General features: G+C 38.3%; 2 protein-coding genes and 2 pseudogenes across 2 annotated transcripts; all 4 read right to left on the bottom strand.

Annotated features, from left to right (window-relative positions):
• Positions 1–623: 623 nt before the first annotated feature.
• LOC131902651 (killer cell immunoglobulin-like receptor 3DL1) lies at positions 624–12,053 on the bottom strand (annotated as a pseudogene).
• Positions 12,054–28,270: 16,217 nt separating this feature from the next.
• On the bottom strand, positions 28,271–75,664 carry LOC131902658 (killer cell immunoglobulin-like receptor 3DL1). Its single transcript, XM_059253676.1, has 10 exons — positions 75,568–75,664; positions 69,751–70,035; positions 67,934–68,239; positions 66,337–66,630; positions 34,735–35,019; positions 33,281–33,586; positions 31,345–31,638; positions 30,434–30,472; positions 29,093–29,232; positions 28,271–28,417 (listed from the first exon to the last, which is right to left on the bottom strand). The coding sequence occupies exons 1-10, from the start codon at positions 75,662–75,664 to the stop codon at positions 28,271–28,273; spliced, it is 2,193 nt and encodes a 730-aa protein (XP_059109659.1).
• A 4,036-nt stretch (positions 75,665–79,700) lies between these two features.
• Positions 79,701–105,182, bottom strand: LOC131902666 (killer cell immunoglobulin-like receptor 3DL1). The gene is given in 8 exon segments (XM_059253684.1): positions 79,701–80,093; positions 91,492–91,623; positions 91,726–91,772; positions 92,355–92,453; positions 94,563–94,856; positions 95,762–96,066; positions 97,209–97,494; positions 105,149–105,182. Coding segments are annotated over 8 exon segments (1,590 nt in total).
• A 10,600-nt stretch (positions 105,183–115,782) lies between these two features.
• Positions 115,783–122,873, bottom strand: LOC131902676 (killer cell immunoglobulin-like receptor 3DL1; annotated as a pseudogene).
• Between the last annotated feature and the right edge of the window lie 21,306 nt (positions 122,874–144,179).

Here is a 144,179-nt window from a genome sequence, read left to right on the forward strand (position 1 = left end):
GCTCAGGAGGGCTCTCTGTTCCATCTTCTTTGCACTTCAGAATCTTGGTCCACAATGGCTGCATTTTAGGGGACAGAAGTTATTAAAAACACCTAAGTGCCGGGCGGTGGTGGCGCACGCCTTTAATCCCAGCACTCAGGAGGCAGAGCCAGGAAGATCTCTGTGAGTTCGAGGCCAGCCTGGGCTACCAAATGAGTTCCAGGAAAAGGCGCAAAGCTACTCAGAGAAACCCTGTCTCGAAAAACCAAAAAAAAAAAAAAAAAAACCAAAAACCAAAACACCTAAGAAAGCACTTCTGTATGTTCATATCAAATCCTAATGTATTAATGAGAGATGTGGAAACACCCAAGGCTACTTACCCTTCTTCCACACAGCAGAGTTCCAAACCCCATCCTTGCTTTATGTTATTTATAGGTTTCTCTTTCTCTCCATCTCTCTTTCCGATAAAACCTTCTCCTAGATATTAGTCTGCATTGAATGTGAATGTACAGTGAAGAATTAGTCACTGGACTAAGGGCTGAGGGGAAGAACAAAGGCTCAGCTGTTCTCTGTGTAAAGCCCTGAATCAGTGGCCCTGTCCTGGGTTAAGTAAAGGAAGACCACATACCTGTATTCCTCCAGGTTCAGTTTTTCACACTCCTCAGATGATACTCACTGGCTTCTTCCTGATATTTATTCCTTTTGGCATAGCACCAAGAATGAACTAAGAAGATGAGGAGGACAATCATCATGAAGGCCGACAGTCTTATCAGAATATACAGGAGCCCGTGATTATCTGATGGAAAATATGAATGCAATAAGACACAAATCTTAGTATCCCTGTAATAGATTGCCTTACATCTCTTGGTTGATGGATAATAATGTAATTTTTCATTAGGGCAAGAGTTTTAATGTTGAACTTACTACTGTTATTCTGCTGAATCAACATAGTACTACACAGACTCTTGATGACTTTTCGTCAACCCATACATTTGACCCATACGTTAATGCTTTTCTCAACCTCCAGCAGGGAAGCTTATATTTGCAACACAATACAGATATCCATAATTAGGAAATGTCCAGACAACAAGAGATTATGGAATGATTATCTCTAAATAGGACATTTATATCACATCCACCTCTCTACAGGCTCAGTGTTCTTTGTGAAAACCATGGACCAAAAATGGCTGAATGAGGTTGATGATAAATACAGATAGGGCCTCCTGGACACAAGAGTGTGGTTGCATATATGAACTCACGAGAACGTGTGACAGCATTCACAAGACAAGTACAAGCTGAAGCCAGACCAAATTCCAGCATGAATGGAGGAGAGGGGGACAACATGAAGTACAACCCTAGCCAAGAGTCTATAGGCAAATGAGAGCTGCTGGGAGATGGAGAGTCAGTTTCAAAAATGTTACTAGTAACTTGACTGTGATCCAGTGGGAGGTCACACACCCATGAATATATGTGCATCACAAATGGAAGTTCATCACTGAAAAAGACAACACAGAGTTTGGTGGATAGGTCCAGGAGGAGTTGGAGGAGGGGTGAATGTCATCAAAGCACATTGTATGAAATTGCCAAAGAACTAATACAAGTAAAATATTAAAGATAAGTATCCTGATAGCATATGGCATATGCTTATGTGTTCTATACTTTCTCATATAATTCTCAGAATAAATTTAACATCTGCTATACATGGTAGGAATGAAGGTAAGGAGGACCCTTCCAGAATACCCTGGGCTCTGTTACTGTCTGCAGTGTAAAACACCTTATGATTTAGCTAGATTTTTCTATGGCTTCAGAGTATAAAATGCAGGATATGTAATCCTTGAACATTCCATGAAGCACAGTGCAGGGGGAAGGTACTGATGCACTTTCTTTGCCAATCTGCAGCTTTCCTGAAACTTGGCAGACTAGATAACCATGAAAGCCCAATTTTTATCTCTTTCAGCTTCTTTTTCACGTGACTTGTGCATGAGTGTTCCATCTCATCTGTCTTATGCCTCTGACAGAAAATGCCAGGACACAATATACAGCTTATGTGTTCAGTGTCTGAATCTGAGATTCGTTTCAGTGCTCAGTTAATAAGCTTTGTAACTTTTACACCTACAACACTATTGAACCAAACATTAACTTCTTTAAAAAGGAAAAGTGAAGTCAAGGCCATTCCATCACAGATAGTGTCCTTATAATATGTTCCCTTGTACTTCTTTCCTTCCTTCCTTCCTTCCTTCCTTCCTTCCTTCCTTCCTTCCTTCCTTCCTTCCTTCCTTCCTCCCTTCCTTCCTTCCTTCCTTTCTTCCTTCCTTCCTTTCTTTCTTATTCAGATCTGATCACCTCCTCTGCAACATGAACAGAGCTAGAGTGAACAATTTGTTATTATTTGGAAGGGAGTCAAATTTCCATCCCTGTTCACTTGTAGGGTCACAGGTATAGAAATTAGAGATGGTTAGTCCATAAAGGTCCCATGCTGCCCCTAAATATCTTGTCATGTTGTAGAATTTGAGAATCAGAGGAGCGGTGACAAAGCTAAGACTACAGAGCTGTGTGACAGACAGAGGAGACAACGTATGAACCTAAGAGATTTTGGTGCCTAAGGTTCTACAACAGAAAAGAGGAATCATTTACTCACTAGTTTTGGAATCTCGTTCTGTAGAAGAAGGGCAGTTTCGGGATGAGTTTGCTAAAGAATGGGAACAGGAGAGGGAAATAGGTCAGTGATACTTTCTGTCTTTTATGGAAACTTCTTTGAGGTTGGCCAGTGACCAGCACCCACTTTACCCATGAGTTCTGAGCCTTATGTGTTATAGGATGCCTTTATGTAGTTTGCTTAGAGGATATTACTCTGTACTTGGATTTCAAGTTGTGATGACTTAATAGGAGTACCATGGAGATATGTATATGTGTGAGAGATTTTAGAAGGGCTGCTTCATCTCTGACCTGACCAAACTGGTCCAAATTCATCTCTTATGAGTCTGTCTTGACCCCTCTTTATACCTGCATGGATACACAGATTTCTCAGTGGGTCTGGCCAAACAGAATAAAGATTATTTGGGAATTTCTCTTTCTGTCATTTTGTAATCTGATATTTTTTATCAAACATGAATTCTCTTTTAAAAAGTTTTTAATTAGGTATAATTATATTCCTTTCCCTCTTGCTTTCAGGTATCGTTCCTTCAAGTTTCCCCACACCTCCACTGTCCTTAAATTGATATCTTCTTTTCCTTTGATTATTGATGTTATATGTGTGTATATATTGATACATATTGTTATATTGTATATATAAAGCTTGCTGTGTCTTTTTTGGAATATATATATATACATATACATACATATGTAAATACATGCATAACATACACATATGTATTGTTTTATATATGTGTATGTATACATATATATATATGTTTATATATATTTTTATGTTAAAAAGGTCTCCCAGAACTCCATATCTTCCTATGAAAATTTCTCTCCTTCATCAGGAGAGTGATTCTCTGACATGGTTTTGGTTTTCCTTAGTCACAAGACTTGAGATATATATGAGAATTTCTTACCTATGACAGGAAGGCACAAGAGGTCACTTGGGGATGACCATGCATGTAAAGAGTTCCTGAAAGAACCATATCATCTATAGGTCCCTGCCTGGACCACAGGACCAAGAAGGAAGTTGGACTGTAATGTCTCATTGTGGCTCCGCACTGCAGACAGCCCAGGTCCCTGAGGCACCCCTTCTTTGAACAAATGGAACATGTCAAACTGAAGGTCAGAGACACAGGACAAGGTCATGTTCTCTCCTGACATCACCACAGGGTCTATAAGAGCTGACAGAGAAGGTTTCTTGTATAAATCTGAAAGAAAGGAGGCAGAGACATTTAGAAGGGCTGCTCCTTACCAGTGTTTATTTTCTCCTCATTTCTCGCTCCTCCTTCTTGGTTTGTGATCTCTCTCTTTCTTTGTTTCTCTCTGTTTCTCTGTCTCTCTCACTCTCTCTGTCCCATCTTTATCTCTCCTTTTTTCTACTTCCCGATCTTTTCCCCTCTCCATCTTAACTTCTATGTTATTTTGCCAGTGTCTGCCTCTCTACGCATTGGTTCATACCATCTGTGTTTGTAAGTTTGTTTTCATTAACATATGTTAATTTTATATAGCTATTGAATTCCTTATGAAATTTTCTTGTCTATATAACATATTAGTGTATTTATTTTCATTAAAATCTTGAAATTAAAATATGTTCACTAATTTCATGGCTTCTTTTTAAGTGCTGTTCCTATATTTCTATATGTAATGTTGATCATATTTATGCTATTATTTTCTTTTGTCCATGAACTTCCCCTGATTCCATTTCTTTTCCAATTGTTCTATTTTGTCCTTTCAGTTTTTCCAAATGTTTTGTCAATCAATTCTTTTAATTAGAGGCACTTGTTATTTTGTTTTAAATAGAATGCAATGTAATGGACTTGACTAAGACATCCTCATACAGTTCTTCCTGGTTCCCTCACCTGTACCACCTTTGCTGGTCCTTTCCCCCCATTTCCTCTTCCATGGCATATGTATTCCACCTCTTTCCCAGGGGACAGCCTTGTAGCATTTTTTTTTCAGCCACCTAGAGTGTCTGAATAATTGGAACATGGCCAGAAAACAGATTGGAGATGTAGAAAACAGACAGCGATTGGTGACCTACTCAATTTCCTAAGGCAATGCTATTCTAGGATGAATAATCAGTCAACCACAAGAAAGGAAGAATGTTAATCAACACAGAAATTCTATGTATGTCATCTGCACCAAGGCCTCAGGACAAATGAAGAACCAGACCTACCCAACACATAAACTCAGGTCAGACACATGATATGTCTAGGTCTTCTGACAGATGTCTTATGGAGGTAGAAGGTGAACAAAATCTGAATTGTTGAGGCCTTTGAACACTAGTAGAAAGACATCATTGTCTCTGATTCATATGAAGCTCACAAAGTTGCCCCTTTCTCTTTACCTCTAGTTACGACTCCTTTGACTGCTCTGTATCTGTGATATATGATATAACAAGTGGTCTGTTCTTGTGTCTCCATTTTAATTGTTTATGTCAGTAATATACTCACTGAGGCTGCCTTTCTCTACATTTCCCATACTCATCTTCTTCATAACCCTCCAGAACTTCCAATCAATAGAATAACTGCTCTGTATCACACAGAGCTGATGAGCAGGTAATACCCTCTTACCTGTGATCTTTATGTCAACAGGGTCACTGGATTTGGACCACTCATATGGTGTGTGATTACAAGAACCATAGCATGTGTAAGTCCCAGCATGGTCAGGTGTCACAGGACCTATTGAGAAGTTGGCATGGGATCCCCCAAGATGAGATTCTGCAGAGAGCTCAAAAGAAACCTTTATTATTTTCTTTCTATGTGAAGTCAAAATAAAGGTTTCAAACATAATCTCTGAATGACACTCCAGGGTCACCTTCTCTCTTGCTTTTATCAGGGAAGTTTGTAGGGCCAACAAGAAAGGCTTCCTGTAGATTCCTAGGAACAAGGAGATTGTGAATATGAATCTGATGCCAGTCTATGTATCCAAGAAAATCTATGTTTTTCCCTCCTTCAGCTATTTTTCCTGTCAGTGCCCCAGTGTCCTTGTCTCTGTTTATGTCAACTTTGTACACAGACTCCTCCATCATTCTCTGGACATTTCCCAGTTCTGTGACTCTAGTATCAGCACACTATTTCCCCAATGGCTTGTTGTGAGAATGCATCTGCTGATACTGTCTACCACAGTTCCTGTTGTTCCTTTCTATGTTTGAGGAATTCAGAAAACCTGGCAATGTTTATGCCATGCTCTTTCATGAGACCTTTCAATACTACTTTGGACTAAGTATAATAATTGGCAAGATAAGAGAATTTGTAGTGAAGTTAGGTATCAGGGCAACTCTTCTGGCCTTCTCTATGGTTCAAAGTTCAAAAAGTATTCCAGATCTGGCATCATAAGCATTGTTTCTTACAACAGGTTGATGTACTACCAACTAGATATTCCTGTTCTCTGCACATCCCTGCCCAGTTCTTAATTTTTCCTTGATGTAGGTTCCTGTATTAGTTTCCAATCACCCCCATAACAAATCATCACAGATGGGATTCTTAAAGAGAACAAAAGTGCTGTGAAGATCAGAATTCTGAGACAAGCCCAAACATAATAAATCAGTTATCTGCAGGGATGTGTTACTGCTGATATCACTAGGGAAGTATCCACTACTATTTTCCTTCCAGCTTTTAGAGGTCTCAAGCACTCCTTAGCTTGGGGACCCTTCCTCCACTGTCAGAATTAGCAATAGGGTGTCTCCCTCATAATGCTTTGTTCTGCCTACAACTGCATTTTCCTTATTTTGGTATATGAACCATTGTGGTTCTACAGAGTCAGGATAATTCAGGATATTCTCCCATCCTGCTGTCAACTTGTTAATATCTGAATTCCATCTTCAAGCTCAATTTATGCTTGATGTAAATCTCCTTAACACTGCCTTAACACTCATGGAGCCTTAGGGACAGGAAAGTGCATATCCTTGGATCTATGTTATGCCCATCTTAGGATCCATTTCCCTCTGTTGAATATTCCTTTATAATGCTGAGACTCTGATTAATACTTGTGCTGAAAATTCGAACATGGGGAGCTTTGGGGGAATGAAATTACACTCCAATCATGATCTCTGACCTGAAATTATGATCTTCAGAGGGTCACTGTATGATGTGAGTTCATTAGGATATTGATGATTATAATTATAGCATCTGTAGGTTCCTCCATATTCTGGTGTCACAGGACCCAAGAGAAGGGTTTGATGGAATACCCTGTCATGGACCTGAGGGATAGGTGGTCCAAGTTCTTTGTACAGCTTGAATATGTAAGACCCCTTATGATAGTCACATCTAAGATCCACATACTGTCCCAGTGGAACAACATGGCTTGGCCAAGCAGACAGTGAAGGCTTGTCATGACTTCCTGCAGAAAGATGCACAGAAAAAAATTTAATGATCCCCCTTCATTCCTGAGAGCTGAACCTCAATTTTCACTTCTTCAGGATCATTTGTATGACAATTTTCTCTGAACTGAAGCATCCCTGTTTTAATGTGAGAGGTAGAAAGGCTCAGGGGACACAGGAGGTAAACAAGTATCATATGTACTGGAAAGCTGAAACTTGTAAGATTCATCAGCCTTTCCTAATTCTGTAACAACAGTAAGCTACCCGACCTGCTGAATTCTAAGTGGAGATACCTAACACCTATTTAGCTTCCTGTAAGTTGTGCAGAGAGCTCCCCAGTTTTGGCTTTCATTATGATCACCCACATTGAGGTGTGATTTTAGAAACGCTTATGAGTTAACCATTGCTTCTGCAAATAACCCCTCATTCGAACTGCCATTAGTGATCTCATTTAACTCCTAAATTCACCTATTTGGACTTTGATGCAAACAGCTTGGTCTGTCATGGACTTCATTTATGGGGTGAGCAGATTTTCATGTGTTGTATGTTCCCAAGGATAGTCTCAAATACAATAGGGTCATATTCATGTAATGAGTGTCCCCCAACTACCACATATATATGGTATATCTTTCTATGCTAAGATACATTAATTGACGATTTAGCGTAAGTGTTAAATAACAAAATAGATTTTGTCATGAAAAATTGTAATTTAAAAATAAATTACATCAGATGCTAGAGTCAAAGCTTCACTTGTAAGATAACAGATGGGAATTGTGGTCACTCAGACAGAAGAAAAGGAATGGTCTTGATTCACCCTCACGGACTCTAGAAATCTAACAATACTAAGATTAGAATTACATTGTGATTATTCCAGACCTCAGGGGTGAGGATGAGCTGTCCCATATGACCATAGAATAGAGAAAAACCACAAGAAAATAGAGGAAAACAGTCCTTTGAACTACTCTGTCCCTTCTGTACTCTTGTACAGAGTTTCATTCACAGAGGTCAAACTGGTTTATGTTTTCACACTAAGAGTGATAAGTTAGAGGCAGACATACAGTTTCTCCACCATTTAAGACCCCTTGCATGTGAAACATTGAGAGTCTAGCATTGGTCTGCCACTTGGGTCACTTGCTTGCTCATTTTCCTACACTGAAAGTGATAAGTTAGAGGCAGACATATAGTTTCTCCACCATTTCAAGGCTCCTTGCATGTGGGACATTGAGAGTATACAATTGGTCTGTCACTTGAGTCACTTGGTGATGAAAAGGATTTGGACTCTTGATTGACAGCCCATGAATCTTAGTCTATGTTCTGTATCCACATGGTGGATATTTCTGAGAAAAAAAGACAATAGCAAAACACTACAGTGAAGATAATATGGACTCCAGATAGTGAGGACATCTTGCTACACTGCCCTGGCAGAGGCGATTATGGACCCAGTGAGAAACTGTTCCTGATTGATTGTGGAGTGTGGTTAGTGATCTTACTGAACCAGAAGCCCAGGAAACAACAATATCTGATCTCAAAACAGAGGATGCAAGCTAGTCAAACAACAGAAATTGACATCAAGGTCATCCAGTTCAGAATTGAAACCAATTTGCCCCACTTCATTCTCAGGCTAGACTAAATAGTAAAGGTCTATTTATAACCAAAGAACTTCTGCATGTGCAGAGGACGTGGTTCTCTTCACTATGCAGATGTCTTTGTGTAAGAACTTTGGCATGGAAATCGGAGAAGTCAAACCTCACTCAGAACAATGGTGAGATTTGGAAGTAAACACAGAGGAAAGGAAGACCTTTGAAGCCCACAACAAATAATTCACAGTAGTATTTTTAATGAAGTGATAGAATTATAAGAAACCATAAATAAATATTTGGAGCTATGACCCACAGATGAGAGAAAATGTGACTTTTTTTTCTGGGTCGAGGTTATCTCAGTTAGTTTAATATTTTATAGTTCCATTTATTTTTCTGAAAATTTCATGGTTTCATTGTTATTCCAAAATATATCTGTGACACATTTTTATTATCCATTCATCAGCTGAAAGACATTCAGGTTGTTTCCTTGTCTTAGCTATTGAAAATAGAGCAGCAAAGAACATGACATGGAATGAATCCATGGCATAAGGTGTTAAGTTCTTTTGATATATTCCAATGGCTAGGAATGATGCAAATATAGTACTCATTTATGAAAGTCTCAAGAAATTAAATTTAAATGGCAAAATCTTTTATAAAATAAAAAGACATGATATAACTTAAAAAAGGAACTGTCTAGAATATTTTATAAAATTTGGAAGTTAATCATTCAACAAGATAAATATTTTGGCAACATCCCTCTTAAGCCAAGAACACAACTATTGAGTTGAAAAAATGTGGATAATCTTGATGTCTAAATAGGAAAAGGGTCTTGCTGCCAAGCCTGACTCTCTGCATTCCATTGCTGTGACTTTTATGGTGAAATTTAGAAGGTTGTCCTCTGATTTCCACACTTGTGGCATAGTATAACAAATAAATAAATATATAAATGCAAAAATTAAAAAAGTTAATAGAATGTTTCAATAGTATACTTGATACAATAGGAGAATGAGTGTGCTTAGACCAGGCATTATATAATCTAATGGGTAAATACAGAAACTGAATTAAAATTCATTGAAGAAGAATGGCAGGGTTTTTCATACCATCCCAATACCAAATTATGAGTAATAAAAATTCAAGAAAGGGTAAAGAAATATAGAGGTTTTTCTTGGGTGTGTAGGTGGAGTTTAGAACCAGGATGACTTTAGGTAGGGGGTGAATATAATTATATATATAATATATATAATTAATACATTGTGTGAAATTCTAAAAGAATCAGTAAAATATTAACAAAGAGACAGAAATAAGAGAATGAATAAAAATAAAGTAAAAAAATCATAGAGAAGAAAGATTAGTACATTGTTGAAACTTGGAATAAAACGGACATGGTCAAGTCCAAGAAGATCAAAGGACACATAAGAAATCCAACCCAAATAATCACAATCACAGAGCACATTATTATCACAAGAAATCCTGAAATCAGAATGATAAAAGAAGCAAAGAACACACGAGGGACTTTCAACACACCTAATGGTATACATCTGAGCAAAGATTTCTAGGCCTCAAGTGACCAGGATGATTTATTCAATGAAGTGAATAGAAAAAAGAAAAACCTGCCTATAAATGTCAGCAACTCTGTGCTTCAGAAATAGAGATAATGAATTTCTCAGAAAAAGAGTAGCAGATAGTGTTCATCACCACAAGCACAGGAAATTCTGTGGAGTTCTTCAAACTAAATGTAAAGGCTGCTAATGAGATGCATGGAAACATCTTCATGTGGAAAAAGTAAAAGACTCTCACTGAATGCAAGCCAAACTAAGAAGCTGCAATAGTGTGCCAGTGGTGCACAGATTCTATCTGTAGCATAGATGTGTGAAGATAAAAATAACAACTTCAATGGTTGTCAAGTGACTCACATATTTAAAAAGTCATAAATTATTACACCAAATTTCAAAATATGTGGAGGTGGTCATTTCAGAGCATGGCAAGGGGGAAGATTATTTTAATTAAAAATATTATCTGCCAGGTATTCTGGCCCACTGTTTTAATCATAGCAGTTGGGTGGCACAGGCAGGCAAATATCTGAGATCATGGGCAGCCTAGTGTAAAAAGTGACTTCGTGTATAGTTAGGGATATAGAGAAAACCTGTCTTGAAAAACCAAAAAAAATTTAATTGATCAAAGTTGATGCCTAACTCAGCCAGGGACAATGCCAATGAGTCACTCACAGAAGCCACGAGTCAACACCCTGTGATATGTGCTCTCCTGTTAGAATGAAACCTATGTATTGTGATGGGTAGTATCTCAAGGTTAAAAGGATGGACCCACCTGTTCCTGCCAATGTCCTCAGGATTAGGAAGAAGCCTGCAAAGAAAAAGTCATGCTGGATGATCCATCTCCTTCCAATATCGTGGCCATATGACCCTCCCCTTTCCTGTTGGTCCTCTGTACAGTAGTATCAGAGTTCACTTAGTTAAGATGAATCCATGAACCGATATCCACCATGGAAGTCAGTGTTTCTGCTGAGGATGGATCTGGTTTCCCAGGATGACATTTCCACTCTGATATTCAACACCCTTCATTCCCTGGAGGACTCACCAGCACACACAAGGTATAAGAGTACAGAGAACATGATGATGCTTCAGCTGAAAAGAGGCAGAGCCAGAATAAAACTTACAGGATGTTGTGAGAGGCTGAAAGCATCTATCTGACCACAGCACGGAAAGCTCACCAACAGAGCACATCTGCTGTCACCCCCACGTTTATTTTTTTTCCACACAGAGTTTCTCTGTAGCCCTGTTTATCCTGGAACTCACTTTGTAGTCCAGGCTGGCTTTAAATTCAAAGTGCACCTTAGAGTGCATCCCATGTGCCTGTGAAAGACCCTAACCCTTCAGGCTTACACCCCCAAGCCCCAGGAAATAAGGAACTAAAAAGAAAACTAGTTCCAAGGGCCACCTGACTCAGCCACTACTCAATCAGCCCTGTAACAATATAACAATGTAAAAAGATTTCTGTTAAGAGATGTGCTCAATTGTGACTGGGAAAGTTGCAGGTGTTCCAGGAAGGACCACTGTGACCTTTGTGTAAACTCCACTCCTGCTCTGATACCCCCCTCCCCTTGAGGTTTCAGGAAGAATGTTCATGTGGACGTGACTGTACCCACTCTGTGATCAGACCATGATCTTGTGAAACGAAATTGTATGGGAATTGTAATCTTAGGGCTTTTGTGGGTTTTTCCTTTAAAAGCCCCCATGGGGCTGCAGTAAGATGTGGGTCTTGCTCTTAGGAGCAGAGTTTGCCCTTCTGTACAGAAGCCAATAAAATCCTCGTGCTGTTGCATCAACTGGACTGGAGCCTGGGTTCTTGGGGTGCCCACTTGAGACCCTAAACTTTGGGGTCCAACACCTGGATTATAGGTGCATGTTGCCATATGAGGCTTTACAAATGCTCCCCCCTTTACCATGGCCTTGGAGGGCCATAGATTCTTGGAACTCTTCAGAGTTCAGCTCTTCAGCCACAGCATTTACCATGACTACAACTGAGTTGTATCCTGGACCCAACACTTTTTATTTATTTATTTATTATTTGATTATTATACTAAAGGTTTTCATATTGTTACTTTTTGAATCTGAGGTTCAATGTCTCCTCTGGTTTTCTGTGCAACATGTCCAATGAGTATTATTCATGTTATAACAGCAATCCTAATGTGTCAATCAAAATGACCATACTTGTAGTAATCCAGTGTCAGGTTATAATTATTCAATTTTTTACTTGATTTTGTAGATTTTTAGAATAATAAAATTCCACTTATTTTCAAAAATCAAAGAAATAAAGCAAGAATATTTTTGTTTTAACTGAAATTTTTAAAGATGTAGCATTCTTATTCTTTTTAAAAAATTCATTTTAAATTATGTATGAATATATACATATCTGTGTGAGTGTGTGCATGTGAGTGCTGGTGCCTTGGAAGGCCTAAGGTGGGCATTGATTGGATCCCCTGGAACTGGAGTCTCACAGTTGTGAGCCTCAGGTATAGGCATTGTCCACTAACAGTGGGTCATCTGCAAGTGCATAGCACACTCTTCACCTCTGAGTGATCTCTGCAGCCCTGTGTACTTACTATTCTTTACCAAAACGCCCAGATACACAATTATTGTGCTGTGTTTTTCCACTTCATGTTTTACTGATTGACACAGAAATTTCTGAGAATGTTTAATATGTACAATTCTACAAGTTGTTTCTGCATTTTTACAGATCATTAATTTACAGTGCTAGTTCTGGAGTCTACATCACTAATTCTTTAATTCAGTAGGACATATTAAATACACAATAGTGAACTGAGATAAGAAACGTCAGTATTCTAATGATGTATTTCTCCAAGAATCTGTCAGAGGATAAGAACTTGAAAGACACTGCAAGAAAATGGGATTTTGAAACAGGACTAACTGTTGGCTACACAAACTCTGGGAATGTATTATGCGTATGTAGTATTTATTATCTCCTATATTTTATTGCATTGTTATGTTTTTTATATTACTCTACATATCTAAACTTAAAGTTTTTTGTATATTTTTCAAATAAATTATAATTCTATCATTTCTCTTGCTTTTATTCCTCTCAATCTCTCCTGTATTTTGTTCTCACAAATACATGTTTTTATTGACAAATTTTCTATTCATGATACCGCAGATCCCACTCCCCTCCCTCCTCCTACCACCCAGGCTTCCCCTCTAACTGACCAAACATTCTCAGCTCCTCCAAGGCAAGGCATCCCATGGGTTTCAGCAGAGCCTGACACACACAGCTGAGGTAGGTCCATGCCCCTCCCACTGCACCAAGGGTGTGTAAGGTATCCCACCACAGGCAGTGGGTTCTAAAAGACAGCTCATGCACCAGGAATGGATCCTAATCCCACTGTCAGGGGGCTCCTTAAGCAGATCAAACTACACAACTGTCTTGCTTTTGCCGAGGGCCTAGTCCAGTCCTATGGAGGCTCCCAGCTCTTGGTCCACAGTTCATGAGTCCCCACTGGTTTGGTTTGGTTGTCTCTATAAGTTTTCCTCATCATGATCTTGATGCCCCTTGCTCATAGAATCCCTCTTCACTCTCTTTGACTGAACTCCTGGAGCTCAGCCTGGTGCTTGGCTGTGGATCTCTGCATCTGCTTCCATCTCTTAATAGATGAAGGCTCTCTGATGACAGGGTATTCACCAATCTGATTACCAGGGTAGGCTAGTTGGGGCATCTTCTCTACTATTGTTAGTAGTCCAAGGTGGAGTCATCCTTGTGGAATCCTGGGAACTTCCCTAGTTCCCGGTTTCTCCCTATCCCCACGATGTCTCCCTCTATCATGGTTTCTCTTTCATTGCTCTCCCACTCTGTCCCTGTTCTATCTAGAACTTAAAAATTCAAATACATCTTTATCTTTAATTACCTTTGTGTATCTACACAAACACACACACACACACACACACACACACACACACACACACACATGCACACACACTCCTAAATATAAAACACAATCTGACTAATCTGTATAATGCTATTGTGTGTATACAATTTTAATGTTGACCACATTCTGAGGAAATGAGATCTCACAGTAAGCCTCCTTTTCCTCTGGTTCTCACAATCCTTCCACCCTTTCTTACCTGATGTTCCTTCAGCCTTAGTTGCAGGAATTCTGTTGTAGATGCATCTGCTGGAGGTGTAATCTGTACAATAACTTGTTATCTGTATTTGTATTTATTTCCATTTTGTAATAGTGTTTTCTTTTGAGGCTAAACAAAGTTTATTTTGATGTTGGGGATAGGTTTATCTATGGGTACAAGGGAAAATAGTGATATTTGGAATGCAATTAGGAATTAACTTATTTAGTAAAGAGGCAGTTGTAGATTTCTCCAAGGTCAAAGGCCTTACTAGCTCTGGGTAGTTGGCTAGATTTCCAGAACCAGGCCATATTTCCTGTATTTGAGCAGAATTTGAGTCCAGTTAGACAGCTGTGATCCACCAGTAAGATACATGTGTCATTATTGCACACTTAAGGTTACTGTGCCATGGTGGTCATGAAGAAGCTGAACACAGTTTCCGTCATATATCTTTAGAAATGCCAAAACATTAGCAATAGCTTCTTGATAATGCTTCTTGACCATAAATGGCTCAATGTGTCCACAATGACTAGTTTTAAAAACAATTACTTCGGTATTTGGGAGATGACTCATGGATTGAAACACTGTCCATCTATCATCTCTCTCTACCTACCTATATAGCTATTGTTTATCAATTGATCATGCTTTATCTATCACCTTCAATCTATCAACAAATCTGACATTCAATCATTTATGTATTTGTTATTTATCAAACTATCTTTCAATTATCTATTTACCAATTATCTTTCTTTTATAGGTCATCTACTTTTGTCTGTCTATCTTTTCTTTCATCTGGCTCTAGCTCTCATATCGGTCTGTGTATCCATAAGTATTGATTTCCAAAATAATCACAGTCTTGAGAGAAACCCAGATGATATATCATGGGTTGAATAGAGACAACCAAGCTCCACAGCTCAATACCCAGGTAGAGCCACCTCAGGGAAACACTAAGGAGAGTACACTATCCTTAGATGCTACTACAATTAGCTAGTCTTGGTGTTAATAGAAGGTCTAGCTTTCATGGGAGCCCTGTCTTACTTGTTAACTTACTTTCATGTCAGGACTCACTAAGAAGCAGGAAGGTGGTGTCCAGTGTGGCCATGATGTTAATATAGCCTCAGTCCTCTTAGCTTCCTGTCTGTGCATTCAAAACAACAGATACTTCTGCTAGAGTAGAATGCACAGGATGTTGAGTTCTGATATCCTGACTACATGTTTCTATATCTGCTAATCCAAAGGCAAAAGAACAGTTCCTCCTTGAAATATTTAGTTCTCAATTTATCTTGGCTGGACTCTTAGGAGAGACCGAAGAGTCCTTCTGTGTATATTTCTGACATGTAGGAAGGTTTTCCTCAAAGCACATCTTTCAGTGCTCATGTTTCTGATTCTATTTTTACCTTCAATTCCATTTTAAGTTTTTCTGGAGGGATTTAGTATGCAGTTCAATTTACACCCAGTTTATTAAGTACAGACTGGTCTTAAACTCAGGTTTCTTCTCCTTCAGCTAGCTAAATGCTGGGAATACAGTGAAAATTACTGCACTTGTATTTAACAACTTTTCTTTTTAATTGAGATAAGGTTTATTTGACTCACAGTTCCATCACTGTGGGTGAGTCACAGAGATATTCCCTAGAGACAGACATTTGGTCACATTGCATCCACAGCTAAAAAACAGAGATCAATGAATGTATGCTCATGCTCAGCTTGTTTTCTTTACTGTTAGACAGTTGAGGATACCCTGCTTAGGGAATTCTGTCATTCCTTAAATAGTGGGATTCCTTAAATAGTAAAATTTCCCCAGATATGCTCATAGGCCAACTATTTCTGACTTAGAGCAATTCTCTACCAGACTCTATTTTGAAGTGATTCTAGATTATGGCCATTTGACATTCAAAATTGAAAATAACAATGTCAGAAAAAGCAAGATGATACTACCATTTAAAATTGCCTAAAATATTTAGACACAAGTCTTAGCATTTTATCTAACTATACCAACCAATCATGGGAACACATGTGAAGAAGGACTGTTAGTCATCAGCACACCATGGATACAGTTGCATATTAACGTTTATTGATCCACTACGTCATCACAGCTGCTGTGAGTTCCTTTGTGTCATAGCCATGTCATCAGAGACCAGCCTCTCCCTGAACTCTTCCCCATCCTCTGGATTTTACATTCTTTTCACTGGGTTCTCTTTTGTGTTGATCCCTGAGTCCTGGAAGGTATTGATTTAGATGTTTCAAGATTGCTGTTTGTTGGAGGAGTTAGGGAGATGAGTTAGCATTGGATATGACCAAAACACATTGTATACACACATGAAATTCCTTTCAAATTAAAAATTCTTATATTAAGAAAATATCTTCTTTCATTCCCATGACCTTTTTTCTAGTTTTCTATCTCTTACACACACACACACACACACACACACACACACCACACACACACACACTTGCTCTCTCTCTGTCACAGACATATACAAATTGACAAAGATATATACAAATGTCATAATGAAACACAATACATTGTATGTTAATTTAAAAAGTTAATAAAAATGGAAAACTACCAACTTACTTTCAAATAAAGTTTGAACATAAAATATGCAGTTTTATCTTTCTGAATCTGGCTATTTTGCTAAACATAATGATTTCTTGATGCATCCATTTTCTTATGTCTGAATTTTTTTTTGCTGCAAAAAACTTTTAAGTCATACGGTCTTTGAAAATACCTTTCTGCTGCTTTCTTGGAAGGCAACTTGGAATAAAGAGACTTCAAAAAAATTCCACCTTCAGGATTCTCAGAGTCCCTGAAACTTTAATGCTTGGGAAATTGAAGCAGGAAGAACACAAGTTGGAGGATACTTAGTGAATCCCTCTATCAAATTATCAATTAACAGACAGACAGACAGACAGACAGACAGACACACACACACACACACACACACACACACACACACACACACACACACACACACAGATGCATCTCACAGTCCCAGCATGGAAATGCAAAAGAGGGCTTATGACATAGTGTTCTAGTTAGGTTTTTCGATTTGAAACAAGCTATAGTCATTAGGGAAGTGGAACTCTCAATTGAGAAGACTCATTCACATGATTAGCCATAGGCAAGGCTGTTGGTCATTTTCTTAATTGATGGTTGATGCGGAAAGGCCTAGAGCACTGTGGCTGGTGCCACTCCTCTGCAGGTCATCCTAAATTGTCTAAGGAGGTAGGCTGAGCAAGGCATGGGGAACAATCCAGTATGTGTGAATCTTCACTGAATCTACTTCTGTTCCTGTCTCCAGATTCCTGCTTTGATTCCCTCAACGAATTGTGACCCTGGATATGTAAGATCCACAGAACTACTTTACCCCAACTAGCTTTTGGTCATGGGGTTTTATCACAGTAAATTGAATCCATATCTAACATTGGTAGTGTGTATGTAAGTTGTGTGACTCTTTTAGGGAAGATGTTAGCAAACACCTGTTGATCTTAAATAGGGCACCAATGACAGGTCAAATAAATGACCCACCCAGGTCTATTTTAAGAACTAATGAGTTTATTAGGATTACTTACAGGATCATGGTGTTATAGGTCTGGTGTTGTTCAGATATTCAGCAGTCTGACCACTAATAATATTTTTCTCAAGGTATTATGTTTTTAGAATAAAAAGATATTGCTACTTATTTTATGATCTGGTTAAAATAATAAATTTTTGACAGTTTTTGTTTGTGTTGTGTATTTTTTTATTAATAATTTTTTTCATTCATTTTACAATCAATCAAAGATCTACTCTTCCCTCCTCCTGCCCCCCTAACATGTCCATGCTAACCTACCCCACCATTCCCCCACAGAAGCAGGCAAGGACTCCCATGGGGAGGCACTTCCAGTAGAGGTAAGTCCAAGCCCTTCCCCTGCCTCAAGTATGCACTAGGTGTTCATCGTAGATACTGTGCACCAAAAAGCCTGCTCATGCACTAGAGATGGATTCTGATCCTACTGCCAGAAGCACCCAAGCAGATCGAGCTACACAATGTCTCACCATACAGAGGGCCTAGTCCAACCAATGCAGGCTCCACAGCCATTGATTCAACTTTCATGAGTTCTCACTAGTTTGGTTTGGTCTCTCTGCAGGTTTCTCCATCATGATCCTGATGTACTTGCTCATAGAATCCCTCTACTCTCTCCTCCACTGGACTCCTGGAGCTCCACCTGGTGTTTGGCAGTGGATCTCTGCATCTGCTTCCATCAGTCACTGGAGAAAAGCTCTGTGATGACAGTTAGGTTATTCACTGATCTGATCACTGGAGTAAGCCAGTTCAGTTCAGGCACCATCTCCACATTTCTAGTAGTCCAGGCTGGGGTCATACTTGGGGATTCCTGGGAACTACCTTAGCACTGGGGTTCTATTTCCATGATGTCTCCCTCTATAATGATATCTCTTTAATTGCTTTCCCATACCAACACTGTTCCAGCTTGACCAACCCAAACCCTTATGTTCTCACCCCCTATTCCCTAACCCCCATTGCCCAAACCTAATCCACTGTTTACTCATGGAAATCTCAACTATTTACCCTTTCCAGGGCAATCCATGCATCCCTCTTTGGGTCTTCCTTGTTAGCTAGCTTCTCTGGAGTTGTGGGTTGTCGTCTGTTTATTCTTTGCTTTCATTTAATATTCACTTGAATGAGTACATACCATGTTTGTGCTTCTGAGTCTGGGATACTTCACTTAGGATATTTTCTAGTTCGATCCATTTGCCTGCAAATTTAATGATGTCATTGTTTTTCACTGCTGAGTAGTACTCCATTGTGTATATGTAACACAGTTTTTAACCTATTCTTCAGTTTCGAGGCATCTAGGTTGTTTCCAGGTTCTGGCTATTACGAATAATGCTGATATGAACATAGTTGAGCATGTGTCCCTGTGGTATGATTGAGTATTCCTTGGGTATATGTCCAAGAGTGGTATTGCTGGGTCTTGAGGAAGATTTATTTCCAATTTTCTGAGAAACCACGACACTGATTTCCAAAGTGTCTGTACAAGTCTACATTCCCACCAACAGTGGAGGAGTGTTCCCTTTTCTCCAAATCCTCTCCATCATAAGCTTTCTTCAGTGCTTTGGATCTTAGCCATTCTGACAGGTGTAAGATGGTATCTCAGAGAGGTTTTTATTTGCATTTCCCTGATGACTAAGGATGCTGAACAGTTCATTAAATGTCTTTTGGTCATTTGAAATTCTTCCTTTGAGAATTCTCTGTTTTTCTTTATAGCTCATTTATTAATTGGTTTGTTCATTATTTTGATGTCTAATTTCTTGAGTTCTTTATATATTTTGGATATTAGCCCTTTGTCAGATATGGTGTTGGTGAAGATCTTTTCCCATTCTGTAGGCTGTCATTTTGTCTTATTTACTGTGTCCTTTGCCCTAAGAAGCTTCTCAGTTTCAGGAGTTCCCATTTACTAATTGTTTCTCTCAGTGTCTATGCTACTGTTGTTATATTTAGGAAGTAGTCTCTTATGCCAATGTGTTCAAGATTATTTCCCACTTTCTCTTTTATCAAGTTCAGTGTAACTGGTTTTATATTGAGGTCTTTGATCCAATTGGACTTGAGTTTTGGGCATGGCAGTAGATGTGGATCTATTTGCAATCTTCTACATGTTGACATCCAGTTATGACAGCACCATTTGTTGAAGATGCTTTCTTTTATCCATTGTATAGTTTTGACTTCTTTGTCAAAAATCAGGTGTTTACAGGTGTGTGGATTAATGTCAGGGTCTTCAATTCAATTCCATTGGTCCACATGTCAGTTTTTATGCCAATACTAAGCTGTTTTTTTTTTATTACTATAGCTCTATTGTAGGGCTTGATGTTAGGGATGCTGATGCCACCAGATGTGGCTTTGTTGTACAGGATTCTTTTAGTTATTCTGGGTTTTCTGTTTTTCCAAATGAAGTTGAGTACTGTTCTTTCCATGTGTGTGAAGAATTGTGTTGGAATTTTGATGGGGATTGCACTGAATCTGTAGATTGCTTTTGGCAAGATTGCCGTTTTCTATAGCCCATTTCTTAATTGGACTGTTGGGCATTTTGATGTCTAATTTCTTGAGTTCCTTATATATTCTGGATATCAGTCCTCTGTCAGATGTGGGGTTGGTGAAGATCTTTTCCCATTCTGTAGGCTGTCGCTTTGCCTTGTTGACCGTATCCTAAACAGAGAATTCTCAAAAGAGGAAACTCAAATGGCTGAAAGACATTTAAGGAATTGCTCAACATCCCTAATCATCAGGGAAATGCAAATCAAAACAATTCTGAGATACCACCTTATGCCTGTCAGAACGGCTAAGATCAAAAACACTGAAGACACCTTATGCTGGAGAGGATGTGGAGCTAGGGGAACTCTCCTCCACTGCTGGTGGGAATGCAAGCTTGTACAACCACTTTGGAAATCAATATGGTGCTTTCTTAGAAAATTGGGAATCCATCTCCCCCAAGATCCAGCTATACCACTCTTGGGCATATACCCAAGGAATGCTCAACCACACCACAAGAGCACTTGTTCAGCTATGTTCATATCAGCATTGTTTATAATAGCCAGAACATGGAAACAACCTAGATGTCCTTCAACTGAAGAATGGATAAACAAAATGTGGTACATATACACAATGGAATACTACTCAGCAGAGAAAAACAATGACATCATGAGGTTTGCAGACAAATGGATGGATCTAGAAAAAATCATCCTGAGTGAGGTAACCCAGACTCAGAAAGACAAACATGGTATGTACTCACTCATAACAGGATACTAGATGTGGAACAAGGATGACTGGACTGCTACTCACATCACCAGGGAGGCTACCTGGAAAGCAGGACCCCAAGAAAGACACGGGGATCGCCCAATGACAGAGAAATGGAATGAGATCTACATGAACAGCCTGGACATGAGTGGGGGTAGTGAAGGGCGAGGGTTGAGGGAAAGAGAGCTTGGGGGAGTGGGAGATCCCAGCTGGATCAACAACAGAGAGGGAGAACAAGGAATAGGAGACCATGGTAAATGAAGACCACATGAGAATAGGAAAAAGCAAAGTGCAAGAGAGGCCCACAGAAATCCACAAAGATACCCCCACAACAGACTGCTGGCAATGTTCAAGAGACAGTCCAAACTGACCTACTCTGGTGATGGGATGGCCAAACACCGTAATTGTCGTGCTAGAAACCTCATCCAACTACTGAGGGATCTGGATGCAGAGATCCATGACTAGGCCCCGGGTGGATCTCTGGGAGTCCAATTAGCGAGAATGAGGAGGGTTTATATGAGAGAGAATTGTTGAGACCAAGGTTGGATAAAGCACAGAGACAAATAGCCAAACGAACGGAAACACATGAAATATGAACCAATGGCTGAGGAGTCACCAACTGGATCAGGCCCTCTGAGTGGGTGAGACAGTTGATTGGCCTGATCTGTTTGGGAGGCATCCAGGCAGTGGCACCGGGTCCTGTGTTCATTGCATGAGTCGGCTGTTTGAAACCTGGGGCCTATGCAGGGTCGCTTGGCTCAGCCTGGGAGGAGGGGACTGGACCTACCTGGACTGAGTCTACCAGGTTGATCTCAGTCTGTGGGGAAGGCTTTGCCCAGGAGAAGATGGGAATGGGGGGCAGGCTGGGGGGAAGGTGAGGTGGGCGGGAGGGGGGAGAACAAGGGAATCCGTGGCTGATATGTAGAACTGAATTGTATTGCAAAATAAAAATTAAAAAAAAAAAAGACTGCTGTTTTCACTATTTTAATCCTACCTATCCAAGAGGATGGGAGATCTTTCCATTTTCTGCTGTCTTCTTTGATTTCTTTCTTCAGAGACTTAAAGTTCTTGTCATACAGATTTTTCACTTGGTTAGTTACAGTTACCCCAAGGTATTTTATATTATTTGTGGCTATTGTAAATGGTGATGTTTCTTTAATTTCTTTCTCAGCTCATTTGTCATTTGTATATAGGAGGGCTACTGATTTATTTGAGTTAATCATTTATCCTGCCAAAGTACTAAATGGTTTATCAGCTGTAGGTGTTCACTGGTAGAATTTTTGGTTTCACTTATGTATACTATCATATCACCTGCAAATTGTGAACATTTGACTTCTTCCTTTCCCATTTCTATCTCCTTGATCTCCTTTTGTTGTCTTATTACTCTAGCTAGAACTTCAAGTACTATATTGAATAAATATGGGGGGATCAGACAGCCTTGACTTGTTCCTGATTTTAGTGGAATTGCTTTGAGTTTCTTCCCATTTAATTTGATGTTGGCTGTTGGCTTGCTGTAAATTGCCTTTATTATGTTTATGTATTTTACTTGTATTCCTGATCTCTAAGACCTTCATTATGAAGGAGTGTTGGATTTTTTTCAAAGGCCTTTTCAGGCTCTATTGATATGATCATGTGGTTTTTTTCTTTGAGTTTGTTTATGTGGTGTATTACATTGACAGATTTTCTTATGTTGGATCATTCTTGCATCTCTGGAATGAAGCCTACTTGATCATGGTGGATAATTGTTTTGATGTGTTCTTGGAGTCTGTTTGCCAATATTTCCTTGAGTATTTTTGCTTCAGTGTTCATGAGGGAGTTTGGTCTGTAATTCTCTTTCTTTGTTGCATCTTTGTGTGGCTTGGGAATCAGAGCAACTGTAGCCTCACAAAAAGAGTTTGGTAATATTCCTTCTGTTTCTATTGTGTGGACCAATTTGAAGAGTATTAGAATTAAGTCTTCCTTGAAAATCTGGTAGAATTCTGCACTGAAGCCATTTGGCTTTGGACTTTTTTTGGTTGGGAGACTTTTAATGACTGTTTCTATTTCCTTAGGAGTTATTTGTCTATTAACCAGCAACTGGGTCCAAGTTTGGCGAGTGTTCCTGGGGGAACGACTGGGGCCCAGGACTGGGTCCTAGGGGCAGGGCTCACTGGGTATGACCAAAGTCATTCACCTCTAGTCCCGATCATAGCTGGCAAGGGTTTTATTGGTTTCTTCCAATTTCTTGTTTGTCTTTTTTCTCAATTTCTTTAAGGGAATTTTTCATTTCTTCTTTAAATCCTTTAGCATCTTTATGGAGTTCTTTTTAAGGTTGCTTTCATCTGCTTCTTCTACATTGTGATTTTCAGGTATTGTTGTTGTAGAAGGGCTAGGTTCTGGTGATGCCATGATGCTCTATATGTTGTTGTATGTATTTTTGCATTGGCATCTACCCATTTCTTTCTCCAATAGGTGCAAGAGGTGCCTGTGTCTAAGTGAGCTGCTATTTGTCCAATCTCTGCTTATTGTGTCTATGTCTCAGGGGGCTCCTCTGGGTCCAATCTTACCTCTTTGTCTAATTGAAGTTGGCAGATTCTGTATTTCAGGGATCTGCTCTTAGTCCAATTCAAGCTAGCTGATTCTGTGGCTCCACGAGTCACTCTTGGTCTTATCAGGGCTCTTGTTCCAGTCAAAGCTGGCAGATTCTGTGTCTCATAAGGCACTGATGTCACATGGCCATGAGTATTGGGTTAGGGTGTGGGTCTTGTAGATTGCTGGGTCCAAAGGGTGGTTTTGGTGGAGGAGCCTGCCCACAAGAGTTTTGCCTGGTGGCTGGCAACAGGGGCAGTGTTGGGTGGGGATTCCTGGAGAATGGCTGTGTCTCAGGATTTACGTTCTAGAGGCTTGTGTATGTTTTATACATATGAATTTTTCTTTTTTAAAATTAAGGTATTTTCTTAGCGTACAAAATAATGGCATCATGATATTTTCATAGTACATACTTTACCCTGTTCTTGTCTCCTCCCTCTAATATCTTTTCAGCTTTTCTTTTGCACCTCAGTTTTTTGCTGCCTATTCCCAAAACATCTCCTGAGTTCTTCTCATTTTACACCACTGACACATAAGGACAGATTGTCTTATTTCACCATGAGAAAACACATTTCATGTCACACATACATTCATATTTATATCAAGATTATGCCTTTAAAAGAAAATATCACATTTATCTTTACTGTCCTAACTTATTTCATTTAACTTGAGGACCCCCAGTACTATACATTTTTCTGCATATGGCATAGCTCTATTCTTCTTTATGGCTGCGTAAAAATCCATTCGAGATGCATGTACGGCATTTCTTAACACACTCATGTGCTGATAGGCATCTATCCTGGTTTCCTATCTTGGCTACTGTGAACACTGCAAGAATAAATACAGGTGTATTGGTGGAAGTATTAAGGCAACTCAATGTAGTTAAAAGGGAGGTTTATTTTGTGGGGTAACTGATAAGTAAACAGATAGGTTATAGGGTCCGGGAAAGGTATAGTGCAGTCCAGTGGTATTCTCCAGAGAACTCTGCTTGATCTACTTCCAGCATCTAGGATCCAGGAACCAAAAGCACTGGCACATCTGGATCTCAGGTCTTAAGGGCTCCTGTCTCAGCCCAGCCTCATAGGTGTGACAGTAACCAGAAGTCTCAATGGGGGTAGTACTTCCAGGTCAAAGCTGGAACAGCTACCCACTACATCTCCCCCTTTTGTCTAAATAAGAAAGTTCTAACCTAATACAAAATTATATACAATAGGAATGATTATCAAATATTGACCATGAGTAATAAGGAATAATGACCTAGACAAGATGGAACTACAACCAACACGAACAATATCAAACAAGAGACACATACTAAAATCCAGAGAAGTCTGGAGCATGGGTAGATGGCATGTAACAGAGATCATTCTAAAAGGTGCCCTAGCCTGCAGAACCTGAATCTAATACTTAATATGTTCTAGCTAAGATAGAAGATTGTAACTAACTGTTAAGTCTTCAATCCCAACTAAAAAAAGGCAGATCTCAGGGAATCCTGTTGCAGAAGGGGAGGAAGAATTGTGGGAAAAAGAGGGGTAAAGAACACCACAAGAAAGCCCACAATACGAACTAACCTGGACTCAGAGAGGCTTGCAGAGCCTGAACTCACAACCAGAGAGCTTGCATGGCACTGACCTAGGCCCTCTGCATATATGTTATAGTTTTGATTATTATATGGTGTGGAGACATTTTTTCTGGTCCTATCTCTTTGGTGTTCTATAAGCTTCTTGTTCCTCATAGTCATGTTGTTCTTATGTTGGGAAAATTTTCTTCTGTGATTTTGTTGAATATGTTTTCTGCCCATTTGAGCTGGGGTTCTCTCCTTCTTATATTCCTCTTATTAATAGGTTTGGCCTTTTCATAATGTCCCAGATTTCCTGGATGTTTTGTGTTCAGAATGTATTAGAATTAACATTTTCTTTGACTGCTTCATCTACTTCCCTCCAATATATCATCTATGCCTGTGATTCTCTCTACTATCTCATATATTCTGTAGGTGATGCTTGCATCTGTAGTTCCCATTCACTTACCCAGATTTTCTATTTCCAGAAATCCCTCCTTTTGTGTTTTCTTTATTGATTCTATTGCCATTTTCACGTCTTGAAGAGTTTCCTTTACCTGTCTGTTTTTCTATTAGCTTTTTTGGCATTATTTATGAGATTTATTTATTTCTCCCTATGTTTTCTTTGTCTTTTCTTTAATTTCCTTAAGGTATTTTTTAAAATTTCCTCTTTAGAGATCTCTATCATCTTCATAAAGTTCATTTTAAGATCATTTCCTTTGCTTCATGTGGGTTGGAATGTTCTGGTCTTGCTGTAGTAGCATAGCTGGGCTCTGGTGGTGCCATGCTGTCCTTTCTGTTGTTGATCATGGTCTTACACTGGTATTTAGGCATCTGGTTTTTGGATGATTATAGGTCAATGTGTTGATCCCTGTGTTTGCCAAAACTCTGGCTGTTTTTATCAGGAGCCAGGCTGTTTCTAATAATCAAAGGTAAGACATCACCCACTGCCCACTAATACACCTTAAATCCTGCCCAAACGCTTCAGAATGCGCCCTCTGCCCCAGTCTCTACTTTTTAACCTATAACTTTGACAGTAGACTTCTGCTTTACTGGAGGCCTGTATAGTTCTAGGGACCCAAAGTAAGACATTGCCTACTGACACTAACATCCCTTAAAGTCCATCTAAAAGCCCCCAAGAGCATCCCCTCTCCTGGGCTTCATATTCTATTGCACAACTTCAGAAGAAGCCTTCTGCTTACCTAAGGCAAGGCTGGATCTAGGGACCCTGGGTAAGACACTACTCACTCCCAGCTAAGATTCCCTAAAGCTGACCCAATGGCTCCCAACTGCACACTCTCCCCTGAGCTCCAAATTCCAGACCACAACTTTGTCAGATAATTTCTACTATACTGAAGGCCACACTGTACTAGGAATCCTAGAGACCAAGCTGTAGAGAGCCGTGCACGGCCGTGCCTCAAAGATGGCGCGGCGTCTGGTTTCTGCCTTCCCGATGGCAGATGCTCCTTATTTGGCTAAGGCTAGGATCTTCCTTGCTTCTGCACACCTGGACCTAATCTGGCTTGCTTGCGTATGTCTGACCCTAGCGGCATTGTCCACGTGGCACCATGGGGTTGATTGCCCAGTGGCTATAAAGGGCGTGGGCTGACTTTCCCGAGGAGTGACTGTGAGAGTGACTGGGAGGGTGACTGTGAGAGTGACTGTGAGAGAGAATGGGAGAGTGAGTATGAGTGAGAGAGAGAGAGAGAGTATGAGTGAGAGAGAAGAAGAAAATGACTTTCCCCGGGGTCAGAAGATTGTTCAAGGTTCCTGAATAAACTGCTTAGAGAAGAGCCTGGCGTCGCATCTTCCTTGCTGGTCGAAGCAGACGCGACACCAAGCAGCACCCAGACACCTCAGTCAGGTGATATTTAAAGGCCAAGTACCTAAAGTAAACATTTTGTCTATGTGCAAACAGAATGCCATCTGGTACAAAGAAAGCTTCTATTTGCAGAAACAGAAAAAGAATTGTTAAATTTATATAATACCAGGCAATGACAAAAATAATCACTAAGCAGAATAAATATAATCACTTTAACATTTGCAAATTCAATTTTGATATCTAGTTATATTAATCACAGAAATTTTAAACTTTTAAACATATAGTTAGCCATCAATGTAACATTAACCATTCCAGTGTATAAGGAGATACTTACAGGAACATGGGGACACAAAATTTGGTGCACCTCCGAAAGCCAATGTCAGCATGGGATAAGATAAAGGAAACCTGCATCCCTGCATATTGTGCAGCTTGGTTAACTGGAGGGTCTCCTCAGCTTTTGTTACTACTCATATGAAATTAGGGAGGACCCTTGTGAATTATGTATGTTTCAGCATCTTCCTGGCTCTTTTGAAATTTAGTTTAATTCTGGTGACAATTATTTCTCTTCCAAAAGGCAATGTTCCAATTCTGAGGAACTAACTTTTCAACAGGAAGGTAATTGAAAAATAAGAGAATCAGGTGCTTACTTCAACCACACCTTAAAAAATGTTTAAATAGTGGGGATGTATACATTGAAATATTAAAGAAATATGAGGATGGTTCTGGTGAGAGAAGACTTTGACATAGAGCATTTGGGGTTCACAGTACAGCAAATGATAAAACCCAATGTTAGGAGTAGGCTTTCAGAATGATATCACCATCAGAGTTAGAAAGACAAGTTTGGGTAATTGAGTGTGAATACGATATATATATATATATATATATATATATATATATATATATATATATATATATATATATATATATGAAATTGTTTTCAAACCCATTATATTGTATAACATGATTACATATTAGTAACATACACTAATAAAGAGTGAGCCTCTTGTTGATCTGCAATCATGAGATACTCAATGTGGTTACAGCTTCATGTCCATCAAGAACTTATAGCTAGTCAGGTTGTAGAGGTGTGCAAAAATGAAATGAAATAGAGACCCATTAACTAAGCAAAAGATTTTGATTTCTGTTGAGTGGGTAGTGAGGACCATAACCTTTGTAAGTAAAGGAAAGCCACGTTCAGAACCATATTAGAATAATGAAGCGTGGTCCCGAAGTTAGAGACCTCTGTCTTCACATTCCAGCTGTTATTTCACTGCATCTACTGGTCTTTACTGGAGAAAGGACTGGGTCTTCCTCAGATCTTTCTTTGAGAACTCATGGGATGAAGAAGATCTTTCATTTCAGGTTAACATTTCCTGACTTCCATGTACAAACTGGGATCTGTGGAAAATTCCTTGGGAATCCGGGAATTGGGAGTGGTTAATTTTTGTTTGAAGATCATCTGATCAAATTTTAAGTATGTCACCTCCTGCACTTCTTCTCTTTCAGGGTCCTAGAAAGAGGTAAACGTCAAGTGATGTTGTGTGCATACATTCTTGCAGAGAATGAAGAATATTAGACTGTATGGAAGAGGCAGACTCAGGACATTACCTGACTGTTCAGTATTGTTCTCATGTCAGAGTCTTGGTCCATGATGGCTGCATTTTAGGGGACAGAAGTAATCAAACACACATAATAAAGTACTTCTGCACTCTTATTTCAAATCTGAATTACTAGTGAGAGATATGGTGAAACCCAAGGTTGCTCACCCAATGCAAATTAGAACCAGATTTTCTGCTGCTTATTGTTCACAGCCCCATTCTACAATGCTGTACCCTAGAAATTCTTTCTTCAGTAATACTCTCTGCCCTCCTCCTTCCCTCCCTCCCTCATTCCATTCCTCCTTCTCTCCCTGCCTCCCAATCTCTCTCTCTCTCTCTCTCTCTCTCTCTCTCTCTCTCTCTCTCTCTCTCTCGTTAAACCTTCTCCTTGATATTAGTGTACGCTTTGGATGCAAAGATGCAGAAGATGCATTGAGGAATTTTTCAGTGGTCTGAAAACTGTGGGGAAGAGCAAGGGCTGTGGATTTTCTCTAGAAAGCTCTGCCTTAGTTTCCCTATCTTGGTCAAAGTATTTTTTATATAAATTAAGAATACACACCTCTATTTCTCTGGTCTTGTTTTCTCACACTACTCAGATGACATTCACTGGCTTGTTCCTGAGACTTATGCTTTTTGCCAGAGCAAAAAGAAAAAAGGAGGATGATGAGGAAGACAAGGATCATAGTCACTGACAGTCCAATCAGCATATGCAGGTTCCTGTGGGTATCTGGAGGAAGATGTGAACCAAATAACAGGTAAATCTTAGTATCCCCATTTTGACAGACTGCATAGAATTTATCAATTGATGGATAATTGATATAATATTGCTTTAGGACAAGAGTCTTGATGGAGAACCCACTAGTAATATCCTGCTCAATGGAAACAGTATTAAATGGACTTCTAATGAATTATCATTATACCTATATATGAATATATTTCTCAACTCTCACCAGAGGAATCTACATTTCTGATAGATGGTGATTAATACAGATATCAACAACTGGGAAAGTTGTGGAGATGAAGAGACTATAGAATTGTGACACTATATGAGATGTTTACATCTCAAATCCTTCTCCAAATGTTCAGCATCATTGTGAAAGATATGGAGGAAGAGATTGCAAAAAGAGGCTATGGATAGCTGTAAGAAAGCTGTCTTCTGTACACTGAGGGCAGGTGAAAAATGAACTTCACAGGAGGTTGAGATAGCATGCCCAAAAATGGTGCAAGTTCAAGCATGACCAAATCCCATCATGGAGAGTGGAGGTGAACATGAGGTCCCACCCATAGTCAAGGGGCTATAGGCTATTGGTGACTGTTGGGAGAATGAGTGTCAGTTTTAGGAGAGTTTCTACTAGTAAATTGACTATGCTCTAGCAGAAGTCCACACATCGAGGAATATATTGGTGTTATGCAAGTGGAAGAAAACTGCAGGACACTAGGTTCAAATCATATGTTCAGTAACTCATTCTGAGATTGATATCAGTGTTCATTAGATCTGCTTTGCTTCTGTATCACCTTGAACTGAACATTTAATTCTCTTGTAGGGAAAAAGTGAAGTCAAGTCTAATCTGACAGAAGTAGTATTTTTAAATAAAATCTTCCCTTCTGCTCACTTCTTTCCTTCTTCAGGCCCCATCCCTTCCTCTCCAGGAGGAACAGAGCTAGAATGAGCACTTCATTGATCCTGAGAATGGGGTAAAATTTACTCTCCTTTTCACTCACCAAGGTCTCAGGTACAGAAATTAGACATGAATAGTCCTTATATTCCCCATGCTGCTCTAAATAACATCTAATGTTGAAGAGATCAAGAATCAGAGAGGGGAGATGATGATGATAAGAATACAGAGTCAGGAAGGAGCTGAGACAAAATAAGCCAAAGAGCTTTGAGTCTCTAAGTTTCCACAATAGAAGAGGAATCAATTACTCACTGGTTGTGGAGTCTGGTTCTGTGCAAGAAGTGCAGTTTCTTGTTGAGTTAACTAAAGAAGGGGACAGGAGAGGGAGAACGTTCATCAGAGGCTGTCTGCCTTGCCCTTAAGGACAGATTTTTAAATTTGGACAGTGACCACCACCCACTCCACCTCTTATGCTGAGCCTGTAGAGTTATAGGATGACATTTAGTGGATTGCTTCTAGGTGTTGGCTCTGTCCATGTATTTCAAGTTGTGATGATTCAAGAGGAATGCTTGAGAAGATCTATGTGAGCAAGAGTTCAGGAGGTCTGCTCCATCTCTGCTCTGTCCAAACAGATATGAACCTCATTCTTAATGAGTCTGGCCAGACCCATTTATATATCTGCCTCTATACATAGATATCCCAGTGTGGATGCAAAGTCATATAAGATGTGTTCAGGAGGCTCTCTGTTTGTTACTTTGTAATCTGCTACCAAGTCCCAAATTCCGTGTTTTTTACAAAAGGTTTTCAGTTGAAATATAATTCTTTCCTTTTCCCCTCCCTTTCCTCTCTCCAGTCCCTCCCAGCAACCCTCCTCCAAGCTTTCTCATATCCCCAAACCACTCTTGGGTTGATAGCCTCCTTTTCATTGAAAATTATTGTTATGTGTATGTCTAAAGCTATGCATATTCACATGTATATGTACACATGTCATATATACACATACATGTATACATACATGTACATATATACACATCACATATGCATACACACATATATAAATGTAACACACACACATACACACACACATGACATTAGGACTCACAGCAGTCCTTCTCTGTAGCTCCCAATGCTACTTTCTCTCTATCATCAATTGGAGGATTCTGAGACATGGCTCCAGGATTTCATTAGTCACAAGATAGGAGATATATATGAAGTTCTCTTACCTGTGACAGGAAGGTACAAGGCATCACTTGGAGTGGACCACACATGGGAAGAGTTCCTAAAAGAGCCATAACATCTATAGTTCCCTGCCTGGACCACAGGACCAAGATGGAAGTTGGCCTGGAATGTTCCATTGTGGCTTTTCACTGAAGGCAGCCCGGGTCCCTTGGGTACCCCTTCCCTGGACAGATGGAACATGTCAAACTGAAGGTCAGAGACACAGGACAAGGTCACATTCTCTCCTGACATCACCACAAGGCCCATTATGGCTGACAGAGAAGGTTTCTTGTATAAACCTGGAAGAACAGAGGCAGAGAGAGTTAGTTAGTTACCAGTGTTCATTCACTCCTCAGCGTTCCCTCTACATGCGTCTATTTCTTTGATCTCTCTGCCTCTTACCATCTCCCTCTGTCTATTTCTCCATTTCTCCTCTCCTCTCTTTCTCTCCTTCTCTCTCTTTATTTCTATGTTACCATCTTTAGTCTATGACCTCACTCTATACTCAAATATTTTTGCTTAATGACAGTTTCTGCCACTATTTGCACTGGTTCATTCCATCTGTCTTTTAAAGTTTGTTTTCATGAGCATAATTAATTTTATCTAGCACTCAACTCCATTATGAAATATTCCTATGCAAACAAATATATTTTTATGCTTGTTTTATGTTTTGAAATTGAACTATATATCATTTAGTGTTTTAAAATTACTGTTATATATATAATTATAGATATATAATATTAACCATATTAAGGCTAGTATTCTTTATTGCCCTTCTACTTCCAATAATCACATTCATTTTACTAATTGGTCTTCTCTATATTTCAATTTTTCCAGTTGTTTTGCAAGCCAATGGGTTCAATTAGAGTTACTCATGATTTTTTTAATTAGCATACCAAGTAACAGTCTTCATTATGACATCCTCATACAGCTCCTTTTGTTCATTTCCCTCCCTCTTCCCTCCTTGTACCAGATTTGCTGGTCTCTTTACTCCCCTCATTTCCTCCTCCATGTCATATGTCTTTCATTTATTTCCCACCCCTCTCTATTAAACTTTTCTTCTCACGGTCACTTGCTAATTTCATGACCTATAACTTTGCTATCCTATATATAATAAAAATCTAGAATCTAATATCATTCTATTTTTCTTTGTAGGTCTTGTATCTGTTTACATATCTGTGTTAATTAATCTCTCTTTTCAAAGTACGGAATATTCCATATATATATTTCTCTTGAACAATGGCCATGGGGATCTTCCCTCTCTTTTTCCTCTTAGTGTGTGTACTGATCAAGTGTGATCTGTCATCTACTTCCCAAGCACTTAGTTCAGAATTTGGTTTTTGCTTCTACCTTTATAAGACTTCTACCAAGAGAACCAGGCATATCGTGTATCTGACAAGCTCTGTCTTAACATATTTAACATCTGCTATAATTTTTCCATCTCTACTTTCAAAGTTTCCATTCAGGCTTCTGTCTTTTTGTAGTTTTTCTCTTAGCACACATTCCATCTTTACTAATTCATAGTCCTTTCTGGGTTTCACCTGTGTGAAGGGATAAGGATTCATATTAACAAGCCCAATTATGTCTCAGGTCAGACACATGATCTTGACAGACTTCTTATTGAGGTAGAAGTTAAAAATTTCTGAACATTAGTAGAAAGACTTCATTCTCTCTGGTTCATATTCTGATCATCTAATTGCCATTTTCTATGTATCTCTACTTAGGACTCCTTTGCACCTTCCTGTATCTATGATTTATGTTATAATCAATGGTCTGTTCTTGTGTGTTTCTTTTCATTGTTTATGTCAGTAAAATACTGAACAAGGTTGCCTTCATGTAAATTTTCCACACTCATTTTCTTGTGGCCTCCCACAGCTTTTAGTGTATAGAATATTTTTCTGTACCACAAAGAGAATAAAAAGCGTGTATGCACCCTCTTACCTGTGATCTTTATATCAATGGGGTCACTAGAGTCTGACCACTCATATGGTGAGTGATTGTAAAAACCGTAGCATTTGTAAGTTCCAGCATGGTCAGGTGTCACAGGACCTGTTGAGAATTTGGCCTGGGAACCCCCAAGATGATGTTCTGCAGAAAATTCGAAAGAGTCCTTGATTGTTCCATTTTTATGTGATGTCAAAATGAAGGTTTCAAACATAATCTCTGAACGACACTCCATTGTCACCTTCTCTCCTAAATCCACCAGGGGAGTTTGTAAGGTGAAAAGGAAAGGCTTCTTGTAGATTCCTAAGAATAAAGAAATTGTATGAGCCTGATCAAAATCTCTGTGTCCTTGAAGACCTATGGTTCTCCCTCAATTGGTCTGTGCTCCCTGTTAGTGCTCCAGTGCACTTGTTCTTGTCTATTTCAACTCTAGACACAGACTCCTCCATCCTTCTGTGTCCATTTCCTACTTATCTGACTCTAGGATTAGCACAATATTTTCCCACTGATTTGTTGCAAGAATGTGTCTATTAAACCCTTTTTTTCATGGGCCCTATTGTCTTTTTCTAAGACAGGAAAGAGCAGGAAAAATGGCAATTTTCACACCAGGCTGCTCTATGTGTCCTTTTTATGCAGCTTTGGACAAAGTATAATCCTTGGCAGAATGAAGGAATTATTATTGAAGTGGTTATCATGGAAACACTTCTAGCCCTATGCATGGTTCAAATCACTATAAGACATTCCTGATCCAGAATCAAAAGCATTATTTCCTCCTAACATGTTGATGAATTAACATCCTGACTTTACTGATCTCAGATCATGCCTTCCATGCTTCTAAATTTGCCCTTGACATGATTTCCTATATTAATTTCCAATTGCTAACATAACAAAATACCACAAATTTGATTCTTAAAATGAATACAAGTATTGTGGAAATCAGAATTCTGAAAAGCTCAAATGGCATAAATCAGGTTTCTTCAGGGATAGTAACTACTGAAATCACTAGGAAAGTATCCATTTTTTGCCTTCTAGCTTCTAGAGCCTCATGCATCCCTTGGCACTTGGACCCTTCCTCCATGTTTAGAGTTTGTGACACGGTGTCTCCTCATGATGATTTGTTTTGCCCACAACTGAATTTTTCCCTATTTTGTTATATCAACCCTAGTAGTTCTCCAGACCTGGAACAATTCAGGATATTCTTGCATCCTGATATCAACTTGTTAAGATCTGAGTTCCATCTTCCAGCCCAACTTTTCCTTGACTTATTTAACACACAGGAAGCCTTAGGGACTAGAAAAATGCATGACATTGTATATCTTATTATGCCCAGAACATTATATATTTCTCTGTGTTGAATATTCCTTTATAAGTCCAGACCTCTTACTAACACTGAAAATTCCAGGGTTGGGAGATTTGGGGAAATGAAAGGCACTCAAAACATCTTCTCTAACCTGAAATTATGATCTTCACAGGGTCACTGTTGGCTGAATTTTTAAAAAGGTAATGATAATTAAAACCTTGGCATCTGTATGTCCCTGCATGTGTTGATGTCATAGGATCCAAGACAAATTTCTTCTGGAATGGTCTTCCCTGGATCTGAGGGATAGGATTGTCATGTCCTTTGTACAACTTGAATGCATAATAGTTTCTATGAGAGTCACATTGAAGTTCCACACGCTGTCCCAAAGGAACAATATGGCTTGGCCAGGCAGAGAGTGAAGGCTTGTCATGATATCCTGCAGAGGGATGCACAGAGAAAAAAAAATTATTGATGCCCCTTCATCCCTGAGAGCTGAGTCTCCAATTTTCTCTTCTTTGGGGTCCTTTGTATAACACTTTTCTCTGAATTGATACATCCCTTCTTCAATTTAAGAGTCTGAGATGTTCAGGATATTCAGAAAGTAAACAAACTTTCTACATCATGCAAAGGTGAAACATTCAAGATTCATCAGTTTCCCTTCCCAGCTCTATAGAAAGAGTAAGATACTGGACCAGCTGAGCTCTGAGTGCTAATGTCTAAGACCTTTTGGGCTGCCTGCAAGTTGTGCACTGAGCTCCAGGGTTTTGACTTCATGATAATCACTCATATTGGGGTGTGCTTTAAGTAAGGTTTGAGTCACCCTTGATTTTGTGAGTAACCCCTAATCCATACTACTATCAGTAACTTAGTAAACACATAGATTCATACAGTTATGATTTGTTGCAATCACTGTTTTGTCTGCTATGGATTTCTTTCATGAGGTAAGTAGATTTGTATGTGTTGTACACAATATGGTCATATTGAAGTGATGAGTGTGAAATACCCCCAAATATTCCACCAAGGAACTGATACAGCTTATAAACACCTTCAGCAACATAGCAGGATACAAAATCAACTCAAAAAAATCAGTAGCCTTCCTATATACAATGGACAAAGAAGTGGAGAAGGAAATCGGAGCTACATCACCCTTTACTATAGCCACAAATGACATAAAATACCTTGGGTTAACACTAACCAAGCAAGTGAAGGACCTATATGACAAGAACTTTAAGTCCCTGAAAAAAGAAATTGAAGAAGATGTCAGAAAATGGAAAGATCTCCCATGCTCATTGATAGGCAGAACTAACATAGTAAAAATGGCAATCTTACCAAAAGCAATCTACAGATTCAATGCAATCCCTATCAAAATACCAACACAATTCTTCACAGACCTGGAAAGAATAATACTCAACTTCATATGGAAAACCAAAAAACCCAGGATAGCCAAAAGAATCCTGTACAATAACACAACCTCTGGAGACATCACGATCCCTGACTTCAAGCTGTACTATAGAGCTACAGTAATAAAAACAGCTTGGTACTGGCATAAAAACTGACATGTGGACCAATGGAATCGAATTGAAGACCCTGACATTAATCCGCACACCTATGAACAAATAATTTTTGACAAAGAAGCCAAAAGTGCACAATGGAAAAAAGAAAGCATCTTCAACAAATGGTGCTGGCAAAACTGGATATCAACATGTAGAAGGCTGCAAATAGATCCATATCTATCACCGTGCACAAAACTTAAGTCGAAGTGGATCAAGGACCTCAACATAAATCCAGCTACTCTGAACCTGCTAGAAGAGAAAGTAGGAAGTAGTCTTGAACACATTGGCATAGGAGACCACTTCCTAAATAGAACACCAGTAGCACAGACACTGAGAGAAACAATCAATCAATGGGACCTCTTGAAACTGAGAAGCTTTTGTAGGGCAAAGGATATGGTCAACAAAGCAAAGCGACAGCCTACAGAATGGGAAAAGATCTTCACCAACCCCACATCTGACAGAGGACTGATATCCAGAATATATAAGGAACTCAAGAAATTAGACATCAAAATGCCCAACAGTCCAATTAAGAAATGGGCTATAGAACTAAACAGAGAATTCTCAACAGAGGAAACTCAAATGGCTGAAAGACATTTAAGGTATTGCTCAACATGCCTAATCATCAGGGAAATGCAAATCAAAACAACTCTGAGATACCACCTTACGCCTGTCAGAATGGCTAATGTCAAAAACACTGAAGACACCTTATGCTGGAGAGGATGTGGAGCTAGGGGAACTCTCCTCCACTGCTGGTGGGAATGCAAGCTTGTACAACCACTTTGGAAATCAATATGGTGCTTTCTTAGAAAATTGGGAATCCATCTCCCCCAAGATCCAGCTATACCACTCTTGGGCATATACCCAAGGAATGCTCAACCACACCACAAGAGCACTTGTTCAGCTATGTTCATATCAGCGTTGTTTGTAATAGCCAGAACATGGAAACAACCTAGATGCCCTTCAACTGAAGAATGGATAAACAAAATGTGGTACATATACACAATGGAATACTACTCAGCAGAGAAAAACAATGACATCATGAGGTTTGCAGACAAATGGATGGATCTAGAAAAAATCATCCTGAGTGAGGTAACCCAGACTCAGAAAGACAAACATGGTATGTACTCACTCATAGCAGGATACTAGATGTGGAACAAGGATGACTGGACTGCTACTCACATCATCAGGCAGGCTACCTGGAAAACAGGACCCCAAGAAAGACACAGGGATCGCCCAATGACAGAGAAATGGAATGAGATCTACATGAACAGCCTGGACATGAGTGGGGGTAGTGAAGGGCGAGGGTCAAGGGAAAGAGAGCTTGGGTGATCGGGAGATCCCAGCTGGATCAACAACAGAGAGGGAGAACAAGGAATAGGAGACCATGGTAAATGAAGACCACATGAGAATAGGAAGAAACAAAGTGCTAGAGAGGCCCACAGAAATCCACAAAGATACCCCCACAACAGACTGCTGGCAATGGTCGAAAGACAGTCCAAACTGACCTACTCTGGTGATGGGATGGCCAAACACCCTAATTGTCGTGCTAGAAACCTCATCAAACTACTGAGGAATCTGGATGCAGAGATCCATGACTAGGCCCCGGGTGGATCTCTGGGAGTCCAATTAGCGAGAATTGTTGAGACCAAGGTTGGATAAAGCACAGAGACAAATAGCCAAATGAACCAAAACACATGAACTATGAACCAATGGCTGAGGGGTCACCAACTGGATCAGGCCCTCTGAGTGGGTGAGACAGTTGATTGGCCTGATCTGTTTGGGAGGCATCCAGGCAGTGGCACTGGGTCCTGTGCTCATTGCATGAGTCAGCTGTTTGAAACCTGGGGCCTATGCAGGGTCCCTTGGCTCGGCCTGGGAGGAGGGGACTGGACCTACCTGGACTGAGTCCACCAGGTTGATCTCAGTCTGTGGGGAAGGCTTTGCCCTGGAGGAGATTGGAATGGGGGGCGGACTGGGGGGAAGGTGAGGGGGGCGGGAGGGGGAAGAACAAGGGAATCTGTGGCTGATATGTAGAACTGAATTGTATTGCAAAATAAAAATAAAAAAAAATAAAAAAGATATGGAAAATATTCAAAGCAATTAGAAAGAAAATGCAAATTAAAACATGGTGAAATGACTTCTCACTTCAGTTAGAATGGCTGTTATTAAAATAGTTAAAATAGACCTAAGGCAAAACATAAGAAACAATGATGTAAATTTGCATTCTTGACTATTTTTGATAGTACTATATATAGTAGCAAAGCTATGAAAAGAAGCAGAGAATTTCCTCAAAAATTAGGTACAAAAGGGCTACATCATTGAGCAATCCTACTACTGTGTATCAGGAGGAAATAAATTTAATATGTTGGACAAAAAAAAAAACCAAACCAAACCAAACCAAACCAAACCAAACAAAAAACCCAGAAAACAGAGAGGTTGATCAATACAATGTAATTAACGACCCAAAGGTCAATCTGCAAAGCTATGAACACCTGATTGTTGATAAAGAAGATAGAAATATACAATGGAAAAAACAAAGTATCTTCAACAAATGGTCTAACTGGATGTCTACATGCAGAAGAATGCAAATAGATGGATATCTTTCACCATTCAAAACTATTGTCTAAGTGGATCAAAGACCTCAAAATCAAACCAGATATATCAACAGATGGCAGCACATACAGAGATTCACAGCCAAACATTAGGCAGTATTTCAGGAAGCCCATGGAAGATGGGAGGAAGGGTTGTAGAAGCCAGAGGGGTCAAGGGCATCATCAGAACATGACCCAAGGATTCAATTAGGATGGGCTCTTGGCCTTCAGTTACAGAGAGTGAAGAGTTCATCAGGGAACTGTTTGAGTCTAAGATAGGTACTCTGCACATGTGTTATGGATGTGTAGCTTGGTGTTCTTCTTGGACTCCTAGAATTGGGAATTGGTGCTGTCTAGGATTCTTATACCTACACTTGGGATCCTGTTCCTCCTACAGGGTTTCCTTGTCCAGTGTTGATACAAGCAAATGTGCCTAGGCTTAGTGTTACTTTTTGTGCTTTGCTCTGTTGATATCCCAGGGAGGCTTGCTCTTTTCTGAAGGGAAATGAAGGAAGGGTGAATATGGGGAAGATAAGTAGTGTGTGTGTGTGTGTGTGTGTGTGTGTGTGTGTGTGTGTGTGTGTGCTGGAGAAGTGGAAGTAGGAGAAACTGTGGTAGGAATATAATATATGAAAGAAGAATAAAAAATCCTTGTCAATTGTTGGGAGAATAAAACACACACACAAAGCATTGGAGTTATCAGCCACAGACAAAAGAGAAAAAATGTCATTTGTTTTTCTGGGTCTGGGTTATCTTATTCAGTATGAGATTTCCTAGTTCTACCTATGTCAATGCTAATTTCATTGTTTTTACCTTTGAACAGAATTCCACAGTGTACATATGTTAAAATTTCATTATCCATTCATCAGCTGAAGGACATTCAGATTCTTTCCTTGTCCTGGCGATTGAAAATAGAGCAGCAAAGAACATGACTGAACAAGCATTTATACCATAGGATGTCAAGTTCTTTGGATACATTCTAAGGGTTAGAAATGATATACATATTATAGTTATGTATGAAATTCTCCATATATTTAATTTACAATGAAAAACATCTTTTATAAAAGAAAAAAGATGCAATCTAACTATGAAAAAAAGAAACTCTGGGTAGAAAGTGTTTTGAAATTTTGAAATGAATCACCAACAACATAAAAATTTTGTAAACCACCCCCACAGACAAAAAAAATCAGCTATTGAATTGGAAGAATACATGGGCCAGCTTGATGTCTAAGTGGTAAATGCTCTTTCTGCCATTCTTGACTCTCTGAAAGCCATTGCCAGGATGCACAGAGTGGAAAGAGAAAATTGATACCAGCAGGTTTTCCTATAACTCCACACTTGTGCCATGATGCATGTACATACAAACACGCGCGCACACACACACACACACACACACACACACACACTCACACACACTCACACACTCACACATTCACCAAATAAATATAAAAATTAAGAAGTTAAGAGAACATTCCAGCAGTTTACTTGATTATAATATAGGAGAGTGAGTGAGCTTAGAACATGCATTACATGATCTGACATGTAAATACAAAACCTGAATGAAAACACAGTGAAAATAAATTGAAACCATCCAAATACCAAATTGTAAGTCATAAAAATTCAAGAAAGGGTAAAGGAACACTGAGGTTTACTTGGGAGGATGGAGGTGGCATTTAGAATGAGTTTTGGAGCAGAATGAATATTATTAAACATATTATATGAAATTCACAAAGAAATTTTATAATATTTACAAATAGCCAGAAAAATAAAGCTTAGAAGAAAGGAGAGAAAAACTTACTTAGAGAAAATACTGTATAAAAGTCTTGAGACATGAAGAAAACTGAAAATGGTCAGGCAAAAGATAGTCAAATGACATGAAACAAATTCAAATCAAATCATCAAGGTCATCGAGCATATAATTGTCATGAGAGATCCTGACATCAGATTGACAAAAGAGAAAAAGAACATGAGTGACTTCCAGTACAGCTAACCTATCTATTGCAAAGGATAATATGTCAATATTTAAATTTTTTTTTGTTTTTCGAGACAGGGTTTTTTTGTGTAGCTTTGTGCCTTTCCTGGAACTTTCTCTGTAGCCCAGGTTGGCGCATGCCATTTATCCCAGCACTCAGGAGGCAGAGGCCGGCGGATCTCTGTGAATATCTCAATATTTAAAGATGGACTCACCTTCTTGTGCCACTGTCCACAGGACTAGGAAGAGGCCTGGAAAGAAAACCTCATGATTAACTCATCTTTCTTTTTTCAGTAGCCTGGCCATCTGACATCCCTGTCCCTATTGGGCCTCTGTACATTAGAATCAGAGCTTACTTAGTTAAGATGAACTCATGTACTAATATAAAACATGGAAGCCAGTGTTTCTGCTGTAGGCAGGCAAATTTAGCCTCCCAGGATGATATTTCCACCCTGTTATTCCACACTGTCTATTCCCAGCAGGACTCACCAGTACAGATCAGGTTTAGGAGAACAGACAGCATGGTGCTGTTTTGGCTGACAAGAGGCAGAACCAGAATAAAACTTACCGTAGGATGTGAGAGGCTGGAGGTGTCTACTTGACCACAGCACGGAAAACTTACCAACAGAAACATCCGCCCTAACCGCCACATTCAGTGTGTGTGTGTGTGTGTGTGTGTGTGTGTGTGTGTGTGTGTGTGTGTATGTGACAGGGTTACTTTGTAGCTATGGTTATACTGGAATGTACTTTGTAGACTAGGCTAGGTTGGCTTTGAATTCAAAGCCCCACTAGCTTCTGCCTCCCAAGTGCTTTGATTAAATTTGTGTATTCTCATACTATGCTAAAAAATTCTCTTATGTCATTGATTTTGTGGATGATAACTTCTTGGAAATTGTTCAGACCTTAGCTTTTCAGCAAAAGTATTTAACATGACTAAAACTGAGTTGCATCTTGAATCCACTCCCTTTAATCAAAACGGTTAAGTCTGATTATTGTACTCAAACTTTTGTTGTGTTCTTTGCTTTTTAAATTCGAGACTCAGTGTTTCCTCTGGTATTCTATGCAACATGTCCAATAATTATTTTTCATATTGTAAGAACAGTCCTAATGTGTCAGTCACAATGATTATACTGTTATTATTCCAGTTTCAGTTTATAGTTCTTCAATTTCTTAATTAATCATGTAGATATTTAGAATGCTAAAATTCCACATTTTAAAAATCAAACAAACAAATCAAGTATGTTTTTGCTGTATTTGAAATTTGTTTTAAGAAGTTGAAAAAATATCAAAAGATGGAGAATCTCTTCTGCTCATGTACCAGTAGGAATTGCATAGTAAAAATGCCCAACCTATCAAAAGTAATCTAAAGAATCCCATCTATGCAGTCACATCAAAATTCCAACACAATGCTACACAGATCTTAAAGAGACAATTTCAGCTTGAATGTAAACACACAGAGAAACTAACAGGATAGTTAAACTATCATGAACAATAAAAGAAGTGCTGGAGGTCTCACCGCTCCTAACTTCAAGTCATACTATAGACCTATATTAATAAACACACCACAGTATTTGGTGGAAAGACAGATAGGTTCATCAAAGGAATCAGTTTGAAGACCAAGACATAATTCCAGACATCTATGTATAACTGATCTTTGCTAAAGAAACTCAAAACGTTCACTGGAAAAAAGACAGTATCTTCAACATATGGTTTTGATCAGACTGGATGGCTGTGTGTAGAATAATGCAAATAGCTTCATACTTATCAATTGCAACAAACTCAAAACAAGTATAACCCCTAATTGTATTCTAAATATCTAAATATTCTCCTTATAGATACATAGATGTAGCTCTCACACCTGAAGGGAAAAAACCCCATTGATTAGCATCAAACAAACACCAATACAAACCCCAAAACAAACAATAAAGAGAACAGATGATTATGAGGTGTCCAGGCCTAGCTGATCTATTACAGCAGAACTCCTGCACCTAAGGCTCAGGCAACATCAGGCAAGAAGGGAAAGAAAGATTGTAATAACCAGAGGAAGAAGATGTTTGTTGTGAGATGGTATCTGTTAGAAATGTAAATATAAAATCATGTAAATATAAATAACATTATACTCATTAATCTGATTACATTCATAAAATTAGGAATATATATATATATATATATATATATATATATATATATATTTAATGGTAATTAAAAATAAAGATGAATTTGCAAGAAGAAAATGGCTGTATATGAGAGGTTAAGAGGAGTAAGGAAAGGAAAAATGGTTTAATTATAATTTATTTGAAAAAATATATTAATAAAAGTTTCAAGTTTAGAATTGTAGAATAATATAGAAAAAAAAGCCTAACAATATAATAAAATGTTGTATTTACTAAATATTACCTATGCATACTATACTCCTAGGATTTCTGTGGCCAATAGTCAGTCTTATTTCAAATGTTCCCAATTCTTTGCAGTGTTTTGCAGCTTCTTGACCTCTGACAGAATCTTCTAGAAATACATCATAAGAATATTGATGTTTCATATCTACGTTCATTGTCAAGAGTAGTATATGTCCTACTGAAAAAACAAACATGTGCTGTAGAGTCAGGAAAGAGTCGTGTAAAATAAAACTATCTGGAAACATGTATGGTGATATTTTATTTGTATTAAAATGTTTTTTGTATGTTAATAAATAAAGTTGCCAGGGGGTCAGAGCTATTAGCAAGCCGTAGGAAATCAGGGCAGTGATGGCATATGCTTGTAATCCCAGCACTTTTTAGGCAGAGCTAGGTAAGTCTCTGTGTGTTCAGAGATACAGGTAGTATTGGATACACACGCCTTTAATTTCAATACCAATCATAGAAAACCTAGAGGCCTATACAGACTGGCCGTGACGAGGCGGTCATGTGGTTGGGTTTACAACAAATGAGAAGGCAGAACAGGAACTCTATATAAAAAATTTAACACAGGGGTAGCTGGTTCGGAGAGGTAGGACCACCGCAGGAGGAAGGGTAAGGTTTTAGCTCTTGGCTCTGACCTCTTGGCTTTCTTCTTTGCATTGGTTCTGTGTTTCTTGTTTAATAAGAAGGTTGGTTACATCTACAAACATGCAACAAGAAGTTGTCAAATTTTACAAAGTAAACATTCTCAGATATTTCTATGTCAACCATTCAACAATGAAGTGAAACAACAAGACATAAAATATATTTCTGGTGTTTTTGGTAAAGAATGGTGAGTGTATAGGGCTAGAGAAATCACTTACACATTAAGAGTGTGTTCTGAACTTGCAGAGGACCCAACTTCAGTTCCCAGTGCCAAAATAGGAGGCTCACCACTGCCTGTGACTCCAGCTCCAGGGGATCCAATCAATGCCCTCTTCTGCCCTTACATGTACCAGAACTCACATGCACATATTCACCCATCATTTAATCAATGTGTGCTCTCATACTATGCTAAAGGAGACTCCCATTTTACCATTGCCTTTTACCGTTTACGAAGGACCATAGATTGGTTTGTATATCAGGTAATTGTGGCCTCAGAAAATACCCTTTGTTTATATTTGTGGAATAACTTGAGTAATATTGGCATCAACTCTTTGAAATTCTGGTAGAATTCTGCACTAAATCTATTTCTTTTTGCTGGGGAGATATTTTATTGACTGCTTTGATTTCACTTAAATGGCTTATCTAGCTGGGCGGTGGTGGTGCACGCCTTTAATCCCAGCACTCGGGAGGCAGAGCCAGGCGGATCTCTGTGAGTTCGAAGCCAGCCTGGACTACCAAGTTAGTCCCAGGAAAGGCGCAAAGCTACACAGAGAAACCCTGTCTCAAAAAAAAAAAAAAAAAAGAAAGAAAAAAGTTGCTTATCTAATCTTCATTTAATCTTTATCCTTTATAAGTGATATGCATAGAGAAAATTATCCATTTCTTCTAGATTTTCTAATTTGGTGCAGAACAGGTTTTTAAAGTATGTCCTTATGATTCCTTTGATTTACTTTTGTCTATTTTTTATGTCTCATGTTCGTGTCTTATTTCTTAATTTAGATATTCTTCCTATGGTTCAGTTAAGTTGGATAAGGGTTTGTTAATCTTATTGATTTTCCTGATGACTAAAATTGTTTTATTGTTTCCTTGTATTTATTTTGTTTGTACTGCATTAAATTCAACCATGAGTTTGATTATTTCTTGCCCTCTACTCCTGCTGGATGTGATTTTTCCTTTTTGTTCTAGAGCTTTCTGGTGTGCTGTTAATTTCCTTGTATTATACCTCTACAATATTTTATTTATCTACTTAATGATATGACAATAAGTTTGTGTATATCAATTATGTATGTCATTGTGACCTGTAATTTGTTTGTATCTATCTTTCTAGCACCTATTACCTATCTCTCATCTATGAATCTATTATTTATCTATCGTGTATCTAGCCATCTTTGTATTTTCCTATGTATCTACATGTATGTATGTATCCATCATCTACTTATTTATTATCTGTCTACATACATATATATATGTATTTGCTATCAATCATCTTTTTTCTATCCTCTTCATTCTATCAAGAAAATGATCTGTCAATCATTTATGTATTTGTGATTTATTGATCTATTTTTGAATAATCTATTTTTATACATCTTTATTCTACTCATTATCTATTTACCTCTGCTTGCCATTCTGTTCTCTATCATTTCTTTTTTTTTCTATTTTTTTGGTTTTTCAAGACAGGGTTTCTCTGTATAGTTTTGGTGCCTGTCCTGGATCTTGCTCTGTAGACCAGACTGGCCTCAAACTCACAGAGACCCACCTGGCTCTGCCTCCAGTGTGCTGGGATTAAAGGCATGTGCCACCACTGCCCAGCCTGTCTATCATTTCTTATAAATATTTCTAACTATCATATGTTTTTTTTATATTCACAACACATTTACCTTTTCAAAATAAGCACAGTCTTGAGTGTTTCCATGTAGTTTTCAGTCCCTCAGTCTCCTCTCAATATTTTCATTCACCCTGAAACCCAAACAGTATGTCATGAGTTGAAGAGAGGCAGCCAAGCCCCACAGCTCCAGACACAGTTACAGTCACATTAGCAGAATGCTAAGGAGAGTAGACTATCCTTGCTGGACACTAAAATAAGTTAGTCTTCCTGTTAAGAGACAGTCTAACTTTTGTGGGAGCCCTGACTTCCTTGATAACCCGCTTGCATTTAGGACTCAATGGGGACTCAGGAAGGTGATTTTGTATGAGTTTAAATGCCGATATAGCTGCAGTCCAGTTAGCTTCCTGTTTGTGTGCATTCAAAACCATAGGTACTTGTGAGGTAGTAGGACCCACAGGAGGTGTGAGGTCTAAGTTACTGACCACACATTTCTAAATTCGTTACTTCACATGCAAAATAAGCAGTTCCTTTTTGAAATACTTAGTTGGTCTTGTGGGGAATTGCAGAAGAAACAAAGAATCTTTCTGTTTATATTTCCAACATGAAAGGAGGATTTCCCTAAAAATGTCTAATGTTGCTCAAATTCCTGTCTCTCTTTTCTTCTTAAATATCTTTTTATATTTTTCCTAGCAGCCTATATTATGCAGCCCAGGTTATACCAGAATTCAGTCATGAAGCCAAGACTGGCCTCAAACTTGAGTTAATTCTCTTCCATCCTGCCCAATACAGGGAATATACGTTTTCACTACCACACTTGCTTGTAACCATTTTTATCTTTATTTTTATTTTTGAAAAAGAAAAGGTTTGTTTCACTTGCAGTTTCATCATGGTGGATGAATCAAAGGTACTGTCACTCAAGAGACAGTTGTTCAAATTGTATCTACAAATAAAAATCAGATCAAGGAATGTATGCTTATATTCAACTTGTTTACTGCATTCTTACAGATTTAAAGACTTCCTACTTAGGAAACAATGCCACTCACTAAATATTGGGCAGGTCTCTTCACACCAATTATACTGAACCAGAAATTTTCCCTCCCGACATGCCCATATGCAAACTCTCTGTGATTTATACAACTCTTAGATTCTAGACATGATTCTGGATTCTGGCAAGTTGACATTTTACATTAAAATTGACACTAGCAGATATATCAAGATAATACTGACATTTAAAATTGCCTAAAACATTTAGAAACAAGAGCTACACCTACCTCTCTTGAGAATATACTTGAAGGACTGTTAATCATCAGCACACCATGGATTCAGTTGCACATTTATGTCTGTTGATCCACTAGGTAGTTTTACAGCTGTGGTGCTTTCATTTGTATAACAGGCTTGTCATGTTCAGAGACCAGCCTCTCACTGTAATCCTTCCAATCTTCTAGCTCTTATGCTCTTTTCAAAGCCTTCTTTTGTGATGATCCCTGAAGCTTGAAAGGGGTTGCTGTAGATGTTCCAAGATGGCTGTTTGTCTCTATATAGTGTTTTAGGGCTCTTGGGCTAATGTGTCTGAGAAATGCCTGAATTTGTTCTTGGAAGACTTTAGATTACACCCTGCTGCTCCTGCTGGTTTTCTTTCTACTTCTAGTTGGTTCTCTCTTTTGCTTTCCTGTTACATGAACTTCTCACCCACCATCCTTAATTCATCACCCTTTTTATTCTCCTCTTCTTCTCTGTCACATCTGCCTCTACAAATCTCATGGATCATCATAAGAGATGGCATTGTTTCTCTCTCTCTCTCAGAGACACAAACACACAATATAACATATATATATGTGTGTGTGTGTGTCTCTGTGTGTGTGTGTGTGTAATAAAGAAATGCTATATTTTGTTAGCTAATGTAAAAATTAATAAAAATTAAAAATATACAAACAATTTTTAATTTTATTCGACATAATGGAATATGTGGTCTTTTATCTTTCTTAAACTTGCTCATTATGATAAACTATGATTTCCAGTTGATTTCATTTTCCCAAAATCTTTCTATTTAATTTTTCATGATGAATACATGTTAGGAAAACAAAATATTTGTGCCCAATGACCACTAGGGAAGCCAGGAAGGTCAACCATCCATGGTTGTCTTTTCAAAAAACAGATGTATAGCCTGATTTTTTTCCTTGAGAGCTGGGAATTAAAAGTGATCAATAGCCTGATGATCTCTGTTTTCTGAAGGGGCAGATCCTATGAATTGCCTATAAGCAGGTCTAGAAGTAGCTAAAAGTCTATATAACCACTGTTTTCTCTGAAAGGCCAGGCTATATCAAGCTCCCAAAATGAGGACTAGTGATGCTTAACAGTCTTCATATCCTTTACATTATCTGCACAGCCAGGTACTCCCTCAGGCTCCAAAAACCTGGAACAGAGTTGGTTAATAGCCCAATGACCACTAAGCTATTTGTGTGATAGAGAACACATAAGAGCCTTCCCTAGGCCCTTAAACTAATACAGGTAGCCTATCTCTACAGTCTATCTTTGGAACAAATTACATGTACATTGTTTTGACTTTTGATGTCATTGTACTTCCTTTTGCACTAGGGATTGTATTAAATCTGGATGCTTTTTTTCCCTTCAAATTGTACTGTTTTAATATGCTTAAAACAAACTGTTTGTTGTCAGACTCCAGGAGTTTGTACTAGTCAGGACAACTATGTCATGCTGAAATGTGCTTCCTTCTTGCCTTTCAATTTTTATTTCTCTGCCACCCATAGCATTTGTAAGGATCCCAACAGCTGACAACCAGTGTGAAGGGCTAAATCCTCAGTGAAAAATAGAACATTTTTGTATTGTAGCTTGAATCCTAATTGGTATTAAAATAAAGACTCGGAGCCAGATATCAGTGTAAATGCTGAAAGATCAGAGAGACAAAGGAATTAACCACATCACCTGTTATCTCATCAAATTCCCAGCTTGGAAAGGGAGTCAAACTCCTGTCTCCACCTCATCTTATCACTTCCTCTCTCTGCCCAGTCACATCACTTCCTGTTTCTTTCTCCCAAGTGCTAGGATTAAAGGTACGTGACACCACTGCCTGGCCTCTATGCTTAACTAATGCCTGGCTTTGCCCTCTGATTTGTAGGCAAGCTTTATTTGTTAGAGCACAAACAAAATATTATTGCATTTCTCCTTTGTGTCTAAATTTAAAAAAAGGAGTGTAAAACTAATATAAGAAAAACTATATACAATAAGTACATAACTATATACAATATACAGGCAATAAATACATCAACAATGTCTTATCCATAAACAGTTGACAAATTCAGAGAAAATACTCCATAATCTATCCTATCTTGGTGAGTCCAAAAGTTGTACCTAATTCATTTTCTGTCCTAATTTGCATTATCAAAATTAACTTTTAATGTCTCTCAATCCTATACTCTTTACATGACTTCGTGAGTTGATTTTCTGAATCTGTAACAAGGAAAACTATAACTATAGCTATAAAGTCTTCAACTCCCTCAGAGATCAGAGAAGGAAATAATATTACCTCAATATGCAGGGAGTGTAAGCAAGTGACTTCCAAAAATAGTGGGAAATGACAGAAACGGTAAGCTGCCTAGATAGTCATCCAAAGTTTATCTGTAATGTTGGGTCATCCACCTTTGGGCTCCAGGCCTAGACTATCTGACTGACTTTTCTGTGAAGCAGGATGTTCTGAAGCACTCTTCTTCTTAGACTTGGCAAAATTTTGGTAGCTGCTTTCTTTTGTGTCCTGTTTGTCCAATTTGGACAGCAAACTGTCAGCAGTTGAGGCAAGAGCACTCTTGTGCCCAGTGGCTGTCTTTTGCCACAAAGAAAGTAAACTCATGTGGGTTTTCTTCAGTGCCCATCATCTTCTCTGACATAGATTGGTGCTGCCAGGAGCAGACATGTCTCATTGTCATAAAAGAAACTACATTATGAAAACATCTTAAATGTCATATTCTGTAAATCTCTGAAGTGTTTGAAGAAAACCTCTCTATCTTATATATATCTCTGTTTGACCTTGCAAACATACCTTATATGACTACAAGTTTGATTGTTATGAATAACTACTAGCTTGCATTTCTTTATATCCTACTTAGTTGCTCATAATAATTTTCAAGATTTAGAAATTTGCATTACATTGTTAAATGAGTTATAAGTGTACAATGCTTGAACAATAGTGGACATGTTCTAACAAAAATAACCTTAAATTCTTATCAATATACAAAGATCCATATTAATGTAAATATTTAATGCTAGTAGTTGTTTTTTAAAATGAGATTAAATAACCTGCATTTTTATCTTATCACTTTTATATCACCCTTTTTTCTTTTCAGAGTTGACTACCCTGTTTAAACTATTTTTAAGTGACCTTGAAACACCTAACATTTTGATTTTTCTTTAAACCCCTGGAAATTACCTTTCCTATCTATGTATCATCATGGTTATGAGATTCAATAATCTACCATTTTATCCTGTCATAACAGTATCCTCCATTTTCTTTTCAAAACAAGGACCCTGAATCCGATCTCCTTTGTTTAGCTTTTGTCCTGAACATTACCAATAACAATTTGTAAACAACTACCCTAAACAATGACAAATATCCATAACCTATTGACAGACCAAAAACCACATACCCTAATTCTTGGGAATGTGGGGGTTGTGTTCTTAAGATTACTTCCTGCTGTCTGGATATGCCAGCATCATTAGTGGGTCCTGTAAAGTAATTGAGTTAATTTTCTGTAGCTAGAGTTTTCCTGCCTGGCCCACGGTCAGGGCAAATCTCTCTCACCCGCCAGTCCCACAGCCACTCAGACCCGACCAAGTAAACACAGAGACTTATATTGCTTACAAACTGTATGGCCGTGGCAGGCTTCTTGCTAACTGTTCTTACAGCTTAAATTAATCCATTTCTATTCATCTATACCTTGCCACGTGGCTTGTGGCTTACCGGTACTTTACATCTTCCTTGTCCTGATGGCGGCTGGCAGTGTCTCCTTCACCCAGCTTCCTGTTTCCCAGAATTCTTTTCCTTGTCCCGCCTATACTTCCTGCCTAGCCAATGGCCAATCAGTGATTTATTTACTGACCAATCAGCAACACACTTGACATACAGACCATCCCACAGCACTTCCCCTTTTCTTTTCTTAAAAAGGAAGGTTTTAACCTTTACATATCTCCAAAGTCAGCTTGGTATACTTGGGAATTTGGGCGTAGTTTCTCTTACTACTTCCTGCTGGAGGGGGGCGCTGTATCTTATGGGGATACAAAGAAAATTTTAGAATTATGGAATAGTCCATGAGGGTGTATTGTCTGAGCCAGTTGCCTTCAAACCATTCTGGATGTTGGATCATCTCAGCCATGGGGTCATCGGAGACCTTTCAGGGGGTCTTGGCTGGTCAAACTGGATGTATCTTAATCTGGAACAAATCCATAGCCTCTGGCTTTCTGTGGAAACAAAATCAGAGCCTCCTTTCCAAAGCAACATATCCTTACATCCAAATTTTGAAGTCAAGGTACCTTTAAAATATACATTTTGGCATAACTCAACAGCTTTTGTAATCAAATGTTTTTCTTTAGTTACAAATATCAAAGAGAACATAATCCAGATTCTCTGTGTGGTAGCCATCTTTACAACTGTAGCCTTCTAAGCCTGAAATGGCGCTGGCGCTATGGCTGCTGGCTCCGCCCACTTCAGCTTCCCAACATGGCGGTAGTACGTTTTCCGCCAGCTCTGGGAGCCATCAACTCTCAGAAATAGTGGGTCTATGCTTCTATCAAAGTAGCGTGTAGCCCATAAACCTCTTTTTTTTTTTGTACTAGCAAAGGCTAAATCCACCACACAGCTTAATGTGCCACTTGCAGAGGCCTCATTCCCGCCATACTGCAGGTCGAGCTTGCACGCCAGGAACCCGCCATAGTAGCTCAAACACGCAGGCTGCCGCTAGCTTGAAAGAGACAACTAGGAGCTGTTTTTAGCTCCGTTTTAGAATCTTTTTACTCAAGTTTTAGGTGGAAACTCTTGCCACTACGTTGGACGCCATTTGTAGCTAGAGTTTTCCTGCCTGGCCCACGGTCAGGGCAAATCTCTCTCACCCGCCAGTCCCACAGCCACTCAGACCCGACCAAGTAAACACAGAGACTTATATTGCTTACAAACTGTATGGCCGTGGCAGGCTTCTTGCTAACTGTTCTTACAGCTTAAATTAATCCATTTCTATTCATCTATACCTTGCCACATGGCTTGTGGCTTACCGGTACTTTACATCTTCCTTGTCCTGATGGCGGCTGGCAGTGTCTCCTTCACCCAGCTTCTTGTTTCCCAGAATTCTTTTCCTTGTCCCGCCTATACTTCCTGCCTAGCCAATGGCCAATCAGTGATTTATTTACTGACCAATCAGCAACACACTTGACATACAGACCATCCCACAGCAATTGTCAAGTCCTGGAAGAGCTAGCTGTATCATTTGATGTCCAGTCTTTTCATAATGGGAAAAAGCAGACTTATTAGTCCGTGAAGCTGGATTGTGTCAGCTCATTACCCTGAAATTGTCTTGAGTAGTTTGCAGTCCAAAGTCAACCTTTAGTTGATGTTTGTCAGCTTAGTGGCATTGTCATAGTCCTGCTGGAATCATTGCTGTGGGGCCACATCTTCCTTTTGGAGACTTCAGACTTAAATATTAGGTCATATTTAAACTTTTCCAGGTAGTTCTCTCTTCTTCTTTGGAAGCTTATTTGTCCAAAGGTCTTTAAATTCCTCAAGATGGTTCTTTTATTTTCCTGGAAAGACAAAAACAAAACTCTGCCTAAACACTAACATGGGGAGTTCCCTTTTGGCAAGTTATAGCTGATCAAATGAAAAGCATTTGTTAGTCCTATAAATTAGTTTAGATTGAATGGTCATGCTGTTTGATGAACTATCATCTCTGCTAATTAAGAGGATTCTCTTGGTCAAGTCTAATCTTTATCAGTTATTATTTATGTTTTTTCTTGAAATATTCATTTTATTTTTGAAAGCTATTCTATCATCAAGAGCAATGTGGTTTTTTACAATAGGCATTAGGTTCTTTAATTGCTGTGAGAAGGAGTTTCCTCCATGATGACAGGAAATGACTGAACACTGTTTGACATGGGGGCCTGTGAGAGGCACCACAAAGGATTTCTGAATGGTGAAGGGTTACCTTGGCTGTCCCTTGTTGATTTACATTCATTGGTCCAGTGTCTGCCTTTGCCACACCTTCTGCATAGTCCAGAAGGAAGGAGTCATCTGTTGAGATTGTTCTTAGAAAAAAACTTTATTGGTAGGAAAGCCCTGTTTGTAAACTATTTTTAATTGACCTTTCAACACCTAACATTTTGATTTTTCTTTAAACCTCTGGAAATGATCTTTTCTATCTAAGAATCATCATAGTTAAGAGTGGTTATGAGATTCAATATTTACTGTATCTCAGATTCATTCCTCCAAGGGTTTTGATCTTGCTTTTAATGGCGTATTTACCCTTTTGCATTATAAATTAACATTTTCAAAAGCCAAAGATTCAATTATTATTTTGGGCCCTGTATAACTTTAGTAAGTGACTCTCTTTCCTTTACTACTTCTTCAATTCTGTACCAAGCATTCAAAGCTGGTACATGGCATAAAGGCATGTTGTGGTCATCATATAGAGATTGCCTTTGTACATCAGCATAATATTCCTCTCTATGAAGTTGGTCTTGGGAGATTTCCATACCTCTAGTGCTACTTTGTTGTTCAATGGTCCTAACCTTATTCTTCCACCAGGTCCTCCATTGTAGTTGAGGACCAGGCTCCAAGAGTGGTGTAACCAAATCTTTCCAGTCTTGATGGATATAGTTTTATTAGAAGTTGACCATGATTTAACATCTGTTTCACATATGGTGAATGCATGTCATATGACAATATTACTTCTTTGAGTCTCCTCAAATATAACATTTACACAGAAACCCATTCATCTCTTATACAACCTTGGGGATAATTATCATTTGGCAGTTCCTGTGAAGTTACTGGATAAATTCAGGTTGGCTGTTTGTAAACTTTAGGCTGTTCCTCTCTAACCTTATAATGCAATGCTGAGATTGGTTCTCTCTTAAATTCCTCTGCCTGAGTCTGAATATCTCTATGATCTGTTTTAATAAGTTTTTCTAAAACTCATATCTTGGCACTCATATTAACCAACTTTTTTAGTGATAACACAGAAGTGATCAAACAAATAGTATTGCTAATTGACAATATGTAAATCTTCTCTAAACTAATTATCCTCTCACTTAATTGCTCCACTTTCAAACTGGCCAGCATATTATCATATATATAGTCCTAACTCCTTCTATTGTAATAGTGTTTCCACTTTTTAATGTGCTAAAATCTCTCTTTTTCAACTAATTCCCTTTTGAGAATTCCATATTTTCTTACAAAATCTGCCAGTGATGATGGTAAGACGTGAGGTTGACTTCTGCTATATAGAACAGGAGAAGCCTGAGCAGTTTTCAAGCTGCTGTGGGATGGTCTGTATGTCAAGTGTGTTGCTGATTGGTCAATAAATCAATCACTGATTGGCCAGTGGCCAGGCAGGAAGTATAGGCAGGACAAGGAGGAGAATAAAGCTGGGAAGTGGAAGGCTGAAAGAGAGACATTGCCAGCCGCCACGATGAGAAATAGCATGTGAAGATGCCGGTAAGCCACGAGCCACGTGGCAAGGTATAGATTTATAGAAATGGATTAATTTAAGCTGTAAGAAAAGTTAGCAAGAAGCCTGCCACGGCCATACAGTTTGTAAGCAATATAAGTCTCTGTGTTTACTTGGTCGGGTCTGAGAGGCTGTGGGACTGGCGGGTGAGAGAGATTTGTCCTGACTGTGGACCAGGCAGGAAAACTCTAGCTACAGCTACCTAGTGTGTCAGCAGCCTGAGGAGGGTGGCCAGGAAAAGACCACAACCCAAGGGAGAGAAGAAGCCAAAGAGTCAGCCATGTGCATGGAAGAATGTGCAAAAGTATCTAACTCCTGCGGGTTTTGGAGTTTGCTGCAGATAGGCTGCAACAGAAAAATCCCACCTCACTCAGGGGCTTGAGGAAAAGCAAAAAAAAAACCTTAGCCTCCATGGTAGTGACTCTGGCTGTATATAGCTCTGGTCTTTCTTGGCAGCTGCCAAGTCACAGGCAATCAGCTTTTTTGTGAATTGGTGTCCCACAAGTTGGAGCCAGATGTAGTCCAAATCCTAATGGGTCTTTACAATCAGACCTGAAGCCAGATATCTGGGTAAATGCTGAAAGATCAGAGACAAAGGAGCAAGCCACAGCCACCTCTTACCTCACCAAGTTCTCAGCCAAAAAAAAGGGGGGACACCTGTCTCTGCCCTGCCTTATCACTTCCTGTTTCCTCCAAACAAGTGCTGTGATTAAAGGTGTGTGCCCATTGTCTGGACTCTGTGGTTAACTAGTAACTAGCTTTACACTCTGATCTTCAGACAAGCTTTATTTGAACTGAAACTGAACAGCTCTTGTAAGGCAAATGACATTGGCAGCTTGCAGAATGGGAAAAGATCTTCACCAAACCCACATCTGACAGAGGGCTGATCTCCAAATTATTTAAAGAACTCAAGCAATGAGACATCAAAATACTAAGAATTTCTGATTAAAATGTGGGACACAAATCTAAACAGAGAATTCTCAACAGAAGAATCAGAAATTGCCAAAAGACATTTAAGGAGTTGCTCAACATCCTTAGTCATCAGGTAAATGCAGATCAAAATGACTCTGAGAGAATGGCTAAGATAAAAAATACTGGTGATAGGTCATGTTGGAAAGAATGTGGAGTAAGGGGAACACTTCTCCTTTGTTGGTGGGAGTGTAAACTTGTACAGCCCCTTTGGAAATCAATACAGAAGTTTCTCAGAATATTGGAAATCAATCTTTCTCAAGACCTAGTAATACCACTCCTGGGTATATGCCCAAATGATGCTCAATGATACCACAAGGACACTTGCTCAACTACATTCATAGGGTAGCATTGTTCATAATAGCCAAAACCTGGAAGCATCCTAGATTCCCCTCCATCAAAGAATAGATAAAGAAAATGTGGTACATTTAAAAACAATGAGATCATGAGATTTGCAAATGGATGGACCTCGAAAAAATCATTCTGAGTGAGGTATCCCAGATCCAGGAAGATAAACATGGCATATATTCACTGATAAGTGAATATTTGGAGTAAGTATAGGTTAAGGAACCTACAATCCACAGCCCCAGAGAGGCTAGATAACAAGGAGGGCCCAAAGAGGGATGCTTGGACATCCCTGGGAAGGCAAAATAAAAGAGATCTCCTGGGTAAACTGGGGGTGGGCAGGTGAGGACTGGAGAGATGGTAATTTGAAGGAGTGAGTTTGGTGGGCTGGGTGCTGGAGGCAGGAAGGAGGCAGGAGATAGGGGGAGTGTAATGAAAGAGATTTCATAATGGGGGGCCTTTTGGGGTTACAGAGAAACCTGGCCCCAGAGAAACCCCCAGGAATTCACAAAGATAACCACTGCTAAGACACTTTGTAGTAGAAGAGAGGATGAATGACCTGGTCATCTACTCTTAACTGTCATCAGAGATATTCTATCCAGTATCTGATGGAGGCAGATTTGTGATCCACAGTCAAGCAGTGGGGTGAACTCCAGGAAACTTGCTGAAGAAAAGGAGGAGGAATTGTTGGAGACAGAGGGGTCATGACTGGGAACCCACAGAGACAGCTGACGTGAGCTAGTGTGAGCTAATGGACTTTGGTCCACCAATTAAAGAACTTCCCTGGGACAGACCTAGGCTAACTGCATATGTGTGATAGTTGTGTAGCTCCAGATCTTTGTAAGGATCCTAGAAGTGAGTCAGGACCTGTCCCTGGTGCTTAGCAGGATATTGCGAATCCATTGCCCATGCTGGATTACCTTGCTGAGCCTTGATGAAAGGGGAGGAGCTTGGTCCTGCCTCAACTTGATGTGCCATGTTTTGTTCAAACCAGTTGGAGGCTAGCCCCTTTCTGAATGGATATGGAGGAGGAGTGGAAGTCAGGGCTAGATGGGAAGACACGGGAGACTGGGAGGAGAGTAGAAGGGGAAACTGCAGTTGGTAGGAAAATAAATTTAAAAAGTTATAACGATAAAATAAAATAAAATAAGATAAAATGATGGGGCTTCTTATCCCTTTGGTCATCATAGGAGTGTATGGAGCAGATCCCACTTCTTTCTATCTGCCTTGAACAAACTAACATCTGAGTCATAAACACATTTGTCTTCTGTTAAATATCTTAAATTTAAAACAGTTTTAGAAAAGATCACCTACTGTGACATGTCCTTATTACTAGTAAATAAATGGATGGATTGACCACTGATTTCTTATTTGATTTGGGTTATTGAAAACTACTAGTTATGGAAAACAAGTCCAGATATGAGTCACTAGTTGTTAGTATAGATTCACTCTTAATTTTAAGACCTGAATAAGTTTCAATATTTTGCCCAAAGTCCTTTGATAAAGAACTTCACTATAACAAAATCAAGTACTGTGAATATTTTCCCCACATCAATAATCATAGTTAGATTTTACGGTTCCAAAATGATAAATGTAAAACACGAGTCTCAGAAAATTACCCCGGAGCATACACCTAGAATCATCACACCTGGGAATCTAGCTTATATTCTCAAAACTTAGATAAGACTGGGTTGTACTGTTTTGGCTCCATCATGCTTTTGGCTCCATCACGCTCATGCTCTGCAATGTCCAGGAACAAGTCTGTCCCACTAGCCAACTCCCTAATAATCAAATGGAGACTTAACTAATTGTGAAACCTCAGCAGATAGCTTAATTTTGTTTCTAACTAGTTCTTATAGCTTAAATTTACCCATATTTTTAAATCTGCATTCTTTTAAGTGGCTTGGTTTTCCTTATTCTCTACTCCCTATCCTGCTTTCTCTCTGTCTAGATGGTGACTGTGCCCTTCTTCCCAGTTTTCCCTCAGTCTGGTTCTCCTGCCTAACCTATTCCTGCCTAGCTATTAGACACTTTGCTCTTTATTAAACCAGTGAGAGTACAAAAGATTATTTCACAGCAGTGATATGTAAGTTGGGATCATTTATCAACATCTCTTTATGCAATGGCACATTGGAAATTAAGTACTTACTAAGGCTTAGATGTGTGGTTCTAAGAGATGCATTAGTTGACTGACCCTCAAATCAGCATAATATAGGACAAGAAGATAATCTGTTGAATAGCTCAGCTTTTCTTTTTTATTTAACAAATACATTTTATCATATATCAAAACCAAGAAAATGCAAAAGAGAACATATGGGTAGTGTCCCAGTTGTTTATTTATTTATTTTTGTCAGTTTGAAACAAGATGTAGTCATTTGGGAAGGGGGCCTATCAATTGAGAAGATGCATCCACACAAATTGCCCAGAAGCAATCTGTTGGGAATTTTCTTGTTTCAAGGTTGATGTGGGAAGGCCTAGACCTCTGTGGGTAGTTTCACTTCTTGCCAGGTCATCACAAATTGCAGAGTAATGCAGGCTGACCAAGTCATGAAGATCATTCAAGTATGTGGTGAATCTTCATTGCATCTGCTTCAGTTCTTCCATCCATGTTCCTGCCTTGGCTTCCCTCAATGGATTGTGACCTGGGATATTTAAGATATGTTAGCCAAATAAACCCTTTACCTCGATTAGCTTTTGATCATGGGGTTTTATCACAGCAACAAAAAACATATTTAAGAGTGTTAGTGTATACAAAGGTTGTGTGAATCTTTCTGGTAAAACATGAACATACATCTCTTGATTCTAGCAGATAGGGCACCAATGACAGATCCAACAAATGATCCAGACAGGTCTATTTTATTGAACTAAGAAGGTTATTGTGATTACTTACAGAATCATGGTGTTATAGGTGTAGGCTCATTCAGAGATTCACCTCTCTGATCATTAATAAATTTTAAGAAAGCAAAGGCTTTTATTCACATACTGACACCATATATATACCTGGGACTTGGGGTTCCCAAAGGCAGCCTTAAGACACCTCAATCAGGGGATTTTAAAGGCAGAGTACCTAACATTACACTCTATCTTCAGGCAAACAGAAGGTCATCTGGTACCCAGCAAGCTTTAACTTACAGAAACATGCCAAGAAGTTTTGTTAAAGTTGTGCAAGATTAGGCAATTACAAAAATAAACCCTTATCAGGCTTTAACATTTCAAGTCTAATTTCACATTATAGTTTGATTTCTGTCCAATGAAAAAGTGAGAACCATAGCATTTTAAGTATAGGAAATCCACATTCAGATCCATATCAGAATAATGACAGATGACCCCAAAGTTAGAGACTTCTATCCTATGATTTCAGCAATTGTTTCACTGCATCCATTCATTTTTGCTTCCAAAAGAGCTGTGGTCTTTACAGAAGAATTCCTAATATCTTCCTTTGAGAACTCATAGGGTACCAACAATCTTTGATCTCAGCTTGTCATTTCATAACTCCCATGTACACACTGATATGCGTGGAGGCTTCCTTGGGCTGTGAGGAACTGGTCCTGATAAATTGCTGTTTGAAGTTTCACTGATCAAATAGTGTGTATGTCACATTCTGTATTTATTTTCCTTCATGGTCTTAGCAAGAGGCAAATATTGAGTGCTTTTGTATGCACATGTTCTTATGGAGTATGAGGGGATGTAAGACCCACCATGTATGAAAAAGTGTGAGTTCATGAGGACCTATCTTTTCCATGTTCTTTTCACTTCAGACCCTTGGTCATTGATGCTGCAATTTTAGAGGGGAGATGTAATTAATAACACCTAAGAAAGCACTTCTGAATGCTCATTTCAAATATCAATGTATTGAGAGATATGATCAAACCCAAGGTTTCTCTTCTTCCACACAGCAGAATCAGATGTTCTGCATCTTTATGTTCCAGCCCCATCTCATTCTTGCTCTATGTTACTAGATCTCTCTTTAGTGCTCTCTCTTTCATAAAATCTTCTTCTAGATATTAGTCTGCTTTGAATGTGAATATACAGTGATGAATTAGTCACTTGTCTAAGAGCTGAGGGAAAGAACAAGGGCTTAGCTGTTCTCTCTGTAAAGCCCCCCATCAGTGTCCATATCCTAGGCCAAGTAAATGAAGACCACACACCTGTACTCTTCCAGGCTCAATTTCTCATGCTACTCAGATGATACTCACTGCCTTCTTCTTGATATACATTCCTTTTTGCATGGTACCAAGAATGGATGAGGAAAATGAGGAAGAAAACCATCATGTAGAATGACAGTCTAGTCAGAATATGCAGGAGCCCATGATTATCTGATGGAACATATGAATGCAATAAATAAGATAACAATCATAGGATTTCTGTAATAGATTGCCTAACATTTATTGATAGATAGTTAACTAATACATTATTAATCTTTAGGACAAGATTCTTGATGAAGCAGCTACTATTCTCATTCTGCTAAATGCACACAGTATTAAACTGGCTCCTATGACTTTGCTTTGGATCCCTATATTAATGCATCTCTCAAACCTCAGCAGGAAAGTTATATTTGTAATATATTGTGATCAATACAGGTACCCACAATAGCCAAAGTGCAGAGCATAAAAGACTGGAATACTTGGCTCTAAATATGATATTTACATGACATCTAATTCTACAAAGTCTCAGGTTTAATTGTGAAAATTATGGGTCATAAATAACTGAATGAGGTTTATGATAACGAAGAAGAAATAGTATCTCCTGGGGAGAGGAAGGCAGTTGCATAGATGAATTCAAAAGCAGAGTGACAGCATGCACAAGATCAGTATATATGTGCAAGCTAGACCAAATCCTAGCATGCACTGAGGCTGTGGACATGAACTCCCACCATTAGTCAAGAGCTATAAGGAAATGATAGCTGTTGGGAGAGTCAGTTTCAAGAGAGTTGTGACAAGTAAGTTGACCATGCTCTACTGAGAGGTCACACATTCACGAATATATGGGCATCACAAATTGAACTTCATGGACAAAAAGATAACAGCTGGATTGGGTAGGTCCAGGAGGATTTGAGTAAGGGAGTGTGTTGTGGGATGTTCTGTATGGCAAATGTGTTGCTCTGATTGGTCAATAAATAAATCACTGATTGGTCAGTGGCTAGGCAGGAAGTATAGGCGGGACAAGGAGGAGAATAAAGCTGGGTAGTGGAAGGCTGCCTCAGAGAGACACTGCCACCCGCCATGATGAGAAACAGCATGTGGAGATGCCGGTAAGCCACGAGCTACATGGCAAGGTATAGATTAATAGAAATGGGTTAATTTAAGCTATAAGAACAGTTAGCAAGAAGCCTGCCAAGGCCATACAGTTTGTAAGCAATATAAGTCTCTGTGTTTACTTGGTTGGATCTGAGCGGCTGTGGGACTGGCGGGTGACAAAGATTTGTCCTGACTGTGGGCAGGCAGGAAAACTCTAGCTACAAATGGCATCCAACGTGGTGGCGAGTTTCCACCTAAAACCTGAGAAAAGATTCTAAAACGGAGCTAAAAACAGCTTCCTAATTGTCTCTCTCAAATGAGCAGCAGCTGCCAGTTTGAGCTACTGGCAGGTTCCTAGTGTGCACGCTTGACCTGCAGTATTGCGGGAATGAGGCCTCTGCAAGTGGCACATTAAGCTGTGTGGTGGATTTAGCCTTTGCTAGTAAAAAACAAAAAAAGAGTTTTCTGGGCTGCACGCTGCTTGGATAAAAGCATAGAGACCCATGATAGCTCCCAGAGCTGGTGGTAAACATATCACCACCATATTGGGAAGCTGAGGTGGGCAGAGCCAGCAGCCACAGCTGCTGCAGTTTAAAGCAATAGATTCACAATAAGACAGATTCAGATGTAATAGTTTACAATGTGTGTAAAATATACATAGGCTTGAAAGAAAAAAAAGGTGATATATACAGTTATATAAACAAATTCATAGTTTTAAAAAATAAAGTCTTTAAAGAGACAGTAAAATTAATACAAAAAATAAGCCATGTGAAGATGAATATTTCACAGAGAATATGGATTGTGTTGTCTTTGGGATTTTTAACTGCAGAAAAACATTTGATTGTAAAAGCTGTTGAGTTAAGCCAAAATGTATATTTTAAAGGTACCTTGACTTCAAAATTTGGATATAAGGATATGCTGCCTTGGAAAAGAGTCTCTGCTTTTGTTCCCACAGAAAGCCAGAGGCTATGGATTTGTTCCAGATTAAGATACATCAGGTTTGACCAGCCAAGACACCCTGAAAGGTCTCCGATGACACCATGGCCCAGATAATCCAACATCCAGAATGGTTTGAAGGCAACTGGCTCAGATGACACACCCTCATGGACTATTCCATAATCCTAAATTTTTCTTTGTGTCCCCATAAGATACAGCACCCCCATCCAGCAGGAAGTAGTAAGAGAAGCTACCCCCAAATTCCCAAATTATATGTAATTTTACTTTGTTAATGTTAGAACCTTCCTTTTTGAAAAAAAAAGGGGGAAGTGCTATGGGATGATCTGTATGGCAAATGTGTTGCTCTGATTGGTCAATAAATAAATCACTGATTGGTCAGTGGCTAGGTAGGAAGTATAGGCGGGACAAGGAGGAGAATAAAGCTGGGAAGTGGAAGGCTGAGTCAGAGAGATACTGCCACCTGCCATGTTGAGAAACAGCATGTGAAGATGCTGGTAAGCCACGAGCCACATGACAAGGTATAGATTAATAGAAATGGGTTAATTTAAGCTATAAGAACAGTTAGCAAGAAGCCTGCAATGGCCATACAGTTTGTAAGCAATATAAGCCTCTGTGTTTACTTGGTTGGATCTGAGCGGCTGTGGGACTGGCGGGTGACAAAGATTTGTCCTGACTGTGGGCAGGCAAGAAAACTCTAGCTACAGGGGTGTATAGGATTAAAGCCCTTTGGTTGAAATTCTCAAAAAACTAATGCAAATGAAGTAATAAGAAATATGAATCTAGATGGTATATGTCATATAACTATATGTTCTACATTTTCTCAAATGAAATTCTAAGAGTAAATATAACATGTGCTCTATATGGTGTGAATGGAGGTAAGGATGAACATTCCAGAATAACCTGGGCTCTGTTACTTCCTACACTACAAATACCATATAGTTTAGCTGTATGTTCCTATGGCTTCAGAGTACAAAATCCTGGATGGGCAGTCTTTCATCTTCCATGCAGAACTATGCAGAAGAAAGGTATTTATACAGTGCCACTGCCATTCTGCATCATTCCTTAACCTTTGCAAACTCGAATACCTTGAAACCTCAACTTTTATATCTTATAGTTTGCTTGTAAGTAATTCTATTTCATGTGACTTGTACATAAGTTTTTGCATATTGTCAGCCTTATGCCACTGACAGAAAAAATGGCAGGATATAATGTAAAGGTCATGTGTTCAGTGTTTTAACCTGAGATTCATACCAGTGTTCAGTTAATCTCCTATAAAATTAATATATCTACAACCTCTCTGAACCAAACATTAACTTCATCCAAAGGGAAAAAGTGAAGTCAATGCCATTCCATCACAGATAGTATTTCTATAATTAGTAATGTTCCACTTGTCTCCTACCTTTTTCAGGCCTGATCATCCCCTCTTCTGAACTAATAGAGTAGAAATATCTCCTAACTGTTATTTGGAAGAGAGTCAAATTTCCCCTTCTATTCACTTACAGAGGTCTCAGGTGAATACATTAGTTATTGAGAGCCTCCATGGATCCCATGCTGTCCCTGAATAACTTCTGATATTGAAGAGTTTGAGAATCAGACAAGAGAGATGACTAGGCAAACATTACAGAGCTGTGAGTCAGCTGACACAGCACATGACCCAAGGTACTTGTTTACCTATAGTTGTAAATAAAGAAGAGGAATAATTTACTCACAGAGAGAGAGAGAGAGAGAGAGGTCAATGATGCTGTCTGTCTTCCTCTTATGGAAAGTCCTTTCACATTGGTCAGTGACCAGCACCTACTTTACCCTTTAGTACTGAGTGTCAGTGTTATAGGATGCCTTTATATGGTTTGCTTAGAGGATGGCATTCTGTCCTTGGATTTCAAGTTGTGATGAGACAATAGGAATACTGTGGAGAGATCTATGTGATAGAGTTGTCAGGGGGCTGCTCCATCTCTGCTCTACCTAACTAATCCCAACCTCATCCATTATGAGTCTTTCTTGGCTACTTTCTATATCTGTGTGTACATAAGATGTCCTGGTGTGTCTGGCCAAGCAAGGTCAGGACTATTTGGGATGCTCCCTGTCTATTATTATGTAATCTGATACCCTTACTCAAACTTCATCTGTTTTTATTTTAAAAGTTTTTAATCCATATATAATTATATCCCTTCGCTCTCCCTTTCATGTCTCCAGCACTTTCCAGGTATCCTTCTTCCAAACTTCCCATACCACCCCCACTCTTAAGGTGATATTCTCTTTTTCTTTGATTATTATTTTGTTAGTGTTGTATGTGTTTATATATTGATATATATTGTAATGTTTTTTATATATATAGCTTGATGAGTATAGTGTTTTAATACATACCACATATGTATATATATATGGAATACACACATATGTACATCTATACATATACATGAATAACTACAGGAAAGTGTCTCTGGACACAGTAGGGCAGACACATATATGAACTTCACAAGAGGTTGTGACTGCATTCCCAAGACCTGTGCATGCTCAAGCTAGAAAAAAATCCTAGCATGGAGACTGGAGGTGAACATGAAGTCCCACCCCTAGCCAAGGTACTATAGACAATTGATAACTATTCAGAGGAGAGTCAGTTTTAGGAGTGTTGTTACTAGTAAATTGACTAAGGCCCAGCAGAACGCACAGATCCAAGAATATATTTACATAATGCCATTGGCAGAAAACTGCAGGACCCTATGTGTAAATCACGTGTTCAGTTTCTCTGTCTGAGATTGACACCAGTGCTCAGTTAAGCTGCTTTGCAACTTCTACTTCTACAACACCTTGAACTAGACATTTAATTCTCTTGTCAGGAAAAAGTGAATTCATGACTATTCTGTCAGAAGTAGTATTTTTATATAAAATCCTCCCTTCTGCTTACTTGCTTCCTTCTTCAGTCTCCATCACCTTCTCCCCAGGAGGAACAGACTTAGAATGAACACTTCATTGATCCTGAGAAGGGAGTAAAATTACTCTCTTTCGCACTCACAGAATGTCTCAGGTACAGAAATTAGAGATGAATAGGCCTTATATTTCCCTAGCTGCACCTAAACAACTTCTAATGTTGCAGGGTTCAAGAATCAAAGAGCAGAGATGATGATGATAAGGTTACTGAGCCAAGGTGGAACTGAGACAAAACAATGAGCCAAGGAGATTTTGGTCCCTAAGTTTCCACAGTAGAGAAGAGCGATCAATTACTTACTAGTTTTGGAATCTGGTTCTGTACAGGAAGTGCAATTTCTTGAGGAGATTACCAGAGAAAGGGACAGGAGAGGGAGAAAGGTCATCAAGAGCCTGTCTGCCTTCATCTATGGAGTGTTTTTTGAGTTTGGACAGTGACCAGTACCTACTAAACCCCTTAATGTTGAACCTTTAGAGTCATAGGGTACCATTATGTGGTTTGCCTACAGGTGTAGACTCTCTCTTTGGATTTTAAGTTGTTATGATTCAAGAAGAATGTGTAGTGGCATTCTTGCTGAGCTCCTGGCTTGGCTCCAGAGAGCAGCACCTAGCCCCAATCCTTCCTTTGTTTAGCCACACCTTTTGTTTCTCTTACCTTTTGTTTCCCTTATCACCCTATGTGAATCTTGTTTGAGAGTCAAGGATCAGAGAGTCCCCCAAGGACCAAAGGCCTATGCAAAACTTGTTCCAGGAAACCTGGAAAACCGAGGTACCTGATAATTCAAGTATTTTGCACCTGGCATTTGGTCTCTGGGAGCTCCTTTTGTGTTGCTTTGAAGGTATGGAAATTAACTATCTAAACTGGAAAAAGGAGTAAATAAATTTGCCCTAGGTGAAGGGAAGAGTGCTTCAGTCCTTTGAGGCTAGACCCCCCTTCAGCCATGATAGGCTAGATTAATTCATGAGATGCCTCTGTGTCTTCATTACATGGACCCACATGAACCCACACACTCATGTAGGGACCACACAGCTACAAGAATGCTATGGGGACATCTGTGTGATTGAGAGTTCAGGTGGGCTTCACCATTTCTGCTCTTCCCAAACTGATTTGAACCTCAACTCTAATGAGTCCGTCCTGACCTGTTTCATTATCTGCCTGGACACACAGATTTCTCAGTTTGGGTGCAGTCATATAAGGAGTGTTTGGGAGGCTACCTGTCTATCATTTTGTAATCTGATACCATGTCTCAAGTTCCATGTCTCTTATAAAAGGTTTTCAACTGAAATATAAGTGTATTCCTTTCTTCCTCTCTTTCCTGTTTCTAGCCCCTTCCATTTACCCATTTACCAAGCTTTTGCATATCCCCACAGCACTTTTACGCTGATATCCTCTTTTTTTCTGATAATTATTGGTATATATATATCTACAGATATGCATATTTACATATATATGTATGTATATGTGTCATGTAAGTCATATATGCATACACAGATATACATATTTATATACATATATACACACATATATACATATAAGTATATAAATATCTTACACACACATGGTTTTAGTATTTCATTAGTCACAAGATATGAGATCTATATGAGGCTTTCTTACCTGTGACAGGAAAGTACCATGGGTCACTTGGGGATGACCACACATGGGAAGAGTTACTGAAAGAGCCATAGCATCTATAGTTCCCTGTCTGAATTACAGGACCAAGAAGGAAGTTGGCCTGGAATGTCCCATTGTGGCTCTTCACTGTAGGCAGCCCATGTCCCTGAGACATCCCTTCTCTGGACAGATGGAACATGTCAAACTGATGGTCAGAGATGCAGGACAAGGTCACATTCTCTCCTGACATCACCACAGGGCTCATCAGGGCTGACAGAGAAGGTTTCTTGTATAAACCTGGAAGAAAAGAGCCAGAGACAGTTAGAGGGAGAGTTTCTTACTAGTGTTCATTCACTGCTCAGTGTTTCCTCTCTGACTCCATTTCTGTGATCTTCCTGCCTCTCACCATCTCCCTCTCTCAATTTCTCCACTTCTCCTTTCTTTCTCTCCTTCTCTCTCTTCCTTTCTATGTTATCATATTTACTCTATGACTTCTCTCCTTACTCAAACATTTTATGAGAGTTTTTGCTTTTTACATTTTCTGCCTCTGTTTTCATTGGTTCATTCAATCGGTGTTTTAACATATGTTTTTATAACATAATAAATTTTATCTAGTAATTGACAAAATTATGAAATATTCATGTGCATACATAATATATATTTTATACTTGGTTTAAAATATTTCTTAATTTTTGAAATTGAAATAGAGTTACATCATTTTGTGTATTTAAATTGTTTTAAAAATTGTTACATATATATTTATATATGTATAATATAAATCATATTAATGCTATTATTCTCAATTGTCCCTCAACTTCCACTAATTAATCTCACTTCAAAGTACAGAATAATCCATAAATATCTATATTTCTCTTGAACAGTGACCATGGTGATCTTCCCTCTCTTGTTCCTCTCAGTGTGTGCACTGCTCAAGTGTGATCTATTGTCTGCCTCCCAAGCATTTGGTTTAGAATTTGTTTTTGAGTTCTACCTCTATAAGAATTCTACCAAGAAAGCCAGATATATCATGTGTCTGACAAGCTCTGTCTTGACATATTTAACATCTGCTATAATTTTTCCATCTCTATTTTCAAAGTTTCCATTCAGGCTTCTGTCTTTTTGTAGTTTCTCTCTTAGCACACATTCCATGTTTACTAATTCCCAGCAAATCCTGGGTTCCATCTGTGTGAAGGTATAAGGATTCATTAAGAACCAGCCCAACTAAGTATTTGGACTCAGGTCATACATATTATATGTCTTGTTCTCTTGGTAGACTTCTTGTAGAGGTAGAAGTCAAAAAATTTCTGAATGTTAATAAAAGTCTTCATTCTCTGGTTCATATCATGCTCACCCAATCGCCATTTTCTGTTTATCTCTACTTATGACTCCTTTGCACCTCTTTGTATCTGTGCTTTATGTTACAACCAATGGTCTGTTCTTGTGTATTTCTTTTCATTGTCTATGTCAGTAAAATACCCAACAAGGTTGGCTTCATGTAAATTTCCCACACTCATTTTCCTTGTGACCTCCCACAGTTTTTAGTGTATAGAATATATTTCTGTATCACAAAGAGAATGATGAGCAGGCAACACTCTCTTACCTGTGATCTTTATGTCAATGGGGTCACTGGACTCAGACCACTCATATGGGGAGTGATTGTAAGAACCATAGCATGTGTACGTCCCAGCATCATCAGGTGTCACAGGACCTATTTTGAAGTTGGCCTGGGACCTCCCAAGATGATTTTCAGCAGAAAGCTGCAAAGAGTCCTTGATTATTCCTTTTGTGTGAGAAGTCAAAGTGAAAGATTCAAACATAATCTCTGAATGACATTCCAGTGTCACCTTCTCTCCTAAATTCACCAGGGGATATTGTAAGGCCAAGAAGAAAGGCTTCCTGTAGATTCCTATAAATAAAGAAATTGTATGAACCTGATCAAAATCTCTGTGTCCTTGAAGACCTGTGGTTCTCCCACAATTGATCTGTTCTTCCTGTTAGTGATCCTGTTTTTTGTCTATTTCAACTCTGGACAGAGAATCCTCCATTGTTGTGTCCATTTTCCACGTGTTTGACTCTAGAATTAGCACAATATTATCCCATTTGCTTGTTGTGAGAATGTGTCTTTTGAATCCTATTTCCATAGACCCTATTGTTGTAGTGGGAAAGTTTTCCTGGTCTTGCCTGGCTCCTGTGGCACCAAAGTCCCGCAGCCACTCAGACCCAAGTAAACACACAGAGGCTTATATTAATTAAAACTGCTGGCCATTAACTGAGGCTAACTACTTACTAGTTTTCACACTTAAACTCAGCCCATTTCTGTTAATCTATATGTTGCCATATGTTCTGTGGCTTTACCTGTGTGCCATTCCATGCTGCTTCCTGGATGGAGGGATGGCGTCTTCTGACTCAGGCTTCCTCTTCCCAGAATTCTCTTTGTTTTTCCTTCCTATACGTTCTGTCTGGCTACTGGCCAATCAGCATTTTATTAAACTAGTGTACAAAAGCACTATCCCACAGCATATTGTCCTTTTCTAAAATTGGGGAATGCAGGAAACATGTCAAGCTTCAAATCAGGCTGCTATATGTGTCCTTTTTATGCAACTTTGGATAAAGTATAATCCTTGGCAGGATAAAGTAATTGGTATTGAACATCGTGATCAGGGAAACATTTCAGCCCTCTCTGTGGTTCAAACCTCTGTAAGGCATTCCTGATCCAGAATCATGAACATTGTTTCCTTTCAACATGTTGATGAGTTAGCATCTTGACTTACTGCTCTCAGAGCATCCCTTCCATGCTACTTAATTGACATGAGTTCCTATATTATTTTCCAAATGCTAACATAACAAATACCACAAATTTGATTCTCACAAAGAGTACAAGTATTGTGGTGATAAGAATTCTGAAAAGCTTAAATGGCATAAATCAATTATCTTTAGGGATAGTAACTACTGATCCCTAGGAAAGTATCCACTTTTTTTTTTGCCTTCCAGCCACTAGAGCCTCATGCGTTCCTTGGCACTTGGACCCTTCCCTCATGTTCAGAGTTTGTGACAGGGTGTCTCCCTCATGATGATTTGTTTTGCCTACAACTGAGTTTTTCCTGATTTTGTTATATCAACCCTTGTAGTTCTACAGATCCAGGACAATTCAGGATATTCTAGCATCCTGATGTCAACTTGTTAAGATTTGAGTTCCATCTTCCAGCCCAAATTTTCCTTGACTTACTTAACACACCGGAAGCTTTAGGGACTAGAAAAATGCATATCCTTATGTATCATATTGTGCCCAGAACATTATATATTTCTCTATGTTGAATATTCCTTATAAATCCAAGCCTCTGACTAATACTCTTTCAGACAATTACAAGGTTTGGAGATTTTGGAGAATGAAAAAATACAATAAATGTCATCTCTGACCTGAAATTATGATCTTCAGAGGGTCACTGTGTGCTGAAGTTTCATCAGGGGATTGATAATTAAAACCATAGCATCTGTATGTTCCTGCATATGCTGGTGTCACAGGACCCAAGACAAGTTTCCTCTGAAATATTCTTCCATGGATCTGAGGAATAGGATTACCATGTTCTTTGTACAACTTGAATATGTAATAGTCATTATGATAGTAACATTCAAATTCCACACTATGTCCCTGAGGAACAACATGGCTTGGCCAGGCAGAGAGTGAAGGCTTGTCATGACCACCTGCAGAAAGATGCACAGAATAAAAAATGTAATGATGCTCTGTAGTGGGTAGCCATTCCAGCTTTGATCTGGAAGTTCCAACCCCATTGAGACTTCAGCAACTGTCACGCCTACAAGGCGGGGCCAAAAGAGGTGCCTGGAGACCTGAGATCTGGATGGGCCAGTGCACTCTCTGTTCCAGGACGCTGGACAGTGGAGGTGGGCCAAGCAGAGCTCCAGAGAACACCGCTGGACTGAGATACACCTTCCCCAGACCCCGCGACCTACCTATCCCTTAATTTGTAAGTTATGCCATTAAATAAATCTCCTTTTAACTACGTGGAATGGCCTTAATAATTTCACCAATAATGCTCCTTCATTGCTGTGGTGATATTGTCTTCCCCAAAATATTGTACAGAGAACAGAACAGCCACTAGAGATAAAGGCCAGAAAATGGTGGCACACATGCCTTTATTCCTATCACTTGGGAGGTGAAGATCCATCTGTATCTCTGTGAGTTCAAAGCCACACTGGAAACAGCCAGGCATGGTAACTCATGCCTTTAATCCCAGGAAGTGAGGGCAGAAAGCAGAAAGGTATATAAGGCGTGAGCACCAGGAACTAGGCTGCTTAAGCTTTTAGGCTTTGAGCAACACTTTAGCTGAGATTCATTCTGGATAAGAACTGAAAAGCTTCCAGTCTGAGGAAACAGGGTCAGCTGAGGAATTAGCAAGGTGAGGTGGCTGTGGCTTGTTGCTTCTCTGATCTTCCAGCATTCACCCCAATACCTGGCTCCCCAGGTTTGTTTTTATTAGCAAGACCCTTTAAGATTCCTGCTACACATCCCTGAGAGCTGAGCTTCCAATTTTCATTTCCTTTTGGGTCTTCTGTATAACATTTTTCTCTGAATTGAAATATCCCTGTTTCAATGTGAGAGGTTGAGGGGCTCAGGATAATCAGAAAATAAACAAACATCATATGCACTGGGAAGCTGAGGCATCCAGGATTCATGAGTAGCCCTTCCATCTCTATAGAAAGAGTAAGCTACTTGGCCAGCTGAGCTCTAGGAGGAGATTTCTAAGACCTGTTGAGTAGCCTCCAAGTTATGCACAGAGTTCCAGAGCTTTGGCTGTCATGATAAGCACTCATATAGAGATGTGCTTTCAGTACTGTTTTGAGTTATCACTTGCTTCTGTAAGTAACCCCTAAACTACACTCACAGAGGAGGCACAAAAAAAAAGGAAAAAAAAATTCTGCAGGGAACCATGACCACGCCTATCAGCAGCTTTGAAATCTTCAAAATGATGATTCCACATGGACTATGATAATGCCATTAAGCTGATTAACACCACTGAACAATCTGCTTTGGACTAAAAACTACTCAGGACAATTTTGAGATGTCTAGGTGAGATGATCCAGATTCACAGACTAGTCGAGCAAGGACTTAAGCCTGCATTTTCCTATTATGCAAAGACTGGACAAATGATACAGGACTTGATAATTAACCCCAAAATTTTCTTTTCAGGATCCCCTAAAGATATTTTTGCAGCAAGAAAGCAGGAAGTAATTTTAAGAAAATGACACCCACATTCCCAAGAGGTGGGGTGGGTAGTTTTTGGTTATTTAGGTTATGGATAGTGTCATTGTTTATGATGGTTGGTTACAAGTTGTTAATTGTTAATGTTCAGGAAAAAAGCTAAACAAGGAGATTAGATTCATAGGTTTTTATTTAAAAAAAGGAAAAGAGAAAAGAGGATATAGATATGAGGTAGATCATTGAATCTACTGTTAAAAATATAGAAATAATAGAATAAAAGTTTGGTTATTGAATATACTCTAAAAGGAAAGAGAAGATAGAGAAATTATAACATAAAAGGTAGATTTTTAAATCTACTCAGAAAAGAAAAAAGAAAGAATATGGATATGATAAAAAGGTAGATTATTGCATCTACTTTTAAAAAGGAAATACTTGTTTTCAATATTTTACATTGAATTGGATTTTTGTATATTATATACAAATTTTGTATTGGACTCACCAAAATAGGGTACATTTTCATTATCTCATCAGCTGAAGAACATTCAGGTTGTTCCCTTGTCCTAGCTATTGAGAACAGAGCAGCAAAGAACATGACTGAACAAGCATCCATGGGATAGGATGTCAGGTTCTTTGGATATATGCTGAAGGGTGGACATGATGAACATATAGTACTCATGTATGAAAGTCTTAAAAATATTAAATTTACAGAGAAAATCATCTTTTATTAAAGATAAAAGATGTGATCTAACTATGAAAACAACTCTAGGTTGAAATTATTATGAATTTTTTAAATGATTCATTAAACAACATAAAAACTTCGAAAACCACCCCCACAAAGAATACACCTACTGAATTGGAAAATTTTATGGACCAGCTTGATGTATATGTAGGTAACGGCTATTGCTACCAAGCCTGATTCTGAAGATCATTGCTGGGACCCAAATGGGGAGAGGAAAAAACTGATCCCAGTAGATATTTCTCTGACCTCCACACTTTTAAAATAGTATACACACACACACAGACACACACACACACACAGACAAACACACACACACACACACACACACATACATCAAATGAATGTAAACTTTAAAAAGTTAAGAGAGCATTTGAATAGTTTACTTGATGATAAAATAGGAGAATGAGTAAGCATAGACTGGACACTTTATAATTAGAGATAAATATAGAAATTGAATAAAATACAATTAAAAGAATGACCAGATAATTTTGAAACTATCCTAATACCAAATTATAAGTCACAAAGATTATAAGTCATAAAAATTCAAGAAAGTGTAAAGGAACATTGAGGTTTATATGGGAGGATGGTGGTAGCACCTAAAATTAGTTTAGGGAGTGGGTTGAATATTATTAAAAGTATGGTATGATCCATCCATTTGCCTGCAAACCTCATGATGTCATTGTTTTTCTCTGCTGAGTAGTATTCCATTGTGTATATGTGCCACATTTTATTTATCCATTCTTCAGTTGAAGGGCATCTAGGTTGTTTCCATGTTCTGGCTATTACAAACAATGCTGATATAAACATAGCTGAACAAGTGCCCTTGTGGTATGATTGAGCATTCCTTGGGTATATGCCCAAGAGTGGTATAGCTGGATCTTGGGGGAGATTGATTCCCAATTTTCTAAGAAAGCACCATATTGATTTCCAAAGTGGATGTACAAGCTTGCATTCCCACCAACAGTGGAGGAGAGATCCCTTGCTCCACATCCTCTCCAGTATAAGCTGTCTTCAGTGTTTTTGATCTTAGCCATTCTGACATGCATAAGGTGGTATCTCAGAGTCATTTTGATTTGCATTTCCCTGATGATTAGGGATGTTGAGCAATTCCTTAAATAGATGGATCTAGAAAAAATCATCCTGAGTGAGGTAACCCAGACTCAGAAGGACAAACATGGTATGTACTCACTCATAGGAGGATACTAGATGTAAAACAAAGATGACTAGACTGCTACTCACAACTCCAGGGAGGCTACCTAGAAAACAGGACCCCAAGAAAGACACAAGGATCACCCAATGACAGAGAAATGGATGAGATCTACATGAACAACATGGACGTGAGTGGGGGTAATGAAGGGCAAGGGTCGAGGGAAAAAGAGCTTAGGGGTGCGGGAGATCCCAGATGGATCAAGAACAGAGATGGAGAACAAGGAATAAGAGACCATGATAAATGGAGACCACATGAGAATAGGAAGAAGCAAAGTGATAGAGAGGTCCCCAGAAATCCACAATGATACCTCCAAAATAGACTACTGGCAATGACCGAGAGACAGCTTGAACTGACCTACTTTGGTGATAAAATGGCCAAAACACCCTAATTGCCATGCTAGAAACCTCATCTAATGACTGGGGAACTAGATGCAGAGATCCACGGCTAGGCCCCAGGTGGAGCTCCAGGATTCCAATTGGAGAGAAAGAGGAGGGCTTGTATGAGTGAGAATTGTTGAGACCAAGATTGGAAAAAGCACAGGGACTTTCTAAATGAATGGAAACACATGAACTATGAACGAATAGCTGAGGAGCCCCCAACTGGATCAGGCCCTCTGAATGGGTGAGACAGTTGATTGGCTTGATCTGTTTGGGAGGCATCCAGGCAGTGGGACCAGCACCTGTCTTCAGTGCATGTACTGTCTGTTTGGAACCTGGGGCTTATACAGGGACAGTTGGCTCGTCCTGGGAGGAGGGGACTGGACCTGCCTGGACTGAATCTACCAAGTTGAACTCAATCCTCAGGGGAGTCTTAGCCATGGAGGAGATGGGAATGGGGGGTGGGCTGGGGGGGAGGCAGCGGGGCAGGAGGGGTGAGAACAAAGGAATCCGTGGCTGATATGTAAAATTAAATTAAATTATAAAATAAAATTTAAAAAAAGTATGGTATGAAATTCTCAAAGAATTTGTAAAATATTTACAAAAATACATAAAAATAGTTAATAAAAAGAAGCAGAAAAAACCATACAACATTCTTGAAACATGAAAAAAAAATGAATATGGTCAGGTCCAAGATGGGCAAATGACATGAAACAAATTCAAACCAAATAGTCAAGATCACAGAATATATAATTACCATAAGAGATTCTGATATCAGAATGACCAAAGAAGCAAAGAACACAAGAGGCATTTCCAGTACAGCTAATGGCAGTCTTCTGAGCAAATATCTACAGGACACAAGAAACCAGGGTGACCAGATAGTGGAAAACAGAAAAACATTGTCTACAAATATCAGCAACACTGTCATTCAGAAATGAAATATATAAAGATTTTCTCAGAAAAATAGTAGCAGACAAAGTATATCACAGTAAGCTCAGGAAATGCTATGGAGTTACTGGAGCTGAAAGAAAAGGCTGATAATGAGTTACATGAAAATATCTTCATGTTGAAAATGTAAAAGTAGCTCACCAAAGCAAAACAAAATTAGATGTTACAATAGTGTGGTGATGGTACACAAATTCTATCTGTAGCACAGATGTTTAAAGACAAAAATAATCCCATAATTTGTCCAGTGACATATATATCTAAAAAGTCATAAATTATAACATGACAATCTTAATACACCTGGAGGTGGTCAGGAGGGAATGTAGCAATATGGAAGATACGTTTTTAAAAAATTGATTATCCAGCAGGTGCTGTGGCCCACACATTTAATTGCAGCACTTGAGAGGCATAGCCAGGTGAATATCTGAGTTCATGGGTAGCCTGGTCTACAAAGTAAACTCTAGGATAGTCAAGGTAACACAGAGAAACGCTGTGTTGAAAAACCAAAAATTAAAAGTTCATCCAATCAAAGTTGATGCCTGACCCAGCTAAGAGCAGTGTCTGGGACAATCTGGGAAGAACTGATAGGCAGGTTTCCAGGGTCTTAATTTTGAAATTCAAAATACTCACCAACAAGTCACTCACAGAAGCCAGCGGCCAACACCCTGTGATGCCTTCCGTCCTGTTAGAATAAAATCTATCTATTTTTATGGACGGTATCTCAAGGTTTTAAGGATGGACTCACCTGCTTGTGCCAATGTCCTCAGTACTAGGAAGAGGCCTGGGAAGAAAAACTCATGATGAGTGATCTTTGTTTTTCCAGTAGCCTGGCCATCTGACATCCCTGTCCCTGTTAGGCCTCTATACATTAGAATTAGAGCTCAGTTAAGATGAACTCATGCACTAATATAAAACATGGAAGCCAGTGTTTCTGCTGTAGAGAGATTAGGTCCCCCTCCCAGGATGATATTTCCACCCTGTTATTCCACATCATCTATTCCCAGCAGGACTCACCAGTACAGATCAGGTTTAGGAGCACAGACAGCATGGTGCTGCTTTGGCTGACAAGAGGCAGAACCAGAATAAAACTTAATATAGGATGTGAGAGGCTTGAGGCACCTACTTGACCACAGTACCAAAAGCTTACCAACAGAAACATCCGCCCTCACTGCAACTTTCATTAGTGTGTGTGTGTGTGTGTGTGTGTGTGTGTGTGTGTGTGTGTGTGTGTGTGTGACAGGATTTTTCTGTAGCCATGGCTATACTGGAATGTACTTTCTAGAGCAGACTAGGCTGGCTTTGAATTCAAAGCCCCACTAGCATCTGCCTCCCAGGTGCTTAGATTAAAAGTGTGGGTTCTCTTACCAGGTAGTAAAAGTCTCCGCTTTTACCATTGCCTTGTTGGACCATAGCTTCTTGATTATTGTTCAGACTTTAGCTTTTCAGCAAAAGTATTTGCCATGACTGCAGCTCGGTTGTATCTTTGATCCACTTCCTTGTTTCAAAATGGTTAAATCTGATTATTGCACTCCAACTTTTGATGTGTTCTTTTGCTTTTTATATCTGAGACTCAGTGTTTCCTCTGGCTTTCTATGCAGCATGTCCAATAATTATTATTTATATTGTAAGAGCAATCCAAATTGTCATTCAAAATAATTATACTGCTACTATTCCAGTTTCAGGTTACAGTTATTCAGTTTCTTAATTAATCATGTAGGTATTTACAATAATAAAATTCCACTTTTTAATAATTGAACAAACAAAGCAAGTAAGTTTTTTGCTTTATTTGAAATTTGTTTTAAGAAGTTGAGAAAATATCAAAAAATGGGAGAATATCTCATGCTCATGTATTAGTAGGAATTGCATAGTAAAAATGGCCATCCTATCAAAAGTAATCTAAAGAATCCAATCTAGGTAGTCATATCAAAATTCCAACACAATGCTACACAGATCTTAAAAAGACAATTTCAGCTTTAATGTAAACACACAGAAAGTAACAGGATAGTTAAACTATCATGAACAATAAAAGAACTGCTTGAGATCTCACCACTCCTAATTTCAAGTCATTCTATAGACCTACATTAATAAACACACCACAGTATTGGTACAAGACAGACACATTCATCTGTGAAATCAAATTGAAGACCCAGACATAATTCCAAACATCTATGCACATCTGATCTTTGATAAAGAAACTCAAAACATTCAATGGAAAAAAGACAGCATATTCAACAAATAATTTTGATAAACCTGGGTGGCTGCATGTAGAAGAATGCAAATAGCTTCATACTTATCAATTGCAACAAACTCAAAACAATTATAACCCCTAATTGCATTCTAAATATCTAAATATTCTCCTTATAGATTCATAGAAATGTAGCTCTCACACCTGAAGGGAAAAAATGTTTTGATTAGCATCAAACAAACACCAATACAAACCCCAAAACAAAAAATAGAGAGAACAGATGATTATGAGGTGTCCAGGCCTAGCTGATCTATTACAGCAGAACTCCTGCACCTAAGGCTCAGGCAACATCAGGCAAGAAGGGAAAGAAAGATTGTAATACCCAGAGGAAGAAGATGTTTGTTGTGAGATGGCATCTGCTAGAAATGTAAATATAAAATCATGTAAAAATAAAAAACATTATACACATTAATCTGAATATATTCATAAAATTAGGAATATATGTAGATATATAAAGGTAATTAAAGATAAAGATGAATTTGAGAGAAGAAAATGCTGTATATGAGAGGTTGAGAGGAGTAAGGAAAGGAAAAATGGTTTAGTTATAATTTATTTGAAAAAGTAGTATATTAATAAAAGTTTTAAGTTTAGAAATGTAGAATAATACATAAGAAAAAGCCTAATAATATGATAAAATATTGCAGATACTAAATATTACATGTGCATACTACACTCCTAGGATTTCTGTGGCCAATAGTCAGTCCTATTTCAAATGTTCCCAATTCTTTGCAGTGTTTTGCAGCTTCTTGGCCTCTGACAGAATCTTCTAGAAATACATCATAAGAATATTGATGTTTCATATCTACGTTCATTGTCAAGAATGGTATATGTCCTACTGAAATAAAGAGTAAGTGCTATAGAGTCAGGAAAGGGCCTTGTAAAATAAAAACGTCTGAAAATATGCAATAATACATTGTCAAATTATATATATTAAACATTTTCAAATATTTCTATGTCAACCATTCAACAATGAAGTGAAACAACATGACATAAAACACATTTCTTGTGTTTTTGGTAAAGAATGGTAGGTGTATAAGGCTAGAGAAATCACTTACACATTAAGAGTGTGTTCTGAACTTGCAGAGGACCCAACTTCATTTCCCAGTGCTCACAATAGGAGGCTCACCACTGCCTGTGACTCCAGCTCCAGGGGATCCAATCAATGCCCTCTTCTGTCCTTAACTGTACCAAAACTCGCATGCACATATTCACCCATCATTTAATCAGTGTGTGCTCTCATACTACGCTAAAGCAGACTCCCCTTTTACCATTGCCTTTTACTATTTACCAAGGACCATAGCTTGGTTTGTGTATCAGACTAATTGTGGCCTCAGAAAATACACTTTGTTTATATTTGTGGAATAACTTGAGTAATATTGGCATCAACTCTTTGAAATTCTGGTGGAATTCTGCACTAAATCTATTTCTTTTTGCTGGGGAGATATTTTATTGACTGCTTTGATTTCACTTAAATTTTATCTAATCTTCATTTAGTCTTTATCCTTTATAAGTGGTATGCATAGAGAAAATTATCCATTTCTTTTAGATTTTCCAATTTGGTGCAGAACAGGTTTTTAAAATATGTCCTTATGATTCCTTTGATTTACTTTTTGTCTATTTTTTATGCCCCATGTTCGCGTCTTATTTCTTTTTTTTTTTTAATTTTTTTTATTTTTATTTTGCAATACAATTCAGTTCTACATATCAGCCATGGATTCCCTTGTTCTCCCCCCTCCGGCCCCCCTCAACTTCCCCCCAGCCCACCCCCCATTTCCACCTCCTCCAGGGCAAAGCCTTCCCCACAGACTGAGATCAACCTGGTGGACTCAGTCCAGGCAGGTCCAGGCCCCTCCTCCCAGGCCGAGCCAAGCAACCCTGCATAGGCCCCAGGTTTCAAACAGCCGACTCATGCAATGAGCACAGGACCCGGTCCCACTGCCTGGATGCCTCCCAAACAGATCAAGCCAATCAACTGTCTCACCCACTCAGAGGGCCTGATCCCGTTGGTGACCCCTCAGCCATTGGTTCATAGTTCATGTGTTTCCATTCGTTTGGCTATTTGTCCCTGTGCTTTATCCAAACTTGGTCTCAACAATTCTCGCTCATATAAACCCTCCTCATTCTCGCTAATTGGACTCCCAGAGATCCACCCGGGGCCTAGCCATGGATATCTGCATCCAGATCCCTCAGTATTTGAATGGGGTTTCTAGCACGACAATTACGGTGTTTGGCCATCCCATCACCAGAGTAGGTCAGTTCGGACTGTCTCTCGACCATTGCCAGCAGTCTGTTGTGGGGATATCTTTGTGGATTTTTGTGGGCCTCTCTAGCACTTTGCTTCTTCCTATTCTCATGTGGTCTTCATTTACCATGGTCTCCTATTCCTTGTTCTCCCTCTCTGTTGTTGATCCAGCTGGGATCTTGTGTCTTATTTCTTAATTTAGATATTCTTCCTATGGTTTAGTTAAGTTGGATAAGGGTTTGTGAATCTTATTGAATTTTCCTGATGACTAAAATTGTTTTATTGTTTCTTTGTATTTATTTTGTTTGTATTGTATTAAATTCAACCATGAGTTTGTTTATTTCTTTTTTTTCAAAGAAACATGAAGTTGTTTAATTAGGTTGTTAGCAATTTAGAAAACCAGTTTGTGAGGATACATCTCATTCGTCAGAGAGAACTGAGATCGCAGGTAGCCGTGGAGCTGAGGAACAGCTTTGATCTTTGGCAAAATCTGCGAGTCCACAGCTTTCTGATCAGCCTTTCGCTGCTCTGTGATCTCGTATTTCTCCTTTTCAGTGTTGAAGATCTCCCCCTCCTGGTGTCTGGGCTTGCACAGTTGCTTCTTCTTGAAGTAAGCCTCAGTCAGGTGTTTGGGGATTTTAACTTTGCTGATGTCAACTTTTGTGGATGTGGCGATGACAAATTTCTGGTGTGTTCTTCGCAGAGGAACTCTGTGCTGGGTGTGATTTCTCGTTTTTGTTCTAGAGCTTTCTGGTGTTGCTGTTAATTTCCTTGTATTATACCTCTACAATATTTTATTTATGTACTTAATGATCTGACCATAAGTTTGGGTATATCCATTATGTATGTCACTCTGACCTGTAATCATGTTTGTATCTATTTTTCTAGCACCTATTATCTATCTATCATCTATAAATCTATCATTTATCTATCATGTATCTAGTCATCTTTGTGTTTTTTCTATGTATGTATGTATGTATGTATGTATGTATGTATGTATGTATGTATGTACCTATCTATCTATCTATTCATTTATCATCTATCTCTTTATCTATTATCTATCTATCTATCTATCATCTATCTATCTATAATTTAATATCTATCTATTGTCTATCTAAATACATTTATACCTATTAACTATCCATCATCTTTTTTCTCTCCTCTTCATTCTATCAATCAGATGATCTGTCAGTCAATTATTTATGTATTTGTGATTTATTAATCTATCTTTCAATCATCTATTTTGGCACATCTTTCTTCTACCCATTATCTATTTACCTCTGCTTGTCATTCTGTCTGCCTATTATATTCTTTTAAATAGCTCTAAATATCATATGTTTTTCTGTATATTCACAACATATTTTTCTTTTTAAAGTAAGCACAGTCTTGAGGATTTCCATGGAGTTTTCAGTCCCTCAGTCTCCTCTCCAGAATTTTCATTCATCATGCAACCAAGACAGTATGCCATGGGTTGAAGAGAGGCAACCAAGCTTCACAGTTCCAGACACAATTACAGTTACCTTAGCAGAATGCTAAGGAGATTAGACTATCCTTGCCTGCACTAAAATAAGTTAGTATTCCTGTTAAGAGATAGTCTAGCTTTTGTGGGAGTCCTTTTTTTCTTGGTGACTCACTTTCATTAAGGACTCAATGGGGACACAGGAAGGTGTTTTTTTTTTGTGGGTTCAAATGCTGATATAGCTGCAGCCCAGTTAGCATCCTGTCTGTATGCCTTCAAAACAACAGATACTTGTGAGATAGTAGGACCCACAGGAGGTGTGAGGTCTCAGTTATTGACCACACATTTCTAAATTTGTTACTTCACATGCAAAATAAGCATTTCCTCTTTGAAATACTTAGTTGGTCTTGTGGGGAATTGCAGAAGAAACAAAGAATCCTTCTGTTTATATTTCCAACATGAAAGGAGGATTTCCCTAAAAATGTCTAATGTTGCTCAAATTCCTGTCTCTCTTTTCTCCTTATATTTAGCCTAGGTTATACCAGAATTCAGTCATGGAGCAGATACTAGCCTCAAACTTGAGTTAATTCTCTTTAATCCTGCCCAATTCTAGGAATTTAGATGCTCATTCTAACACTTGTCTGTAAACATTTTTATCTTTATTTTTATTTTTAAAGGAGAAAAGGTTTGTTTCACTTACAGTTCCATCACTCTGGGTGAATCCCAGGGACTGTCACTCAAGAGACAGTTGGTCAATTTGGACCCACAATTAAAAATCAGATCAAGGAGTGTTTCCTTATACTGAACTGTTTACTTCACTCTTAAAGATTTAAGGACTACCTTAGGAAATGATGCCACTCTCTAAATGTTGTGCAGGTCTCTTGACATCAGTTAATCTAAACAGGAAAATTTCCTCCCAGACATGCTCATATGCAAACTCTCTATGATTTATATAACTCTTAGACTCTAGAAATTATTCTGTATTCTGACAAGTTGATATTTTAAATTAAATTCACACTAGCAGATATACCAATATAATATTGCCATTTACAATTGCCTAAAATATTTAGAAACAAGTGCTACACCTCTCTTGAGAATATACCTGAAGGAATTTATTCATCAGCACACCATGGATACAGTTGCATATTTATGTTTGTTGATCCACTAGGTAATCCCAATTGCTGTGAGTTCATTTGCAGTATCGCCTTGTCATATTCAGAGACCAGACTCTCACTGTACTCCTTCCCATCTTCTAACTCTTATGCTCATTTCAAAGCCTTCTTTTGTGATAGTCCCTGAAGCTGGAGGGGTCGTTGTAGATGTCCCAAGATTGCTGTTTGTGTCTACATATTGTTTTAGAACTCTTTGGCTGATGTGTCTGAGAAATGTTTCAGTTTTTCTTGGAAGACTTTATATCACCACCACCCCTACTCCTGCTGGTTTCCTTTCTACTTCTAGTTGGTTCTCTCTTCTGCTTTCCTGCTACATGCACTTCTTACCCACCATCCTTTATTCTCCACCCCTTTTATTCTCCTCTTCTTCTGTCACATCTGTCACTACAAGTCTCATGGATCATTGTAAGAGACGGCATTAGTTCTCTCTTTCTGCATCTCTATCTCTCTCTTTCACACACACACAGACACACAAAAACACACACAGTATAACATATATGTGTAAATATGCCATAAAGAAACTCTGTACTTTGTTAGCTAATCTAAAAATTAATAAAAATTAAAAATATAGAAATATAATTTTTAATTTTTATTCCACACAGTGAAATATGTGGTATTTATCTTTCTGAAACTTGCTCTTATGATAAACTATGATTCTCATTTGCATCCATTTTCTTGTAAACTTCCTATTTAAGTTTTAATTATGAATACATGTTGGGAAAACAAAATATTTGTGTCCACTGATCACTAGGGAAGCCAGGAACGTTAACCATCCATGCTTGTCTTTTAAAAAAACAGATGTATAGCCTGAATTTTTCCTGGATATATGGGAATTAAATGTGATTAATACCTTGGTGATCTGTGTTGTCTGAAGGCTCCGATCCTATCAATCTCCTACAAGAAGGTCCAGAAGCAGCTAATAGTCTATATAATCACTGTTTTCTCTGAAAGACCAGGCTATATCAAGCTCCCAAAATGAAGACTGCAGAAACTTAATAGTCTTTGTGTCCCTTACATTATCTGCACAGCCAGGTACTTTCTCCTGCTCCAAGAACCAGGACCAGAGTTGGCTAATAGCCCAAATGACTGCTAAGCTATTTGTGTGATAGAGAACACACAAGAGTCTACCCAAGGCCCTTAAACTAACACAGGTAGCCTATCTCTACAGTCTATCTTAGGAAGAAACCATGTTCTGACATTCGATGCCATTATACTTCCTTTTGCACTAGGGATTGTATTATATCAGGATTTTTCCCTCAAAGTGTACTGTGTTTGAATGTACTTGAAACAAACTGCTTGGTGTCAGACTCCAGAAGTTTGTACCAGTGGGGACAACTAAGTCATGCTGAACTGTGTTTCCTTCTTGCCTTTCAAGTTTAATTTCTTTGCCACCCATAACATTTGCAAGGATCCCCACAGCTGACAACCAGTGTGAAAGGCTAAGTCCTTAGTGAAGGGTAAACCCCTTTTCTAGTATAGGGCAAATCCTATAATGCTATGAACATAGTTGAGCATGTATCCCTGTGGTATGATTGAGTATTCCTTGGTTATATGTCCAAGAGTGGTGTAGCTGGGTTTTGAGGAAGATTGATTCCCAATTTCTGAGAAAATGCCACACTGATTTCAAAAGTAGCTGTACAAGTTTGCACTCCAACCATCTTTTTAATATAGTTGGAATGAGTTATTTCCTTTTATTAGATGCTTCCCAACTTATGTTTCCAATTTTTATTTTTTGTATATGGGTGTTTTACCTGAATGTATGTCTGTATACAGTGGGGACATCTGGTACCTGTAGACTCCAGAAGACAGCACTTGATTCTCTGGAGTTGGAATTACAGGTGGTTGTGAGCTGCCATGTGGTGCTGGCAATTGATTCCAGATCCTATGGAAGAGTATCCAGTGCTTTTACCCACTGGGCTATTCTCCAATCCTACAAACAACCTTTTTATAAGCAAAATATTCTTAATTTAATATTACCAAATTATTCTCAAAATAAATACATATCTTCTTAGTTTAAAATTCTGTAATTATTCTCAAAATGAGGATATGTGGGGTCAGTCATAACATGGGGGTTAGAGTTTTGCTTGGATGATTAAAATTAGTTTTGTTTGTATTAAAAACCATGAATGTACTGGACAAAGCAGGTGAGTAGAGGGTCTTTCTCTTTCTATCCCTTCTCTTCTCCCTTGCATCTTACTTGACAATGTCATCATTTAAGGATACCTATACTCTTATTTATATTTTTAAATTCATTCACTATTTTTTCCAGCCCAATCTGAGTGTCCCCTCCATCTTTTCTATTGTTCCTTCCTCTAACCTTCATTCTTTCTTCCATCCACTTCTCCTGTCTCTTCAGAAAAGGGTAGGTTTTCCATGTATACCAGCCAGACATGACACATCAAGTTACGGCAAGCCTATGTATCTCCTTTCTGTTAAGCCTGATTAGCAATATAGTAGGAGGAAAGGATTCCAAAAGCAGGTAACAGAATGGGAGACAGCCCCTGTTCCCATTGTTAGGAGTCCCACAAAAAGATCAAGTTATAGAACTGTAACATATATGCAGAGGGCCTAGATCAGTGCCATGTAAGCTCTCTTGTTGTCAGTTCAGGCTCTGCAAGCTTCTCTGAATCCAGGTTAGTTCATATTGTGGGCTTTCTTATGGTGTCCTTTTCCCATCTTACTCCCACAATTCTTCCTTCCCTTGTGCAACAGAATTCCCTTAGATCTGCCTAATGTTTTGTGTATGGACCTCTGCATCTGTTTGTTGACAAATTCTAAATGACCTTATTAAATAAAAAATGTGGAGCTGAATATAGGAGTGAAAGCCTTAGATCAGGGAAATAGTGAGATCCACCAGCCAACCTACCTAACCCACTCTGCAGCTTCCAAATGCCATGACTTCCTATCTACCCAGGCTTTTACTGCCTTGCTGTTCTGCCCTCTCATTAGCTATCTTAGCCCAGCTACCTCATTTCCTCTTCCTATACAGCTCTGTTACTTTCTGCACAGACCTCCAGATCTCTATGGTTGGTACTGGAATTAAAGGTATCTGTCACCATGCTGGGCTCTGTTCCCTAGTGTGGCCTTGAACACACAGAGATTCTGCCTGCTAAGTGATAAGATTAAGGGCATGTGCTACCACTGCCTGGCTATTGTGTTTACTTAAAATGGCTTGCTATTTCCTCTGATCTCCAGGCAAACTTTCTTTATTAACATACAAATAAAATATCACCACATGTGTTTCCATCAGTTGCTGGGTGATGCCTCTCTGATGACAACCGGCTAAGGTACCAGTCTATGAGTAGAGCAGAATATCATTAGGAATCATTTCATTGACTTTTTTGCCAGTCATGTTCAATTTTATACTAAGCTTCTGGTCTATTAAGCCTCCTCATTCTGGTCTTTCAGGTAATGCTGGATGTGGGCTCCCTCTCTTAATATGAGTCATAAGCTGCACCAGTAATGGGTTGACCACTCCCATAATTTTTGTGCCACCTTTACCCCAGCACATCATGTTGGCAGGGAAAATTGTAGGTTAGAAGTTATGTAGCTGAATGGGCACCCCTGTTCCTCTACTGGAAGTCTTGACTTGTTAAGGAGATGGCTGGTTCAGGCTCTGAATCCCCCATTCTTAGGAGTCTTATAGAATGTCACTCTCATAGATTCCTGGGAGTTTCCGTTGCACAAGTTTTTATGGATCACCCCAGAGATCCTCCTGAATCCAATTGTCTTTCTCAGCACTCTTTCTCTCCCTTTTCTTTTTATTGGATCCCTTCTCTTCCCATGAACACACTCATATCCATATCCTTTACCCCCAATCACCTATGATGTCCATTTTATTTACCCTTCATAGTGAGATTTATGTGTCTCCCTTGAGCCCTCCTGTTACTTTGCTTCTTAAGGTCTGTAGATTATAGCATTCTTTTCCTTTACTTTATGACTACTATCCACTTATAAGTGAGTATGTATCATTTTTGCCTTTCTGGGTCTAGGTTACCTCACTCAGGGTGATCTTTTCTAGTTCCATCCACTTGCTAGCAAATTTCTTGGTGTCATTAATTTAACAGCTGAGAAATACTCTATTGTATAAATGTAATACATTCTTTTCCATTCTTCATTTGATGGACATCTAGGTTGTTTCCATTTTCTGGACATTGTGAATAATGCTGCTGTGAACATAGTTGAGCAAGTGTCCTTGTAATATGTTAGAGTGTCCTCTGGGTATATGCACAGAAGTGGTATAGCTAGGTCTTGAGGTAGGTCAGTTCCCAATTTTCTGCAAAACCCCCATATTGACTTCCAAAGTGCCTGTGCAAGTTTGTATTTCCACCTGCAGTGGAGAGGTGTTCCCCTTGTGCTGCATCCTTTTCAGCATAAACTGTCATTTGTGTTTTTGATCTTAGCCATTCTGACAGGTATAAGATGGAATCTCAATGTCATTTTGATTTTAATTTTCCTAATGGCTAATGGTGTTGATTATTTCTGTATGTGCTTCTCAGCCATTTGAGGTTCCTCTGTTTAGAGTTCTTTATTTAGATCCATACCTCATTTTTAATCGGATTATATTCACAAATTCTAATTGATCGTATAACAAAAACTCAACACTAGATATCAAGGTAAACGCTGAAAGATCAGAGGAAACAAGCCACAGCCACTTTTCACCTTGCCAACTCCTCAGCTCATCCTCTCCCTATGAATCCTCAGACTGAATTTCTCTGAGTCCTCAGCCAAAATGCTCTAGTTCCTGTATCCTCAAACCTTATATGGCTTTCTCTGCCCAGCCATTTTATTTCTTCCCTAATGCTGGGATTAATGGCATGTGCTCTTCCCAAATACTGATAGCAAAGCCATGAGATCTCAAGAACTGGGATTAAGGGCTTGACTCTCAAGTACTAGGATTAAAGATATGTGCCACCACTGCCTGCTCTCTTTCTCTCCTAGATGGAATCAATCACATGTAGTCCAGTGTGGCTTTGAACTCATAGAGATCCAAACATGTCTCTGCCTCCTGAGTGCTAGGATTTAAGGTGTATGCTACCACTGCCTGGCTTCTGTGTTTAATCTAGTGCCTGTTTCTGCCTTCTGAACCTCAGGAAAGCTTTATTTCATACACAATATATCATCACAGGATTGTTTGACTTTTTTGATGCCTATTTTATTGGGTTCTTTATATATGTTGAAAATTAGCCTTCTGTTAGATGTGGGTTGAGTGTGTTTGCTTGTTTTTTTGTTCTAGACCTTTCAGGTATCTTGTTATGTTGCTAGTATGACATATTTCTCATTTCTTTATGAAGACACGTAAAACTTTCCCCTTACCACTGCTTTTATTGCGTCTCATAAGTTTGGGTAGTATATATATTCATTTTCATTCATTCTAGGATGTCTTTAATTCCTTTCTTCATTTATTCCTTGACTCAGTTGTGATTAGGCAGACAGTTATTCAGTTTCCATGAGTTTGTAGGCTTTCTGTTTTTTTTGTTATTGTTGAAATACATCTTTAATTCATGGTGTTCTGAGATTATGCAGGGGCTTATTTAAATTTTCTTGTGTCTGTTGAGAGTTCCTTTGTGACTCACTATAAGGTTAATTTTGGAAGATTTGATGGGAAGAAGCTATATTCTTTTGTGTTTGGTTGAAATGTTCTGTGGATATCTGTTAGACCCATTTGGTTCATAAAGCCTGTTAGCACTATTATGTCTCTTTCTGTTTTGTCCTGACAACCTTTTCATTGGGGGGGAGTGAGTTATTGAAGTCTTCCGTAATTAATGTGTGAGGTTCAATGTGTGATTGAAGCTTTAGGTATGTTTCTTTTACAAATGTATGTGCCTCTGTGTCTGGGGCATAGATGTGAAGAATTACAATGTCTTCTTACTGAATTTTTCCTTTAATGAGTTTAAAATATCCTTCTCTATCCCTTTTAATTAATTTTCAGTGGAAGTGTATTTTGTTGGACGTTAGAATAGCTACATCAGCTTGCTTCTTAGGTCCATTTGCTTGGAAACACTTTTTCATCCTTTTACACTTAGACAATGTCTATGTTTAGTGTAGAGGTGTGTTCCGTGTATGCAGCAAAGGGATGGATTGTTTTTCCATATTCATTCTGTTAGTTTGTGTCTTTTTATTGGGGAATTGAGTTCCATTGCTACTGAGAGATATTAATGACCACTGCTTAATTCCTATTACTATGTTGTTGTTGTTGCTGGTAGTGTGTGTGTGTGTGTGTGTGCACACGTGTGTGTGTGTGTGTGTGTGTGTGTGTGTGTGTGTGTGTGTGTGTCTGTGTGTGTGTGTGTGCGTGTTTCACATCTCTGGGTTTTGCTTGTGTATGTTTATTTATTGCCCCTCTTTTCATGGGTATAATTATCCTCCCAGAGTTAAAATATTCCTGCTTGTACCTTCTCTAGGTCTGTATTTGTGCATAGATATTGTTTCCATTTGACTTTGAAATGAAATATATTGTTCTTTCCATTTGTGGTGTTTGAAAGTTTTGCTGGGTATCATATTCTGTGCTTGCATCTGTGTTCTCTTAGAGTCTATAAAACACCAATCTAGGCCCTTCTGGCTTTTAAAGCTCCATTAAGATGTCAGGTGACCCCTCAGCCATTGGTTCATAGTTCACGTGTTTCCATTCGTTTAGATATTTGTCCCTGTGCTTTATCTAACCTTGGTCTCAAGAATTCTCGCTCATATAAACCCTCCTCATTCTCGCTAATTGGACTCCCAGAGATCCACCCAGGGCCTAGCCATGGATCTCTGCATCTAGATCCCTCAGTAGTTGGATGAGGTTTCTAGCATGACAATTAGGGTGATTGGCCATCCCATCACCAGAGTAGGTCAGTTCAGGCTGTATCTCGACCATTGCCAGCAGTCTGTTGTGAGGGTTTCTTTGTGGATTTCTGTGGGCCTCTCTAGCACTTTGCTTCTTCCTATTCTCATGAGGTCTTCATTTACCATGGTCTCCTATTCCTTGTTCTCCCTCTCTGTGGTTGATCCAGATGGGATCTCTCGCTCCCCCAAGCTCTCTTTCCCTAGACCCTTGCCCTTCACTACCCCCACTCATGTCCACAGGCCCTCTGAATGGGTGAGACAGTTGATTGGCTTGATCTGTTTGGGAGGCATCCAGGCAGTGGGACCCGGTCCTGTGCTCATTGCATGAGTTGGCTGTTTGAAACCTGGGGCCTATGCAGGATCGCTTGGCTTGACCTGGGAGGTGGGGACTGGGCCTACCTGAACTGAGTCTACCATGTTGATCTCAGTCCACGGGGAAGGCTTTGCCGTGGAGGAGGTGGGAATGGGGGGTGGACTGGGGGGAAGGTGAGGGTGGTGGAAGGGGGGAGAACAAGGGAATCCGTGGCTGATAGGTAGAACTGAATTGTATTGCAAAATAAAAAAATAATGTCAGGTGTAATTCTCACAGTTCTGCCTTTATATGTTACTTGGCTTTTTTTTTTCCTTTGCAGCTTTTAATAATCTGTCTTTTTTACTTCATGTTTTGTGTTTTGATTATTATATGGTGTGGGGACATTTTTTTCTGGTCCTATCTGTTTGGTGTTCTGTAAGCTTCTTGTTCCTCATAGGCATTTTGTCTTTAGGTTGGGAAAATTTTCTTCTATGGTTTTGTTGAATGTATTTTCTGCCCATTTGAGCTGGGGTTCTTCTTTTTCTTATATTCCTCTTATTCATAGGTTTGGCTTTTTCATAATGTCCCAGATTTCCTGGATGTTTTGTGTTCAGACTGTTTTAGAATTAACATTTTGTTTGACTGATTCATCTCTTCCCTCCAATATATCTTCTATGCCTGTGATTCTCTCTACTATCTCATATATTCTGTTGGTGATGTTTGCATCTGTAGTTCTTGGTCACTTACTCAGATTTTCTATTTCCAAAGTCCTTCCTTTTATGTTTTCTTTACTGCTTCTATTTCCATTTTCATGACTTGAAAAGTTTCCTTCACCTGCCTTAGCTTTTTTGGCATTATTTATGAGATTTATTTATTTCTTCCTATGTTTTATTTTAGCCCATGACTTCAGAAGAAGGCTTCTTCTTACACAAGGCAAGGCTGGATCTAGGGACCCAGGGTAAGACACTACTCACTGCCAGCTAAGATTCTCTAAAGCTGACCCAACAGCTCCCAACTTCACCTTCTTCCCTGAGCTCCATTTTCCAGACTACAACTTGGTCAGATAATTTTTACTATATTGAGGTCCACACTGCACTAGGAATCCCAGAGATCAAGCAGCACCCAGACACCTCAGTCAGGTGATTTTTAAAGGCCAAGTACCTAAAGTAAATATTCTGTCTATGTGCAAACAGAATGTCATCTGGTACAAAGAAAGCTTTAATTTCTAGAAACAGAAAAAGAATTGTTAAATTTACATAATACCAGGCAATGACAAAAATAATCACTAAGCAGACTTTAACATTTGCAAATTCAATTTTGATATCTACTTATTTAAATCACAGCAATTTTAAACTTTAAAACATATAGTTAGCCGTCAATGTGACATTAGCCATCCCAGTGTATGAGGAGATACTTATGGGAGCATGGGTGACACAAAATTTGGTGTAATTACAAAAGTCAAGGTTAGCGTGGGTGAAGATAAAGGAAACCTGCAGCCCTGGAGCTCCCTGCATATTGTGCAGCTTGATAAAGTAGAGGGTCTCCTCAGCTTTTGTTATTACTCATATGAAATTAGGGAGAACCCTTGTGAATTCCGTATGTTTCAGAATCTTCCTGAGCCTTTTGAAGTTTAGTTTAGTTCTGGTGACTTAATTATTTCTCTTCCAAAAGGCATTGTTCCAATTCTGAGGAACTAACTTTTCAGTAGGAAGGTAATTGAAAAATAAGAGAATGGGGTGCTTACTTCAATCACACTTTAGAAAATGTTTCAGTAATGGGGATGTATACACTGAAATATTAAAGAAATATGAGGATGGTTCTGGTGAGAGAAGACTTTGACATACAGCATTTGGGGTGCACAGTACAGCAAAAGATAAAAAACCAATGTTAAGTGTAGGCTTTCAGAATGATATCAGCAGCAGAGTTAGAAAGACAAGTTTGGGTAACTGAGTGTGAATTTTATATATATATATATATATATATGAAATTGTTTTGAAACCCATTATGCTGTATAACATGATTACATATTAGTAACATACACTAATAAAGAGTGAGCCTCTTGTTGATCTGCAATTGTGAGATACTCAACATGGTTACAGCTTCAAGTACATCAAGAACTTACAGCCAGTCAGGTTGTAGAAGTCTGCCAGAGTGAAATGAAATAGAGACCCATGAACAAAGCACAAGATTTTGATTTCTGTTGAGTGGGTTGCAAGGACCATTACCTTTGTAAGTAAAGGAAATCCATGTTCAGAACCATATTGGAATAATGAAGCACGGTCCCAAAGTTAGAGACCTCTGTCTTCACATTCCAGCTGTTGTTTCACTGCATCTACCGGTCTTTACTGGAGAAAGGACTGTGGTCTTCCTCAGAACTTCCTTTGAGACTCATGGGATGAACATCTTTCATCTCAGCTTAACATTTCCTGACTTCCATGTACAAACTGGGATCTGTGGAAAATTCCTTAGGAATCTGGGAATCAGGAGTGGTCAATTTTTGTTTGAAGATCATCTGATCAAATTCTAAGTATGTCACCTCCTGCACTTCTTCTCTTTCAGGATTCTAGAAAGAGGTAAACATCAAGTGATATTGTGTACACATAATCTTGCAGAGAATAAAGGTATATTAGACTATATGGAAGATAGAAGACTCAGAAGGACCTACCTGTCTGTTCATTGTTGGTCTCACTTCAGATTCTTGGTCCATGATGGCTGCATTTTAGAGGACAGAATTAATCAAACCCATGTAACAAAGTACCCTGCACTCTCATTTCAAATGCAAGGTACTAGTGAGAGATATGGTAAAACCCAAGGTTGCTCACCCACTGCAAATTAGAACTAGATTTTCTACAACGCTGTACCTAGAAATTCTTTCTTCAGCATATACTCTCTGCCCTCTTCCTCCTCCCCTTCCTCCCTCCTTCTGTTCCTCCTTCTCTCCCTGCCCGCCAATCTCCCAATCTCTCTCTCTCTCTCTCTCTCTCTCTCTCTCTCTCTCTCTCTCTCTCTCTCTCTGTTTCTTTCTTTCTCTCTTTCTCACACTTTCCTGTTAAAACTTATCTATTAGTGCATGCTTTGGATGCAAAGATGCAGAAGATGCATTGAGGAATTCAGTGGGCTGAAAACTGTGGGGAAGAGCAGGGGCTGTGGATTTTTTCTAGAAAGCTTTGTCTTAGTTTCCCTGTCTTAGTCAAAGTATTTTTTTTATAAATTAAGAAAACATACCTCTACTTCTCTGGTCTTGTTTTCTCACACTACTCAGATGACATTCACTGGCTTGTTCCTGAGACTTACTCTTTTTGGTAGAGCAACAAGAATAAAGGAGGATGATGAGGAAGACAAGGATCATGGTAACTAATAGGCCAATCAGAATATGCAGGTACCTGCGATTATCTGGAGGAAGAGCTATATAAGAGGTATATCTCAGTATCCCCATTTTGACAGATTACATAGTATTTATCGATTAATAGATAACTGATAAAATATTGTTTTAGGACAAGAGTCTTGATGGAGAACCCACTAATAATATTCTGCTCAATGGAAACAGAATTAAATAGACTTCTAATGAATTATTATTATACTCAGATATGACTATATTTCACAACTCTCATCAGAGAATCTATATTTGGGATAGATGGTGATTAATACAGATACCCACAACTGGGCAAGTTGTAGAGATGAAGAGGCTATAGAACTATGGTACTAAATGAGATGTTTACATCTCAAATCCTTCTCCAAATGTTCAGCATCATTGTGAAAGGTATGGAGGATGAGATTGCAATAAGAAGCTATGGATAACTGTAAGAAAGCTGTCTTCTGTACACTGAGGGCAGGTGAAAAATGAACATCACAGGGGGTTGAGATAGCATGCCCAAGAATGGTGCAAGTTCAAGCATGACCAAATTCCATCATGGAGAGTGGAGGTGAACATGAGGTCCCACCTCTATTCAAGGGGCTATAGGCTATTGGTGACTGTTGGGAGTATGAGTGTCAGTTTTAGGAGAGTTTCTACTAGTAAATTGACTATGCTCTAGCAGAAGTCTACATCTCCAGGAATATATTGGCATTATTCCAGGGGCAGAAAACTGCAGGACACTAGGTTCAAATCATATGTTCAGTAGCTCAATCTGAGATTGATATCGGTGCTCATTAGATCTTCTTTGCTTCTGTAACACCTTGAACTAAACATTTAATTCTCTTTGGGGAAAAAAGTGAAGTCAAGTCTAATCTGTCAGAAGTAGTATTTTTATGTAATATCTTCCCTTCTGCTCACTTGTTTCCTTCTTCATGTCCCATCACCTCCTCTCCAGGAGGATTTGACCTAGAATGAGCCCATCATTGATCCTGAAAAGGGAGTAAAATTTACTCTTCTTTTCACTAACCAAGGTCTCAGGTACAGAAATTAGAGATGCATAGTTATTAAATTTCCCAAACTGCTCCTAAACAACTTCTAATGTTGAAGAGTTCAAGAATCAGAGTGGGGAGATGATGATGATAAAAATACAGAGTCAGGAAGGAGCTGAGACAAAATAAGCCACAGAGCTTTTGGTTCCTAAGCGTCCTCAATAGAAGAGGAATCAATTACTCACTGGTTGTGGAGTCTGGTTCTGTGCAAGAAGTGCAGTTTCTTGTTGAGTTAACTAAAGAAGGGGACAGGAGAGGGAGAACGTTCATCAGAGGCTGTCTGCCTTCCCCTTAAGGAAAGTTTTTTAAATTTGGATAGTGACCACCACCCACTCCACCTCTTAGTGCTGAGCCTGTAGAGTTATAGGATGACATTTGGTGGATTGTTTCTATGTGTTGGCTCTCTCCATGTATTTCAAGTTTTGCTGATTCATAGGAATGCTGTGGGAAGATGTATGTGAGCAAGAGGTCAGGAGGGCTGCCCCATCTCTGCTCTGCCCAAACTGATACGAATCTCATCCCTAATGAGTCTGTCCTGACCCATTTACATATCTGCCTCTACACATAGCTCTCCCAGTGTGGATCAAAGTCATATAAGGAGTGTTTGGGAGACTCCCTGTCTGTTATTTTGTATTCTGCTACCAAGTCCCAAATTCCATGTATTTTTACAAAAGCTTTTCAGTTGAAATACAATTCTTTCCCTTCCCCCTCCCTTTCCTCTCTCCAGTCCCTCCCAGCAACCCCTCCTCCAAGCTTCCTCATATCCCCACAACACTCTTAAGTTGATATCCTCCTTTTCATTGAAAACTATTGTTATGTGTATGTCTAAAGATATGCATATTCACATATGTATGTACACATGTCATATATACACATGCATATATACATACATATACATATATACACATCACATATGCATACACACATATATAAATGTAACACACACACATACACACACAAGTGACATTAGGACTCACAGCAGTCCTTCTCTGTAGCTCTCAGTGCTACTTTCTCTCTATCATAAATTGGAGGATTCCGAGACATGGTTTCAGTATTTCATTAGTCACAAGGTATAAGGTATATATGAGGTTCTCTTACCTGTGACAGGAAGGTACAAGGCATCACTTGGAGTCGACCACACATGGGAAGAGTTCCTAAAAGAGCCATAGCATCTATAGTTCCCTGCCTGGACCACAGGACCAAGATGGAAGTTGGCCTGGAGTGTCCCACTGTGGCTCTGCACTGTAGGCAGCCCATGTCCCTGAGTCACCCCTTCCCTGGAGAGATGGAACATGTCAAACTGAAGGTCAGAGACACAGGACAAGGTCACATTCTCTCCTGACATCACCACAGGGCCCATCATGGCTGACAGAGAAGGTTTCTTGTATAAACCTGGAAGAAAAGAGGAAGAACACATAGTTAGTTACCAGTGTTCATTCACTTCTCAGTGTTCCCTCTACCTGCTTCTATTTCTTTGATCTCTCTATGCCTCATACCATCTCCTTCTCTCTATTTATACATACATATACTCCCTATTCCTACCATTTCTCCTCTCCTCTCTTTCTCTCCTTCTCTCTCTTTATTTCTATGTTACCATCTTTAGTCTATGACCTCACTCTGTGCTCAAATATTTTTGCCAATTTTTGCTTAATGACATTTTCTGCCTCTATTTGCACAGGTTCATACCATCTGTCTTTTAAAATTTGTTTTTATGAGCAAAATTAAATTTATCTTGCAATCAACTACATTATGAAATATTCCTATGCATACATAATATATTTTATGCTTGTTTTAAGTTTTTAAATTGAACTATATATCATTCAATGTTTTTAAAAATTGTTGTTACATATACAATTATAGATGTATAATATTAACCATATTAAGGCTAGTATTCTTTATTGCCCTTCTACTTCCAATAATCACATTAATTTTACTAATTGGTCTTCTCTATATTTCAATTTTTCCAATTGTTTTGCAAGTCAATGGGTTCAATTAGAGTTACGCTTGATTTTGTTTTAATTAGCATACCAAGTAACAGTCTTCATTATGACATCCTCATACAGCTCTTTTTGTTCATTTTCTTCCCTCTTTCTTCCCTTGTACCAGATTTGCTGATCTCTTTTGCTGGGTCTTTTTTTGTATATTTCTTTTTATTGTCTATATCAGTAAAATACTCAACAAGGTTGCCTTTATGTAAATTTCCCACACTCATTTTCTTGAGACCTCCCACAGCTTTTAGTGTATAGAATATTTTTTGTATCGCAAAGAGAATGAAAACTGTGTATGCACCCTTTTACCTATGATCTTTATATCAATGGGGTCACTAGAGTCTGACCACTCATATGGTGAGTGGTTATAAGAACCGTAGCATTTGTAAGTTCCAGCATGGTCCTGTGTCACATGAGCTATTGAGAAGTTGGCCTAGGAATCCCAACGATGATGTTCTGCAGAAAGCTTGAAAGAGTCCTTGATTGTTCCATTTTTGTGTGAAGTCAAAATGAAGGTTTCAAACATAATCTCTGAATGACACTCCAGTGTCACCTTCTCTCCTAAATCCACCAGAGTAGTTTGTAAGGCCAAAAGGAAAGGCTTCTTGTATATTTGTGAGAATAAAGAAATTGTATGAACCTGATCAAAATCTCTGTCCTTGAAGACCTATGGTTCTCCCTCAATTGGTCTTTTCTCCCTGTTAGTGCTCCAGTGCACTTGTTTTTGTCTATTTCAACTCTGAACACAGACTCCTCCATCTTTGTGTCCACTTCCTCCTTATCTGGCTCTTGGATTATCACAATATTTTCACACTGGCTTGTTGTGAGAATGTGTCTTTTGAACCCTACTTCCATAGGCCCTATTGTCTTTTCCTAAGACTGGAAAGTGCAGGAAACATGGCAATTTTCACACCAGGCTGCTCTATGTGTCCTTTTCATGCAACTTTGGTTAAAGTATAATCCTTGGCAAAATGAAGGAATTAGTATTGAACATAGTTATCAGGGAAACACTTCTAGCCCTATGCATGGTTCAAATCGCTATAAAGCATTCCTGATCAAGAATCAAAAGCATTGTTTCCTCCCAACATGTTGATGAATTAGCATCTGACTTTACTCTTCTCAGAGCATCCCGTCCATGCTTCTAAATTTGCCCTTGACATGTGTCCTATATTATTTTCTAATTGCTAACATAACAAATTACCACAAATTTCATTTTTAAAAAAATATGTTTGTGGACATCAGATTCTGAAAAGCTCAAATGGCATAAATCAGATTTCTTCAGGGATAGTAACTACTGAAATCCCAAGGAAATATCCATTTTTGCGTCCCAGCTTCTAAAGCCTCAGGCAATCCAAGCCACTTGGACCCTTCCTCCATGTTCAAAGTTTGTGACACGGTGTCTCCCTCATGATGATATGTTTTGTCCACGACTGAATTTTTCCCTATTTTGTTATATCAACCCTTGTAGTTCTACAGACCTGGAATAATTCAGGATATTCTTGCATCCTGATATCAACTTGTTAAGATCTGAGTTCCATCTTCCAGTCCAATTTATCCTTGACTTATTTAACACACAGGAAGCCTTAGGGACCAGAGAAAATGCATGACCTTTACATTTTATTATGCCCAGAAAATTAGATATTTCTCTGTGTTGAATATTCCTTTATGAGTCCAAACCTCTTACTAACACTGTTTCTGAAAATTCCAGGGTTGGGAGATTTGGGGAAATGAAAGGCACTCAAAACATCATCTCTAACCTGAAATTATGATCTTCACAGGGTCACTGTTGGCTGAAATTTTAATAGGGTAATGATAATGAAAACCATGGCATCTGTATGTCCCTGCATGTGCTGATGTCACAGGATCCAAGACAAATTTCTTCTGGAATGGTCTTCCCTCGACCTGAGGGATAGGATTACCATGTTCTTTGTACAACTTGAATATGTAATAGTCACTGTGAGAGTCACATCGAAGTTCCACACGCTGTCCCAAAGGAACAATATGGCTTGGCCAGGCAGAGAGTGAAGGCTTGTCATGATATCCTGCAGAGGGATGCACAGAGAAAATATTTAGTGATGCTCCTTCATCCCTGAGAGGTGAGTCTCCAATTTTCCCTTCTTTGGGGTCTTTTTAAAACACTTTTCTCTGAATTGATACATCCCTGCATCAATGTGAGAGGCTGAGATGTTCAGGAGAATCAGAAAGTAAACAAACTTTCTATGTCATGGAAAGGTGAAACATTCCAGAGTCATCAGTGGCCATTCCCAGCTCTATAGAAAGGTAAAACACTGGACCACCTGAGCTCTAAGTGTTTATGTCTAAGACCTTTTGGGCTGCCTGCAAGTTGTACACTGAGTTCCAGGGTTTTGGCTTCATGATAATCACTCATATTGGGGTGTGCTTTAAGTAAGGTTTGAGTCACTCTTGCTTCTGTGAGTAACCTCTAATCCACACTGCTATCAGTAACAGAGTAAATCCATAGATTCACAGAGTTGTGCTTTGGTGCAATCACTGTTTGGTCTGCCATGGATTTCTTTTATGAGTTGAGTAGATTTGTATGTGTTGTACACAATAGAGTCATTTTGAAATGATGATTGTGAAAGACTGTGGTTTTTTGAATAGTTATGATCCACATAGATTCTTCTGTTTAATTGCATGGCACATAGAGAATATCACTAATAGGAGGTATGGCCTCACTGGAGTAGGTGTGGCCTTGGTAAAGGAAGTGTGTCACTGTGGAGGCACACTGTGTAGTCTGTTTGCTCAAGCTATTAACAGTGTGAAACACAGTCTCCTTCTTCTGCCAGTGAATCAAAATGAAGAAATCTCTGCTCCTTCTCTAGCATCATCATCCTGACTGCCTACACACTGCTAGGTTTTCTACCATGATTTTAATGGACAAAAACTCTGAACTGTAAGTCAGCCCCAATCAGATGTTTTCCTTTTTTAAAATTTCCATGGTCATGGTGTCTCTTCACACAGCAATAGAAACCCTAAGACAAAGACTGTAAGTGTTATCCAACATACCATATATATGATATATCTTTCATGTTAAGATATTCTAGCTGAGAATTTTGAGTTTTGAATAATGAAGTAAATTTCATCATGAAAACATTATAATTTAAAAAGAAACTACATCAGAAGTATAGCAGTAAAGGTTAATGTGATTGAGATGATAGATCAGAATTGATGCCACTAAGGGAGCAGAAAATGACAGTTCTTGTTGCACCAACTCCTGAAATCTAACAATATTCCAATGAGAAGTATATCATGAATGTTCCTAAACTCATGGATGATGGAGAGATAGCCAACAGGACCACAGAATTGAGAAGATCTGTAACAATGATGAATGAGCATCAATGTAACAATGAGGAATGAGTCTTTTGAACTAATTTGCCCTCATGTACTTTTGTAAAAATTTTCATTCACAGAGGTTATACAGGTTCATGTTTCTACACTAAGTGTGATAAACTAGAGGCTGATATATAGTTTGTCCATCATTTCAAGGCTCCTTTTATGTAAAATATTGGGAGTCTAGTATTGCTGAGCACCTTGTTTATTTATATTTAGAATGGATTTGGACTGATAATTGCCAGCTCATGAAACTTGTTAATTTATCTGCATCCAACTTGTAGATATTCCTGAGGAAGGAGACAGTAGCTAGTCTCTGTATTCATGACTATGTAGACTCCAAGCTGTACTACCAGTCAGCTCTGCTGGACATCTTGCAACACTGGCCACCAAGCAGCCATCATAGACCCTAGCCAGAGACTGTTCTTTATTGCAGAGTGTTTTCAGGCCTCTTAAAGCACCAGGAAGTACATCCAGCAACAGCAGCTGATCTCAAAATACAGGAAGGACCCAGCCGAACTACAGAAGCTGACACCAAAGTCAGCCTATCCAGGGTTGCAACAAGTTGACCTGACTACTATCACCAGTTATACTAAATAGTAAAGGTCTGTTTACCAACACTGAACTTCTCTACATGGCAGAGGAGTTCATTATTATTAGTGCACTGGCACCCAAGTGTAAAAGCATAAGCATTAAATTCAGAGATGTAAAACATTACAGAGAACAATGTTGAGACTCAAGAAGAAAACACAAAAAAGGGAGACCTATAAACCCCATGATGAATAATTCCCAGAGTGTTTTTAATTAAGTTACAGAAGTATAAGGAACCACCAACAAAACCTGGGCAGATATCTGCTGCTCATGGACACGCCAGAACAGTCAGAAGATCAGGTGAAGGCCACAACAAGAAGAACAGATAGGCTGCACTCCACCACATGTAGCTCTCTAACTCATTAGGTTCAGTTTCCTAAGACTCAGTATGCCACCACCGTTCTTGACCTACCATCCAGCAAAACTTTCAATCACTATATATGGGAAAAGCAACATATTCCAAGATAAAGTGAAATTCGAACAATATCTGTCTCGAGATTCAGCCCTACAGAAATACTAAAAGACATCTCCATCCCAATAATATTAACTACACCCATGTAAAAACAGGAAATAAATAACTTCACACTAGTAAAGACAAATAATGGAAGAACATGTATGTTCATGTACTTGCCAACACACACACACACACACACACACACACACACACACACACACACACATACACACACAGAGAGAAAGAGGGGGGGGGGAGACTACCACTACCACCACCAAAATAACAGGAATTAACAATCATTGGTCATTAATATTTTTCAATATCAATGGACACAATTCCTCAATAAGAAGATCCAGACTAGCAGAATAGTGTGAAAACAGGACCCATCCTTCTGTTGCATACAAGAATCACCCCTAATATCGAAGATAAACGTGACCTCATTGTCTCAGAATAAAGCACTGGTCATAAAATTTCCATTAGGAGGAATGGCCTTGTTGGGCTTGGTGTGGTCTTGTTGGAGGAGAGTAAACAGAGAAATACTGGAACTAACAGACATGATGTCCCAAATGAACATAATAGCAATCTACATCACATTTCACCCAAATGTTAAAGCACATACCTTCTTCTCAGCACCTAATGAAATTTATTTTTCAAAAATTGACCTCATTCTCAATCACAGAACAAGTCTCTATAGATACAAGAAACTTTAAATAACCCCTGTATAGCTGGAATTCTAGGAAACAGAAACAAAAGAAAGCCTACAAACTCATAGAAAGTTAAGAACACTATACTGAATGAAAACTGGGTCAAGACCAAAGTAAGAAAGAAATGAAAAACATTACACAGTTCAATGAAAGTGAATGACAACATACCCAAACCAATGGACACAATGAGAACAGTGCTAAGAGAAAAATTCATAACTTTAAGTGTCTACATATATAAATTAAAGAGATCTCATATTAGCAACTTAACTACACACCTGAAAGATCTAGAACAAAAAATAGCGAACACATCCAAGACAGCAGGAAATAATCTAACTGAGGGTTGAAATCAACAAAAGAGAAACCAAGAAAATAATATAAAGAATCAGTAAAATGAAGAGTTTGTTCTTTGAGAAAATCAACAGAATGGACACCACCTTTCTGTGGGATGTTCTGTATGCTGTGAATATGTGTTGCTCCAACTGGTTGATAAATTAAATGCTGATTGGCCAGTAGCGAGGCAGGAAGTATAGGCAGGATAAGCAGACAAGGATATTTTTGGGAAGAGGAAAGCTGAATCAGGAGATGACAGGCTGCAGTCTGGGAAGCAGCATGTAATGGCATGCAGGTAAAGCCACAGAACACATGGCGACAAAAAGATGAACAGAAATGGGCTGAGTTTAAGTGATTATTTTATAAGTGGCTGTGTGGTCCATGGGGCTGGGATGGGGAAACTTTTCAGGTACACCACCTAATCCAAACTAACTAAAAGGTAGGCAGAGAATATACAAATTAACAAAATCAGAAATGAAATGTGGGACATATCAACAGACATCTAAGATAACAAAGGCATCATTAGAGCACACATTAAAAACCTGTAATCCACAAAATTGATAAATCTAAAAGAAATGAATAATTTTCTCTTAGCCACCACTTTTCAAAGTAAAATCAAGGTCAGATAAATAATGTACATAGTCTTATAACCCCTAAGGAAACAGAAGTTCTCCATAAAAGTTTCCCAAAGAAAGTAGTACAGAGTCAGTAGATTCTAGTGAAGAATTCTTCCAGACTAAGAAGAGCTAATGCCAATATTCCTTAAATTAATCTTAGAAACAGAAGTAACATTGCTTCATTTTATGAAAGCACAGTCACCGTGATACCCAAACCATACCAAGATTCAACAAAAATATATTTACAAGCCAATCTCCCTCATGAACATTGATGCAAAAAATATTCCATTAAATACTAGTAAAATGCATCCAAGAACATATCAAAAAGATCATCCACAGTGATCAAGTAATCTCCATCACAGAGATGTATGGGTGTTTCAACATATGAAAATCTGTCAATGTAACCCACCATGTAATTCTGAAAAAAAAATCCACATAATTTTCTTATTAGATGTTGAAAAAGCCTTTGAAATTAATCTAACATAGCTTCATGATAAAGGGATATCAGGGATACAAGGAATATATTTAAATATAACAAAAGCAATATCCAGAAGGCCTTTAGTCAACATCAAACTAAAAGGAATGAAATTAAAAACAATTCCACTAAAATCAGGAAAAACACAAGGCTGTCCACTTTCTCTGTATGTATGCAATTTGGCACCAAAACTACACACAGAAACACTGACTTAAAAAACCAAAAAAAAAAAAAAAGGAAAAAGAAAACAGAGGTTGATCAATAGAATGTAACTGAAGACTCAAAATGTCAATCTGCAAAGCTATGAACACCTGATTTTTGATAAAGAAGGCAGAAATATACAATGGAAAAAAGAAAGCATCTTCAACAAATGGTCTAACCGGATGTCTACATGCAGAAGAATGCAAATGGTTGGATAACTATCACCCTTCAAAACTAAAGTCTAAGTGGATCAAAAACCTCAACATCAAATCAGATATATCAACAGATGGCAGCAGATGCAGAGATCCACAGCCAAACATTAGGCAGTATTTCAGGAAGCCCAAATAAGAGGGGGAAGGAAGGATTGTAGGAGCCAAAGAGGTAAAGGCATCACCAGAAAATGACCCAAGGATTCAGGTAGGATGGGCTCATGGCCTTCAGTTACAGAGACTGAAGAGTTCATCAGGGAACCTGTATGGGTCTAAGATAGTTACTCTGAATATATGTTATGGATGTGTAGCTTGGTGTTCTTCTTGGACTCCTAGAATTGAGAATTGGTGCTGTCTCTGATTCTTATACCTACCCTTGGGACCCTGTTCCTTTCACAAGGTTTCCTTGTCCAATGTTGATACTAGCATAAGTGCCTAGGCTTATTGTTACTTTTTGTACTTTGCTCTGTTAATATCCCAAGGAGCCTTGCTCTTTTCGGAATATGAAATGAATGTAGGAGAAACTGTGGTAGGGATATAATATATGAGAGAAGAATAAAAAAAAATCCTTGTCAATTGTTAGGAGAGTAAAACACACGGATAAAGCTTTAGAGCTATCAGCCACTGACAAAAGAGAGAATATGCCATTTGTTTTTCTGGGTCTGGGTTTCCTTGGTCAGTATGAGATTTCCTAGTTCTATCTGTCAATGCTAATTTCATTGTTATTTACCTTTGAACAGTATTCCACAGTGTACATGTGTTAAAATTTCATTATGCACTCATCAGCTGAAGGACATTCAGGTTGTTTCCTTGTCCTGGCTATTGCCAATAGAGCAGCAAAGAACATGACTGAACAAGCATTTATGCCATAGGACATCAAGTTCTTTGGATACATTCCAAGGGGTGGAAATGATGTACATATAATAGTTATGCATGAAATTCTCCATCTATTAAATTTACAAAGAAAAACATCTTTTATAAAAGAAAAAAGATGCAATCTAACTATGAAAAAAAGAAACTCTGGGTAAAAAATGTTTTGAATTTTGAAATGAATCACCAACAACATAAAATTTTTGTGAACCACCCCCACAGACAAAATAATCAGCTACTGAATTGGAAGACTATATGGGCCAGCTTGATGTCTAAGTGGGCAAAGGCTCTTTCTGCCAATCTTGACTCTCTGAAAACTATTGCCAGGATGCACATGGTGAAAAGAGAAAATTGATTCCAGCAGGTTTTCCTCTACATCCACACTTGTGCCGCAGTGCATGTACACACACACACACACACACACACACACACACACACACACACACACATTCACACACACTCACACTCACACTCACAAATTCACCAAATAAATGTAAAAATTAAAAAGTTAAGAGAACATTCCAACAGTTTTCTTGATTATAATATAGGAGAGTAAGTGAGCTTAGATCACGCATTACATGATCTGACATGTAAATACAAAACTTGAAGGAAAACACAATGAAAATAAATTGAAACCATCCAAAGTCATAAAAATTCAAAAAAGGGTAAAGGAACACTGAGGTTTACTTGGGAGGATGGAGGTGGCATTTAGAATGAGTTTTGGGAGTAGAATGAATATTATTTAAATATTCTATGAAAATCACAAAGAAATTGTACAATATTTACAAAAAGGCCAAAAAACAAAGATTAGAAAAAAAGGAGAGGATAACTTACTTAGAGAAAATATTGTATAACCTTTTGAGACATGAAGAAAACTGAAAATGGTCAGGTTAAAGATGGTCAAATGACATGAAACAAATTCAAATCCAATCATCAAGATCACCGAGCATATAATTGTCATGAGAGATCCTGACATCATATTGACAAAAGAGGAAAAGAACATGGATGTCTTCCAGTACAGCTAATGTCAGACTTCTGAGCAAATACCTACAGGACACAGGAGACCAGGATGACCAGCTGAGTGGAAAAAAGAAAAACTCTGCAATAAATGTCAGCAACACTCTCCTTCAGAGATGAAGTATATAAAATTTTCTCAGAAACACTGTAGCAGACAGAGTTCCTGACAATAAGCACAGAAAAGTCTGTGGAATTCCTGAAGCTGAAAGAAAGGCTGGTCATGAGTTAGCAGGTGCTGTGTTCCAGCCTTTTAATTGTACCACTTGGTAGGTAGAGTCAGGTGAATATTTGAGTTCATGGGTAGACTTTTCTACAAAGTAAATTCTAGGATAGTCAGGGCAACACAGAGAAACCCTGTGTTGAACAACCAGAAATTAAAAGTTTATCCAATATATGTTGACGCCTGACTCAGCCAAGAACTGTATCTGGGACAATCTAGGAAAGAACTGATTGACAGGTTTTCAGAGTCCTAATTTTAAAATTCAGAAGGCTCACCAACAAGTCACTCACAGAAGCCACCAGCCAACACCCTATGATGCCTGCTCTCCTGTTAGAATGAAACCGATCTATTGCAATGGATAGTATCCCAATATTTAAAGATCGACTCACCTGCTTGTGCCAATGTCCTCAGGATTAGGAAGAGGCCTGGAAAGAAAAACTCATGATGAACTCTTCTTTCTTTTTCAGTAGCCTGGCCATCTGATATCACTATCTCTGTTGAACCTCTGTACATTAGAATCAGAGCTTACTTAGTTAGGATGAACTCATGTACTAATATAAAACGTGGAGCCCAGTGTTTCTGCTGTATGCAGATTCAGCCTCCCAGGATGATTTTCCACCCTGTTATTCCACACCATCTATTCCCAGCAGGACTCACCAGTACAGATCAGGTTTAGGAGCACAGACAGCATGGTGCTACTTTGGCTGACAAGAGGCAGAACCAGAATAAAACATATTGGGTGTCGTAAGTGGCTTGAGGCGTCTGCCTGACCACAGCTCGGAAAGCTTAACAACATAAACCTCCGCCCTTGTTGCCACGTTCATTAATTTTGTGTGTGACAGGGTTCTCTGTAGCCCTGGCTATACTGGAATGCACTTTGTAGACCAAGCTAGGTCGGCTTTGAATTCAAAGCCCCTCTAGCATCTGCCTTCAAAGTTCTTTGATTAAATGTGTATGTTCTCATACTAAGTTAAAAAAATCTCTTTTGCCATTGACTTTGTGGATCATAACTTCTTGGAAATGGTTCAGGCTTTAGCTTTTCAGCAAAAGTATTTACCATGACTACAACTGAGTTTCATCTTGAACCCAATCCCTTTATTCAAAACCATTAAAAAATGGTTAAATCTGATTATTATACTAAAACTTTTGACGTGTTCCTTTGCTTTTTAAATTTGAGACTCAGTGTTTCCTCTGGCATTCTTTGCAACATGTCCAATAATTATTTTTCATATTGTAAGAATAGTCTTAATGTATTAGTTAAAGTGATTATACTGCTGTTATTCCAGTTTCATGTTATAGTTATTCAGTTTCTTAATTAATCATGCAGGTATTTAGAATAATAAAATTCCACTTTTTAAAAATCAAACCCACAAAGCAAGTAAGTTTTTGCTGTATTTGAAATTTGTTTTTAGAAGTTGAAAAAAATATCAAAAGATGGAGAATCTCTCATGCTCATGTATCAGTAGGAATTGCATAGTAAAAATGCCCAATCTATCAAAAGTAATCTAAAGAATCCCATCTATGCAGTCACATCAAAATTCCAACACGATGCTACACAGATCTTAAAGAGACAATTTCAGCTTGAATGTAAACACACAGAAAATAACAGGATAGTTAAACTATCATGAACAATAAAAGAACTGCTGGAGTTCTCACCATTCCTAACTTCAAGTCATACTATAGACCTATATGAATAAACACACCACAGTATTGGTGGAAAGACAGACAGGTTCATCAACAGAATCAATTTGAAGACTCAGACATAATTCCAGACATCTATGCATATCTGATCTTTGCTAAAGAAACTCAAAACGTTCACTGGAAAACAAGACAGTATCTTCAACAAATGGTTTTGATCAGACTGGATGGCTGTGTGTAGAAGAATGCAAATAGCTTCGTAGTTATCAATTGAAACAAATTCAAAATGAGTATAATCCCTAATTGCATTCTAAATATCTAAATATTCTCCTTAAAGATTCATAGAAATGCAGCTCTCATACCTGAAGGGGAAAAAAAACCTTGATTTTCATCAAACAAACACCAATACAAACGCCAAAACAAACAATAGAGAGAACAGATGATTATGAGGTGTCTAGGCCTAGCTGATCTATTACAGCAGAACTCCTGCACCTAAGGCTCAGGCAACATCAGGCAAGAAGGGAAAGAAAGATTGTAATACCCAGAGGAAGAAGATGTTTGCTGTGAGATGGCATCTGCTAGAAATGTAAATATAAAATCATGTAAATATAAATGACATTATAAACATTAATCTGATTATATTTATAAAATTAGGAATATATATAGATATTTAAAGGTAATTAAAAAGAAAAATGAATTTGAGAGAAGAAAATGCTGTATATGAGAGTTTGAGAGGAGTAAAGAAATGAAAAATGGTTTAGTTTTAATTTATTTGAAAAAGTATATTAATAAAAGTTTTAAGTTTAGAAATGTAGAATAATACATAAGAAAAAGCCTAATAATATGATAAAATATTGCAGATACTAAATATTACATGTGCATACTACACTCCTAGGATTTCTGTGGCCAATAGTCAGTCCTATTTCAAATGTTCCCAATTCTTTGCAGTGTTTTGCAGCTTCTTGGCCTCTGACAGAATCTTCTAGAAATACATCATAAGAATATTGATGTTTCATATCTACGTTCATTGTCAAGAATGGTATATATTCTTCTGAAATAAAGAGTAAGTGCTGTAGATTCAGGAAAGAGCCGTGTAAAATAAAAGTGTCTGAAAATATGCAATAATACGTCATCAAATTTTATATATTAAACATTCTCAAATATTTCTATGTAAACCATTCAACAATGACGTGAAACAACACGACATAGAAATACATTTCTGGTGTTTTGGGTAAAGAATGGTGAGTGTATAGGGCTAGAGAAATCACTTACACATTAAGAGTGTGTTCTGAACTTGCAGAGGACCCAACTTCAGTTCCCAGTGCTCACAACAGGAGACTCACAACTGCCTGTGACTCCAGCTCCTGAAAATCCAATCAATGCCCTCTTCTGTCCTTACAGGCACCAGAACTCACATGTACATATACACCCATCATTTAATTAGTGTGTGCTCTCATACTATGCTAAAGGAGACTCCCCTTTTACAATTGCCTTTTACCACTTACGAAGGACCATAGCTTGGTTTGTGTATCAGGCTAATTGTGGCCTCAGAAAATACCCTGTGTTTATATTTGTGGAATAACTTGAGTAATATTGGCATCAACTCTTTGAAATTCTGGTAGAATTCTGCACTAAATCTATTTCTTTTTGCTGAAGAGATATTTTATTGACTGCTTTGATTTCACTTAAATTGCTTATCTAATCTTCATTTAATCTTTATCCTTTATAAGTGGTATGCATAGAGAAAATTATCCATTTCTTCTAGATTTTCCAATTTGGTGCAGAACAGGTTTTTAAAGTATGTCCTTATGATTCCTTTGTCTTTGATTTACTTTTGTCTATTTTTTTATGTCCCATGTTTGTGTCTTATTTCTTAATTTAGATATTCTTCCTATGGTTTAGTTAAGTTGGATAAGGGTGAATCTTATTGATTTTTCCTGATGACTAAAATTATTTTATTGTTTCTTTGTATTTATTTTGTTTGTATTGCATAAAATTCAACCATGAGTTTGTTTATTTCTTGCCCTCTACTCCTGCTGGGTGTGATTTCTCCTTTTTGTTCTAGAGCTTTCTGGTGTTGCTGTTAACTTCCTTGTATTATACCTCTACAATATTTTATTTATGTACTTAAGGATCTGACTATAAGTTTGGGTATATCAATTATGTATGTCATTGTGACCTGTAATCATGTTTGTATCTATTTTTCTAGCACCTATTGTCTATCTCTCATCTATGAATCTATTATTTATCTATCATGTATCTAGTCATCTTTGTGGTTTTTCTATGTATGTATGTATGTATGTATGTATGTATGTATGTATCTATCCATCTATCATCTATCTATCTATCTATCTATCTATCTATCTATCTATCTATCTATCTATCTATGTATCTCTCTATAATCTATCTATCTGTCATCTATCTATCTATAATTTAATATCTATCTATTGTCTATCTAAATACATATATACCTATTAACTATCCATCATCTTTTTTCTCTCCTCTTCATTCTATCAATCAGATGATCTGTCAGTCAATTATTTATATATTTGTGATTTATTAATCTATATTTCAATCATCTATTTTTGCACATCTTTCTTCTACACATTATCTATTTACCTCTGCTTGTCATTCTGTCTGCCTATTATATTCTTTTAAATAGCTCTAAATAGCATATGTTTTTCTGCATATTCACAACATATTTTTCCTTTCAAAGTAAGTCTTGAGGATTTCCATGGAGTTTTCAGTCCCTCAGTCTCCTCTCCAGAATTTTCATTCATCATGCAACCAAGACAGTATGCCATGGGTTGAAGAGAGGCAACCAAGCTTCACAGTTCCAGACACAATTACAGTTACCTTAGCAGAATGCTAAGGAGATTAGACTATCCTTGCCTGCCACTAATATAAGTTAGTATTCCTGTTAAGAGATAGTCTAGCTTTTGTGGGAGTCCTTTTTTTCTTGGTAACTCACTTTCATTAAGGACTCAATGGGGACACAGGAAGGTGTTTTTTTTTGTGGGCTCAAATGCTGATATAGCTGTAGCCCAGTTAACATCCTGTCTGTGTTCCTTCAAAACAACAGGTACTCATGAGATAGTAGGACCCACAGGAGGTGTGAGGTCTCAGTTACTTACCACACATTTCTAAATTTGTTACTTCACATGCAAAATAAGCAGTTCCTTTTTGAAATACTTAGTTAGTCTTGTGGGGAATTGCAGAAGAAACAAAGAATCCTTCTGTTTATATTTCCAACATGAAAGCAGGATTTCCCTAAAAGTGTCTAATGTTGCTCAAATTCCTGTCTCTCTTTTCTCCTTATATTTAGCCTAGGTTATATCAGAATTCAGTCATGGAGCAGATACTAGCCTCAAACTTGAATTAATTCTCTTCAATCTTGCCCAATTCTAGGAATTTAAATGTTCATTCTAACACTTGTCTGTAAACATTTTTATCTTTATTTTTATTTTTAAAGGAGAAAAGGTTTGTTTCACTTACAGTTCCATCACTCTGGGTGAATCCCAGGGACTGTCACTCAAGAGACAGTTGGTCAATTTGGACCCACAATTAAAAATCAGATCAAGGAGTATTTCCTTATAGTGAACTGTTTACTTCACTCTTAAAGATTTAAGGACTACCTTAGGAAATGATGCCACTCTCTAAATGTTGGGCAGGTCTCTTCACTTCGCCAATTAAACTAAACAGGAAAATTCCCCTCACCCCAGACGTGCTCATATGCAAACTCTCTGTGATTTATACAACTCTTAGACTCTAGAAATTATTCTGTATTCTGGCAAGTTGATATTTTAAATTAAGTTCACACTAGCAGATATACCAAGATAATACTGCCATTTACAATTGCCTAAGATATTTAGAAACAACTCCTACACCTCTCTTGAGAGTATACCTGAAGGAATTTATTCATCAGCACACTATGGATAGAGTTGTATACTTATGTTTGTTGATCCACTAGGTAATCCTAGCTGCTGTGAGTTCATTTGCAGTATCGCTTTGTCATATTCAGAGACCAGACTCTCACTGTACTCCTTCCCATCTTCTAACTCTTATGCTCATTTCAAAGCCTTCTTTTATGATAGTCCCTGAAGCTGGAGGGGTCGTTGTAGATGTCCCAAGATTGCTGTTTGTGTCTACATAGTGTTTTAGAACTCTTTGGCTGCACCAGTAATGGGTTGACCACTCCCATAATTTTTGTGCCACCTTTACTCCAGCACATCATGTTGGGAAAATTGTAGGTTAGAAGTTATGTAGCTGGATGGGCACCCCTGTTCCTCTACTGGAAGTCTTGACTTGTTAAGGAGATGGCTTGTTCAGGCTCTGAATCCCCCATTCTTAGGAGTCTTATAGAATGTCACTCTCATAGATTCCTGGGAGTTTCTATTGCACAAGGTTTTATAGATCACCCCAGAGATCCTCCTGAATCCAATTGTCTCTCTCAGCACTCTTTGTCTCCATTTTCTTCTCATTGTATCCCTTCTCTTCCCATGAACACACTCATATCCATATCCTTTACCCCCAATCACCTATGATGTCCATTCTGTTTACCCTTCATAGTGAGATATATGTGTCTCCCTTGAGCCCTCCTTGTTACTTTGCTTCTTAAGGTCTGTAGATTATAGCATTCTTTTCCTTTACTTTATGACTACTATCCACTTATAGGTGAGTATGCATCATTTTTGCCTTTCTGGGTCTGGGTTACCTCACTCAGGGTGATCTTTTCTACTTCCATCCATTTGCTAGCAAATTTTTTGATGTCATTAATTTAACAGCTGAGTAATACTCTATTGTATAAATGTAATACATTCTTTATCCATTCTTCATTTGATGGACATCTAGGTTGTTTCCATTTTCTGGATATTGTGAATAATGCTGATGTGAACATGGTTGAGCAACAGTCCTTGTAATATGTTAGAGTGTCCTCTTGGTATATGCACAGGAGTGGTATAGCTGGGTCTTGAGGTAGGTCAGTTCCCAATTTTCTGCAAAACCCCCATATTGACTTCCAAAGTGCCTGTGCAAGTTTGTATTTCCACCTGCAGTGGAGAGGTGTTCCCCTTGTGCCGCATCCATTTCAGCATAAACTGTCATTTGTGTTTTTGATCTTAGCCATTCTGATAGGTGTAATATGGACTCTCAAAGTCATTTTGATTTTAATTTCCCTGATGGCTAATGGTGTTGATTATTTCTGCATGTGCTTCTCAGCCATTTGAGGTTCCTCTGTTTAGAGTTCTTTATTGAAATCCATACCTCATTTTTAATTGGATTATATTCACAAATTTTAATTGGTCATATAATAAAAACTCAATGCTAGATATCAAGGTAAATCCTGAAAGATCAGAGGAAACAAGCCACAGGCACTTGTCACCTTGCCAACTCCTCAGCTCATCCTGTCCCCATGAATCCTCAGACTGAATTTCTCTGAGTCCTCAGCCAAAATGCTCTAGTTCCTGTCTCCTCACACCTTATATGCCTTTCTCTGCCCATACATTTTATTTCTTCCCTAATGCTGGGATTAATGGCACGTGCTCTTCCCAAATACTGATAGCAAAGGCATGAGATCTCAAGAACTGGGATTAAGGGCTTGACTCTCAAGTACTAGGATTAAAGATATGTGCCACCACTGCCTGCTCTCTTTCTCTCCTAGACGGAAGCAATCTCATGTAGTCCAGTGTGGCTTTGAACTCATAGAGATCCAAACATGTCTCTGCCTCCTGAGTGCTAGGATTTAAGGTGTATGCTACCACTGCCTGGCTTCTGTGTTTAATCTGGTGCCTGTTTCTGCCTTCTGAACCTCAGGAAAGCTTTATTTCATACACAATATATCATCACAGGATTGTTTGACTTTTTTGATGCCTATTTTCTTGGGTTCTTTATATATGTTGAAAATCAGCCTTCTGTTAGATGTGGGTTGGGTGTGTTTGTTTGTTTTTTGTTCTAGACCTTGCAGGTATCTTGTTATGTTGCTAGTATGACATCTTTCTAATTTCTTTATGAAGACACGTAAAACTTTCCCCTTAACACTGCTTTTATTATGTCTCATAAGTTTGAGTAGTATGTGTATTCATTTTCTTTCATTCTAGGAAGTCTTTTATTCCTTTCTTCATTTATTCCTTGACTCAGTTGTGATTAGGCAGACAGTTATACAGTTTCCATGAGTTTGTAGGCTTTCTGTTGTTTTAGTTTTTGTTGAAATACATCTTTAATTCATGGTGTTCTGAGAGGATGCAGGGGCTTATTTAAATTTTTTTGTGTCTGTTGAGAGTTGCTTTGTGACTCATTATAAGGTTAATTTTGGAAAAATTTGATGGGAAGAAGCTATATTCTTTTGTGTTTGGTTGAAATGTTCTATGGATATCTGTTAGACCCATTTGGTTCATAAAGCCTGTTAGCACTATTATGTCTCTTTTTGTTTTGTCCTGACGACCTCTTCATTGGGGGAAGTGGGTTACTGAACTCTCCCACAATTTATGTGTGAGGTTCAATGTGTGATTGAAGCTTTAGGTATGTTTCTTTTACAAATGTATGTGCCCCTGTGTCTGGGGCATAGATGTTTAGAATTACAATGTCCTCTCAGTGGGTTTTTCCTTTAATGAGTTTAAAATATCCTTCCCTATCCCTTTTGATTAATTTTCGGTGGAAGTCTATTTTGTTGGACATTAGAATAGCTACATCAGCTTGCTTCTTAGGTCCCTTTGCTTGGAAACACTTTTTCATCCTTTTACTCTTAGACAATGTCTATGTTTAGTGTTGAGGTATGTTATGTGTATGCAGCAAAGGGATGGATTGTGTTTCCATATTCATTCTGTTAGTTTGTGTCTTTTTATTGGGGAACTGAGTTCCATTGCTACTGAGAGATATTAATGACCACTGGTTAATTCCTATTACTATGTTGTTGCTCTTGGAAGTGTGTGTGTGTGTGTGTGTGTGTGTGTGTGTGTGTGTGTGTGTGTGTGATGAGTGAGTGAGTGTGTGTGTGTGTGTGTGTGTGTGTGTGTGTTTCACATCTCTGGGTTTTGCTTGTGTATGTTTATTTATTGCCTGTGTTTTCATGAGTATAGTTTTCCTCTCAGGGTTAAAATATTCCTGCTTGTACCTTCTCTAGGGCTGTATTTGTGCATAGATATTGTTTCCATTTAACTTTGAAATGAAATATATTGTTCTTTCCATCTGTGGTGTTTGAAAGTTTTGCTGGGTATCATATTCTGTGATTGCATCTGTGTTCTCTTAGAGTCTATAAAACACCAATCTAGGCCCGACTGGCTTTTAAAGGCTCCATTAAGATATCAGGTGTAATTCTCACAGTTCTGCCTTTATATGTTACTTGGCTTTTTTTTTTCCTTTGCAGCTTTTAATAATCTGTCTTTTTTACTTCATGTTTTGTGTTTTGATTATTATATGGTGTGGGGACATTTTTTCTGGTCCTATCTGTTTGGTGTTCTGTAAGGTTCTTTTTCATCATAGGCATTTTGTCTTTAGGTTGGGAAAATTTTTTTCTATGATTTTGTTGAATATATTTTCTGCCCATTTGAACTGGGGTTCTTCTTTTTCTTATATTCCTCTTATTCATAGATTTGTCTTTTTCATAATGTCCCAGATTTCCTGGATGTTTTCTGTTCAGAATGTTTTAGAATTAACATTTTGTTTGACTGATTCATCTCTCCCCTCCAATATATCTTCTATGCCTGTGATTCTCTCTACTATCTCATATATTCTGTTGGTGATGTTTCCATCTGTAGTTCCTGTTCACTTACTCAGATTTTCTATTTCCAAAGTCCTTCCTTTTATGTTTTCTTTACTGCTTCTATTTCCATTTTTATGTCTTGAAGAGTTTCCTTCACCTGCCTTAGCTTTCTTGGCATTATTTATGAGATTTATTTATTTCTTCCTATGTTTTATTTTAGCCCATGACTTCAGAAAAAGTCTTCTTCTTACACAAGGCAAGGCTGGATCTAAGGACCCAGGGTAAGACACTACTCACTGCCAGCTAAGATTCCCTAAAGCTGACGCAATAGCTCCCAACTTCACCTTCTTCCCTGAGCTCCAATTTCCAGACTACAACTTGGTCAGATAATTTTTACTATATTGAGGTCCACACTGTACTAGGAATCCCAGAGATCAAGCAGCACCCAGACACCTCAGTCAGGTGATTTTTAAAGGCCAAGTACCTAAAGTAAATATTCTGTCTATGTGCAAACAGAATATCATCTGGTACAAAGAAAGCTTTAATATCTCGAAACAGAACAAGAATTGTTAAATTTACATAATACCAGGCAATGATAAAAATAATCACTAAGCAGACTTTAACATTTGCAAATTCAATTTTGATATCTACTTATTTTAATCATAGCAATTTTAAACTTTAAAACATATAGTTAGCTGTCAATGTGACATTAGCCATCCCAGTGTATGAGGAGATACTTATGGGTGCATGGGTGACACAAAATTTGGTGTACTTACAAAAGCCAAGGTTAGCGTGGGTGAAGATAAAGGAAACCTACACCCCTGGAGCTCCCTGCATATTGTGCAGCTTGGTAAACTGGATGGTTTCCTCAGCTTTTGTTATTACTCATATGAAGTTAGGAAGGACCTTTGTGAATTCCGTATGTTTCAGCATCTTCCTGAGCCTTTTGAATTTTAGTTTAGATCTGGTGACTTAATTATTTCTCTTCCAAAAGGCAATGTTCCAATTCTGAGGAACTAACTTTTCAGTAGGAAGGTAATTGAAAAATAAGAGAATGAGGTGCTTACTTCAACCACACCTTAGAAAATGTTTCAATAATGGGGATGTATACACTGAAATATTAAAGAAATATGAGGATGGTTCTGGTGAGAGAAGACCTTGACATACAGCATTTGGGGTACACAGTACAACAAATGATAAAACCCAATGTTAAGAGTAGGCTTTCAGAGCCGGGCGGTGGTGGTGCACGCCTTTAATCCCAGCACTCAGGAGGCAGAGGCAGGCGGATCTCTGTGAGTTCGAGGCCAGCCTGGGCTACCAAGTGAGTTCCAGGAAAGGCGCAAAGCTACACAGAGAAACCCTGTCTCAAAAAAGCAAAAAAAAAAAAAAAAGAGTAGGCTTTCAGAATGTTATCAGCAGCAGAGTTAGAAAGACAAGTTTGGGTAATTGAATGTGAATTATATATATAAAATATATATATAATATATATATATATAAAATATATATAATATATATATTTCATATATATAGGAAATTGTTTTGAAACTCATTATGCTGTATAACATGATTACATATTAGTAACATACACTAATAAAGAGTGAGCCTCTTGTTGATCTGCAATTGTGAGATACTCAACATGGTTACAGCTTCAAGTATATCTAGAACTTACAGTCAGTCAGGTTGTAGAGGTCTGCCAGAGTGAAATGAAATAGAGAACCATGAACAAAGCACAAGATTTTGAATTCTGTTGAGTGGGTTGCAAGGACCATAACCTTTGTAAGTAAAGGACAGCCACGTTCAGAACCATATTAGAATAATGAAACACAAATTTAGAGACCTCTGTCTTCACATTCTAGCTGTTATTTCACTGCATCTACCGGTCTTTACTGGAGAAAGGACTGTGGTCTTCCTCATATATTTCTTTGAGACTCATGGGATGAACATCTTTCATCTCAGCTTAACATTTCCTGACTTCCATGTACAAACTGGGATCTATGGAAAATTCCTTTCTGGGAAACGGGAGTGGTCAATTTTTGTTTGAAGATCATCTGATCAAATTCTAAGTATGTCACCTCCTGCACTTCTTCTCTTTCAGGATTCTGGAAATGGTAAATGTCAAGTGATATTGTGTGCACATAATCTTGCAGAGAATAAAGGTATATTAGACTATACGGAAGAGAGAAGACTCTGGAGGACCTACCTGTCTGTTCAGTGTTGCTCTCACTTCAGAGTCTTGGTCCATGATGGCTGCATTTTAGAGGACAGAATTAATCAAACCCATGTAATAAAGTACTTCTGCACTCTCATTTCAAATGCAAGGTACTAGTGAGAGATATGGTAAAACCCAAGGTTGCTCACCCACTGCAAATTAGAACTAGATTTTCTACAACGCTGTACCTAGAAATTCTTTCTTCAGCATATACTCTCTGCCCTCTTCCTCCTCCCCTTCCTCCCTCCTTCTGTTCCTCCTTCTCTCCCTGCCTCCCAATCTCTCTCTCTCTCTCTCTCTCTCTCTCTCTCTCTCTCTCTCTCTCTCTCTCTGTTTCTTTCTTTCTCTCTTTCTCACACTTTCCTGTTAAACCTTATCCTTGATATTAGTGCATGCTTTGGATGCAAAGATGCAGAAGATGCATTGAGGAATTCAGTGGGCTGAAAACTGTGGAGAAGAGCAGAGGCTGTGGATTTTCTCTAGAAAGCTCTGTCTTAGTTTCCCTGTCTTGGTCAAAGTATTTTTTTTATAAATTAAGAAAACATACCTCTACTTCTCTGGTCTTGTTTTCTCACACTACTCAGATGACATTCACTGGCTTGTTCCTGAGACTTACTCTTTTTGGTAGAGCAACAAGAATAAAGGAGGATGATGAGGAAGACAAGGATCATGGCCACTGATAGCCCAATCACAATATGCAGGTACCTGCGGTTATCTGGAGGAAGAGCTATATAAGAGGTATATCTCAGTATCCCCGTTTTGACAGATTACATAGTATTTATCGATTAATAGATAACTGATAAAATATTGTTTTAGGACAAGAGTCTTGATGGAGAACCCACTAATAATATTCTGCTCAATGGAAACAGTATTAAATGGACTTCTAATGAATTATTATTATACCCAGATATGACTATCTTTCTCAACTCTCATCAGAGAATCTATATTTGGGATAGATGGTGATTAATACAGATACCCACAACTGGGCAAGTTGTGGAGATGAAGAGGCTATAGAACTATGGTACTAAATGAGATGTTTACATCTCAAATCCTTCTCCAAATGTTCAGCATCATTGTGAAAGGTATGGAGGAAGAGATTGCAATAAGAGGCTATGGATAACTATAAGAAAGCTGTCTTCTGTACACTGAGGACAGGTGAAAAATGAACTTCACAGGAGAGTGGAGGTAAACATGAGGTCCCACCTCTAGTCAAGGGGCTATAGGCTATTGGTGACTGTTGGGAGAATGAGTGTCAGTTTTAGGAGAGTTTCTACTAGTAAATGGACTATGCTCTAGCAGAAGTCTACATCTCCAGGAATATATTGGCATTATTCCAGGGGCAGAAAACTGCAGGATACTAGGTTCAAATAATATGTTCAGTAGCTCAATCTGAGATTGATATCGGTGCTCATTAGATCTTCTTTGCTTCTGTAACACCTTGAACTAAACATTTAATTCTCTTTGGGGAAAAAAGTGAAGTCAAGTCTAATGTGTCAGAAGTAGTATTTTTATATGATATCTTCCCTTCTGCTCACTTGTTTCCTTCTTCATGTCCCATCACCTCCTCCCCAGGAGGATTTGAGCTAGAATGAGCACTTCATTGATCCTGAAAAGGGAGTAAAATTTACTCTTCTTTTCACTCACCAAGGTCTCAGGTACAGAAATTAGAGATGCATAGTCATTAAATTTCCCAAACTGCTCCTAAACAACTTCTAATGTTGAAGAGTTCAAGAATCAGAGAGGGGAGATGATGATAATAAGAATACAGAGTCATGAAGGAGCTGAGACAAATTAAGCCACAGAGCTTTTGGTCCCTAAGCGTCCGCAATAGAAGAGGAATCAATTACTCACTGGTTGTGAAGTCTGCTTCTGTGCAAGAAGTGCAGTTTCTTGTTGAGTTAACTAGAGAAGCGGACAGGAGATGGAGAACGTTCATCAGAGGCTGTCTGCCTTCCCCTTAAGGAAAGTTTTTTAAATTTGGACAGTGACCACCACCCACTCCATCTTAGTGCTGAGACTGCAGAGTTATAGGATGACATTTAGTGGATTGCTTCTAGCTGTTGGCTCTGTCCTTGGATTTCAAGTTTTGCTGATTCATAGGAATGCTGTGGGAAGATGTATGTGAGCAAGAGTTCAGGAGGGCTGCTCCATCTCTGCTCTGCCCAAACCGATACGAACCTCATCCCTAATGAGTCTGTCCTGACCCATGGAAATGTCTGCCTCTATTCATAGATATCCCAGTGTGGATGCAAAGTCATATAAGATGTGTTCAGGAGGCTTTCTGTTTGTTGCTTTGTAATCTGCTACCAAGTCCCAAATTCCGTGTTTTTTACAAAAGGTTTTCAGTTGAAATATAATTCTTTCCCTTTCCCTTCCCTTTCCTCTCTCCAGTCCCTCCCAGCAACCTTTCCTCCAAGCTTTCTCATATCCCCACAACACTCTTAAATTGATAGCCTCTTGTTCACTGAAAATTATTGTTATATATGTATATAAAGCTATGCATATTCACATATATATGTACACATGTCATATATACACATACATGTATACATACATGTACATACATACACATCACATATGTATATACACATATATAACTGTAACACACATATACAAATATATGTTTAATTCCACACATGTGACATTAAGACTCACAGCAGTCCTTCTCTGTAGCTCCCAATGCTACGTTCTCTCTATCATCAATTGGAGGATCCTGAGACATGACATCAGTATTTCATTAATCACAAGATATGAGATATATATGAAGTTCTCTTACCTGTGACAAGACTGTACAAGGGGTCACTTGGGGTTGACCACACATGGGAAGAGTTCTTAAAAGAGCCATAGCATCTATAGTTGCCTGCCTGGACCACAGGACCAAGATGGAAGTTGGCTTGGAATGTTCCATTATGGCTCCTCACTGAAGACAGCGCATGTCCCGTGGGTACCCCTTCTGTGGACAGATGGAACATGTCAAACTGAAGTTCAGAGACACAGAACAAGGTCATGTTCTCTCCTGACATCACCACAGGACCCATCAGGACTGACAGAGAAGGTTTCTTGTATAAACCTGGAAGAAAAGAGGAAGAGATAGTTACCAGTGTTCATTCACTCCTCAGTGTTCCCTCTACTTGCTTCTATTTTTTTGATCTCTCTGCCTCTTACCATCTCCCTCTCTCTATTTCTCCCTTTCTCCTCTCCTCCCTTTCTCTCCTTCTCTCTTTATTTCTATGTTACCATCTTTAGTCTATGACCTCACTCTGTACTCAAATATTGCCAACTTTTGCTTATTGACATTTTTTGCCTCTATTTGCAGTGGTTCATTCCATATGTCTTTTAAAGTTTGTTTGTATGAGCATAATTAATTTTATCTAGCACTCAACTTCATTATGAAATATTCCTATGCAAACATATATATTTTTATGCTTATTTTAAGTTTTGAAATTGAACTATATATCATTTAATGTTTTTAAATATTGTTACATATATAATTATAGATGTATAATATTAACCATATTAAGGCTAGTATTCTTTATTGCCCTTCTACTTCCAATAATCACATTCATTTTATCAATTTGTCTTCTCTATATTTCAATTTTTCTAATTGATTTGCAAGTCAATGGGTTCAATTAGAGTTACTCATGATTTTGTTTTAATTAGCATACCAAGTAAGAGTCTTCATTATGACATCCTCATACAGCTCCTTTTGTTCATTTTCTACCCTCTTCCCTCCTTGTACCAGATTTGCTGATCTCTTTACTTCCCTCATTTCCTCCTCCATGGTCATATGTCTTTCACTTATTTCCCATCCCTCAATATTAAATATTTCTTCCTCTCATGGTCACTTACTAAATTCATGACCTATAACTTTGCCATCCTATATATAATAAAATCTAGAATCTAATATCATTCTATTTTTCTTTGTAGGTCTTGTATCTGTTTACATATCTGTGTTAATTAATCTCTCTTTCAAAGTACAGAATATTATATATATATATATATTTCTCTTGAACAATGGCCATGGTGATCTTCCCTTTCTTGTTCCTCTTAGTGTGTGTACTGATCAAGTGTGATCTGTCATCTACTTCCCAAGCACTTAGTTCAGAATTTAGTTTTTGCTTCTACCTTTATAAGACTTCTACCAAGACAACCAGGCATATCATGTGTCTGACAAGCTCTGTCTTGACATATTTAACATCTGCTATAATTTTTCCATCTTTACTTTCAATGTTTCCATTCAGGCTTCTGTCTTTTTGTAGTTTTTCTATTTGCACACATTCCATGTTTACTAATTCCCAGTCTTTTCTGGGTTTCACCTGTGTGAAGGCATAAGGATTCATTAATAACCAACCCAATTATGTATTTGGACTCAGGTCAGACAAGTGATCTCTCTGGCTGTCTTGACAGACTTATAGAGGTAGAAGTAAAACATTTCTGAATGTTAGTAGAAAGACTTCATTCTCTCTGGTTCATATTCTGCTCAACCCAATTGCCTTTCTTTCTTTCTTCCTTTCTTTCTTTCTTTCTTTCTTTCTTTCTTTCTTTCTTTCTTTCTTTCTTTCTTTCTTTCTTTTTTTCTTTCATTTGTTCTTTTTTTGGAGACAGGATTTCTCTGTATAGTTTTGGGCATTTCCTGGAATTTGCTTTATGGACCAGGCTGGCCTCGAACTCACAGAGATTCACCTGCCTCTGCCTCCCTAGTGCTGAGATGAAAGGCATGGGCCACAACCGCCCGACTCCAATTAGCATTTTCTGTGTATCTCTACTTATGACTCCTTTGTACCTCCCTGTATCTATGCTTTATGTTAAAACCAATGGTCTGTTCTTGTATATTTCTTTTCATTGTCTGTATCAGTAAAATACTCTACAAGGTTGCCTTCATGTAAATTTCTCACAATCATTTTCTTGTGATCTCCCACAGCTTTTAGTGTATAGAATATTTTTCTGTATCACAAAGAGAATGAAAAGCATGTATGCACTCTCTTCTTACCTGTGATCTTTATATCAATGGGGTCACTAGAGTCTGACCACTCATGTGGTGAGAGATTGTAAGAACTGTAGCATTTGTAAGTTCCAGCATGGTCATGTGTCACAGGACCTATTGAGAAGTTGGCCCGGGAACCCCCAAGATGATGTTCTGCAGAAAGCTTTAAAAAGTCCTTGATTGTTCCATTTTTATGTGAAGTCAAAATGAAGGTTTCAAACATAATCTCTGATCGACACTCCAGTGTCACTTTCTCTCCTAAATCCACCAGGGGAGTTTGTAAGGCCAAAAGGAAAGGCTTTCTGTAGATTCCAAAGAATAAAGAAATTGTATGAACCTGATCAAAATCTCTGTGTCCTTGAAGACCTATGGTTCTCCCTCAATTGGTCTGTGCTCCCTGTTAGTGCTCCAGTGCACTTGTTCTTGTCTATTTCAACTCTAGACACAGACTCCTCCATCCTCTGTGTCCATTTCCTACTTATCTGACTCTAGGATTATCACAATATTTTCCCACTGGCTTGTTGCAAGAATGTGTCTTTTAAACCCTTTTTTTCATAGGTCCTATTGTCTTTTTCTAAGACTGGAAAGTGCAGGAAAAATAGCAATTTTCACAACAGGCTGCTCTATGTGTCCTTTTTATGCAACTTTGATAAAGTATAATCTTTGGCAGAATGAAGGAATTATTATTGAACGTGGTTATCAGGGAAACACTTCTAGCCCTATGCATGGTTCAAATCACTATAAGATATTCCTGATCCAGAATCAAAAGCATTGTTTCCTCCTAACATGAATTAACATCCTGACTTTAGTGATCTCAGATCATCCCTTCCATACTTCTAAATTTGCCCTTGACATGAGTTCCTATATTATTTTCCAATTGCTAACATAACAAATTACCACAAATTTGATTCTTAAAAGGAATACAAGTATTGTGGAGATCAGAATTCTGAAAAGCTCAAATGGCATAAATCAGGTTTCTTCAGGGATAGTGACTACTGAAATCGCTAGGGAAGTATGCATGTTTTGCCTTCTAGCTTCTAGAGCCTCATGCATTCCTTGGTGCTTGGAACCTTCCTCCATGTTTAGAGTTTGTGACACAGTGTCTCCTCATGATGATTTGTTTTGCCCAAAACTAAATTTTTTCCTATTTTGTTATATCAACCCTTATAGTTCTCCAGACCTGGAACAATTCAGGATATTCTTGCATCCTGATATCAACTTGTTAAGTTCTGAGTTCCATCTTCCATCCCAACTTTTCTTTGACTTATTTAACACACAGGAAGCCTTAGGGACTAGAAAAATGCATGACATTGTATATCTTATTATGCCCAGAATATTATATATTTGTCTGTGTTGAATATTCCTTTATAAGTCCAAACTCTTACTAACACTGAAAATTCCAGGGTTGGGAGATTTGGGGAAATGAAAGGCACTCAAAACATCATCTCTAACCTGAAATTATGATCTTCACAGGGTCACTGTTGGCTGAAATTTTAAAAGGGAAATGGTAATTAAAACCTTGGCATCTATATGTCCCTGCATGTGCTGATGTCACAGGCTCCAAGACAAATTTCTTCTTGAATTGTCTTCCCTGGATCTGAGGGATAGGATTACCATGATCTTTGTACAACTTGAAAGCGTAATAGTTTCTATGAGAGTCACATCGAAGTTCCACATGCTGTCCCAAAGGAACAATATGGCTTGGCCGGGCAGAGAGTGAAGGCTTGTCATGATATCCTGCAGAGGGATGCACAGAGAAAATATTTAATGATGCTCCTTCATCCCTGAGAGCTGAGTCTCCAATTTTCTCTTCTTTGGGTTTCTTTGTATAACACTTTTCTATGAATTGATACATCCCTTCTTCAATGTAAGAGGCTGAGATGTTCAGGATATTCAGAAAGTAAACAAACTTTCTATGTCATGCAAAGGTGAAACATTCAAGATTCATCAGTGGCCCTTCCCAGCTCTATAGAAAGAGTAAGATACTGGACCAGCTGAGCTCTGAGTGCTAATGTCTAAGACCTGTTGGGCTGCCTGAAAGTTGTGCACTGAGCTCTAGGGATTTGGCTTCATGATAATCACTCATATTTGGGTGTGCTTTAAGTAAGGTTTGAGTCACCCTTGCTTCTGTGAGTAACTCCTAATCCACACTGCTATTAGTAATGTAGTAAAACCATGGATTCACAGATTTATGCTTTGGTGCAATCACTGTTTGCTCTGCTATGGATTTCTTTCATGAGTTGAGTAGATTTGTATGTGTTGTACACAATAGGGTCATTTTGAAGTGATAAGTGTGAAATACTGTGGTTTTTAGAATAGTTATGGTCCCTATAGACTTATCTGTTTAATTGCATGGCACATAGGGAATATCACTAATAGGAGGTGTGGCCTCATTGGAGTAGGTGTGGCCTTGTTGGAGGAAGTGTGTTACTGTGGAGGCACGTTTTGTGGACTCTTATGCTCAAACTATTAACAGTGTGAAACACAGTCTCAGTCTGCTGCCAGTGGATCAAAATGAAGAAATCTCTGCTCCTTCTCAAACATCATCATCATGACTGCCTACACACTGCTAGGTTTTCTACCATGATTTTAATGGACTAAAACTCTAAATTGTAAGTCAAGCCCAATCAGATGTTTCCCTTTATTAGAATTTCCATGGTCATGGTGTCTTTTCAGAGCAATAGAAACCCTAAGACAAAGACTGTAAGTGTTATTCAACATACCATATATATGCTATATCTTTCATGTTAAGATATTCAAACTGAGAATTTTGAGTTTTGAATAATGAAGTAAATTTCATCATTAAAACATTATACTTAAAAAAAATTACACCAGAAGTGCAGAAGGAAAGTTACTGTGATTGAGATGATAGATCACAAATGATGCCACCAAGGGAGCAGATAATGACAGTTCTAGATTCACCAACTCTAAAAATCTAACAATGTTCACATGAGAAGTATATCATGAATATTCCAAAACTCATGGATGATGGAGAGATAGCCTCTAGGACCACAGAATTGAGAAGATCTATAGCAATGATGAGGAATGAGTCTTTTGAACTACTTTGCCTGTTATGTACTTTTGTAAAAATTTTTATTCACAGAGTTTATACTGGCTCATGTTTCTACACTAAGAGTGATAAGCTAGAGGCTGATAAATACTTCCTTCATCATTTCAAGGCTCCTTTTATGTGAAATATTGGGAGTCTAGTATAGCTCAGCAACTTGTTTATTTGTATTTAGAATGAATTGGACTCACAATGGCTCACCCCATGACCTGTTAATTTATCTGTATGCACCTTGTGGATATTCCTGTTGAATGAGACAATAGCTCGTCTCTGTAGTGAAGACAATGTAGACTCCAAGCTATACTACCAGTCAGCTCCTGTGGACAACTTGCAACACTGGCCACCCAGAGCAGTCATAGGTCCTAGCCAAAGACTGTCCTTGATTACAGAGTGTTTTGACGCCTATTAGAGCACCAGGGAGTACATCCAGCAACAGCATCTGATCTCAAAATACAGGAAGGAACTCAGCCCAACTACAGAAGCTGGCACCAATGTCAGCCTGTCCAGGGATGCAACAAGTTGACCTGACTACTATCACCAGTTATACTAGATAGGAAAAGTCTATTTACTAACAGTGAACTCCTCTACATGGGAGAGGAGTTCATTATTATTAGTGCACAGACACCCAAGTGTAAGAGCATAAGAATTAAAATCAGAGACGTAAAACATTACAGAGAAAAATTGTGGGGCTTGAGTAGTAAACACAAAAAAGGGAGACCTATAAACCATACAAGGAATAATTCTTAGAGTGTTTTTAATTAAGTTACAGAAGTATAAGAAACCACCAACAAAACCTGGGCAGATATCTGCTGCTCATGGACACGCCAGAACAGTCAGAAGATCAGGTAAAGGCCATACCAACAAGAAGAACAGATAGACTGCCCTCCACCACATGTAGCTCTCTAACTCATTAGGTTCAGTTTCCCAAGACTCAATATGCCACCACCGTTCTTGACCTACCATCCAGCAAAACTTTTAATCACTATATATGGGAAAAGCAACATATTCCAAGATAAAGTCAAATTTGAACAATATCTGTCTCGAGATCCAGCCCTACAGAAATACTAGAAAGACATCTCCATCCCAATAATATTAACTACACCCATGTAAAAACAGGAAATAAATAATTTCACACTAGTAAAGGCAAACAATGAAAGAACATGTATGTTCATGTACTTGCCAACACTCACTCACACACACACATACACACACACACACACACAAACACACACAGAGAGACAGAGAGACAGAGAGACAGAGAGAGAGACAGAGAGACAGAGAGACAGAGAGACAGAGGGAAAGGGAGAGAGACTACCACTACCACCACCAAACAGAGAGAGAGAAAGAGAGAGAGAGAGAGAGAGAGAGAGAGAGAGAGAGAGAGAGAGAGAGAGAGACTACCACTACCACCACCAAAATAACAGGAATTAACAATCATCAGTAATTAATATTTTTCAATATCAATGGACACAATTCCTCAATAATAAGATCCAGACTAGCAGAATAGTGTGAAAACAGGACCCATCCTTCTGTTGCATACAAGAATCACCCCTAATATCAAAGATAAACGTGACCTCATTGTCTCAGAATAAAGCACTGGTCAAAGAATTTCTAAGCAAATGGATATAAGAAGCAGGTTGGTTTTTCCATTCTAATATCTAACAAAATAGATTTCTGTGGTGATTTGAAAGGCAAGGACCTGAAAGGGAGTGGGGCCATTAGGAGGAGTGACCTTGTTGGGCTTGGTGTGGTCTTGTTGGAGGAAAGTAAACAGAGAAATACTGGAGCTAACAGACATGATGTCCCAAATGAACATAATAGCTATCCACATCACATATCAACTAAATGCTAAATCACATACCTACTTCTCAGCACGTAATGAAATTTTTTTCAAAAATTGACCTCATTCTCAATCACAGAACAAGTCTCTATAGATACAAGAAATTTTAAATAACCCCTGTATTATATCAGACCACTATAGATTGAAGCTGGAATTCTAGGAAACAGAAATAAAAGAAAGCCTACAAACTCATTGATACTTAAGAACCCTATACTGAATGAAAACTGGGCTAAGACCAACATAAGAAAGAAATGAAAAACAGTACAGAGTTCAATGAAAATGAATGCACAACCTACCCAAAATAATGGGACACAATGAGAACAGTGCTAAGAGAAAAGTTCATAACTTTAAGTGCCTACATATATAAATTAAAGAGATCTCATATTAGCAACTTAACAGCACACCTAAAAGATCTAGAACAAAAAATAGCAAACACATCCAAGACAGCAGGAAATAATCTAACTGAGGGCTGAAATCAACAAAGGAAAAACAAAGAAAATAATATAAAGAATCAGTAAAATGAAGAGTTTGTTCTTTGAGAAAATCAACAGAATGGACACCACCTTTCTGTGGGATATTCTGTATGCTGTGAATATGTGTTGCTCCAACTGGTTGATAAATAAAATGCTGATTGGCCAGTAGCGAGGCAGGAAGTATAGGCAGGATAAGCAGAAAAGGATATTTTTGGGAAGAGGAAAGCTGAGTCAGGAGATGACAGGCTGCAGTCTGGGAAGCAGCATGTAATGGCACGCAGGTAAAGCCACAGATCACATGGTGACAAAAAGATGAACAGAAATGGGCTGAGTTTAAGTGATTATTTTATAAGCGGCTGTGGGGTCTGTGGGGTTGGGCAGGACCAGGGAAAACTTTCAGCTACACCACCTAATTCATACTAACTAAAAGGCAGGCAGAAAATATACAAATTAATAAAATCAGAAATGAAATGTGGGACATAACAACAGACATCTAAGATAACAAAGGCATCATTAGGGCACACATTAAAAACCTGTAATCCACAAAATTGAAAAATCTAAAAGAAATGAATAATTTTCTCATTAACTACCACTTTCCAAAGTAAATCAAGGTCAGATAAAAATATAAATAGCCCTATAACCCCTAAGGAAACAGAAGTTCTCCATAAAAGTTTCCCAAAGAAAGTAGTACAGAGTCAGTAGATTCTAGTGAAGAATTCTTCCAGACTTAAGAAGATCTAATGCCAATATTCCTCAAATTATTCTTAGAAACAGAAGTAACATTGCCTCACAGTCACCCGATACCCAAATCATGCAATGGTTCAATAATAATATAATTACAGGCCAATCTCTGTCATGAACACTGATGCAAAAATATTCCATTAAATACTTGAAAAATACATCCAAGAACACATTAAAGATTTCCACAGTGGCCGGGCGGTGATGGCGCACGCCTTTAATCCATGCACTCGGGAGGCAGAGCCAGGCGGATCTCTGTGAGTCCGAGGCCAGCCTGGGCTACCAAGTGAGTTCCAGGAAAGGCGCAAAGCTACACAGAGAAACCCTGTCTCGAAAAAACAAAAAAAAAAAAAAAAAACAAAACAAAAAAAAAAGATTTCCACAGTGATCAAGGAGGCTCCATCACAGAGATGTATGGGTATTTCAATATATGAAAATCTGTCAATGCAATCCACCATATACTCCTGAAAAAAATCCACATAATTTTCTTATTAGATGCTGAAAAATACTTTGAACTTAATCTAACATGGCTTATTGATAAAGGGATATGAGGGATACAAGGAACATACTTAAACATAACAAAAGCAATATCCAGAAGGTCTTTAGTCAACAACAAATTAAAAGGAGAGAAACTCAGAGCAATTCCACTAAAATCAGGAAAAATACAAGGCTGTCGGCTTTCTCTGTATGTATGAAATTTGGCACCACAACTACACAGATAAACACTTTCTTAAAACCAAACCAAACCAAACCAAACTAAACCAAACCAAACCAAACCAAACCAAACCAAACCACACCAAACAAACAAAAACGCCAGAAAACAGAGAGGTTGATCAATACAATGTAATTGAAGGCCCAAAGGTCAATCTGCAAAGTTAAGAACACCTGATTGTTGATAAAGAAGACAGAAATATGCATTGGAAAAAACAAAGTATTTTCAACAAATGGTCTAACTGGATGTCTATATGCAGAAGAATGCAAATAGATGGATATCTTTCACCATTCAAAACTATTGTCTAAGTGGATCAAAGACCTCAAAATCAAACCAGATATATCAACAGGTGGTAGCACATACAGAGATCCACGGCCAAACATTAGGCAGTATTTCAGGAAGCCCATGGAAGATGGGAGGAAGGGTTGTAGAAACCAGAGGGGTCAAGGGCATCATCAGAACATGACCAAAGGATTCAATTAGGATAGGCTCATGGTCTGCAGTTACAGAGACTGAAGAGTTCATCAGGGAACTGTATGAGTCTAAGATAGGTACTCTGCACATGTGTTATGGATGTATAGCTTGGTGTTCTTCTTGGACTCCTAGAATTGGGAATTGGTTCTGTCTAGGACTCTTATACCTACACTTGGGATCCTGTTCCTCCTACTGGGTTTCCTTGTCCAGTGTTGATACAAGCAAATGTGCCTAGGCTTGGTGTTACTTTTTGTGCTTTGCTCTGTTGATATCCCAGGGAGCCTTGCTCTTTTCTGAAGGGAAAAGAAGGAAGGGTGGATATGGGGAAGATCAGTGTGTGTGTGTGTGTGTGTGTGTGTGTGTGTGTGTGTGTGTGTGTGCTGGAGAAGTGGAAGTAGGAGAAACTGTGGTGGGAATATAAATATATGAAAGAAGAATAAAAAATCCTTGTCAATTGTTAGGAGAATAAAACACACAAATAAAGCATTGGAGCTATCAGCCACAGACAAAAGAGAAAATATGCCATTTGTTTTTCTGGGTCTGGGTTATTTGTTCAGTATGAGATTTCCTAGTTCTATCTATGTCAATGCTAATTTCATTGTTTTTACCTTTGAACAGAATTCCACAGTGTACATGTGTTAAAATTTCATTATCTATTCATCAGCTGAAGGACATTCAGATTCTTTCCTTGTCCTGGCTATTGAAAATAGAGCAGCAAAGAACATGACTGAACAAGCATTTATACCATAGGATGTCAAGTTCTTTGTATACATTCCAGTGGTTAGAAATGATATACATATTATGGTTATGTATGAAATTCTCCATATATTTAATTTATAATGAAAAACATCTTTTATAAAAGAAAAAAGATGCAATCTAACTATGAAAAAAGAAACTCTGGGTAGAAAATGTTTTGAAATTTTGAAATGAATCACCAACAACATAAAAATTTTGTATACCACCCCCACAGACAAAAAAATCAGCTATTGAATTGGAAGAATATATGGGCCATCTTGATGTCTAAGTGGATAAAGGCTCTTTCTGCCAAGCTTGACTCTCTGAAAGCCATTGCCAGGATGCACATGGTGAAAAGAGAAAATTGATTCCAGCAGATTTTCCTATAACTCCACACTTGTGCCATGATGCATGTACAAACACACACACACACACACACACACACACACACACACACACACACTCACACATTCACCAAATAAATATAAAAATTAAGAAGTTAAGAGAACATTCCAACAGTTTTCTTGATTATAATATAGGAGAGTGAGTGATCTTAGATCATGCAATACATGATCTGACATGTAAATACAAAACCTGAATGAAAACACAGTGAAAAATTGAATCCATCCAAATACCAAATTGTAAGTCATAAAAATTCAAGAAAGGGTAAAGGAACATTTAGTTTTACTTGGGAGGATGGAGGTGGCATTTAGAATGAGTTTTTGGAGCAGAATGAATATTATTAAAAAATTTATGAAATTCACAAATAATTTTATAATATTTACAAATAGCCAGAAAAATAAAGCATAGAAAAAAGGAGAGAAAAACTTACTTAGAGAAAATACTGTACAACTCTCTTGAGACATGAAGAAAACTGAAAAGGGTCAGGCAAAAGATAGTCAAATGACATGAAACAAATTCAAATCAAATCATCAAGGTCATCGAGCATATAATTGTCATGAGAGATCCTGACATCAGGTTGACAAAAGAGGAAAAGAACATGAGTGACTTCCAATACAGCTAATGTCAGACTTCGGAGCAAACACCTCCAGGACACAGGAGACAGGATGACCAGCTGAGTGGAAAAAGGAAAAACTCTGCCTACAAATGTCAACAACACTCTCCTTCAGAGATAATAAATTTTTTTCTCAGAAAAACTGTAGCAGACAGAGTTCCTGACAATAAGCTCAGGGAAGTCTGTGAAATCCCTCAAGCTGAAAGAGTGTCTGATCATGAGTTACGGGGTGTTATGGCCCACACTTTTAATTGCAGCACTTGGGAGACAGAGGCAGGTGAATATCTGAGTTCATGGGTAGCCTGGTTTACCATGTAAATTCTAGGATAGCCAGGGCACAAATAAACCCTGTGTTGAAAAACCAGAAATTAAAAGTTTATCCAATAAATGTTGAAGTCTGATTCAGCCAAGAGCTGTATCTGGGACAACCTAGGAAAGAACTGAATGGCAAGTTTTCAGAGTCCTAATTTCAAAATTCAGAAGGCTCACCAACAATTCACTCACAGAAGCCACCAGCCAACAACCTGTGATGCCTCCTCTCCTGTTAGAATGAAATCTATCTATTGCAAAGGATAGTATCTCAATATTTAATTTTTTTTTTGTTTTTTGAGACAGAGTTTCTCTGTGTAGCTTTGTGCCTTTCCTGGAACTTTCTCTGTAGCCCAGGTTGGCGCACGCCTTTTATCCCAGCACTCAGGAGGCAGAGGCAGGCGGATCTCTGTGAGTATCTCAATATTTAAAGATGGACTCACCTTCTTGTGCCGCTGTCCACAGGAGTAGGAAGAGTCCTGGAAAGAAAACCTCATGATTAACTCATCTTTCTTTTTTCAGTAGCCTGGCCATCTGACATCCCTCTCCCTATTGGGCCTCTGTACATTAGAATCAGAGCTTACTTAGTTAAGATAAACTCATGCACTAGTATAAAATATGGAAGCCAGTGTTTCTGCTGTAGGCAGGCAAATTTAGCCTCCCAGGATGATATTTCCACCCTGTTATTCCACACTATCTATTCTATCTATTCCCAGCAGGACTCACCAGTACAGATCAGGTTTAGGAGAACAGACAGCATGGTGCTGTTTTGGCTGACAAGAGGCAGAACCAGAATAAAACTTACCATAGGATGTGAGAGGCTGGAGGTGTCTACTTGACCACAGCACGGAAAACTTACCTACAGAAACATCTGCCCTAACTGCCACATTCATTGTGTGTGTGTGTGTGTGTGTGTGTGTGTGTGTGTGTGTGTGTGTGTGTGACAGGGTTTCTCTGTAGCCCTAGCTATACTGGAATGTACTTTGTAGACTAGGCTAGGTTGGCTTTGAATTCAAAGCCCCACTAGCATCTGCCTCCCAAGTGCTTTGATTAAATTTGTGTATTCTCATACTCGGCTAAAAAAATCTCTTATGTCATTGATTTTGTGGATCATAACTTCTTGGAAATTGTTCAGACTTTAGCTTTTCAGCAAAAGTATTTAACATGACTAAAACTGAGTTGCATCTTGAATTCACTCCCTTTATTCAAAATGGTTAAGTCTGATTATTTTACTCAAACTTCTAATGTGTTCTTTGCTTTTTAAATTTGAGACCGAATGTTTCCTCTGGCATTCTATGCAACGTGTCCAATAATTATTTTTCATATTGTAAGAACAGTCCTAATGTGTCATTCACAATGATTATACTGTTATTATTCCAGTTTCAGTTTATAGTTCTTCAATTTCTTAATTAATCATGTAGATATTTAGAATAATAAAATTCCACATTTTAAAAATCAAACAAACAAATCAAGTAAGTTTTTGCTGTATTTGAAATTTGTTTTAAGAAGTTGAAAAAATATCAAAGATGGAGAATCTCTCATGCTCATATATCAGTAGGAACTACAGAGTAAAAATGGCCATCCTATCAAAAGCAATCTAAAGAAGCTCATCTATGCAGTCACATCAAAATTCCAACACAATGCTACACAGATCTTAAAGAGACAATTTCAGCTTGAATGTAAACACACAGAGAAACTAACAGGATAGTTAAACTATCATGAACACTAAAAGAACTGCTGGAAGTCTCACCACTTCTAACTTCAAGTCATACTATAGACCTATATTAATAAACACACCACAGTATTGGTGGAAAGACAGACAGGTTCATCAAAGGAATCAATTTGAAGACCAAGACATAATTCCAGACATCTATGTATATCTGATCTTTGCTAAAGAAACTCAAAACTTTCACTGTAAAAGAGACAGTATCTTCAACAAATGGTTTTGATCAGACTGGATGGCTGTGTGTAGAAGAATGCAAATAGCTTCATACTTGTCAATTGCAACAAACTCAAAACGAGTACAACCCCTAATTGCATTCTAAATATCTAAATATTCTCCTTATAGATACATAGAAATGTAGCTCTCACACCTGAGGGGAAAACCCCATTGATTAGCATCAAAGAAAACAAATACAAATCCCAAAACAAAAAATAGAGAGAACAGATGATTATGAGGTGTCCAGGCCTAGCTGATCTATTACAGTAGAATTCATGCATCTAAGGCTGAGGCAACATCATGCAAGAAGGGAAAGAAAGATTGTAATAGCCAGAGGAAGAAGATGTTTGTTGTGAGATGGCATCTACTAGAAATGTAAATATAAAATCATGTAAAAATAAATAACATTATACACATTAATCTGATTACATTCATAAAATTAGGAATATATATATATTCCTAATATATATATATATATATATATATATATATATATATATATATATATATATATATATAGTTATTTAGTGGTAATTAAAAATAAAGATGAATTTGCAAGAAGAAAATGGCTGGATATGAGAGGTTGAGAGGAGTAAGGAAGAGAAAATGGTTTAATTATAATTTATTTGAAAAAATATATTAATAAAAGTTTCAAGTTCAGAATTGTAGAATAATATAGAAGAAAAAGCCTAATAATATAATAAAATGTTGTATTTACTAAATATTACATATGCATACTACACTCCTAGGATTTCTGTGGCCAATAGTCAGTCCTATTTCAAATGTTCCCAATTCTTTGCAGTGTTTTGCAGCTTCTTGGCCTCTGACAGAATCTTCTAGAAATACATCATAAGAATATTGATGTTTCATATCTACGTTCATTGTCAAGAGTAATATATGTCCTACTGAAATAACGAACACGTGCTATAGAGTCAGAAAAGAGCCGTGTAAAATAAAAATATCTGGAAACATGTATGGTGATATTTTATTTGTATTAAAATGTTATTTGTATGTTAATAAATAAAGTTGCCAGGGGGTCAGAGCTATTAGCAAGCCATAGGAAAGCAGGGCAGTGGTGGTGTATGCTTGTAATCCCAGCACTTGGTAGGCAGAGCTAGGAGAGTCTCTGTGTGTTCAGAGATACAGGTAGTATTGGATACACACGCCTTTAATTTCAATACCAATCATAGAAAACCTGGAGGCCTATACAGACTGGCCGTGACGAGGCGGTCATGTGGTTGGGTTTACAACAAATGAGAAGGCAGAACAGGAACTCTATATAAAAAATTTAACACAGGGGTAGCTGGTTCGGAGAGGTAGGACCACCGCAGGAGGAAGGGTAAGGTTTTAGCTCTTAGCTCTGACCTCTTGGCTTTCTTCTTTGCATTGGTTCTGTGTTTCTTATTTAATAAGAAGGTTGGTTACATCTACAAACATGCAACAAGAAGTTGTCAAATTTTACAAAGTAAACATTCTCAGATATTTCTATGTCAACCATTCAACAATGAAGTGAAACAACAAGACATAAAATACATTTCTGGTGTTTTGGGTAAAGAATGGTGAGTGTATAGGGCTAGAGAAATCACTTACACATTAAGAGTGTGTTCTGAACTTGCAGAGGACCCAACTTCAGTTCGCAGTGCCCACAATAGGAGGCTCACCACTGCCTGTGACTCCAGCTCCAGGGGATCCAATCAATGCCCTCTTCTGCCCTTACGTGTACCAGGACTCACATGCACATATTCACCCATCATTTAATCAGTGTGTGCTCTCATACTATGCCTAAGGAGACTCCCATTTTACCATTGCCTTTTACCATTTACGAAGGACCATAGATTGGTTTGTGTATCAGGGTAATTGTGGCCTCAGAAAATACCCTTTGTTTATATTTGTGGAATAACTTGAGTAATATTGGCATCAACTCTTTGAAATTCTGGTAGAATTCTGCACTAAATCTATTTCTTTTTGCTGGGGAGATATTTTATTGACTGCTTTGATTTCACTTAAATTGCTTATCTAGCCTGGCGGTGGTGGCGCACGCCTTTAATCCCAGCACTTGGGAGGCAGAGCCAGGCGGATCTCTGTGAGTTCGAAGCCAGCCTGGACTACCAAGTGAGTTCCAGGAAAGGCGCAAAGCTACACAGAGGAACCCTGTCTCCAAAAAAAAAAAAAAAAAAAAACCGAAAAAAAAGAAAAAAATTGCTTATCTAATCTTCATTTAATCTTTATCCTTTATAAGTGGTATGCATAGAGAAAATTATCCATTTCTTCTAGATTTTACAATTTGGTGCAGAACAGGTTTTTAAAGTATGTCCTTATGATTCCTTTGACTTACTTTTGTCTGTTTTTTATGTACCATGTTCGTGTCTTATTTCTTAATTTAGATATTCTTCCTATGGTTTAGTTGGTTTGTTAATCTTATTGATTTTCCTGATGACTAAAATTGTTTTATTGTTTCCTTGTATTTATATTGTTTGTACTGCATTAAATTCAACCATGAGTTTGATTATTTCTTGCCCTCTACTCCTCCTGGATGTGATTTCTCCTTTTTGTTCTAGAGCTTTCTGGTGTGCTGTAATTTCCTTGTATTACACCTCTACAATATTTTATTTATCTACTTAATGATCTGACAATAAGTTTGGGTATATCAATTATGTATGTCACTGTGAAATGTAATCATGTTTGTATCTCTCTTTCTAGCACCTATTACCTATCTATCATCTATGAATCTATTATTTATCTGTCAAGTATCTAGCCATCTTTGTATTTTCCTATGTATCTACATGTATGTATGTATCCATCATCTACCTATTTATTATCTGTCTACACACATATATATATGTATTTGCTATTAATCATCTTTTTTTCTATCCTTTTCATTCTATCAATAAAATGATCTGTCAATCATTTATGTATTTGTGATTTATTGATGTATTTTTGAATAATCTATTTTTATACATCTTTATTCTACTCATTATCTATTTACCTCTGCTTGCCATTCTGTTCTCTATCATTTTCTTTCTTTTTTTTGGTTTTTCAAGACAGGGTTTCTCTGTATAGTTTTGATGCCTGTCCTGGATCTTGCTCTGTAGACCAGACTAGCCTCAAACTCACAGAGACCCACCTGGCTCTGCCTCCAGAGTGCTGGGATTAAAGGCATGTGCCACCACTGCCCGGCCTGTCTATCATTTCTTATAAATGTTTCTAACTATCATATGTATTTTTTATATTCACAACACATTTACCTTTTCAAAATAAGCACAGTCTTGAGTGTTTCCATGTAGTTTTCAGTCCCTCAGTCTCCTCTTAATAATTTTCATTCACCCTGAAACCCAAACAGTATGTCATGGGTTGAAGAGAAGCAGCCAAGCCCCACAGCTCCAGACACAGTTACAGTCACATTAGCAGAATGCTAAGGAGAGTAGACTATCCTTGCTGGGCACTAAAATAAGTTAGTCTTCCTGTTAAGAGACAGTCTAACTTTTGTGGGAGCCCTGACTTCCTTGATAACCCGCTTTCATTTAGGACTCACTGGGGACACAGGAAGGTGATTTTGTATGGGTTTAAATGCTGATATAGCTGCAGTCCAGTTAGCTTCCTGTTTGTGTGCATTCAAAACCATAGGTACTTGTGAGGTAGTAGGACCCACAGGAGGTGTGAGTTCTCAGTTACTGACCACACATTTCTAAATTTGTTACTTCACATGCAAAATAAGCAGTTCCTTTTTGAAATACTTAGTTGGTCTTGTGGGGAATTGCAGAAGAAACAAAGAATCTTTCTGTTTATATTTCCAACATGAAAGGAGGGTTTTCCTAAAAATGTCTAATGTTGCTCAAATTCCTGTCTCTCTTTTCTTCTTAAATATCTTTTTATATTTTTCCTAGCAGCCTATATTATGCAGCCCAGGTTATACCAGAATTCAGTCATGAAGCCAAGACTGGCCTCAAACTTGAGTTAATTCTCTTTCATCCTGCCCAATACAGGGAATATAGATGTTCACTACCACATTTTCCTGTAACCATTTTTATCTTTATTTTTATTTTTGAAGGAGAAAGGTTTGTTTCACTTGCAGTTTCATCATGGTGGATGAATCAAAGGTACTGTCACTCAAGAGACAGTTGTTCAAATTGTATCTACAAATAAAAATCAGATCAAGGAATGTATGCTTATACTCAACTTGTTTACTGCATTCTTACAGATTTAAAGACTTCTTACTTAGGAAATAATGCCACTCACTAAATATTGGGCAGGTCTCTTCACACCAATTATACTGAACCAGAAATTTTCCCTCCCGACATGCCCATGTGCAACTCTCTGTGATTTATACAACTCTTAGATTCTAGACATGATTCTGGATTCTGGCAAGTTGACATTTCACATTAAAATTCACACTAGCAGATATATCAAGATAATACTGACATTTAAAATTGCCTAAAACATTTAGAAACAAGAGCTACACCTGTCTTGAGAATATACTTGAAGGACTGTTAGTCATCAACACACCATGGATTCAGTTGCATATTCATGTCTGTTGATCCCCTAGGTAGTTTTACAGCTGTGGTGCTTTCATTTGTATAACAGCCTTGTCATGTTCAGAGATCAGCCTCTCACTGTAATCCTTCCAATCTTCTAGCTATTATGCTCTTTTCAAAGCCTTCTTTTGTGATGATCCCTGAAGCTTGGAAGGGGTTGCTGTAGATGTTCCAAGATGGCTGTTTGTCTCTATATAGTGTTTTAGGGCTCTCGGGCTGATGTGTCTGAGAAATGCCTGAATTTGTTCTTGGAAGACTTTAGATCACACCCTGCTGCTCCTGCTGGTTTTCTTTCTACTTCTAATTGGTTATCTCTTCTGCTTTCCTGTTACATGAACTTCTCACCCACCATCCTTAATTCTCCACCCTTTTTATTCTCCTCTTCTTCTCTGTCGTATCTGCCTCTTAAAGTCTCATGGATCATCATAAGAGATGGCATTGTTTCTCTCTCTCTCTCAGAGACAGAAACACACAATATAACATATATATATTTATATATATATATATATATGTGTGTGTGTGTGTATAATAAAGAAATGCTATATTTTGTTAGCTAATGTAAAAATTAATAAAAATTAAAAATATACAAACAATTTTTAATTTTATTTGACATAATGGAATATGTGGTCTTTTATCTTTCTTAAACTTGCTCATTATGATAAACTATGATTTCCAGTTGATTTCATTTTCCCAAAACCTTTCTATTTAATTTTTCATGATGAATACATGTTAGGAAAAAAAATATTTGTGCCCAATGACCACTAGGGAAGCCAGGAAGGTCAACCATCCATGGTTGTCTTTTCAAAAAACAGATGTATAGCCTGATTTTTTCCTTGAAAGCTGGGAATTAAAAGTGATCAATAGTCTGATGATCTCTGTTTTCTGAAGGGGCAGATCCTATGAATTGCCTATTAGCAGGTCTAGAAGTAGCTAAAAGTCTATATAACCAGTTTTCTCTGAAAGGCCAGGCTATATCAAGCTCCCAAAATGAGGACTGTAGATGCTTAATAGTTTTCATATCCTTTGCATTATCTGCACAGCCAGGTACTCCCTCAGGCTCCAAAAGCCAGGAACAGAGTTGGTTATTAGCCCAATGACCGCTAAAGCTACTTGTGTGATAGAGAACACGTAAGAGCCTCCCTAGACCCTTAAACTAATACAGGTAGCCTATCTCTACAGTCTATCTTTGGAACAAATTACATGTACATTGTTTTGACTTTTGATGTCATTGTACTTGCATTTATACTAGGGATTGTATTAAATCTGGATGCTTTTTTCCCCTTCAAATTGTACTGTTTTAATATGCTTAAAACAAACTGTTTGTTGTCAGACTCCAGGAGTTTGTACTAGTCAGGACAACTAAGTCATGCAGAAATGTGCTTCCTTCTTGCCTTTCAATTTTTATTTCTCTGCCACCCATAGCATTTGTAAGGATTTCAACAGCTGACAACCAGTGTGAAGGGCTAAGTCCTCAGTGAAGAATAGAACACTTTTGTATTGTAGCTTGAATCCTAATTGGTATTAAAATAAAGACTCAGAGCCAGATATCAGTGTAAATGCTGAAAGATCAGAGAGACAAAGGAATTAACCACATCACCTGTTATCTCATCAAATTCCCAGCTTGGAAAGGGAGTCAAATGCCTGTCTCCACCTCATCTTATCACTTCCTCTCTCTGCCCAGTCACATCACTTCCTGTTTCTTTCTCCCAAGTGCTAGGATTAAAGGTACGTGACACCACTGCCTGGCCTCTATGCTTAACTAATGCCTGGCTTTGCCCTCTGATTTCTAGGCAAGCTTTATTTGTTAGAGCACAAACAAAATATTATTGCATTTCTCCTTTGTGTCTAAATTTTAAAAAAGGAGTGTAAAACTAATATAAGAAAAACTATATACAATAAGTACATAACTATATACAATATACAGGCAATAAATACATCAACAATGTATAGTCCATAAAAATTTGACAAATTCAGAGAAAATACTCCATAATCTATCCTATCTTTGTGAGTCCAAAAGTTGTACCTAATTCATTTTCTGTCCTAATTTGCATTATCAAAATTATCTTTTATTGTCTCTCAATCCTATACTCTTTACATGTCTTTGTGAGTTGATTTTCTGAATCTGTAACAAGGAAAACTATAACTATAGCTATAAAGTCTTCAACTCCTCAGAGATCAGAGAAGGAAATAATATTACCTCAATATGCAGGGAGTGCAAGCAAGTGACTTCCAAAAATTGTGGGAAAAGACAGAATCAGTGAGCTGCCTAGAGAGTCACCCAAAGTTTATCTGTAATGTTGGGGCATCCACCTTTGGGCTACTGGCCTCGACTATCTGACTGACTTTTCTGTGAAGCAGGATGTTCTGAAGCACTCTTCTTCTTAGACTTGGCAACATTTTGGCAGCTGCTTTCTTTTGTGTCCTGCTTGTCCAGTTTGGACAGCAAACTGCCAGCAGTTGAGGCAAGAGCACTCTTGTGCCCAGTGGCTGTCTTTTGCCACAAAGAAAGTAAACTCATGTGGATTTTCTTCAGTGCCCATCATTTTCTCTGACATAGATTGGTGCTACCAGGAGCAGACATGTCTCATTGTCATAAAAGAAACTACATTATGAAAACATCTTAAATGTCATATTCTGTAAATCTCTGAAGTGTTTGAAGACAACCTCTCTATCTTATATATATCTCTGTTTGACCTTGCAAACATACCTTATATGACTGCAAGTTTGATTGTTATGAATAACTACTAGCTTGCATTTCGTTAAATCCTACTTAGTTGCTCATAATAATTTTCAAGATTTAGAAATTTGCATTACATTGTTAAATGAGTTATAAGTGTACAATGCTTGAACAATAGTGGACATGTTCTAACAAAAATAACCTTAAATTCTTATCAATATACAAAGATCCATATTAATGTAAATATTTAATGCTAGTAGTTGTTTTTTAAAAAGAGATTAAATAACCTGCATTTTTATCTTATCACTTTTATATCCCCCTTTTTTCTTTTCAGAGTTGACTACCCTGTTTAAACTATTTTTAAGTGACCTTGAAACACCTAACATTTTGATTTTTCTTTAAACCTCTGGAAATTACCTTTCCTATCTATGTATCATCATGGTTATGAGATTCAATAATCTACCATTTTGTCCTGTCATATCAGTATCCTCCATTTTCTTTTCAAAACAAGGACCCTGAATTTGATCTCCTTTGTTTAGCTTTTGTCCTGAACATTACCAATAACAACTTGTAAACAACTACCCTAAACAATGACAAATATCCATAACCTATTGACAGACCAAAAACCACATACCCTAATTCTTGGGAATGTGGGGGTTGTGTTCTTAAGATTACTTCCTGCTGTCTGGATATGCCAGCATCATTAGGGGATCCTGTAAAGTAATTGAGTTAATTGTCAAGTCCTGGAAGAGCTAGCTGTATCATTTGTTGTCCAGTCTTTTCATAATGGGAAAAAGCAGACTTATTAGTCTGTGAAGCTAGATTGTGTCAGGTCATTACCCTGAAATTGTCTTGAGAAGTTTACAGTCCAAGTCAACCTTTAGTTAATGTTTGTCAGCTTAGTGGCATTGTCATAGTCCTGCTGGAATCATTGCTGTGGGGCCACATCTTCCTTTTGGAGACTTCAGACTTAAATATTAGGTCATATGTAAACTTTTCCAGGTAGTTCTCTCTTCTTCTTTGGAAGCTTATTTGTCCAAAGGTCTTTAAATTCCTCAAGATGGTTCTTTTATTTTCCTGGAAAAACAAAAACAAAACTCTGCCTAAACACTAACATGGGGAGTTCCCTTTTGGCAAGTTATAGCTGATCAAATGAAAAGCATTTGTTAGTCCTATAAATTAGTTTAGATTGAACGGTCATGCTGTTTGATGAACTATCATCTCTGCTAATTAAGAGGACTCTCTTGTTCAAATCTAATCTTTATCAGTTATTATTTATGGTTTTTCTTGAAATACTCATTTTATTTTTGAAAGCTATTCTATCATCAAGAGCAATGTGGTTTTTTACAATAGGCATTAGGTTCTTCAATTGCTGTGAGAAGGAGTTTCCTCCATGATGACAGGAAATGACTGAACCCAGTTTGACATGGGGGCCTGTGAGAGGCACCTCAAAGGATTTCTGAATGGTGAAGGGTTACCTTGGCTGTCCCTTGTTGATTTACATTCATTGGTCCAGTGTCTGCCTTTGCCACACCTTCTGCATAGTCCAGAAGGAAGGGGTCGTCTGTTGAGATTGTTCTTAGAAAAAAACTTTATTGGTAGGAAAGCCCTGTTTGTAAACTATTTTTAATTGACCTTTAAACACCTAACATTTTGATTTTTCTTTAAACCTCTGGAAATTATCTTTTCTATCTAAGAATCATCATAGTTAAGAGTGGTTATGAGATTCAATATTTACTGTATCTCAGATTCATTCCTCCACGGGTTTTGATCTTGCTTTTAATGGCGTATTTACCCTTTTGCATTATAAATTAACATTTCCAAAAGCCAAAGATTCAATTATTATTTTGGGCCCTGTATAACTTTAGTAAGTGACTCACTTTTCTTTACTACTTCTTCAATTCTGTACCAAGCATTCAAAGCTGGTACATGGCATAAAGGCATGTTGTGGTCATCATATAGAGATTGCCTTTGTACATCAGCATAATATTCCTCTCTATGAAGTTGGTCTTGGGAGATTTCCATACCTCTAGCGCTACTTTGTTGTTCAACGGTCCTAACCTTATTCTTCCACCAGGTCCTCCATTGTAGTTGAGGACCAGGCTCCAAGAGTGGTGTAACCAAATCTTTCCAGTCTTGATGGATATAGTTCTATTAGAAGTTGACCATGATTTAACATCTGTTTCACATATAGTGAATGCATGCCATATGACACTATCACTTCTTTGAGTGATATACTCAAACAGACAAATGGATGAGATCTACATGAACAGCCTGGACATGAGTGGGGGAAATGAAGGACAAGAGTCAAGGCAAAGAGCGCTTGGGAAAGTGGGAGATCCCAGCTGGATCAACAACAGAGAGGGAGAACAAGGAAAAAGAGACCATGGTAAATGAAGACCACATGAAAATAGGAAGAAGCAAAGTGGTAGAGAGGCCCACAGAAATCCACAAAGATACCCCCACAACAGACTGCTGGCAATGGTCAAGAGACAGTCCGAACTGACCTACACTGATGATGGGATGGCCAAACACCCTAATTGTCGTGCTAGAAACCTCATCCAACTACTGAGGGATCTGGATGCAGAGATCCATGACTAGGCCCCAGGTGGATCTCTGGGAGTCCAATTAGCGAGAATGAGGAGGGTTTATATGAGCGAGAATTGTTGAGACCAAGTTTGGATAAAGCACGGGAACAAATAGCCAAACGAACGGAAACATATGAACTATGAACCAATGGCTGAGGGGTCCCCAACTGGATCAGGCCCTCTGAATGGGTGAGACAGTCGATTAGCCTGATCTGTTTGGGAGGCATCCAGGCAGTGGGACCAGGTCCTGTGCTCATTGCATGAGTCGGCTGTTTGAAACCTGGGGCCTATGCAGGGTCGCTTGGCTCGGCCTGGGAGGAGGGGATTGGACCTACCTGGACTGAGTCTACCAGGTTGATCTCAGTCTGCAGGGGAGGCTTTGCCCTGGAGGAGGTGGGAATGGGGGTTGGGCTGGGGAGAAGGTGAGGGGGACAGGAGGGGGGAGAACAAGGGAATCCGTGGCTGATATGTAGAACTGAATTGTATTGCAAAATAAAAATTAAAAATTTAAAAAAGAAAAAAAAGATTATTAATAATTAATATCTATATATGTGTGATAGATGACAGAAAGTCAGATAGATAAATAGGTGATAGATAGATAGATAGATAGATAGATAGAAGATAAATAAAGAGATAATAAATGGTAGAGTGATAGATAAAACATGATTATAGATGAAAGTGATATACATAATTGGCATACCCAAACTTGTAGAACACACTGAAGTTCTTCATAACACTAAACAAATAAATGAAAGTACTTTATTGATATAATACAAGGAACAGCTGCATTCCTAAAAAATTTAGAACAAAAAGAAGAAAGCACACCCTAAAGGAGTATAGGGCAATAAATAATCAAATTTCTGGCATTGTTTAATAGAATTGTAGCAAAATAAATACAAAGAATCAATGAAACAAAAGTTTATTCATTGAGAAAATCAATAAGCTTGACAAACCCTTCCACAAACTAATTAAAACACAGAAATAATATCCAAATTAAGAAAATAGAAATGGGCCGGGCGGTGGTGGCGCACGCCTTTAATCACAGCACTCGGGAGGCAGAGCCAGGCGGATCTCTGTGAGTTCGAGGCCAGCCTGGACTACCAAGTGAGTTCCAGGAAAGGCGCAAACCTACACAGAAAAACCCTGTCTCGAAAAACCAAAAAAAAAAAAAAAAAAAAAAAGAAAATAGAAATGAGCTTGGATGTAGTGGTACACGCCTTTAATCCCAGCACTCTGGAGGCAGAGGCAGGTGGATCTCTGTGAGTTTGAGGCCAGCCTGGTCTACAAAGCGAGTTCCAGGAGAGGTGCAAAGCTACACTGAGAAACCCTGTCTCGAAAACCAAAATAAATAGATAGATAGATAGATAGATAGATAGATAGATAGGAAGGAAGGAAGGAAGGAAGGAAGGAAGGAAGGGAGAAAGGAAGAAAGAAAGAAAGGAAGAAAGAAAGAAAGAAAGAAAGAAAGAAAGAAAGAAAGAAAGAAGGAAAAAAAAAGAAAGAAAGAAATTATAAATGAACATAGGAACATAACCACAGTAAAGGGTAAAACGATCAAGCTGGAAGAAGGACAGAGTGGGAGAACAAGGAAAGAGATACCATGATATCATGGGAATAGGGAGAAACAGGATGCTAGGGAAGTTCCCAGGAATCCAAAAAGATGACCCCACCTTAAGACTACTAGCAATAGTTGAGAGGGTGCCAGAACTGGCATATTCCGGTAATCAGATTAGTGAATACCCTATTTGTCATCATAGAGCCTGGAAGCAGATGCAGAGATCCATGGCCGGGCACCAGGCTGAGCTCCAAGAGTCCAATCAATGAGGGAGAGGAGGGATTCTATGAGCAAGGGACATCGAGATCATAATGGGAAAACATACAGAGACAGCCAGCCAAACTAGTGGAAATGCATGAACTGTGGACCAATAGCTGTGGAGCTCCCACTGTACTGGACTAGGCCCTCTGGATAGGTGAGACAGTTGTTTAGCTTGAACTGTTTAGGGGGTACCTAGGAAGTAGGCTCGGGATCTATTCCCTGGTGCATAAGCAGGCTTTTTGGAGC

The sequence above is a fragment of the Peromyscus eremicus genome, chromosome 1 (genome assembly GCF_949786415.1).
Source record: "Peromyscus eremicus chromosome 1, PerEre_H2_v1, whole genome shotgun sequence".
Lineage (NCBI taxonomy): Eukaryota > Metazoa > Chordata > Mammalia > Rodentia > Cricetidae > Peromyscus > Peromyscus eremicus.

Coding starts and splice junctions, on each gene's coding strand:
- LOC131902658 (XM_059253676.1), bottom strand. CDS start 75,664: ATGTCAGATGGCCAGGCTACTGGAAAAACAAAGATCACTCATCATGAG. Junction 68,240..69,750: donor TCTGAAGATCATAATTTCAG/GTCAGAGATGAC, acceptor CTTTATTTATAG/GAATCTACAGGAAGCCTTTC. Junction 30,473..31,344: donor CTTGTACCTTCCTGTCACAG/GTAAGAGAACTT, acceptor TTAACTCAACAA/GAAACTGCACTTCTTGCACA.